We start from the raw sequence: 144,179 nt of genomic DNA on the forward strand, positions 1-144,179 counted from the left end.
CAGAACCAAGAGAACACTGTACACAGTTAACAGCAACACTGTGCAATCTACTATGATAGACTTAGCTCTTCTCAGTAATACAAGGATCCAAGACAATTCCAAAAGACTCATGATGAAAAATGCTATCCACATAAATATAGAGTCTGAATGCAGATCGAAGCATATTATTTTCACTTTTTTTTGCTTTTTGTTCTTTCTTTCTTGTGGTTTTTCCCTTTTGTTCTGATCCTTCTTTCACAACATGATTAATGTGGAAATATGTTTATCATGATTGTACATGTATAACTATATCAGATTGCTTGGGGGGGGGGAAGAGACACAGGGAGGGAGGGAGAAAAATCTGGAACTCAAAATTTTATAAAAATCTATGTTGACAACTATCTTTACATATAACTGTAAAAAATAAAATACTAGGGTCACAAGGAGTCAGACAACACTGAAAAATGAGCAAGTCTTACCAAACTTTTGGGTTTTTTCCTCTTTTTTAGGTTTTTTAAGGGAAGACCCTCTGGGCATAGATAGGAAGATAGGAAAATTTGGTTACATAAAAATAGAAGATATCATTTTATAAAGAGTGGAATAGATTTCAGAAATAATAAGGAAGTATTTGTCTTATTATACTGTATCCTGGCTGGACCACATCTCAAATACTTTCTTCAGTCCTGGGTGTCACAATTTAAGAAGGACAATGATAAGCTGGAGAGCACCCACATAACAATAACCAGGATGGTAAAGGGTCTTGGGTCCATGTCATAAAAAGAAGAACCAAGGGATGTTTAGCCTAGAGAAGACTAAGGGAGAATATGATATCTAAAGGGCTGTCTGTGGAAAAAGAATTAAATTTTTTCTGTTTGGCCTTAGAGGGAAAAACTAAGAGCAGTGTGTGAAAGTTGCAAAAAGGCAAATTTAAATTTAATATCCTCAGGAAACTCTCCCTAGTAATAAGAGGCTTGGGGAATTCTGGGTTATCCCTCACTAGAGATCTTCAAGAAGAGAATCACGTATATTTTTAGTGAGGATTCTTTCTGGCTACATTTGGGTCTATCTGGCCATTGAGGTCCCTGCCAACTCCAAATATCTGTGACACTTTTGTCCCGAGTGCCCTCTTCTCTATCCCCACAGAGCTATCATTCAACTTCTCCTTTCAAAGCCAAACACCCAGAAAAGGTGGTTCACACTCATTGCTTCAATTGCCTCCCTTCCTGCTCTCTTTTGGTACCTTTTAATATAGCTTCTCACCACACTGACTGAAACTACTCTAACATTACTAAAGATCCAATAAAAGTTAAATCCAAGTCTACTTGATTTCTCTATAGCTTTTCTATTGTGACCCACTCCTCCCTCCTGGACACTTTCTCTTTCCATGGCTTCCAGGACACTCTTCTCTCTTGAGTTTCCTCATAGTCTCTCTCACTGCTCCTTCTCCTCTTCTGGATTATCATCCCACCCCTAGCCACTAAGCACAAGTACCCTTCAAGGCTCTGTCCTGGGCCCTCTTCTCTCTATCCTCTTCTTGGTCTCTCATCAGCTCCCATAAGTTTATCATCTCATTGCAGAGAATTCCCAAATCAGCCTATCCAGCCTCCTCAACAGTCTATCTCCATGGCCCACAAATATCTCAAATTCAACATGTCCAAAGCAGAACTCGTATTTCCCCTGAAACTTAGTCCTTCACCAAGCTGGCTCTACCACCCTTCTGGAGTCATTACTTGGGAATAATTCTTGACATTTCCCTCTCTCTCAGTCCTATATTCAATCAATTCCACATTTTGTTAATTCTACATTTATAACATCTCTTGAATCTATCCTCTTCTTTCCAAACTCTATCCTAATTCAGACCCTCATCAACTAGGGCACCCAGGTGGCACAGAAGATATAGCGCTAGTCCAGGAGTCAGAAAGATAAAAGTTCAAATCTGACCTTAAATACTTCCCAGCTGTGTGACCCTGGGCAAATCACTTAATTTGTCTGAATCAGTTTCCTCAACCATAAAATGAGGATGATAATAATAGCACCTACTTCACAGGGTTGCTGTTAGGATCAAATAAGATAATATTGGCAGTGTTTAGTACAGTGTGTGGCACACAGTAGGTGCTTAATAAATACATGTTCCTTTTCTTATCCCTCTTACCTAGGCTATTGAAATAGCCTCCTAATTAGCCTCTCTGCTTCTAGTCTATCCATTCTCCAATTTATTCCCCACACAGCTGCCAAAATGATATTTCTAAAAAGTAGATCTAACCACATTATTCCTGTACTAAAATCTTCAGTGACATCCTACTGCCTATAAGATAAAAGAATAAATATCGTACTCAGGCTAGCTTTTAGAGAGCCTTCTACAATATGGCTTCCATCTTCTCCACCTATCTTATTTCATACAACTCCTCTTCACTGACTCTCTGTTACAGTCAAATTTGCCTGCTAGCTGTTCCCATGAATGACAGTCCTTCTTTCCAGGCAATGTCATGAAGGGGAACAGCTGGCAGCCTTTACAAAAGACCCTTCAGGTCTGAGATTCCTTTCCCCCTCATCTCCACTTGCTAGAATTCCTAAAGCATATAACCCAGCTGCCATCTTCTACTTGAAGACTTCCCTAATCTCCCTCACACAGTTGTGGAATGTAAGTGCTTTGAGGTCAAGGATATTCATTTTTTTTGGTCTTTTTATCTCCAACACTTAATACAGTATCTGGCACAGTGTAAAAACTTAATAAAAATTTAACTGATTTTCAAAAACTGCACAGTATTTTCAGGAGTCCTCAATGACTCATTTTCAAAAGTTCATTTCTTCAATACCTCGTAATGTTACATAGCTGTGAATCATGGAACATGACAATTTTGAGAGAATTAAAATTGCAAATAACTTAAAGGGCAATGAGAAGATGAATCATGGGACTGAGAAGTAAACATATTATAAACAATAACTTATTATTGAAGACATGTATCACTAGAGAAAAGAACTGGGTCTGTCATTTGGTATCCCTAATATATTAAAAAAAAAACCCAAGAGTAGGGCCTTTAATTGAACAGGTCCTCTATATGATATTTATTACAAGGGGAAATAAACCAGAATTATACAGGATAAGAAGGCATTAGGGATTGAATAGATTGTGATTTACATCCATTGATGGATACACATACACATTTCTTTTTTTAAAATTTATTTTTTATTTTTAGTTTACAACACTCAGTTCCTCTGTTTTTTGAGTTCCAAAATTTTCTTCCCCTTCTTCTCTTCCCCTCTTCCCCCTCAAGACGGCACGTAATCTGATATAGGTTGTACATATACCTTCACATTAAACTTATTTTCACAATAGTCAAGTTGTAAAGAAGAATTATAACCAATGGAATGAACTATGAGAAAGAAGAAATGAAACAAAGAAACAGAAAAAGAGATAAAGAGCAAATTGTTTGCTTCAGTCTGCATTCAGACTCTGTAATTCTTTCTTGGATGTGGATAGCTTTTTCTATCATGAGTTGTTTGGAGCTAAGAAACTTGCACTGCTGAGAAGAGCCAAGTCTATCAAAGTTAGTCTTCACAGATACTGTGTGTCTGTAATCACGTATAATGTTCTCTTGGTTCTGCTCCTCTCACTCAGCAGTCCATCTGCTCCTCATTTCTTATAGCACAACAGTATTCTATTACATTCACGTACCACAACTTGTTTAGCCCTTCTCCAATTGATGCGCATGCCCTTGATTTCCAATTCTTTGCCACCATGAAAAGAGCTGCTATAATTATTCTTGTACATATGGGTCCTTTTCCCACTTGTATGATCCCTCTGAGATATAGCCCCAGAAGTGGTATTGCTGGGTCAAAGGGTATGCACATTTTTATAGCCCTTTGGGCATAGTTCCAAATTGCTCTCCAGAATGGTTGGATCAGTTCACAATTCTACCAGCAATGCAACAGTGTTCCAATTTTCCCACATCTTCTCCAGCATTTATAATTTTCCTATTTTTGTCATGTTAGCCAATTTGACAGGAGAGATGTAGGACCTAAGAGCTGTTTCAATCTGCATTTCTCTAATCAAAAGTGATTTAGAGCATTTTCTCAAATGACTATAGATATCTTTAGTTTCTTGCCTGTTCATATCCTTTGACCATTTATCAACTGGGGAATGACTTGTATTCTTATAAATTTGACTCAGTTCCCTGCATATTTTAGAGATGAGGCTTTTATCAGAGACACTGGTTGTAAAAATTCTTTCCCAATTTTCTGCTTCCCTCCTAATCTTGGTTGCATTGGCTTTGATTATACAAAAACTTTTCACTGATCAACCACTCTATTTCTTAGCCAGTACCAAGTAGTTTGGATGATTGCTGCTTTATAATACAGTTTAATATTTGGTATGGCTAGGCCCCCTTCCCTAGCATTTCTTTCCATTAATTCCCTTGATATTGCGGACCTTTTGTTCTTCCAGATGAATTTTGTTATTATTTTATCCAGCTCTATAAAATAATTTTCTGGTAGTTTGACTGGTATGGCACTGAATAAGTAAATTAATTTAGGTAAAATTGTCATTTTTAACCACGAGCAACTGATGTTTTTCCATTTATTCAGATCTGATTTTATTTGTGTGAAAAGTGTTTTGTAATTACATTCATAGTTACTGGGTTTGTCTTGTCAGATAGACTCCCAAATATTTTATAGTGTCTACAGTAACTTTAAATGGAATTTCTCTTTCTATCTCTTGCTGTTGGGCTTTGTTAGTAACATACAGGAATGGTGAGAATTTATGTGGGTTTATTTTATATCCTGCAACTTTGCCAAAGTTATTATTTCAAGTAATTTTTTACTTGATTCTCTAGGATTCTCTAAGTAAATCATCATATCTGCAAGAGTGATAACTTAGCTTCTTCTTTGCCTATTCTAATTCCTTCGATTTTTTTTCTTCTCTTATTGCTAAAGTTAACACTTCCAGTGCCAAATTGAATAATAGAGGTGATAATGGAAATCCTTGTTTCACCCCCAATCTTATTGGAAATGCCTCTAACTTACCCCCATTACATATAATGCTTGCAGATGGTTTTAGGTAGATGCTACTTATCATTTTAAGGAAGACATCATCTATTCCTGGGCTCTCTAGTGTTTTTTAACAGGAATGGGTGTTGTATTTTGTCAAAAGCTTTTTCTGCATCTACTCAGATAATCATATGGTTTCTGCTAGTTTTGTGGTTGATATGATTATGTTGATAGTTTTCCTAATATTGAACCAGCCTTGAATTCCTGGAAGAAATCCTACCTGGTCATAGTGTATTATTCTCCTAATAAGTTGCTGCAATCTTTTTGCTAATATTTTATTTAAAATTTTTGCATCTATATTTATTAGGGAAATTGGTCTATAATTTTCTTTCTCTACTTTGACTCCTTCTGGTTTAGCTATTACTACCATATTTGTATAATAAAAAGAATTTGGTAGGACTCCTTCTTCACCTATTTTCCCAAATAGTTTATATAGTATTGGAATTAACTGTTCTTTAAATGTTTGATAGAATTCACTTGTAAATCCATCTGCCCCTGTAGATTTTTTCCTAGGCAATTCATTGATGGCTTGTTCAATTTCTTTTTCTGAGATGGGGTTATTTAAGTATTTTACTTCCTCTTCTATTAATCTGAGCAATTTATATCTTTGTAAATATTCATCCATTTCCATAAGATTATCAAATTTATGGGCATACTATTAGGCAAAATAATTCCTAATTATTGTTTTAATTTCTTCTTTATTGGAGGTGAATTCACCTTTTTCATTTGATAGTGGTAATTTGGTTTTCTCCTTTCTTTTTTTAATCAAATTGACCAAAGGTTTATCAATTTTATTGTTTTTTTTTTCATAAAATCAGCTCTTATTATTTATTAGTTCAATAGTTCTCTTAATTTCAATTTTATTAATCTCTCCTTTGGTTTTCAGTGTTTCTAATTTGGTATTTAACTGAGGATTTTCAATTTGTTCTTTTTCTAGCTTTTTCAGTTGCATGCCCAATGTATTAATCTCCTTTTTCTCTATTTTATTCATGTAAGCATTCAGAGGCATAAAACTTCCCCTAAGAACTGCTTTTGCTGCATCCCATAAGTTTTGGTATGTTGTCTCATTATTGTCATTCTCTTGAATGAAGTTACTGATTGTTTCTCTGATCTGTTGTTTGATCCACTCATTCTTTAGAATCAGATTATTTAGTTTCCAATTAATTTTTATCTATCTTTCCATGGTCCTTTATTACAAATAATTTTTATAGCATCATGATCTGAAAAGGACGCATTTACTATTTCTGCCTTTCTGCACTGGATTGTGAGGTTTGTTTGCCCTGATACATGGTCAATTTTTGTGCCATGTACTGCTGAGAAAAAGGTACATTCCTTTCTATCCCCATTTAGTTTTCTCCAGAGGTCTATCATATCTACCTTTTCTCAAATTCTATTCACCTCCTTAACTTCTTTCTTATATATTTTGAGGTTAGATTTGTCAAGTTCAGAAAGGGGGAGGTTGAGGTCCCCCGCCAGTATAGTTTTGCTGTCTATTTCTAACTGCAACTCCCTTAACTTCTCCTCTAAGAATTTGAATGCTATACCACGTGGTGCATATATATTAAGTAATGATATTACTTCATTGTCTATAGTGCCTTTTAGCAGGATATAGTTTCCTTCATTATTTCTTTTAATTAGATTTATCTTTGCTTCTGCTTTGTCTGAGATTAGGATTGCTACCCCTGATTTTTTCTACTTCAGCTGAAGCATAATATATTCTACTCCAGCCTTTTACCTTTACCCTGTGTGTATCCCCCTGTTTCAAATGTGTTTCTTGTAAACATCATATTGTAGGATTATGGTTTTTAATCCATTCTGCTATCCATCTCCGTTTTATGGGAGAGTTCATCCCATTCACATTCACAGTTATGATTACTATGTCTTTTTCTCCATCCTATTCCCTGCCCCCTGCCACGATTTATGCTTTTATTTTCCCTTCTCCCTCTCAAAAGAGTTTTGCTTTGGACCACCACCTCCCTCAATTTTCCCTCCCTATCAGTCCCACTCCCTTATCTTATCCTTTTCCCTTACTTCTTCCCTTCCTTCTAACCACCCCCCTTTTTCTTTCCCCTCCTACTGCCTGTAGGGTAAGTTTGATTTCTATACTTAACAGAGTACATTATTCCCTCCTTAAACTAAATCCAATGGGAGTAAAGCTCAAACACTGCTCCTCTCCCTCCTTTCTGTCCCTCTACTATGTTTTTGTGCCTCTTCATGTGATGTAATTTACTCTTTTCTGCCTCCTCCTTTCCTCTTTTCCCATTGCAATCCCTTTGCATCACTTGATTAGGTTTTTTATCATCACATCAATTAATTTATAACAATAGCCTCTATGTATATCCCTTTTAAATGTAATAACTATACCATTCTCAAGATTAACAAGTATCATTCCCCCATATAGGGATGTAAACAATTTTCCCTTATTGAACAACAAAGTCTTTTTCTTTTTTTTCCTGTTTATCTTTTTATGCCTCTTGAGTTTTATGTTTGAAGATCAAATTTTCCATTGAAATCTGGCCTTTTCATCAGGAAGGTCTTGAATTTCTTATTTCACTGAATGTCCATCTCCTTGCCTGAAAGATTATGCTCTATTTTGCTGGGTAATTGATCCTTGGTTGTACTCCAAGCTCCTTTGTCTTTTGGAATGTCATATTCCAATCTTTTAATGTAGAAGCTGCAAGGTCCTGTGTGATCCTGACAGTAGTTCCACGATATCTGAATTGTTTCTTTCTGGCTGCTTGCTGCATTTTCTCCTTGACCTGATAATTCTGGAAACTGGCTACAATATTCCTTGATGTTTTCAATTTGGGATCTCTTTCAGGGGGTGATTGGTGGATTCTTTCAATGACTAATTTTACCCTCTCATTCCAGGACCTTGGGGCAGTTTTCCTAGATGATTCCTTGGAATATACCATTCAGGCTCTTTTTTTCCATCATGGCTTTCCAGCAGACCAATAATTCTTAGATTATCTCTCCCAGATCTGTTTTACAGATCAGATGCTTTTCCAATGAGATATTTTACATTTTCTTCTATTTTTTCATTCTTTAGATTATGTTTGACTGATCCTTGATGCCTCATGGAATCATTAGTTTCTACTTCCCCAATTCTAATTTTTAACAAATTGTTTTCTTCAGTTAGCTTCTGTACCTCTTTTTCCATTTGGCCAATTTTACTTTTCAAGGAGTTATTTTCTCCTGTTAGGTTCTGTACCACCTTATACTTTTTAAAGATTTTTACTCACTAGTGAACTTTTTTTCCATTTGGTCCATTGTATTTTTAAAAGAATTGGTCAATTTTTCTTTTACCTCTCTAATTTGGCTCTTAAAATCCTCCTTGAACTCTTCCAGGAATGCTTTTGGGGCTTGAAACCAGTTCATATTCCCTTTTGAGGTTTCAGATGTAGGTATAGTGTCAATGCTGTCCTCTTCTGAATTCGTATTTTGATATCCTCTGTCCCTATAGTAAGATTCTATGGTCTTTGCTTCTCTAGTTTGCTTTTTCATGGTGACTGCCTTTTTCCTGGCTTTTAAAGTAGATCTCTGCTTCTGGGGCACAGAGGACTCTGCCCCAAACTTCTTGTGCTGGGAAATAGGGGCCTGATTACTGCTTTTGTATGCTGTGGCCTCTGGTTTTGTCACCTAGAAGCTAGATAATGTTGCAACTCACCCGGTGCTGAGCTGGAGCTGGCTAGTGTATGCCCAGGATCGAGGCCCAGTAAAGTCTTTCTGAGTTTCCCCAGAGTTAGACTGCAGCTTGCAGCACGAGGTACGGGGGAAAGGTGGTCTGGCTGCTGGAAGACTCCTCTTTCCCTAGGGCTGCACTATAGCATGGGTAGCCTCAGCCATTGTCTGCACTGGTGTCTGCCAATTCCCTTGGCTCTGCATAGGCACGCCTGGGGTCCTGGTGTGGACACTTGCTGGCTCCACCCCCCCTGGGACTCAGGAACTCCCGCTGGTCTGATGAGGTAGGGCTTGCTGAGACACTTCTTGACCTGCACTGGTCCCCTTCCGCCACCACAAGCGGGACCCTTCTCCCTAGCTTCCTGAGCTAAAATACTGCTGTACCCCTACTTCTGGCTCCCTTATTTCAGGGTTTTTCTGAGGGCAGTATTCTCTGGAATATTCATGGTCAACAAGGGAAGGATGAGAGCACTTACAGTTTACTCAGTCATCATGGCTCCCAGACGTTCAAGAAGGTGACTTTCAAACCTTTAGTGTGTGGGCTAGTAGCCCCAGGAGTAGCTGCTGCTGCTGCTGCTGGCTCTGCGCTTCTGTCTCACCTAGCTCTGACAGACTCCTGTCCTATGCTGAGAGGTTTGGTACTCCCCTCTGCCACTGATGACTCAGAGCACCGGGGTCTGCTCTTGCTTAGTTATGGTTGGGTGTAGGCCCACATTCTCTGCACTCTCCTAGCCTAGTGCAACAGATCCTTTCTGTCTACCTTCCAGACTCTCCTGGGCTGGAAATCTGCTACACTCTGTCTCCTAGTAGATTCTACCTCTCACAAATTTATTCAGATTCACTTTTTTAGAGGTATCTGAAAGAATTTGTGAGAGAGCTCAGGTACATCTCTGCTTTCACTCTTGGCTCCGCCCCCAATACACATACACATTGATGAAACAACCAATCAATAAAAATAACCTATACAATGGATATATATATATATATATATATATCTGTATACACACACACACACACATACATACATACATACATATATATATAAAAAATATATATATTATATATATATATGATTTAATCAACATGCAGAAGTCCTGGTATGGGAACTCTAGCAATGTAAATCACAACCTAACTATGCTAGCAAATGGGTACTACTGGGTTGCTTGAATGAAAAGCTTAAGTGACTTGACCAGGGTTATATAATGTCAAAGGCAGGATTTGAATTCCAGTCTTCCTGACTCCAAGCTATACTGTCCATATATCTGTGAGAATAGTTATTTTAAAAACTGAAAAATGTTTAAGAGGTATTTTGGGGTTGTGGCTAGAGAGTTGGCCTCAAAGTCTGAGAGACAAATGGTACAAGTCCTGCTGTTGGCACACTGGCTGTTTGCCCCAGGCAAGTCACTTAACCTCACAAGTCTGTACAAAATTCTCTAAGACAATATTTTGCAAAGAAAGTGTCAACATGAATTGATAACAAGCATTCTCATCTGGGAATTGTCTCTATCAGTGAAATCACAGATCTCGTTTTTAGTCCTGTTTTAACAATACAAAAATATTGTAAAAACAAAAACTAAACAGAAGCTTACATAATTAAATTTAAAAGAAATTATCAAATACAACACATTTTAAAGAATTGAAAATAGTCATATGTTTAACAATTTGATATTTGTTGGCTTGAAAATCATTAATTTTAGCTGGAATTGTGGACCTCTGTATCTAAAATATAAAATAAATCAATTTATCTCTTAAAAACTCAAACCCAGCTGAGAAATCTTGTAGATAATATATATGGATATTAAGCAATATTTTTCTTAAATGTTTTCTATGAATAAATCAGAAACTATTCACCTGTTCAGTACAAAAGCACTGCTTTTTTCATCAGAAAAAAGCGATCTTTAATGATAAATTTTTAAAAATTGAACTCACCCAACAAGCAGCTGCTGCTGATTGCAAATGTTTTGAAAACCACTCTGAATTAAGCAATGACCCCTGTAAACAACAAAAGATGAATTTTTACTTAAAAATTAAAAGGGAAATTTCTTCAACTTAATGTGTACTTCTGAATGAGGAAGAAGTAACATCTTTTTAATGCTAGCAAAAAACTAATTCCAAAGATTACATAAGTTTTTTTTTTTTTTCCCATCGCTTAGTAAGATTCTAGAATCAAATCCTAGGATTTCTGGATCGGCCTAATGTCTTATGTTATATAACACTACCATGCAGCACTATCATACAGTAAATCTTAGCTATGAAAAGACAAAGAAAATCAAACATTTCATAAACATCTACTGCGTGTAAGGCACAGCTTTAGGAAGCAGGACATTTCCCGTTTTTTAAGAAGTCAAGAAGATGCTAAGCCAAGTTTTTTTTTTTTAAAAACTAGTAGTCTAATTTGGCTGAAACATAAGGAGTGTTTGAAGAGAAATAATATGAATTAATTCCATAAAGATAAGTTATAGACAGATGTAGAAGTCTTTAAACAACAGGCTTAGGAGGCTGCGTTTTGTCTTAGAGAGAAGCACTGATTATTTCCATGCCGAGAAGTGACATGTTCACCTATGGCCCAGGGGTGGAGAACCTGCAGTCTCAGCCACATGTGGCCTGCTAGGTCCTTGGGTGCAGCCTTCTGACTGAATCCAAACTTCACAGAACAAATGCCCGTAATAAAAGGATTTGTTCTATAAAACTTGGACTCAGTCAAAAGGCCACGCCCAAGAACCTAGAATGCCAAATGTGGCCCTGAGGCCGCAGGTTCCCCACCCCCAAATGCCTTATGATGACTGTTTTGTCAGCTCTGTAAAGGCTATCTAGAGAGAGGAGACATTTGAGACAAGAAAATCAATTAGGAGACTATGACAACAATCTAGCTAAGAAGTGATGAGAGTGGTATCCTTGAGAAAGGATAAGTGACAGACGTAAAAAACACTGCAGAAGCAGAATTGGCAGAACTTTTCCACTTAACTGAATATGAGTGGGAAGGGAAAAAAAGAGTCATACTGGGAGGTTGCTGGTTGCCGCCCCCTCCTCCAAAAAAAAAAAAAAAACAACCTAGGAGAACATGGAGGAAAATCAAGTTAAGGGGGAAAATGATGAGTTAATATTTGGACATACTGAGTTTGAAGTGCTAGCAGTTCATCCATGTGGAGGAGATATACAGCAGGCAGTAGTTTCTGGACAATCAGACCTGAGGGCTTAGAGAGCTTCATTCAAACTAAAATACTGAAGTTGGAGAACCTTCACATTTTTTGCTTATATCCTAGCATTTTACCAAATATTAATGTCCAACTACAAATATTTTAAAATAGAAGATTTTTTCTGAATGCATTGTGGAGAAAGGGAAAATTATGACAGTGATCAATTCTTACCATTATTTTTTTCGGAGGGGGGAGGGCTAGGCAATTGGGGCTAAGTGACTTGCCCAGGGTCACACAGCTAGTACGTGTCAAATGTCTGAGGCTGGATTTGAACTCAGGTCCTCCTGACTCCAGGGCCGGGTGCTCTATTCACTGAGCCACCTAGCTGCCCTGTCATCATTAACTAAAGTAAAAGCAGCATACTTTCTGAAGAAAGGACTAAAATTCTCCTACAAGTCAGCTCAGGATGGATAGAAAACTGTCATGAATGAAACTGTTACGACACAAAGGGAAACAACTCCAAAAGAAACAAAAATGTGAGTTGTCTGAAGCGAGCGATAAACATGCCCAGAGAACTCAGAAACTAACTCAGAGTTTTTAAAGATATGTACCGAATACAGATGTACGAGCAGGCAATCAAAGACAAATACAAAATTGTGGTACGGTCCTGTAAAAGTGTGTCAGAAATGCCAAAGCTTAACGTGAACTGAATAAAATGTGAGTAGCTAATGGTAGCAAAAAGGTTTTTTGTTGTTATTGTTTTGGGTTGTTTTTTAAATATGTGAGAACTGTCAGTCTTTGACCAACTGATTTCCACCTTGCTAGCTGATGAGGTCACAGATAAAAAGGGCAGATCGCAGAGGTATTGCCATGCTTCCCTCCCACTCCTTTCTAGCCCCTAGGATTTTATTTTTATTTTATTTTTTCAATTAAGAAAGATTACTTTTCTCCCTTTTACCTCTTTTGTTATTGAGAAATTTTTTAAAAATTATTGTAATAAATATGCATAGCCACATAAAACAAATTCTCCCATTGAGCATAGAATGGGTGTTAAACTAACTGTAAAAATTATCTGGGATCCCTTTATGAAGTAGGGGCACATCTCTTGAGTAAATAAAGACCAAAGAATGATTGGCCATGTCCCAAGGTAACGCTTTAGTAGAAGAATACAGGAGGAAGGAGTTTGAGCAGGTCCAGGCAGGAGCCAGACTCAAGAGAGAATCCAGGTCCTAATGAGGTATGTAGGTGCACTGAGTTGTAGAGAAGGAGGCCAAAAGAAGCAGGTAAAACTAGAAGAGCCCTTGAGTCTGGTAGAATCCAGGTTCTGGTGAGATATGCAGATACATGACCCTTCTGGGTCAGACTAGGTACTTCCTTTTGTACTGAAAGAACCAAAGGAAGTGACTATTAAGCTAAATAATCAAAAATCATGGTGAATGGAGAAAGAAGCAAACATTGCCTCCATTTTCAAAAGAGGGAAAAGTCTACAACTTTTAGGATAGTAAGCCTGACTTTGATTCACTACAAAATTCAATAATGGATTATTCAAGACACTGTTAGTAAACATCTAGAAAAGGAGTTAGTGATCACAAAGAATCAGGCTTCATTAAGAACTTGGCCATGTCATATTAAATACATTCTCTTTTTTGTCAAGGTTACCTAATTGGCAGATCACGGAAATGTTATAGATATTGTTTACCTAGATGGTGTTTCACAACTTATATCATGTTATTTTTGTGCAAATGACAGTACAATGAGAAGGACTTGCTACTGGCTGAATGGTCACATTCAAATAGTTCAGCATCAGCTTAGAAGGAGGTCTCCAGTTGAATGCTCCAGGGATCTGCCCTTGTCACTCTGCTATTTAATATTTTTATCAAAGACTTGTATAAAGACATATATGACATACTTACTAAATATGCTGATGGCCTAAAGCTGGGAAGAGTGGCCAAAAAGATCTTAATGGGCTGGAATAACAGGCTGAATCTATTAAGATGCCATTTAATAGGGAAATGAATGGCTAGAGAGTAGTTTGTCTAAGGCAGTTTTCAGAAGAAGAAATCAAAGTGATCTATAGTCATTTGAAAAAATGCTCTAAATCACTATCGATTAGAGAAATGCAAATTAAAACAACTCTCAGATAACACCTCACACCTATAAGATTTGCTAATATGAAGAAAAGGAAAATGACAAATGTTGGAGTGGATATGGGAAAATTGAGACACTAATGCGCTGTTGGTAGAGCTGTGAACTGACCCAACCATTCTGGAAAGCAATCTGGAACTATATCAAAGAGCTATATAATTGTACATAGCCTTTGACCCAGAAATATACCACTACTAGGTCTTTAACACAGAGATTAAAAAAAAAAGGAAAAAGACCTATATGTACAAAAATATTTATAGCGACTCTTTTTGTGGTGGCAAAGAACTGGAAATTGTGGGGATGACCATCAACTGGGGGATGGCTGAATAAGTTGTGGTATATGATTGTGATGGAATAAAAAATGCTATAAAAAATGATGAACAGGATGCTTTCAGAAAAACCTGGGAAGACTTACATGAACTGATGCAAAGTGAAGTGATGAGAACCAGGAGAACATTGTACACAGTAACAGCAATACTATATGATGATCAACTGTGAATGACTCAGCTATTCTCAGCAATACAAAGATCCAAGACAATTCTAAAATTGATGAAAAATGTTATTCATCTCCAGAGAAAGAACTGACAGAATCTGAATGCAGATTGAAACATACTGGGGTTTTTTTTACTTTATTTTTCTTGGAGTTTTTTGTCAGTGTTTTCTTTCACAACATGATTAATATAGAAAAATGTTTTGCCTGACTACACATGTATAACCCTTATCAAATCACTTGCCTTTCTCAATGAGGGGGGAGAGGATGAAGGGTGGGAGAGAATTTGGAACTCAAAATTGTTTTTTAAAAAACAGTTAAAATTATTTTTACATGTAATTGGAAAAACATAAAATATTTTATAATAATATACTATGTATGTAAAATAAAATATTAAAAACAAAATATATGAGAGGTTTGTCTCAAAAATGGTTGGGGGTTTAGTGAACAACAAGCTCAACATAAGCAAGCAGTGTGACATGGCAGTCAAAAAGGTTAAAGCCACCTTATACTACATGAAAGGAGGCTTTGACTGCAGGAATAAGGTGATAAACACTGCTATACTCTGCCCTGGTTGGACTACATCTGGACTGATCACCACTCAACTGTTCAATTAAAGGCATCTCAGTTTACAAAGGATATTGAAAAGCTGGATAGCATCAAGAGAATCACAGCTAGTATGACCACATAGATAATATCAGGTGAAGGGCTTGAGAACATTTAGCTTGAAGAAAAAAAGGGTCATGATAACTGTCTTAAAGTAAAAAAGGAACAAAGGCTTATTCTGCTTGGCAGCAGAGGCAAAACAATGAACAATGGCAAAAGTTACAAAGAAGCAAATTTAGCCTTGATCTAAGAAAAACTTACTAACAATGACAGCCTACACAAAGCAGAATGAACTGACTCAGGAGAAAGAGGGTCCCCCTCAAGGAGGTCTTCAAGGAGACAAGAGGCCACTTGTTGGTTATTTTATAGTAGAGATTCTTTCCAGGTGGAATATAAACTAGATGGCACCTGAGATATTTTCCAATTTTAAAATTCTGTGATTCTAAGATGTGGACTGTAATACCTCAGAGCAGGATGGATATGTTCTAATGATAGGAACAGAACAGTGAATACAATCAACATAAAAGAGCAGATGAGCTCACTTTAACTATAATGACCAGTCTTGGTTGCAGAGAACAGATGATGAGGTATACAGTCTTCCTGTACTGTGTTCCTATGGACACAGAATGTTCATATGTTGCTAGACAGTCATTGTTAACAGGCTTTTTAAGGTAAATTTTTCTTTGTAACAAGGGATAGGATGTAATATATTAAATAATCATGTTGCAAAAAACAAAAGGCATTAGAAACTTTGAAAAATAAATTTAAAATCACTAGATTTTAAATAAAACCACTTTAAGATAAAACTATATTTTAAATTTAAGTGCATCAAAAGAATATCAAGTGACTCAAACATATACAGATCTGAAGAAATATAATAAAAATAAAAAGCTGCAGATGTGATAGGAGAACTAAAAATTACAGTAATCCAAAGCTATTTCATTCTAATGTTTCTTAGCTTTTAAATCTAGCTTTAAATTAACAAATAGAAATGTTGCTAAGTTTGGTCCCAATATAGTTACTAACGAGACAGAAATTGAGGAAGTTTAACACCATAAGAACAAAAAACTAAAACACTTACATGCTGTCCATAACGCCAAGTTGTGACTGCTTGTGGAGGAAAATTCCCTTTGTTGCTGAAACATAATCCACCTGTCTTTATTAACAAATAAGCAATAGAAAAATTCCAGTTAGCAAAAACGTATAAATTATTTGGAAAACTATGTATTTTATTAATTTTTGAACTTTTTCCTTACTAAAATGGCATGCTCTGAACATGTACAGGACTTTGTTGTCTGGATGAATGTTGGTTCACATCTGACACACCTATGCAATAAGATCCACACAAAAAAATTTAAAGCATATTCACAAATAGTAAAGTATTAATTTAAGAGTCACCCTCCTAAATGATAAATCAGAATAAACCAGTTCAACTCAGAAGTTACTATATCTCAAATAAAGCAAATTTAAAATTTTGACCAGAAACAAACATATTATTTTGAAAATTACACAGTGCAATGTGACACAGTGTGGAATAGATGACAAATGTTAGGTAAACTAATCATCCAAATGATTTTTAAAAAACAATCATCAAATATATCAAAGTTAAATCCTATGAGTTTTTAGTCCCTAGTCTACCGCAGTTTTCCCTTTCCAATGTTATCTGCCATAAAGTTAAGAGTTCTTAATCTTTTTTGTATCACAGAGCGCTCTGGCAGTCTGATGAACCTATGGATCCCTTCTCAAAATAATATTTTAAACAATGTAAAATAAAATACATAGGATTACAAAGAAAATCAATTACAATAAAATACAATTATCAAAATAAAATTTCTAAAAAGTTCATGGACTCCAGGTTAAGAATTTCTGCCAAAAAGCTGACAGGAATACCTAACCCTAAGAAATTTCCTTTTCTAACTTGAGACAAGGCTATGCAGTGCCCAAGATAAGAAGAAATTCATGCCAAGGGACTAAGAGAAAAATTGGAATAGGTGAAGAATGCAGAAGCAGTTCAGGAACTTTAGTTGATCATGGTAAAAACAGGTGGCTATGTAAGGAGCCCCTATCTCAGGCTTCTAACAGATGAGAAGCTGGAGCTGGGAACATGTACCTCTGCTTCTTAAAAAAGATGTCCAAATAGGCCAAAACCCAATGATAAAAATGACTCTTTTACATACTCAAAGGACTATTCTGAGGAGCAAATGAGATACATTTTAAAAAAACATTAAAAATGCAACATTGGTTAAAACGTAGGCTATTATTATCCTCAATTTAGTCAAATTTATTTGTAAAATTCAAAAGCCCCCATCATATAACTTACCTATTTCTAAATATATTTGCAGCTGTGAAAGAGTTTTCACTTCCATCACAAAGAATACAATTTGCTTCAGAAAACAACTTTCCATTAGTATCTCGTTCCACTAAATAATTTAAAAACACAAAAGTAATATATAAACATGGTTTATTTCACAAACAACAAAAAGTCTTTTCTTTATTAAAAAAACCGTAATACCTGCTTGCAACTACTCTCCAATGAATGGGACCTTATGTATACAAACTACATGATTGACTAAAATATTTCTAATTTCACAAATGTATTTTGAAGTATTTCTTTAGGGCATCTTATATGTTATAAATCTATTCTTAGAATTCTGTAGAAATGTAAGGGCCAGATATACAAACAAAAATAAGTACAAAAGATTTTTTTTCTACTTTTAAAAATTTTTCTGTGTAATAAGTAACACTAATAATAAAGGATGAATTAGCAGACTGCTAAATTTGAAATAAATTTCCTTCACTTCTATTAGCTGACTGGTGTGTAAACATGTCTATGTCTTAAAATATATCTACTGTAAGTCAATGCCTTATCAAAAATGATTAACATTAAGTTGACCACTGAAAAATAGTTGTTCCTAAATTTTTCCACAGGTTTAGATAATTAGCCAACTACCAGTTTTAAGTCCCTTCTTGATCTTCTAAGATAGCACCCAAGGTCAAATGATCAATCCCTACCCAGGCAAATTTAAAGTTATTTTATCATCATATCACTTCTGAAAGTATCATCACCCTACTGCATGCCCTCCTCACCTCACACTTGGATTATTTCAATAGCTTGCTGGGGGTTGGGGGGAAGAGGTCTGCCTGCCTCCATCCTTCACTCAGCTATCAAAGAGATCTTCCTAAAGCACAACTTTGACACAGTACCACAGTGGCTCCTTAACTTCAGGATAAAATATAAAATTTTATTTAGCATTTAAAGCAAACTTGCTCCTTTCCCACCATTCCACCAGCTTTCCAGTTTTATCATCCTTTCTCTTGCCATCCCTCTGCTATCCCCAATTTAACCTGTATATATTTTATTTGTACCTGGTTGTTCACATGTTGTCTTCCCCATTAGACTGGGAGTTCCTTGAGATCAGGGACTGTTTTTTGTCTTTTTTGTATCCCCAGCACTGTGCACTTACACAGTAAGTGCTTAATAAACATTTACTATCAAATGAAAAAGTCAGACCAGATAATTTCTAGAAGTCCTCTCATCTTTAGAAGTATATTAAAAAGTATGTCTTTTCTTCTATTGAAATTATCAAATTGATATATATACAAATACTAAAAATAAGTGTTAAAATGTGTCTGCTTAAGAGCTTACTTTTAGTAATAACAATGATAGCTAGTATAGCATTTATATAGTGCTTGAAGGTTTTCAAGGTGTTCTGTACACAAGATCTTTTTTATCTTCGCAACAAGCCTGTTAGGCAGGTGCAGCTGTCCTCGTTTTGTTTTTAGGCAGTAGAAAAAAATAAGACACGTTGATTCCTTTCTTTGAGGGACACCTACATTTTGCCCTTACCTGGATAGTTTTAAGGAATCTCAGCTATAGTGTAATAAACAATGCAGCCAAAACAGATTTAATAATAATAGCTACAGTATTAATAACACCACTACATTAGTTAACAGAGCATCAATCTACTGGCTATTGCCTTGGTTACGTTAATTAGACATGTCCTTTCCATTTGATTCACTTGGACTCATCCAGGCCTGTGTGCCTGATTATTCACAGCAAAATTCTAGAACATATAGTCAAAGCTATGTTTTGTGAATATTTAAGAAGTGAAGCAGTGATCACTGAAATTCAGTATGGCTTTATCAGTATGTCGTGCCAAAGGAACCTAATGTAGGAGGTTGCTTTAAGGGAAACTAGGAATTCTAAGAAGCAGAGTAAGGAGAGACTATATCCTAGACAAGTGCAACTATCTGTACATAGCATAAAGATAGGAAAGAGAATATTGAATTTGACCAACCTACTGATACAAAAGAGAATTAAATACATTAGCACTGCTTTATATAGAATCTATTCCTTACCTAAAATATGATCAGTGGGGCACTGGCATCTTCCTTCTGCAGTGAGACCAGTGGGACAAGAAATACAATTCCAGCCATCTTCAGTAACTCCTTTCTGAGTAACAGAACACATTTTAAAAAAGTTTTTCCTATCAGTCTAACTTAAAATATCTCCATCAATATGCTTACTGCATAACACATATTGTTTTATATATACCTATATATGTATACATATTTGAGGAACAAAAGCAGGAACTGAACACGCAGGGAACATTTAAGTTATAAGTGCTATGTAAATGAGTCTATAAATATATGATTATTATTATTTTTTAAATTCAGGTAACTTTCTCATCCTCATGATTGTGTCAAATTAATTCAATGATAAAGTAAAAGATAAATTTGAATATCCTTTTCCATACTTACGGAAACAAGTGAAATCAAAATGCAACAACGTGCTCAGTACTCTTTAAGTAAAAAATACTGTGTATTCTAAAACGGTGATTCTAAATTGAATCCATTTACTAGTTTCTTAAAAAAGCATTTCTTATAGTGCTTCAGGACACTGACAGTCAGCACTCCTAAAGAGTCAGTCTAAAACTATGGAGGGTGAGAGGGCCAGACCTATGATTTCATTGGCATAAGTGGTTCCCAGTGAAGAAAATTCTTTGACTAATAAACATCTGCAACTGTTATCCCACTTAGGAGAGTCTCCTGAGGAGCTGAGAGCTTAAGTGACCTGCCCAGGGTCACACAGCTAGTAAAGTGTCTGAGGCCACATTTGAACTCAGGTCTTCCTGACTCCAGGCCCAGCGCTCTATCCATTGTGCCACCTAGTTGCCCTAAAGAACCACTGAGTAGATGTCAAAGACAGGGCTTGAACCAAAGCAGTCCTGACACTGATGCTGGTCCTCTAACCACTATGTAATGCTACCTCTCTTGGTCTAAAATATAACATCTAAAATAAAGAAGCACTTGTAACATAACATAGTATCTGGTGATATTAAATAAACACCAAACATGCTAGAATGTGTGCTCCTGGAGAGAAGTGGGTTTTTTGCCTTTCTTTGTATCCTTATTGTTTAGCAAAGTGCTTACTGACTGGCTGACAACACAAACTGGGGCAAGAGAATTTGAATTTTTCTCATAACAAGTTCCTAGGTCATGGAGAATACTGAGAAAAGCACCATCACCCATTTTTTAAAAAGCATGGAGTTTTTTGAAACGGCTGGAACTCAGCTACAAATTCCCCATATAGCTGTTTGGCTATCATGAAGTTTTTTCAATGGTCACCAGGAAAAAGAATTCTTGTGTGACACTACTGCACATCAGCAGCTACTAATTGTTTGTAGTTTTTCTTAATAGCTTACCTCATTTGGTCTGATTATGATGTTATTTAATAGAACCAGTCTTTCAGACAATATAAAATTTCAAGATGTATAACAAACCTTGACTCTATAATAAGGTAGCAATCACAAAAAATCCCTATTTCATAGTACCCAAAACATAAGTTTTTATTGAAAATAACTCAGTATCTCAAACTTTCAAAAGCAGAATATGCAATATATAGGAAAGTCTTATTTAACTATGATACTCATTCCATAGTCATTCTGGATAATTGAATATTCAACATAGTTGTGATTTACCATATAGTGAAATCATCAATTTTAAAATAATCAAAATAAAACAAAATATACACCAATTTAAACTATATCAACTTAACCTCATAGTTCTTTGATTATTTAAGAATGTACTTCAGAATCTTTTAGTGACAAGTTTATCACTCTGATCATTTATTATGGTATGATACTGTGGAAGTAAAAGATGTACATAGGAGGTTAGACTAAAACTGTTTTGACTGAAGAACATACTATTTGCATTTATAACATGAAAAAAAGAAATCCAGTTATTTTAACTGTTTGCTTAGATTACAGTTGAAGCAAGAATTTAATATCTAATACAGATTTCTATTTGAGCCATGGTATGTTTGCACAAAATTTAAAATCTTTTACTGTTCCACCAAAGCTAATTCTGACAAAATATTGATTCTATGAGAAAATAAATTTCACAAATTAAAAGATATTTAAAAGTTGCATTTTATTACATTTCTTAAAATAAAGTTATGAAAAATTGGTCCATACCATATTCTCTGGGCACTTTTCACAAATAATAGGTCCGCCATTATTAGAAACCATTCTAAATCCAGGAAGACATACGCATGAAACCCCTAAAACAAAACAAAACAAACAAAAAATACCAGACTTTTTTGCAATATTTGAGACAAAAATAAAAGCCCATAATAGAAAAGTTAATAGTTATTAAAATAATTGTGACCAATCAATAAAATACCATGGCAAACTTTTATTTACACCTTAAGGAGACTTCAGAAAGAGACTCAGAGAGGTCTGGTGATCTGACCTATGAACCTATATTACTTTACAAATGCCCTTTTAAAACTATTTTACTTATATTATCTCCAGAGTATGACACTAGAGAGAGGTCTCTGGAAGAAATCTGTGATCTGAGCTGGGTCCTATGCTATTTCATATTGATGAAGCATAAATACCAATGATATGAGGCAAGGAAGCATAATTAAATATACTGGATGAAAGAGGATATAAAATGATCTCAGTAAGCCAGAGTAATTTCATCTAACAAGATGAAATTTAATAGGGGCAAATGTACGGCTATATACTTGAATGTTTTTTAAAAAATTATTTATATAAGTATAGGATGCAAGGAGCAGGGCAGGGAATTGCAAAGAAGTAATTCATGTGAAAAAAGACTTTGTGGTCTTATTGCACTAAAATCTCACTGAGGCAACAGTGTCATATGACAGGCCAAAAAGCTCATGACATCTTTGGCTTCCCTGGGAGGCGCTCTGTCCCAAATATCCCACTGTGCTAAGTTCTGTGGTAATTAGGCCATAATGATTGGTCCTGGAGACAGCAAGGGAAGCCATAGCGCAAAGGCTTAAAGTGAGAAAGTAGTGTCAAAGTCAAGCCTACACTTGGGGTGGACAACTTTTTAAAGAAGTGAAAAGGAGGAGGTTTGGAATGGTAGTCTGATGAAGGAGAAGAAGAGAAAGAGGAAGAGAAAGAGGAGGAGGAAGAGGAGAAGGAGGAGGAGGAGGAGGAAGAAGAGATTTTTAGATTGGTAAGAACATGTTTGTAAGGGGGCAAGGAGCCACATGCCTTGGACATGAAGGGCAAGAAGACAACGAAGATACATGAGGCATTTCCACTCATCAAAGTGGCAAAGATAACGAAAACATAAAATGGCCATTGCTGAAGGGCCTATGGGAGGTTAGGCCCAGTGATGCACTATTGGTGGAGCTGTGAATTGCAATTTGGAACTCTGTTCAGGAAGTCAGTAAACTGTGCCTACCCTTTGATCCAGTGGGAGAACTCCTAGGAGTAGATCCTTAAAAGGTCTAAGACAAGAGGAACGGACTCAGATTACACAAATATTTATAGCAGCACTTTTTGTTGTAGTAAAGGCCTAAAAATAATGTGGGCCTGTCAATTGGGGAATGGCTGATAAAACATGGTATAAGAATGTAATGGAATATTATTGTGACATAGAAATGATTAATATGATGGCCTGGGGAAAATCTGAGAAGACTTGTATGAACTGATGCAAAATGAGTTGACCAGAATTAGGAGGATACTCTATACAGCGATCACAGTAATGTGAAGGAAAATAATTTTGAAAGACTTCAAAACTCCAATCAATGCAATGATTAATAATGGTTCCAGAAGACTGATGATGAAACCTGTTTCCCACCTCTTGGCAGAGAGGTGATCAACTGGAGGTGCAGATAGATCTGGTCAAGTATTGATTTGTCCTGCTTAATTATATTTATTTGTTACAAGAAAGGGTTCCTATAGGGGTAGCAGAGGGAAGAGAATTAATAGGTAGTGATAATGATCCCCCCCAAAGAACAGAAATACCAAATAGAGAACAGAAAGAAGTTAAGCAAGAAACGGACAAGCCAAGCAATCGTGTCAAATTTAATATGCACTTTACAAAAAACAAATATACCAACAGAATTACAGTCTCATACACAATTCTCTCTTCTGTTCTTTATAGACTAAATCAGCCATGTTTGTTAAATTCATACTAACAAAGAAAAAAATGCAAAGATCTCAGAGAGAGAGAATCAACATCCTTAAGGATGCAGAAGATAATAAAGGATGGCTTTCTAGGAAGGATGGAAGGAGCAGTGCATTGGGAAATGTTGCTGATGTAAAAACAAAAGATATCAATAAAATTTTGTTTTAATTTTTTAAAAGGATACAAAAGGGTCAGGATCAAAAACACAGGTAGAATAATTAGATTTTAGAAGAACTAGTACTAACATTACTTCTAGGACAAAAGCAAAGAGCTAGGTTAGAAGGCTCAGTTTGGAGAAGAGGATGGGAACTGAGGAGTTTCAATTAGATGCTCTGGATCTCCACAGTATAATTAAGTCATTGTATGTAAGTGTGGCAGGGGAAAGGGGGAAGGGAGGGGTACAGACAAAGTTGGTAGTAAGTAGAGGAAGTTTTGAAATTGTTGTAGAGAATGACATACAGAGTCAAGAGAGTGACAGGATCTTACCTGTTTTAGGAAGATTAATCTAACAGAGCTTAGTAGTGATGGAGTCCTAATAGTGCTGCCCCCAGCCCTAATATTCCAACTTCATTATAGGCAGCAGGCCCACTGTACCTACCTAGGCTCCCCCTGTCCCTCCCCTCCTGCCCCGGCAGTGTCCTAACTTATGTCTCACTGCTCACTAGAACAACAGGTATGTCCCTGAACTCTTAGTTCCCACAGAAACAGCAGGCATGTCCATGTGACAGAAACCCAGCACTGCCCCCAGCAGACCCTTTCCCATGAAACAGGTGTACAATCACAATCACAATCATCCTTCTTGACCAGACAGGACCACAACGGTTAGCCAATTGCAAAGCAGCATGACCAGAATGCTTGACCACCAAACCTTAGAAGGGGCCCACCCTACGATAGTACCTGCCCAGTTCCACTGAGGCTAGGACCCCTCCTCCATTACCTAATCCCTTAACAAACTCCTCCTGCCTTTTTAATATTAATTATATTCTACGTAAATTCTGATTGTGTAATCAGCATCTTTACCCTATAAAAATCTCTGAAGTTGCTGGTTCCTCTTTGAACTTAGCCAGCTTTATGAGGCATTAATCTCAATAAATGCCTATACTTGGATTAGAGGTGGTTTGACTCTGAATTCTTTGAGATGGTTCTACCACAACACATCATGAAATTGCAAGTTTTTGGCCCTAGGTGGGCAGAGACTAAACTTCAACAGTAGCATTGAACTGAAAGAGAACATGAAGTAAGCTGAGCGAATCCTGCCATAAAGAGTCCTTGTGAAAGGTAATGAATGCCTACACTAGGGCATAAGCAATGGGGATGGGAAGGAGGTAATAAATCTATAAGATGTTATAAAAGAATTCGTTTGAATTTTATTATCATTTAATAATTAATGAAAGCTGCCTAGATTAGGGTAGGTCCTTAACCCAAATCAGATCTGAATGTAAATTAAAAATTAGAAAGCTGTCATAGTCCAAGAACAGCATTTTTAAAAGTTAATCTCATTTTAGATAAGATTTAAAGAAAAGTACTATCAAAATAAGGGAGTTGAAGTAGACAAAAGAAGGGGGAAGGCTGCTGGTAGTGTAACCATTGGGTTCATGTGTAGTTTTTCTTAAACTATTCCATTTTACATAACAATACGGCAACTTGGGAAGATAGAATTTGACTGAAAGTTCCAAAGAAACTATTCCCAGCACCAAACACAGAATATTTCATACAAATGGAGTTTTGTAAATGTCTGTTGACTTTGAATTGCAAATACTTCAAAGCACCATCATCACTACCATATGCAGTACTTTTCCAACCAGATAATTTTTAACGTCAGACAATGAAATATTAATGACCTAGATTTGAACGGCTGTCAAATCAAAGAGGGATTATGTTTTTCCCCCTTTCATAGGCAATCACCTAGAAAAAGTTGTCTAACTTTCTTACCTCCTACTCACTGCCACCTGGTTTCAGAAGTCCCTACCACTTGATTGAAACTGCTCTCTTTATGATCAAGTCAGTAGCCTTTTCTTAGGTTCCTCCTTCACCTCTCTGAAGTATTCGATACTACTGGACTTCCCTTCCTTCTTAATGCTCTCTACTCTTGGGGTTTTCACATTCTGTCATGGTTGTCTTCCTATCTATTTGATCATCCATGCCCCATTTCTAATATTGGAATGTGTCCCAAGGCTCTATCCTGATCCCTTTTCTCTCTATATACTTTCTCGGTAATTTAGGAGTAGCTAGGGTGTCTTTGTAACCCAGTGTAACCCAATGGACCATAGCACACCAGGCCCTTTTAACCTCCACTGTCCAAGTTCATGTATGTTATTTCCATGATACCATCTATCCTTCTCATCCTCTGCTGTCCCTTTTTCCTTTTAACTTCAATCTTTCTCAATATCAGAGTCCTTTTCAATGAGTCCCATCTACTCATTTTGTGGCCCAAATAATTAAGCTTCAGCTTCAGTATTTGGCCTTCTAGTGAATAGCCTGAATTAATTTCTTTAAGTATTGACTGATTTGATCTCCTTGCTGTCCAAAGGACTCTCAAAAGTCTTCTCTAGCACCACCATTTGAAAGCATCGATTTTGCAGAGCTCGGCTTTCCTTAGAGTCCAATCCTCACAGCCATACACTGCTACAGAAAAACCATAGCTTTCACTACATGGACCTTTGTCAACAAGGGGATATCTCTGTTTTTTGGTACGCTGTATGGTTTGCCATAGCTTTCTTTCCAAGGAGCAAGTATCATTTAATTTCAAGGCTGTAGTCAGCATCTGCAGTGATCTTTGAGTTCAAGAATATAAAATATGATACCACTTCCATTTCTTCTCCCTCTGTTGGTCAGGAAATAATGGGACCAGTTGCCAAGATCTTAGTTTTTTACACTCTCCTCTTTCATACTCATCAAAAGACTTAATTCCTCTTTACTTTCTCTCATCATAGTGGTATCATCTACATTTCTGAGATTGTTGCTATTTCTCCCATTAACCTTAATTACAGCTTTTGATTCATGCAGCCTGGCATTTCACATGATGTACTGCCCACATAAGTTAAATCAATAAGGTGACAATATACAGCCTTGTCATACTTCTTTTCCGATCTTAAACCAATCAACTGTTCCATGTTCGGTTCTAACTGTTGTTTCTTAGCCTAACTACAGGTGCCTCAAGAGATAAGTAAGATGATCTGGTACTCCCATCTCTTTGATGGCTTGCCACATTTTATTGCAATCCACACAGTCAAAAGGCTTTAAGTGCAGTCAACAAAGCAGAAGCAGATTTTTTTTTTCTGAAACTACCTTGCTTTCTCCATAATCCAGCAAATGTTGGCAATTTGATCTAATTCCTTTGCCTCTTTGAAAACCAACCTGCTTTTCAGGCAATTCTCAGTTCACATCTTGCTAAAACTTAGCTTGTATAATCTTAAGCATAATCTTGTTAGTGTGTGAAAAGAGCTCAGCTGTTCAGTAATTTGAACATTCCTTGGCATTACCCTTCTTTGGGATCGGAACTTAAACTGATCTCTTCCCAACCAGTGGCCACTGTTGTGTTTTTCAAATTTGCTGGCAAATTGAATGCAGCACTGTAACAACATCATCTTTTAGAGTTTTAAATAGTTCAGCTGGAATTCCATCACCTCCACTAGTCTTACAGTTAGCAATGCTTCCTAAGGCTTACTTGACTTTATTCTCCAGGATGTCTGGAGACATACCATTGTGGTTATCAGTAATGTTAAGAGCTTTCTTGTTTAGTTCTTTTGTGTATTTTTACCACCTTTTCTTAATCTCTTCTGTTTCCTTTAAATACCTACCTTTTTGTCTCTTATCATGACCATTTTTGCATGAAATTTTCCCTTGATATTTCTAATTTTCTTGAAGAGATCTCTGGTCTTTCCCATTCTGTTTTCTTCTATTTCTTTGCATTGCTCATTTAAGAAAATGTTATCTCTCCTTGCTATTCTCTGGAATTTTGCATTCAGTTGGATATATATTTCCTTTTCTCTTTTCCTTTTCACTTTCCTTTTTTCCTTAACTGTTTGTAAGACCTCAGACTGCCATTCTGCTTTCTTGTTCTTCTTTTTCTTTGTAATGTTTTTTTGTTGCTGCCTCCTTATACAATATTTCCAACCTCTGTCCATAGTTCTTTAGGCACTCTATCTACCAGATCTAATCCCACAGTATTCATCACCTCCATTTTATTTTCATAAGGGACATTATTTAGGTCATACTTATATAGTCCTACAGTTTTCACTACTTTCTTCAATTTAAGTCTGAATTTTAGAATTAGGAATAACTGAATTTTGGAGTTACGAATACCTGGGTTCAAATCTAGCCTCAGACACACTTACTAGCTATGTGACTGTGGGTAAGCCATTTAACTTGTTTGTCTGTTTCCTCATTTTAAAAATGGGAATGATAATAGCACCTATCTCCCAGGGTTCTTATGAGGATCAAATGGGATAATGATTGTAAAGCATAGTGCCTGGAACATAGTAAGCGCCATATAAATGTCAGGTATTAGTTATTATTATAGTTATAATATTAATATAAGTAACATACTATCACATTAGTTAACTAGTTATTAGTTATATTATTAATAATAGTATTATTATCTGGTTTCCAGTTCAGTTCTTCTATTCTGCCACTGTCACTATCACCTTAGACAAATTAAACCGAGTGTCTAAGTCTCCTCTAAAAAAAAAGAGTATCATATCAGTCAATTACTGGACCTTGAACCTATAGTCAAAGTAAATATTTGCAAATAATGTCAGAATTGTCCTATAGCAATCTATTGTGTTAAGAAAACAGGCTAAGGTAAAGTTGAGACAGAGGAAAATGCACCAGATCTGTGTTCAGGGTCTGTGTTCAGATTTGACCTTGGACAAGTTGTTTAAACTCCCAAGAGTCAGTTTCCTAATCTCTGAGGATCCTTTTGGCCCTGTATCTATGATCTTATGATGATACTGTATTTCCAGGTAAGTTATCAAGCATTTATAAAGCACTTGCTTTGTGCCAGTCACAAAGCACTAGGAATACAAAGAAAAGCTTCTTTCCCTTAAGGAGCTCACATTCCAAGGCAGGGGGAGACAACAAGAAAGCAACTTGTACACTCAAAATCTATACAGTGTAAATGGGAGGTAATCTTAGAGGTAAGGGAGTGGGAGGGGGGAGGAAATCAGGAAACATTTCTTGTAGGAGGTGGGATTATTGCTGAGTCTTGGAGGAAATTAGGGGAACCAGGAGGCTGAGATAATAAGGTAGGGAGTTCCAGACATGGAACACATACAGCCAGTGGAAAAAAAAAAAAAAAAAGACTAGCAATCAGGAGGTGGAGTGCCCTGGCCACAAAGGTGTTCTTTTATAAGTTGATACTGCTATACAAACTGTAATAACTGATTACAACAAATTGATACCAGAAGACCTTGGCGTTCTTTTTTTTTAATATTTTTAATTTTTTTAATTACTTAATTTATTTTTGGTGTTCTTGATACTAATGTTACTGTATTTTGAATAGGAACAGATATGGCCACAGTTCCCGGGACTGCTGGTTTTGACGGTGCCAGGTGGAAATCAGAGAAACTAGATAGTGAAGTGGATAGAGCACCAGGCCAGGAGTCAGGAAGGCGCGAATTCAAATGCAGCCTCAGACACACACTACCTGTGTGACCCTGGGCAATTCACTTTACCCTGTTCGCTTCAGTTTCCTCATCTGTAAAATGAGCTGGAGAAGGAAATGGCCAATCATTCCAGTATTTCTTGCCAAGAAAACTCCTAATAGGGTCACTCAGAGTCGGGACACGACTAAACAACAATGTGGAGATCAAATCTCAACGTGCCCTAGCCACACTATTTCTCCAATAGCCATTTCCACTTTTTAGGAGAATCTTAAATTTTTTAGATGTTTAAAAGAATCTTCAATAAACGGTTCAAGTGGCTTTCCCGTCCTTAAACTGCACAGAGAACACTGCAGATTAAGGGTGTGGGTTTCACTGTGCTTGGGAAAGGCAGGTGGGGTGATGCCTGGGATGGAGCAGAAAGCAAGATTAGAGGGCTTCTTTTCCCCGTCCCCCTTTAACCCAATGCATATGATTGACCCGCATGAACACCCAACAAAACAAAGCCAGAATAAGCAATTCTCCACCCACCCACCCCCCACCACCGGTTTACGTTTCTGAACCTCCAAACCTGCTCCAACAGCGGGAGGGCCTGGAAGGCAGGCCCGGGCCTCCGCTCTCCGGAGGCTCCCCGCTCTCACCTAGGGGGTCCCGCGTCTGGTTCGCTCCGCACTGGGCGCAGGACAGGGAGGAGACATCAAAGTACTGGTGGTGGTCGCACGTCTCCGGCCGCCGGAAAGGCAGCGAGAAGCTCTGGGCCGCCGAGAACCCCGGGAGCACCAACGCCACGAGCACAGCCAAGGCCGCCGGGGTACCGGGCTGCCTCGGAGCCCAGGCAACAGCCATCGCGGCCCGTGGCCCAAGCTCAGCGGTCGCCATGGTGCTGACAAGCGGGGCCGCAGCCTTTTGGGCCCATCATGCCCTGCGGCCAAGTCGCCCAGCTGATTGGACGGCTCTGCAGCGCGCCCCCTAGCCCTCCGCCCACCCAGAGGTTTTTTAAAGTAGAGAGTGGAGGCGGGAAAGCGTGGAGCTCTTGTAGATGGACGCCGTTGCTAGGTTACCGGAGGCCGCAGGGAGCTCACGTGTCGGGCCCTCCGGAAGAGATCCCTAGCAGCCCAGGACATCTCTGGGAATGCCTACGTTGAGACGTCGTCTCCCAATCCTCTGCCTTTGAATGCTCTCCTTCTCTTGGTTATCTCCAATTTATCCTGTATACAGCATGTTTGTACGTGCTGGTTTGCGTGTTGTCTCCGCCTTTAGCCTGTGAGACAGACGGCAGAGCATGGAACTTTTTGCCTTTCTAACAGCGCTTATCACAGCACCTGGCACATAGTGGGCATTAATAAATTGACCTTCCCCTTGATCCCAGGGACTTAGCTTACATTACTGTACACAATCTGATATGTATTTTGCTTTTTTTGGCCTTCATAGTTCCGTTTAAAGCAAATACGTGGGTTCAGGATTGCTAGAAAATTGATAATCAGGGAGATGATACAATCAGGAGCTTCATTGGTATGACATCAAACAAGCAGGCAAACAAAGCACATACACATACTATGGCAATATAAACAAGACAGCTTTTTTCCTACAGGCAAGACACCGCAGCCAGATAGGTAAAGATGAGTTAGGAAGGGAACACTTGAAGTTGGTATTCAGGTTGCAAAATTATATACCCTAAATATGGTTGAGACTAGGTAGTTGTGCCAGATGTGGGAAAGGGTGTTCCTAATCAGACCTGTTGTGGTATGTAGAAAAGTTCTAGGGGTCCCTTATTAATACCAGGTTTGGAGAACCTCTGGTAGGGGAAGTTTCTTCATCAGGTCCACAAACTGATGGGAGGGTCTACTGTTAGCTAAGGCAGCAGCAAAAGAAAGACTTAAGGCCCCTGCAACAGGTCAAGATCCATCTGATCTAGAATTAATGGTGGAGAAATACAACTATCTGTTTTGCTTATGTATTTCTATAGGTATTAGAACAACTTATGGATCCACTAAACGGATCTATATTTGAACCTTAATATAGTATGATTTCAAAATATAATCAAACAATATAAAGTTTATAATTATTACAAATTTAAGGAAACATGATACATGCTTGTTTAGCTATTAAGGAAGTGATGAAAAATGGATTAGAGTTCTCTATTGGATTCCAAAAGAGCTGGGTTCAAATTCTTCCTCTGAAACTTAGTGTGTGAGCTAGAACAAATCAATTAACTTCTCTGGGCATCATCTACAAAATTAGAGGGTTAAATTAAATCTCATCTCTAAATCTGTCAAATAGTTCAATATTAGAAAGTGAAAGGCATTTATCAATGGAAATGATATCAATGAAGAAGCCTTACTATCTATTTTGTTGTGCTTAGCACAGTGCTTTGCACATAACAAAACCCTTGACAAATGCTTTATTCATTCATTCATCTACGATCCGCAGGAAAGCAGCATAATAAAATTATTGTGAAGTTTTGTCTGCTGAAGGTGCAACCTAATGGTTTTCAATATGTTAGATATATTAAAAGAAAGGATAGATATTTGCTTTATAAATTATTCCAGGGCTTTTGATCTGTGTATTTTTATCTTTAAATTTGTCTTCGCTTATCTAGTTGCCCTAATATCATTTATTATGTATATTCTGACTATTTGCTTTGAACTAATAAGTTCCCATCAGTGGGAATTCATGAACCAGGATTAGAGTAGATATTCACTAACAGTGTGACTTGAACTTGGGCTAACTTTCAGGGGACCTCCAAAATTGTTTTACAAAGTGGTTGGACCAGTTCATAGCTATGGAAGCAATGTATTTGTGTGCCTATTTTGCTAGCAACAATAAATTTTTCTATCTTTGCCATTTAGCTTGGCATGAAGTAATATCATAGAGTTACTTTGAGTCTTGTTTCTCTTGTAACAATGGCTACCCTAGTCCCCTCTACCTGAAAGCCAGGTGTTATATGTCACCTCTCCATCATCCTCTGGTACCCTTATGGGGATTTGGAGGTTTCTGAGCTTTCTGCAAATTGCTCCAGCCCCTACCAATTGTATTCCCTCTAATTGTAAGGGTGGTCACCTGCACCTCTGTTCCAGTTAGACACTGACATATTAGTTTTTTAAAAGGAATATTTACTTCAAAGGTATAATAACAAATATATAGACATGTTCTCCAACACATGGAGCATAATGTCTACCCCTTCTCCTTTACACCAACTCAATCTCTGAGGAGGGGAAGGTAGTTAGGTTCATATCTTAGTTCAGTTCCTACAGAGAACAATCCCAATTCTAAGCCCCAAACCCACTTTGGACTCTAGTTCCAGTCCCTGTCTCCTCAGGGATTCCCTGACAGGCTGGCTGGCTGTATTATTCTGCTTGCAATCCAAGTCTCAGAGCTCGACACAGCTCAAACTCCCTAGTTGGTGGGGATCATCACCTGCATCCAATACTTAGGACAAACAACACAGAATAAAACAAACGCTCGCAGGTCTATTTCTCACCAGGGTAAAAAGAGAGGGTGTACAAAGGAAGGAAATTCTTCCCCTTTCACCCATTCGGTTCATGGCACCCCTGTAGGTGAACAGTGAGCCTACCCTTCTAAATGAAGCAAGGAGGAGTGAGAAGGAAAGAGCAGGAAAAGGAGGGCAGCTGTTTCAGTCTGCCCAGTTTTACAGAAGCAGACTTTCTGGCTGTATAGCCAATCAAATAAGGTTACACACACACATACACGCACACATAACACAAACACATAGATGGTAGGAGATACAAGGCTCCTCTGTCATAGGTGATCTGGGCATGTTCCAAAGCCCCCAACACTAATTCGTAGTGATTTTGATCACTTATTAAACAGTTTATAATGGTTTGAGTTTCTTCTTTTGAGAGACATTTGTACATATCTGGTGACCACTCCTGCAGAATGGCTCTCAATATTACCGTTTTGTGTTAGTTTCCCACAGATTTTGAATGTCAGGCTATTATCAGAAGTATTTTGTGCAAAAATTGTTTACCAATCTATATTTTTTCTTCTTATTTTAATTACATTTATTTTGTTGGTGCAAAAGTTTTTTTTTAAAACACAACCAAAGTCATATATTCTGTCTTTCATTGGGCTAAACCTAGTAAGATAAATACATACACATGTAAAGCTTTATACTTGGGTATAAGAACAAATTTCACAAATATCAAATGAGAGAAGTGTGACCAGACTACAATTAATCTGAAAAAAATCTGGTTGTTTTAGTGGACTACAAACTCAATATGAGACAAAAGCGTGATTTGGCAGCCACAAAAACTAATGTGATCTTAGAATGCACTAACAGAAATGCAGCATGCCAAAATAATGAAGCAATAGTCTCTCTGTACTCTGCCTTCACTGGACCTGATCTGGAGTACTCTATTCAATTTTGAGCAATATAATTTCATCATACATTGATAAGCTGGAGTGTGTCCTGAGGATGAAAACCAGGATTTTGGAGAGCTTTGAATTCATGAATAGGAGTATTGATTGAAGGAAATCAGCAGATTAACCTGGAGAAGAGAAGATTCAGGGAGCAAGTGATAACTAGCTCTGTTCAAGTTCAAGACAGGCTACCATGCAGAGGAGGGGTTAAGGCTTACTCTGATCCTAGAAGCTAAACCAGGAGAAATGGGCAGAAGTTGTAATAAGGCCTGTCAATTTAGGCTTGGTGTCAGTAAAAACTTGCTAACAATTGGAGCTGTTCAAAAGTGGAATGGTTTGCCTCAAGAAGTGATGGATTCCCCTCTCTGGAGGTGTTTAATCAGAAGTTGGAAGACCACTCCTAAGGGATATCATGGTAGAGGTTTCTTTTCAGAATATGTTGGACAAAGTGGCTATTAACATCTTTCCAACTTTTTCTTTCAAATTCTGAAAATATCTGAAATATCCTTCACTTTGTTAACAAAGCTGTGAATCAATACAACCATTTTGGAATGCAATTTGGAATTATACAAATAAAGTGGCTAAAACACCATATTTTTTGATCCAGAGAGTTCACTGCTGGCATATATCTCAAGGAGGCAAATAATACAAAGAAATGTTTCATATATACCAAAATATTTCTAGAAACCTCTTTTGTGGAATAAAAAACCTGGAAACAAAGTAGATACCCATTGGCTAGGGAATGGCTGAACAAATTGTGGTACATAAATGTAATGGAATATTTGTTATACTGTTATAAGTGATTAATGTGACAAATACAGGGAAGCACGGAAAGGTTTACATGAACTGATGCAAAGTGAAGTAAGCAGAGGCAAAGAAACAATATACACAGTGACTGCAACAATGTAAATGGAAAGAACAATGACCACAAAATTTTAAAAAATGCTTCACCCAAAGAAGAGATATGAGAAAATACCTCCCCCCACTCCTTTGCAGAGGCAGGAGGATAACTGGTGTGTCACGTTGCATGTATCATCACACTTTTTTGATATTTTGATTGGTTTTAATGTTTTTTTCTTCATCTTTTTTTCTTTTTAGAAGAAATTACTGTAGGGCTAGCTCTCTGAGACAGGGAAAAGGAGATGAATTCAGGGGAAATTTATATGATATAAAAAACAAAAGATGACAATAGAACTTTATTTTAAAAGACTCCTTTGGGAATCTTTTTTTCTTTTTCTCTTTTTCCATTTGTTATCTTCCACTTTTCCTCTTATAGTCATAGTCAATACTCTGTTTTCTGTTCAGGTTCTTTTTTTTCCTCTTTGCATTATTTTGTAGGATTCTTTCTAGATTTCTATATATCCTTCTTACTTGACTTTAATTACACTGTAATGTTATATTACATTAATGTACCCAATTTTTAAAACCATTTACCTTTTGCTGGGCATATTAATTTCTTCTGGTTTTGGGGCAATAATGCCACTATTAAAATAGTTCTTTATTCTAATAATAAATAATGATATCTCTTTATATTGCTTATTTTGTGTAATTCTGTCAGGGTATATTCTGAGTAATGCAATTATTGGCTCAAGGAATGCATTGTTTTTGTAACTTTTGCTGAGTACTGCTGGATTGCATTGTACTCTGATTTTTTATAATGCAACTTTTTATATAGACTTCATTTATCCACTTGAAATTTATTGTGGCATATTCAATAGTAAGATGGTCTGAACTTGCTTAATTTCTTGTCAAACTGCTTTGCAATTTTTGAGGTTATTGCTTTGTTGGTAGCAGCTAGGTGATGTGGTGGATAGAGTGCTAAGCTTGGAGTCAGGACAACCTGAGTGCAAATCCTGCCTCAAACACTGGCTAGCTATGTGATCCTCATTTAATTTCTGTCTGTCTCAGTTTCTTTATCTGTAAAATGGGGATTATGAGAGCACCCAGGGTAGTTGTGAGGAATGCGTGAGATAACATTTCTAAAGTACCTTGCATATAGTAAGTACTTAATAAATATTGTTTCCTTCGTCTCTTCTTTGAATAAGGAGTTCTTTCCCCAGTACTTTGTGTTCTTGGGTTTCTCAAAGGCTAAACTACTTTATGAACTATTTTCTAAGTATTCCACAGATCAACTTTTCTGTCTTTTAAAAAATCCAGTGCTGGATAGTTTGATCATTATTGCTTTATAATATAATTTTAGATATGGCAATGCCACCACCACTTTAGTCAAGCTTTTCCTCCCATTAATTTCCTAGATAAGAAGTTCTTAACCTTTATGATGTCACAGACCCCTTTGATAGTCTGGTGAAGCCTATGGATCCTGCCTCAGAATAATATTTTCAAATAGTTAAAGGACATGCTAACTTTTAGGTGGAGGTTGGTAAAAAAACAATATGTAATTTTTTTTCCCACTGAAGTTTACAGATCCCTAGAAATTTATCCACAGACCTCTAGCTAAGAATCCCTGGCCTAGATATTCTTAACTTTTTTATATGACTTTTATTATTTTATCTAATTCTACAAAGCAGGCATACATACGACCTGCAGGCCACTTGCAGCCAGCCAAACGATTACAGTGACCCACAAAAAAAGGAGGTTGTAAAAGAAAGTAAAGATGTAATGAGTGCTTTGTCTGTGTCCTGCTTAAGCTGCCTTCCACTAGTCACTCTTGTGCCTGTCATATAACTTGGCAGGTGGGTTGCCACTGTGCACTCTCTCCTCTTTGTCATGTGGCCCACAGCAACCAACATCTAGTCTGAGAGGAGTGAGAGTCATATATTTTCCACTGTGTTTTCTGTCATTACTGGCATTGAACAGGGACAAAGTGAGTGCAGTCAAGCGCCAACACAGCTGATGTCCGCTACTGATGCCTGCTAGGCAATGAACAGTAACAACATGAGGGCTTCTTCCTTTCCCTCACTACAAGACTGCCCTCCAAGTTACATGAGTGTCTGGTGCTCTCTCCAATGCCAGACACTCAGTTCAGTATTTCTTTGTATGTGAGCAGTTGCTGTGGAGATTTTTTTGGTTGTAACATTAAAGTTTTTGGGGTGATTTTGTAAAATGAGTAACAAAAAGAAATGGAAGATTGAATCAGAATTGAATCGGTTTAATCCAGAGTGGACAAATAGATACTTGTTTATTTTCATGAGAGACAAAATATTGTACCTTGTTTGCAAGAAGTAATAGCCAATAGAAGGAATACAATCTTCATCACCATTTCAAATCAAAACATCCTGACTTAAGCAAGTTGGACACCAATGAAAAGTAAATTAGGGCATCTAAATTGTTGAAAAATCTCAGTGGGGAACAATAGTTTGCAAGAAAGGAAACTCAGAAAATGAGACAGCTACCGAGGTTAGTTTTCAGATTTCTAAAGAAATCGATTTCAAACATGATTCTGGAGTGTGATAAACTAGAGTCTTTCTTTCAAGAAGTGTAGTATGTCCCATTAACTAAATGTAAGCAATAAGAAAACCTGAAAAATATATTAAAACTTGTACTGCTTAGCAAAGTAATTTTTTAAAAATTAAGGTGATTTTGTGATATTTAAAAATCTTAAGTAATAAGTGTAATTAATTGATATTACTTGAAATATCCCTTTTTAAAAAAATACAGTTTTTTTGCAAAATAGCTTAATCATTAATTATACCTCTACTTGGAAAGTGAGCTGCTAAAAAGCGTAAAGAAGTTTAGCCTATTTTAATTTTGTCCCATACTTACTGCCAATTTGTGCAGGACTGCTATAGATTGATATCACATCATATATATGTATATGTGTATATGTATATATGTGTACATATATATATATACACACACACACATTGTAACAACAATTTGGCTAGCAGCTGCTGTGAGAGTGTAAGACCCAATAAGATAAGCAACAAGAGCTGCCAGCATAGGTTCTTTTGATCTGCTTTACTAAGAAAAGTAACTTTAAGGGGTTAACAATCTCACTTTAATCAAACATACATATATAACTCACTTAGTTCAGGAGGAAAAGCTAGCACCCTGAACTTCAGAGCAAATACAAATAGAAATTGCAAACATCAACAGACAGACCTTGTCTGATTCAAATCACAATTCATAGTTACCAGGGAAGCATCAACATTTATACTTACAAGCCAGGGTGCTCTTAACAGTGGCTGCCCAGAGTCTCTCCAAGTCACATGACACTCTTCCAGTCAGTAAGAGCCCCAAAGGAAAAATTCCATCCTTTGGGTTTGTATACCCTGTTCAGGGTCAAAGGGCTACTCAAACCCACATGACCTAAAAGTGTCACAAACATGTGAGTCAAACCCATGTAAACTAGGCTTTCCTTTGAGGTGAGGAGGTCATCAAAGACTCCTGATTTAATCAAAGAAACAAAGGCTGAACTCCTCAAGGGCACTTGATTAAATAAGTACTCTAAAAGAGGAAACAGTAAAAAAGTCCCACCTTAATTACTGATACACACACACACACACACACACACACACACACACACACACATACACACACGTAACCTAGTTAATTCTGTCTCTGATACTCATTCACTTAAGATCAGGAGAAAAAATTACAGAGATAAGAAATATAGTGTTACCATGTACTTATGGCCACATAGCCATAATTTGAAAATTTGACTGATGTAACATCAAACATGTAGATAAATTTGAGCAGTATTGTCATATTTACTATCTTAGTACAATAAAATTAGTCGTCTTCATTAATTTCTGCAAAAATAATTTTGTGCTTATATTATTTAATAGCCACAACTACTAAAAATCCAGAAGGGAAAGTTTTTGACATCAAAATCCTTGACATTGTCAAATGGTTCAACATCAGAAACAGATAGCATTTTGCCAAAGGAAATGACACTGAATACATTGCCCTCTACTTTGCTGCTACACCCTAAGGACCACTGGGCCTCTCCATATGACATATGGATGAAACCTCCTATATGTTTTGTCTTCCTCTATTGGATTGTCTACTTCTAGACCAGGGATTGTTTCACTTATTAACTTTTATCCCTAGTGCTTACCATAGTCCTTTGCACATAGTAAGCTTTTAATATATATTTTTTTTATCCATTTAATTGTATAAGTCCTTTGTGTGTCTTGGTAGATTACCTCCAAGATGTGTAATACATTATGACATTACTTTTAAATGGCATTTCTCTATCTCTTCCAGGTTCTTGTCAATAAGGCTATTAAAATATTTTAACAGATAGCTCTTTATTTGACATGTTTTGGATAGTTTTTAAAGACTTATCTTCCCAGTGAGGGAAAAATATGGAAATGTTGATTTGTGTGTATTGATTTTGTATGTGGCTCCTTTACTAAAATTTGTCTCAATTATTTTTTTCATTAGTTCCCTAAGGTTTTGTGCAATCAGAGGAATAACTAAAGAGGTCATACACAACCTATTCTGCTGGTTGCCAATCCAAATGGAGGACTGGGGACTTTGCTTCCTGAAATTCATAGCATAGGGTGCCTTTTCATTTCTACTTTAGAAAAAGAACAAATTGAAAATCCCCAATTAAATACCAAATTAGAAATACTGAAAATCAAAGGAGAGATTAATAAAATTGAAAACAAGAAAACTATTGAATTAATAAATAAAACAAAGAGCTGGTTTTATGAAAAAACCAATAAAATTGATAAATCTTTGGTCAATTTGATTAAAAAAAAGAAAGAAGAAATCAAATTACCTGTATCAAAAATGAAAAGGGTGAGTTGACATCTAATGAAGAGGAAATCAAAACAATAATTAGGAATTATTTTGCCCAATTGTATGCCCATAAATTTGACAACCTTAGAGATATGGATGAATATCTTCAAAAACATAAATTGCCCAGGTTAACAGAAAAGGAAGTAAAATTTCTAAATAACTCCATCTCAGAAAAAGAAATTGAGCAAGCCATCAATGAACTCCCTAGGAAAAAATCTCCAGGGCCAGATGGTTTTACATGTGAATTCTATCAAACATTTAAAGAACAATTAATTCCTATACTGTGTAGACTATTTGGGAAAATAGGTGAAGAAAGAGTCCTACCAAATTCTTTTTATGACACAAATATGGTACTAATACCCAAATCAGGTAGAGTCAAAACAGAGAAAGAAAATTATAGACCAATTTCCCTAATGAATATTGATGCAAAAATTTTAAATAAAATTTTAGCAAAAAGATTGCAGCAAATTATTACCAGAATAATACACTATGACCAGGTAGGATTTTTCCAGGAATGCAAGGCTGGTTCAATATTAGGAAAACGATTAGCATAATTGACCATATCAACAACAAAACTAGCAGAAACCATATGATCATCTCAATAGATGCAGAAAAAGCCTTGGACAAAATACAACACCCATTCCTATTAAAAACACTAGAAAGCATAGGAATAAATGGAGCCTTCCTTAAAATTATAAATAGCATCTACCTAAAACCATCAACAAGCGTTATTTGTAATGGGGATAAGCTAGATGAATTCCCAATAAGATCAGGAGTGAAACAAGGATGTCCATTATCACCCCTACTATTCAATTGGGTACTAGATACATTAGCTGTAGCAATAAGAGAAGAAAAAGAAATAGAAGGAATTAGAATAGCCAAAGAAAAAGCTAAATTATCACTTTTTGCAGATGATATGATGATTTACTTAGAGAATCCTAGAGAATCAAGTAAACAACTACTTGAAATAATAAACAACTTTAGCAAAGTTGCAGGATATAAAATAAACCTACATAAATCCTCAGCATTCCTATATTACTAACAAAGCCCAACATCAAGAGATAGAAAGAGAAATTCCATTCAAAGTTACTGTAGACACTATTAAATGTTTGGGAGTTTATCTGCCAAGACAAACCCAGGGCCTATATGAACATAACTATGAAACACTTTCCATGTGAATAAAGTCAGATCTAAATAAATGAAAAAATATCAGTTGCTCATGGTTAGCCTGAGCTAATATAATAAAAATGACAATTTTACCTAAATTAATCTATTCAGTGTCATACTAATTGTACTACCAAAAAATTATTTTACAGAGCTGGATAAAATAAAATTCATCTGGAAGAATAAGTGGTCTAGAATATCTAGGGTATTAATGAAAAGAAATGCTAGAGAAGGTGGCCTAGCCATACCAGATATTAAACTGTATTATAGAGCAGCAGTCATCAAAACTACCTGGTACTGGCTAAGAAACAGAGTTGTAGATCAGTGGAATAGGATAGGTACACAACATGGAGAAGTCATTTCTGCTTTAGAGCATGCACATAAATTCTCTATCTTCTGTTAGCTTACTGGGTGGTGATGGAGAATCTTTAATTGACTACTGAACCAGAACTCAGTACAAAAGTCTATAACAGATGAAATTTCTCTCTCTCTCTCTCTCTCTCTCTCTCTCCCTCTCTCATTTATATGCAGTTTTCATTTTGCCTACCCCATTAGACTGTAAGGTCTTTGAGGTCAGGGACTATCTTTTTGTCTGTGTCCCCAGAATTTGGTATAGTCCCAGGCATATATAGAGTAAGAGCTTAATAAAAAAATATTGATTTGAAAAGAAAGAATATAGATAAAGCATGGGAGGAGGACAGTATTGCTGAATATCATAAAGATATACTGTTAAGGAAATCTTGGAACTAGAGAGGAAAAGTATGGTGGATAGTATTTAGGTAAAACTCAATAGAAAAATAGAAATCTAGCACTTCAGCCAACCATGTAACTTTTGGCAGAGGCCACAGGGGCTGGTGACCTTTCCTAATCCCTATCACTTACCCAGAGGAGTAATGAATGCGAACAAATTTCTATTCTATCAGGGCAACTAGGTGGTGTAGATGATAGAGCACTGGGCTTGGAATCAGGAAGACTAATCTTTTTTTTAAAAATTATTTATTTTTTGTTTTCAACATTCACTTCTCTAAGATTTTGAGTTCTAAATTTTCTCTCCCTCCCTCCCCTCCCCCTCCCCAAGACAGCATGCAGTCTGATATAGGCTGTACAAACTAATCACATTTCCACATTAGTCATGTTGTAAAGAAGAATTAGAACCAAAAGAAAAAAACCATGAGAAGGAAGAAACAACAACAACAAAAAAAGAGCAAATAGTATGCTTTGATCTGCATTCAGACTCTATAGTTCTTTCTCTGGATGTGGGTAGTATTTTCCATCATGAGTCTTTTGGGATTGTCTCAGATCCTTGCATTGCTGAAGAGAGCTAAATGTAGCAAGGTTGGTCATCCCACAATGTTTCTGTTGTTGTGTACAATGTTCTCCTGGTTCTGCTCACTTTACTCAGCATCAGTTTATGTAAGTCTTTCCAGGTTTTTCTGGTTTGCCTACTCATCCTTTCTTATAGCACAATAGTATTCTATTATATTCATATACCACAACTTGTTCAGCCATTTCCCAATTGATGGGCATCCTATCAATTTCCAATTCTTGACCACCACAAAAAGAGCTGCTATAAATATTTTTGTACATGTGGGTCCTTTTCCCATTTTTATGATCTCTTTGGGATACAGACCTAGTAGTATCTCTGGATCAAAGGGTATGCACATTTTTATAGCCCTTTGGGCATAGTTCCAAATTGCTCTCCAGAATGGTTGGATCAGTTCACATGCATTAGTGTTCCAATTTTCCCACATCTTCTCCAACATTTATCATTTTCCTGTTTTGTCATGTTAGCCAGTCTGATAAGTGTGATATGATACCTCAGAGTTGTTTTAATTTGCATTTCTCTGATCAATAGTGATTTAGAACATTTTTCCAAATGACTATAGATAGCTTTAATTTTTTCCTCTGAAAACTGCCAGTTCATATCCTCTGACCATTTATCAATTGGGAAATGATTTGTATTTTTATAATTTGACTCACTTCTCTATATATTTTAGAAATGAGGCCTTCATCAGAAATACTGGCTGTAAAAATTATTTCCCAGCTTTCTGCTTCCCTTCTAATCTTGGTTGCATTGGCTTTGTGCAAAAAACTTTTTAGTTTAAGGTGATCAAAATCATCCATTTTCCATTTCATAATGTTCTCTCTCTCTTATTTGGTCATAAATTCTTCCCTTCTCCATAGATCTGACAGGTAAACTATTCCTTGCTCTCCTAATTTGCTTATAATATCACCCTTTATATCTATATCATGTACCTGTTTTGACTTTATCTTGATATAAGGTATAAGATGTTGGTCTATGCCTAGTTTCTGCCATACTATTTTCCAGTTTTCTCAGCAGTTTTTGTCAAATAATGAATCTTATCCCAGAAGCTGCAGTCTTTGGGTTTATCAAGCAGTAGATTACTATAGTCATTGACTACTGTGCTTTGTGTGCCTAACCTATTCCACTGATCCACCACTCTATTTCTTAGCCAGTACCAAGTAGTCTTGATAACTGCTGTTTTATAATATGGTTTTAGATCTGGTATGCCTAGGTCACCTTGCCTTGCATTTTTTTCAATTCCCTTGATATTCTGGACCTTTCGTTCTTCCAGATGAATTTTATTATTATTTTTCTAGCTCTGTAAAATATTTTTTGGTGGTTTGATTGGTATAGCACCGGTTAAATAAATAAATTTAGGTAGAATTGTTATTTTTATTATATTAGCTCAGCCTACCCATGAGCAACTGACATTTTTTCCAATTATTTAGATCTGACTTTGTGTGAAAAGTGTTTTGTAATTGTGTTCATATAGTTCCTGGGTTTGTCTTGGCAGGTAGACTCCCAGATATTTTATATTGTCCAGGAAGACTCATCTTCATAAGTACAAATTTGACCTCAGACACTTACTGGCCGTATGATCCTAGGCAAGTCGCTTAACTTTTTTGCCTCAGTTTCTTCATCTGTAAAATGAGCTGGAGAAGGAAGTGGCAAACCACTCCAGTATCTTTGCCAAGAAAATCTCAAATGGAGTCATGATGAGTCAGACATGCCTGAACAACTATACCAAGGATCATTTACCTGTCATCCAGGTTTGTCATGAGTTCATAGTTCTAGGGTTGCCTCTCTTCTCAGTAAGGAAACAGGGCTCTCAGTGTTTTGATTCTGCCTCCATCTCAGACATCTGAAGACCACAACTACTTTCTATTCTAGTCCAAGGAATCTTACCCAGGAAGAAAGTGAAATGGTCGGGGGGAGGGGAAAGGGATAAAAAAGGTAATCAGTATACAAACATGAATCAGTTATGGAACAGGGAGCTTTTATTCCCATGTAAAAGGAACACTAAGCAGAAAGAACTGTAGTGATTACAGTTGGTCATGAGGCTATCTAAACTTTCTTAGGATATTTAGAACAAGGATGCTCACTTGCTATTGCAGATTTCACCTCCACTGAGAGCATCCTGATTAAAGCAAAGTGAGTTCTCTATTTTTAGGTGTTTCTCTCTATGGGTGACTCTTTCTCTTGGCTAGTTTGCTGGTACCTCAACTGTTCCAGTAGCTGAAATCCCTGTGGTTCCCCTTAAGTGCCAGACCATTTCCTGCTTTTGCACAAGCATGGCTTTTCATTTCTATCTCTCACAAATCCTAATGTCATTCAGTCTTCAGCCTACATGCCGTCTTCTACGTGAAGCCTTTCCTGATCTTTCCTCTTCATCTGTTAGAACTTACCATTCCTCCAAAATTATTTTGTATTTTTGAGTGTTTATGTTGCATTTACTTATCTGTGTACACGGTGCTCTCCCCAAGTAGAATGTAAGCTTTTTTTGGGATAGGGACTATTTTTAGTTTGTCTTGTATCCCTGGTACCTAAGACAGAGCCTGGCACACAGTAAATACTCCATGGTTGCTGGAATTGAATTGAATTTACATACTGCAGTTGTTGGTTAGCCTGGAATATTCATTGGTCTACTCACTGTTGCATGAAATAATTTCATATTTTTTTGCCCTTGGGCCTTCACTCACAGTGATGCCAGGAAGATATCTGGTTTTATTCCCCTTTTCTGTTTCTTCCCCTATTAAAATCATCCTTTATCCTTGAAGAGTCAGCTTAAATGCCACTTTGTCCATGAAATTTTTCGTACATTCCTTTCATTTCTCAGAAATGATCTTTTCTTCTTTGAATTTGCATAGCAATTTACTTGTGATTTTTTCATTAACTTATATTCTCTTTTATTTTTATAATTTTGGGTGTACATGCCTTATTTCCCATATTGTATGGAGGCAGTTGATTTGGACTCGGAATACCTGAGTCAACATCCCACTCCACAACCTTAGTCCAGAATCAATCAATAGATCAATCAATAAACATTCATTAAATATCTACCATGTGTCAGGCACTGTGCTAAGTGCTGGGTATACAAAAAGAGGCAAAAGACAGTCCTGTCCTCATTTCACAACCACACAATTCTGGGTAAATCACAAAATTTAATTCAAGAAATATTTTGTTAATACTTATAGGACATGCAGAGTACTATGCTAAGATCAATCAGACATGGTCCTTCCCCTCTAGGGGCTGATAATCTAGAAGGAAAAATTAGTTTGTGGAAAGATTAGTATGAGATACAATTAAGCCACATCATCTCACAAAACATTTATAGATGAAACTGGAAGGCTGAAAACAAAAAAACCCAGAATGGAACAGATACATAACCGTGTCTGTAACAATATTCTTCATTAATTGCAATGGAACTGCCATTTTTGTACTCCAACATTTTGTACCCTAAGAAGCTAAATGAGGAAGTGAAAAGGGCACTAAAGATAAAGATGAGAATAGGAGGTAGATCTGAACAAGCATAAGGAAATCCATGCTGTAGCTGAGTTTTTAGTGCATTTGGGTTCAGATTTCTGAACCAGAAGTTACTGAGTGATTAGAGTTATGGGTAGCATTGCTACTAGAAAAAGGCAATCAAAAAGATGACACTTTCACTTTCATGTCTATAACACTTTTATGAAAATAACCTGTATACATACTCAGAGTATCCTTAATCAAAATAAGAGAAAGGAATTCACAGGCTTTCATAAGTAATATTCTAAAGTAGACATACATTTTCAAAATCACACAGTTGAATTAAAGGTATAGAAAATCTAAGCTCCCCTAGGTTTATTTCTTCTTGATTATAAAGAGGAATTTTTGATTTGATTTATCAAAGTACAGCCTTAAAGATTTTCCTCCAATAAGTCTGTTGTGCATATGTTAAAATCATACAAGATTTCTTGGTAGCTGTAACTGGAAAGGTGATTTTGCTTGAAGATCTTCTAGTCATCAGTATCAATGACAGCATAAAACAGGGAGACGTATATACGACAAAGGTGTTCACCACTGTCCTTGAGAATGTAAGAGTGTTCCTTTTGGAAGAGACATTTCCTATAGATGATGAGATCCTCCAGAAGCTCCTGTTTGTGGAAGATGTGTTGATTACATCAAATTTTGAAATGCTACAGAACCTCCTAAATGAATGACAATCAATGAAAAATTTTGGCTAACAATCCATGGAGAAAAAATAAAATTAATGAAGAATGTCTATTGTCCAGACTGTAATACAAAGTTGGTTGGCTAGTCCATTGTATTATTTCTTTGGTATGAATATCTTGGACAAACACTGTAGATAATGAGCTGTTGTTGTTGTTCATTTGTTTCAGTAATGTCTAACTTCTCTCAGCCCTGTTTAAGTTTTTGGTTTTTTGTTTTTGGTAAAGATACTGAAGTGATTTGCCATTTCCTTCTCCAGCTCATTTTACAGATGAGTAACTGAGGCAAATAGGGTTAAGTGACTTGTCCAGGGTCACACAACTAGTAAGTGTCTGAGGCTAGATTTGAACTCATGAAGATGATTCTCTCTGACTTCAAGCCTGGCACTCTATCTGCTGAAACACCTAGCTGCTGTATTGCATTGAGGTAATTGTGCAGTGCTTTGAACAACCCAGGGTGAGTCCTGAAACAAAAACCCATCTTTTTTTTCTTGGTATTGTTTTATTTTTTCTTAATTGCATGTAAAAAACAATTTTTAACATTCATTTTTTAAAGTTTTGAGTTCCAAATTCTCTTCCTCCCCCCTCTTCCTCCCTCCCTTCCCCCCCACCCCAAGATAGTAAGCAATTTTATATAGGTTACATATGTGCAATCATGCAAAACATTCCATATTAGTCATGTTGGGAAAGAAAACACAAAAAAAATTTAAAAAATAAAGACAGTGAAAAATAGTATGTCTCAATCTCTATACAGACTCCATCAGTTTTTTCTTGGGAGGTGAACAGCGTTTTTCATCATGCGTCCTGAGGATCATTTAATACCATTTTATATCATTTTTGTAACTTTCAGTAAGGGTCAGAGCCTTTTATTAATGATCAACTAGAAGAGCTGAACCTAAGTTTCTTTGTTCTCTGAAGTTTGCTCAGAGAATACCTTTTCTTCTGTCAACAAGGCCAGATCCGTCTGACCTAAGAACATTCCTTCCCCTGTTAACCATTAAGGGATGAGACCCTAATCCCAAGAAACTATCTTGCTTAATATTTTATGGGCATATACTATGTTACAGAGTGTTAATGGTAAATTAAACACAGAAATGCTGGGTTGTACTTTCAACTGACACTTGTCAACACTCTTATCTCATTGTATTTACAACCTATTCCATTAAGGAAAATCCTTGTCTTGTATCATGGTTAAACATACATGGGGATCATAAAATTGAGTAACCCAGATATGCTGAGTTGTGACTGTTCTAAAAATGTATATAAGCTTTCTCATTCTTTTGTTGAGCAGTCAGACTTGATCTGGCTCCATACATGTATGTCTGTCTGCTAACTTAAGGGAATAAATGAATAAGTAATATAAATTTTTTCTATCACCTAGTTGCCTCCTTTAACCAAACTTCTCAGGTTAACAGTCCTTTGGACATTCCCCCCCCCCCCAAAAAAAGGGAAAAGGACCTATTTGCACAAAAATATTTATAGCAGCTCTTTTTGTGGTGGCTAAGAATTGGAAATCAAAGGAATGCCCATCAACGGGAGAATGGCTAAATAAGCTGTGGTATATCATTGTAATGGAATATTGTTGTGCTGTAAGAGAAGACAAGCAGGATGATTTCAGAAAAACCTGGAAAGATTTATATGAATTGATGTATAATGAAGTGAATAGAACCAGGAGAAGGTTGTATATAGTAACAGCAATATTGTTCCATGAAGAATTGTGAATGACTTAGCTATTCTCAGAAATACAGTGATTCAAGACAATACCAAAGGACTAATGATGAAGCATACTATCTGCCTCCAGAGAAAGAACTGATATTGTTTGAATGCAGACTGAAGCATACTATTTTTCACTTTCTTTCTTCCATTCTTTTTCTTTTATTTGAGTCTTCTTATACAAAATGACTAATATGGAAATGTTTTACATAATTGCACATGTATAACCTATATATAATGGCCCATTATCTCGGGGATGGGGGGGAGGGGTGGGAAGGAGAAAAGGATAGAATTTGAAACTCAAAACTTTTTAAAAAGTTAAAAAATTGTTTCAACATGTAATTGGGGGAAAATAAAATATATATTAAAAATGAGTCCTTTGAAATGGTGTTGGATTGTTGTATTGATGAGAATAGCTAAGTCATTCAGTTTGTCATCATAAAATATTGCTGTTAACTGGATAAAATGTTCTCCTGGTTCTGCACAATTCACTCTACATCAGTTTATATAAGTCATTCCAAGTTTTTCTGAAATCAACCTGCTCATCATTTCTTAGAGCACAGTAGTAGTCCACCACAATCATACACCAGAACTTGTTTCTCCATTCCCCAATTGAGGGGCATCCCATTAATTTCCAATTCTTTGCTATCACAAAAAGAATTACTACAAATATATTTTTTTTAATAAATAGGTTCTCCCCCACTCCTTATTTATTTAATCACTACGGGATACAAACTAGTAGTGGTATTGCTGGGTCAAGGGTATGCACAGTTTTATAACCCTTTGGGCATGGTTCCAAATGACTCTCCAGAATGGTTGGATAAGTTCACAACTCCACCAATAGTGGATGTGTCCCAGTTTTCCCACATTCCCCTCCAACATTTATCATTTTCCTTTTCTGTCATATTAGCCAATCTGACAGGTATGAAGTGGTACCTTAGAATTGTTTTAATTTACATTTCTCTAATCAGTAGTGATTTAGAGCATTTTTTCACGTGACTATAGATAGCTTTGATTTCTTCATCTGAAAACTGCCTGCTCATATCCTTTGACCATTTATCGACTAGAGAATGACTTGTATTCTCACAAATTTGACTTAATTCTCTATAATGAGGCCTTTATCAGAGATATTTGCTATAAAATTTCCCGCAGCTTTCTGCTTTCCTTCTAATTTTAGTTCCATTGATTTTGTACAAATCCTTTTTAATATAACCAAAATTATCCACTTTATATTTTTTAATGCTCTGTCTCTTGTTTGGTCCTAAATTCTTCCCTTATCCATAAATCTGACAGGTAAACTATTTCCTGGTCCCCTCATTTGCTTATGGTCTCAACTTTTATGTCTAAATCCTGTACCTATTTTGACATTATCTTGGTATATGGTGTGAGATGTTGGTCCATACCTGGTTTTTGCCATACTGTTTTCCAGTTTCCCCAGCAGTTTTTGTCAAATGGTGAGTTCCTGTCCTGAAAACTTAGACATTTCGATTTCTCAAACTCTAGATTGCTAAGGACATTTACTATTGTGTACTTAATCTATTCCACTGATCCACCACTCTATTTCTTAGCCACTCCCAATTTGTTGTTCCGTCATGTCCGACCCCATTTTGGGGTTTTCTTGGCAAGCATAGTTTGTCATTTTCTTCTCCAGATCATTTTACAAATGAGGAACTGAGGGCAGAATGGTTAAGTGACTTGCCCAGGGCCATTCAGCTAATAAGTGTCTGAGGTCAGATTTAGACTCATGAAGATGAGTCTTCCTTATTCCAACCCCAGTACTCTATCTACTATGCCACTTAGCTGTTCCTGTTTTGATGATTACTACTTTATGATACAGTTTGAGATCTGGTAAAGCTAGGTTACCTTCCTTCACTTTTTTAAAAATAATTCCCTTGATTTTAAACCCATATTTTTAAACACCAATATTTTTCCAAGTGATTCTATATTGCTGAGAATTATGGAGTTCTAATCTCCAGAGAATCAAAATTTCAGGTGACCCAAAAGAAAGAGAAGGTGCAAATAGGCTTTATTGTTCATCAAATGAATGAATGAAAAAGAAACATCTAAGTACTTAACATACTAAGTTCCAAGGATTGTATTAAGCACTAGAAATCTAAAAGTTATGGTGTGACTTCTCTACCCTTAAGGAATTACATTCTAATAATAATAAATTGCATATAAAATCAATCAATCAATACTCATTGAGTACCCATTATGTGCCTGGAACTGTGCTAAGAGGAGGAGACATAAGTTCAGTAGTATCTCTTTGTGACCCCATTTGTGGTTTTCTTGACAAAGATACTGGAGTAGTTTGCCACTTTCTTCTCCAGCTCGTTTTACAGATGAGGAATTGAGGCAAACAGGGTAAAGTGACTTGCCTGGGGGTTACCCTAGTAGGTGTGTGAGCTCAGATTTGGACCGAGGAAGATGAGTCTTTCTGACTCCAGGCCTAGCACTCTATCCACTGGGTTACCCAGCTGTAAAGCAAGCTGTATACAGGATTTATAATTAAAGGAGAGAAGGCACTTGAATAAAGAGGGGTTGAGGAAGGCTTCTTGTAAATAATGGGATTATGGTTGGGACTAAAGGAAGCCAGGGAAATCAGTAAGTGGAATTGAGGAGGGAGACAGCCAAAGAAATTCCTGAAGTGGAGAGAGATTTTGTTTGTGGAATAGAAAGGAGGTCAATATCACTGGATTAGAGTACATGGTAGGTAGTAATAATATTAAGAAGAAAGTTATGAAAGGTTTTGAATGTCAAATAGAGCATTTTTTTTGATCCTGGAGGCCACAGGAAGCCACTGCAGTTGTTGATTAGGGATAACGTGGTCAGACCTGAACTTTTGCAATGATCTAGGCATGCAATGATGAGGACCTGTACCACATTGGTGGCAGGGTTAGAGGAGAGAAGGGAGAGGATTTGAGAGATGTTGCAAAGGTGAAATTGATGAGTCTTGGCAATAGATTGCATATAAGGAGTGAACGACAGTGGGGTTATAAGCCTGAGGGACTAACTTTACAAAAATGGGGAAGGTAGGAAGTGGGGAGGACTTACGGGGAAAGATTGTTGTTATTCATTTTCTTGGGTGAATCGGATTCAAGTGAGTCAGAGTTGCACAGAGTTGTCAGCCTCACTCTCCCTGAGTTATCCAAGTCCAATGGCAGGACAGAAGCCAAGATGATTGGCAGTGGCCAGGATGAAGTGAATGACCTTGGCATCTTTGATGTCTGACCAAGCTCTAAGTGCTCCACAGTGCCTACTTCAGCCCTCTTCATGCCTGTTGGTACAAATTCCCATCTGACCATTCTGACAGGGGATGTTTCCGCATACTTAGGGTAGACATCCCCCTAACCCAACTATGGGACTGAGGCCTGTTGGTTACCCTTAAACTGGTTTAGCTCTTCTGCTGAGAGGGTTTTACCAGACTGTGGCTGCTGCTCGTACTCTTCTTGGAGCCACAGGGAGGAGTTGGCTGAATCAGGTAGATACCAACAGTGCAAGAGCAGTTCTGAAAAGAGGTCAGCAAGTCCTCACATAAGAGGTGATAGCCCTCCTTGAACATCCCATACAACTCAGGAGGAAAGATAATGTTGAATCTAAGATGTCTACTGGACATCCAGTTTGAGATATCTGAAAGGCAGTTACAAGGAGATTGGAGGTCACCAGAGAAGCTGGAGAAGGATAAGTAAATTTGAGAATTAATTTGCATAGAACTGCTAATTAAATCCAAGGGAGCTAATGAGATCACCAAGTGACAATATAGAAGGTGGGATGGTTAGAGGTTTCAGTCTGGATAAGGATCCTACAAAAGATCCTTATTAAGATTAGGTGGCCAAGGAAAAAGAGTGTGTGGGGAATTTACAGGGATGATGGTCAAATGACAAAACTTTCCAGGAATAATGGTGTTATAGGAGTACTAATTTGGTCAAAGTTCCCTAAGCAAGAAATGCCATAGAAGATCTCATCAGAAAAGGGCAACTAGGCATGTAAGCAATGAAGAGACTATTTACTATTTATATTCACTCTGTGCTAGGAGGGCAGGGACCTATTGTAATCTATTCAGAAACCAAAAAGACCTTGTAAGAAATGGGAGGAGTTTTGTTTCCACAGAACTAAAGGTGTGCTTCCCTGCCCTCCCCCACCCCAGCTTTAGCAGAGACCAGGCCTCAAGGTTGGTCAGGTGAGAGGTCAGAGGCTTGTACTTTTTGAGAAGGCAGTCTGGGGAATTAGAGAGGCCAAACCCACTTGAACCTGTTCAAGCTTATCTAGGGTCTGGTCTTGGTCAAGAATCCAGGCCTACTGATTTGCATCATTTGCATATGTTAAAGAGGGAAAGTAGGGGAAGTAAAAGAATATAGTTTAATCCTAAACTAAGACAAGGAAAATCTAATTAACTTCACTTTTGCTTCTGTATCCTTATTATCCTATTTATATAAACTGTATAACCTAGGAAAACTACGTAAAAAACAAAGACTGTAAACTAACCATGACTCTAGCAGGAGTGGAGGGAATGGTTACCCCTGCTCCTGCAGCTGTATCAGTGTGTGAGTGTTCCTGCGAGCACTATACCTGCTCTCTCAGGGAGTGTAATAAAATGTCTTCCTCTGCCTACTCTGGTCCTGAGTTCTTTGGGTGTGTATGGGCAAATCACACAGATTTTCCTAAGGTCAAGTGAAGGGAAGCAACAGACAGCGGAAGCTTGCCAGGCTTCCTCCTGGATCTTGTCTTGGGGTGTCCTGTGATCTCCACTGTGGTGTTAAGATGGCTACCACTCTGGATTCCTTTGGGGAACCCTGTGGTCTGCACAGCCTTCTTAAGGGGACATCACATGGGACTTCCAGCCCTGTCTTGGGAGCCTTGTTATCTTACTGCCCTCCTAAGGGGCCATCACTTGGGTCTTCCTTAGGGTCTGACCCCTAGGAGGCCCTGTGATCCCCACAGATTAAGGGATGGCTACCACTTGGTCTTCCTCTGGGAGTCCTGTGGTCTGTACAGCCTTCCCTAGGGATTATCACAGGGTTCTTCTTCAGGACTTTGGCTCTGCCTAGGAAGTCCAGTGATCCCCAAAACCACGTTTCTCACAGACCTTAAGGCTAAAAAGGGTCAGGATCTCCCAATGCATCCTGGGCCATCTCCTGTCATCCTGATCTACAGGGTGTTCCTAAGGTCTGGACACACAGGCAAAAATGCATATTTTTGAATGAAATGAATGAAATTTTCAATGTTTTATTTAATTGGAATATTAACAAACAACATCTTCAATATAATTTCCATCATTTGTGATGCAAAGGTTGATGAGCTTTGCAAGATTCATGTGAACTTGATGCAATAATTCCACATTGCAGTCAATTTTAGCACATTCACTCTTTATGTGTTGAATCAAGTGTGTTGCATCTGTGATTTTCATTGAGTACACCTTCTCCTCTAGCATACCCCAGAAAAATAAGGGGGCTAAGGTCTGTTAATATTCCAGTTAAAGAAATAAAACGTTGTTGAAAATTTTTGCCTTATGTGTCCAGATTTTAGGGACATCCTGTATATCTTGTCACTGGACCCAGATGACTCTGGAGGAGAAAGTGAGGATGGTGACCTTGCACAACCCTCCCTCACTGCAAGTCAAGTCATCATTTCCCTGATGTCATGGTCCTCTTCAAGAACCAAGGACAAACACAGTGAAGAGAGCTAAGGAACGTCTCAAGACATATTTTAGTTCCTAGAGGAAGATTTCTCCCTCATTGGTCCCTTCTAGAGAATTTAAGGGAAGCCAGGGACTAGATATGATGGGTACAACTCTGTGCACTGGTTTGATCTGTACCACTTGAAGGAGCAACCAGAAAGATAACAGCCCAAATCCTTTTAAGGAGGCCTGGCAGCATGTCTTTGCTTATTTACTTTTGTATCCCTGAATGTAATGTACACAGTTGTATTTTAATAAATATTTGTTGAATGAATGAATGCAAATTTTTTTTCTTGGTGCACATGGGAGAGCTCCCAGATCCTTTTTAAAAGAGGGGAGCAAGAACCCAGGAAGACACTTCGTCACTTCCTACCTGGCTGAGTCAGTAAACATTAAGTACCTACTATGTGTCAGGCACTGTACTAAACTCTGGGGATACAAAGAAAGCCATGGAAGGCTCTGCCAAGAAACTGAAAAGAGGGGTGTAGGTGGGTAGGAAGAGTACCCAGCTCTTAGGCATGGACGTGATGAAGTTCTGCATTTGGGGGTGGGAAATGATCTAAGAAGGTGTGTTACAAAGTTTAATTTATCTTTGCAGAATGATCAGTTTCTGGAAACATCCTGGAGATCAGTAAGAGAGGAGGTGAATTCCCTGGGTGCTCTCCTTAAATGGTGGGTGATCCGGGACGATTTTCAATGTCTAACCTCCACCCTCGCTGATCAGAGGGAGGGACAGCCTCAGGGTCGGGGTTACTGAGGGGGTGTGAGTTACAGAGTTGAATTCCTCTTGCAAAATGATCCGTTTCTGAAGACAATGACAAAGTACAGCAGCCAGGTGCGGTATGAGGATGTGTCTGCTTGACTCCCGCAACCCCCTTAAATGGAGAATTTGGGAGGAGCTCTCAAATGTCTGACGGTCCCTCCTTCCAATCAAAGGGAGAGAGGGGCCCAAGGGGCAGAGGTACCGAGGCGGTGGTGTGAGTTACCCAGCTGAATGGTCTTGCAGAATGATCAGTTTCTGGGGACAGTGATGACGTCGTGTGGAGCCGCCAGAGAGGAAAGGGAGGAAGGAGTAAGAAGCAGAGGATACTGAGTAGGTGCGAGTTGCAAGCTGATGCCGTCCTGGACTTCACCATTACTCTGATAACTTCCCTCTTTTGCCTCCTCCCCCACCCCGGTTTTTATGTGTTGTCTCTCCCCATTAGATTGTAAATACAATTCAAGGCACTGGCTTGCGCCTTTCTTTGTATCCCCGGCGCTTAGAAAAGTGCCTGGCGCGTGCTAGGCGCTTTATAAATGGTTACAGATTAATTGGCTTCTACGCTGTAGCTCCTTCTTTTAGTAAATTTCCGGGAGACCAAAATCCGAGACAGAGAAGTGGCGCATGCGCAGGAGTCACGAAGTAGAGGAAAGGGGCAGATTTCTTCGAGAGAAAAAAAACTTCAACGAGTTCGGCGACCTAATGCGCATGCGCCCCAGGTTGCCCGGCGGAGAGGGGCGGGAGGAAGGGGAGAGCGCGAGCTCCGAGAAGGGAAGGCGCATGAGCGAACCAACTGCAAGTCGGTTTGTCTAGAGACCCCGGGGGGAGGGGTAGGAGTCGCCGCCATTTTGTTGTAGGCTTGCTCTGAGTTGGAGCTTTTTTTTTTAGCCCCCCCTCCCCCCTTTTTAATTTTTTTTTTCCTCGGGAAGCCGTTGTGGTGCCGAAGGAGACCTCCCAGGCCCGGCTGGGGACTGGAGACTCGGGAGCCGCGGTGTGTGTTTATAACCGGGTTGTGGAAGAACTACGCTGCAGGCTCCAGGAATGGTGGGAGGGCTCCGGGCAGGTGGGGGGGTTGGAGAATGGGGGGGAGGAATTGGGCCTAGGCCGAGGCTGAGGCGGGGCCCGCCCGCACCTGAGAAGGAAGCGGTGGAAACGGCGGCGGTCGCGCAGGGAAGTAACCGCCGCCACTTCTGCGGACAGCACCCGCGACACGAGCGCTGTGCCGTGGCTCCCGCGGCGCGGTCCTCCCGATCGCGGGCAGCCGCTGCCGGTCTCCCTCTCTCGCCTTCCCCCGCCCCCTCTCGGTGTTAACACCCTCCTCTGTGCTCGGGGGGCCGTGGCTCCGGCCCTCCGGCGTGGTGACGGTCGGGGGAGGCCCAGGCCCGCCTCGATTTCGGGGAGGGAGGAGGCGGCGACCCGCGCGCCTCCCCTTGGCTCCCCGGAGTTAGGTAGGATGGAGGTAGCGGGCGACCTTGGCCGAGCCGCTGGGTAGGGGTGCTAGCCTCCCCGGGGGGAGCGAGTGACTGAGTGCCCTCGGGCCCGGCCGGGGAGACGGACGGAGGTGCCTGCGAGGGCAGGCTTGATTGATCCTGGGGGCTGGCCCCGGGCCTGGGGGACGGCGTCGGATCCCATCTGGCGACTTTGGCCTGGCGGGAATGAAGGAGCCGCTTGACTCTCTTGGGAATGTGGACGGACTCTAACGGCTTTGGCTCTAGAACTCGTGGTAATGGAGGCCCCTGGAGGATCCCCCCCTTTGAGGAGGATGGAGGATGTTGAGGGGAACCCCGTGCACCCCGTGGAATCCATCGTCTCCATTATTTTCTTGTGTCTATCGGAGACTAAGGCTCTGGGCAGTCAGTGGCTTTGGCGCTCACTTGAGGGAATCGTTCCCCAAGACACCCAGATAGGCAGTCCACCGATCCTAGAAACTAATTGAGAATGGCAAAGGAAGAGAGAGAGCTGTAGAGTTGTTGGCAGTTTCTGAGAGCCCGAGAGGAAAATCACGGTTTTAGTCGTCCTGTCTGGAAGTCAACTTAGGGTGTTGTAGTGAAAGGAATGTAGAGCGGAGCTGATGCCGGAATCGAAAGGTGGTGGTTTTTGCGTGTGTGTATTTTGGCTCAAATTAGCGGAAGACTTAATTAGTTAATTTTGTAGGAGGACTGGTGAAAACATTTTGCATTTAGTGGTTGTGTAAACTCAGATGTCTTTGTTGCGGTTGAGTTCATTTTCAAATGAACTTTTTTTGTGACCTGCCTCCCCACTTCAAGATTTCGTTTAGCTCTGAAGGTTTTCGTTGTAGTTGACCAATCTGCGTGTAACTCTGCAAAAACAGGCAAACTTAAATTTCTCTACTTGGTTTTCAGAGTACAACTGAATGTGTCTTGTGTTACTGTCATTTTGTCTAACTTTTTTTTTGTATGAGGGTAGACATAAACACGGAATCTTAAAGATACAACATGGTGGTTTGACAAACTTTTCAGTTTGTCTTTGGACGTGCTTGGTTAGTCTGCCAAACAGTTTTCACTGTAGAGTGAAAAACTTGCCCTTTCCCCACTATCTCAAGACCAAAATGTTTTCATGAAATATATTGGAATGTTTGGTGTAGCTATGGTGCTTCGTTAGAATACTACCTTGCCACCACCTTAAAAAAATCTCTGGTATAATTCTGAAGTGGAATCATTAAGTGTTCACTGAACTACTTCGTTAAAATGACTTAGTGTTTTTAATATAGTGTCATTAGAGTTGGTTTTAAACCTGACACTTTTGCCCCTCTCTCATAACCCTCTAAAAGCTTCAGCCTTTAATTTTCTTTAATATTTGCAGGGAATATAATAAATTGCTGCAAGAAACTAATTGATTTTATTATATAATAGGCACATTTTTACCTTACTTGCCCATGTGTTCTATAGTTAATACTGTTTTTATCTGTTTTAACCGTATAAAAAAGTTTTCTGAACATTGTGCAGACTAGGGAATTCTGTAGTTATGCATAGACCCAGTGCCAGTTAGAGTTTTTATAACTACTTTCAGAGTGTTCTAGATATTGCTTTATAAGAAGAAAAAAATTAGTAGTATTCCTGGCAGTTTTTTCTTGGTGGCTAGTATAGTTACAGTAAACTTCATTAATTTGAAATTAATCCTAATTTAAGACAAAGACTGAGTTAAATATTTCTATCATGAAAATCCTAAGGGGTGAAGTTGTGTTTAATCTCAAGTCAAAAGTTTTCAAGTTTCAGTTTTTTTAAATATAAAGTTTATTACAGAAGAAGCCTGTTTATTAAATAAGGCTTGGTAAGACATTTAATTGGACATACTTTTAGTTCTGCTTGGCTTGCAAAGTAGAAAAACCACTTTTCTAAAAATATTCCATAATTTGAACCTTTGACTAATTCGTACTGCTCTTCCTTTAAACCCCCTTTATTGAGAGTAAGTTTGGTGTAGTACACAGTGCACTGGCCTTGGCATAGAAGGCCTGGTTTTAGTTCTGACCCTGGCACTTATTAATGTGACCATGGGAAGGTCACTTCAACCTGCTTGAGTTTTTCTGTAACATTACATCTCTGTCTATGATGGGGATAAAAATACTTGTACAACCTATCTTACAGAATTATGGCAAGGAATATTCTATGTAAAGTTGAAGTGATATGTAAATGTAAAATTTTCCAGATTAATGTGATATTACTGTATTTCACTTGATTTTTTTCTATAGTTTATTTAGAACTTTTTGTAAACAAGTGCATTTGGTTGTTTTGAAATGAATTAAATATTGTACAGATGCTTGTTGCTTTGTCTGATTTGGTGGGTAACTGGTATGTAGTGATTTTTTTTAGTTAATCACATTTTTCTTTGTAACAGTAATTTATCTGTGGGAGTTCTTGTCTATATTATGTTCCTGTTCAGTAAAAGCTCATTTGATTTTAGTGATGGTGTAGAAATTGTTTCAAAGTTTTAATGAAGACTAGTTTTCCTTTTAAAGGAGATGGTACATGAAAGCTTGGTTCTGTTTAAAAGTTAGGCACAGTATATCCAGTGTCTACGAGTGTCTCAGGGGGTGACACTTGGTTGGATTGGATTTGTGGTTTACATATGACAGAAGGATTTCAGGCATTGTCTTTTATGGTTTTCTTTCCTTAGTACTTTGAATGTTTGGATTGTTGCTTTATTTTGATTTTCAAAAAGGAGGAAGGAAGAAGAGTTGAACATTATTAGTATATTCATATCATGAGCTGGATTTTTGTTCCTTTCGTGGATGGAAGTAATGGAGGGTTTTCCTCCTAGCAGACTTGGAGCTCTTGAGTTTCAGCTATTCGTTGTGGAACAGTTGATCATCAATTAATTTCAAGCATGTTTTCACCATTTGCTGACCTCAATTCTCATTTTATATTTTCTTTTCTACTTCTAAAATGGAATCAATAAGATTACTTAAAAAAATTTAAGCAAAGGCACAGTATGTGGCTTTTTGCTGAAGGAGACCTGATTTGCCCTTGGAACAAAGAAGAGTATTTCATAAAAGTGTGCCCATAATTGTGGTTCCTTACAGTGCTTCACTGTTGTGTTATAGCCACTGAAATGGACATTCTACAGTAATCTGGCATTGTTTAAGACAAAATACAGATGGAGCAGGCATTAATTATGTTTCATTTTCTTTCCACAGTTAAGTTGGTTTTACAGAATTATCAGGTCTTCGAGAAAAAAAAAATAAACAAACAGGTAAGCTGTCTAGAGCGTAATGCTTTTCACTGAGCCTTGTCAAAGATCATGGCTTTTCTCACAGAACTCTACCTGGAAAAATAGAACTGTACACCTGGGTACTCATGGCTTCTGCTCTTTATGTCTGATCTACAGTGCGCCAGTGCTAGGTAGTTTTACATTGGTGAGCAGAAATCATCCACTGATAGAACTTGTCTGAGAACAAAATTCATCATGGTTGGTGAATTATTTTAATTCTAAAGTTTTTATTTTTGTCTTTTAATATTCTATCAGTTAAGACTTTTCAGTGTAAGAGAGATTTCTAAGTCAAACTACTAAGAGTTTGGTCTTTGTATGAAGCAGCAATTGGCAGGCTGAAGCCATGCCATGGAAGATTTGATTTTTTTCCCTTTTTTCTTTTTTGGCATTTGGATTGTGCAGGGCAGGTGATATGGGATGTTTCTTTGAGGAAGAAGTTGTTTTTACTTTTTTTTAGTTGGGATAAAGTTCTTCCCATGATTTCTTAAGTCTAAGATAGGATCAATGTTTTGTGAACTTGAGTCTCGCTTTCATTCATAAATCTTGAATGAGACAGAAACTAGTAATTAAAGGTTTAGTTTGTGCTAAGATATTACAAAAGTAAGACTTGCTATTATGTGTACCTTTTTGTCTGCAGGTCATTATTGCTGTGGTTTGAGCTCAGCATGGCTGTAGTCATCCGTTTACAGGGGCTTCCTGTTATTGCGGGGCCTGTGGATATTCGTCACTTCTTCTCGGGATTGAATATTCCTGATGGAGGAGTGCATATAATTGGAGGAGAAATTGGGGAGGCTTTTATTATTTTTGCAACAGATGAAGATGCACGACGTGCCATGAGTCGGTCAGGAGGGTTTATCAAGGACTCCCCTGTAGAGCTTTTTCTTAGCAGCAAGACAGAAATGCAGAATACCATAGAAATGAAACGAAAAAGATTTGATCGTGGAGGAAGAGAACTGATATCAGGCTCCAAAAGACCGGGATCTAGTAGTTCTGGTGCATCAGGGGTTGGCAGCCTATCTAATTTAGTTGAGGCTATTAAGAAAGGAATAAATAAACCTGGCTATGATCCTTCGGATGATCCAGAGGCTGGTTTTCATACCAATGGTACAAGACATGGTATTACTGGGCCAAGAAAAGAAACACGTACATTCAAATCAGATAACCGTTACTTATTTTTACGTGGTTTGCCATACTCGGCAAATGAAGATGAAGTACGTGCTTTCTTTCCTGGATTATGTGTGGATGGAGTCATTTTACTAAAACATCCAACTGGCAGAAATAATGGTGATTGCTTGGTAAAATTTGCTACTTCTCATGATGCTTTAGGAGGGCTTCAACGCCATAGACATTACATGGGCTCAAGATTTGTTGAAGTTAGTCCAGCTTCAGAGCAACAATGGATTGACTGTGGTGGTAGCGTAGATATAAAGGATGAAGTTCATTTCAGAAGTGAAGAGCGTTCTCCACAAAGAGGAATAAATGATGCACATTCAAAAAAAAGATCACGATCAAAATCTCCAAGAAGAGTGAAAAGACGCTCTCGTTCCCCTCACAAATACGGATTTTATGTTCACTTAAAAAATCTGTCACTGAGTGTTGAGAAGAGAGATATAAAGAATTTCTTTAGAGATACTGATCTGGCCAGTGACCAGATTAAATTTTTGTATAAGGATCAGAAAAGAACAGGATCTGCCTTTGTGATGTTCAAGACATTGAGAGACTATAATTCTGCTCTTGCCTTGCACAAATTTATATTATTTCATCGTCAAGTTCTTATTGATCCTATATCTAAAAAAACAATGCTGAAATTTATTGAATGCTATGAAAAGAAAAGATCAGGGTCAGTGGGGAGAGAACGACCTGGGCACATTCCAGAAAAAAACTACCGGGAAGGACATTCTGGCCCAAAGCTGTGCATATATATAAGAAATTTTCCATTTGATGTCACTAAAGTTGAGGTGCAAAAGTTCTTTGCTGGGTTTTCTATTGATGAGGATGATGTTTACTTGCTTTATGATGACAAAGGAGTTGGTCTGGGAGAGGCATTGGTGAAATTTAAATCAGAAGAACAGGCGATGAAAGCTGAAAGTTTAAACCGAAGAAGGTTCTTGGGAACAGAGGTATTATTAAGACTTATATCTGAGGAACAAATGCAGGAGTTTGGTGTGAATATTTCATCGATCCCAGGTGAAAAAATGCAAGATCATTCACAGACACGCGATAGAGATGAACATTCCCATTCAGTTGATACACAAGGACCATCTGTGCATTCGTTTGGCCCTCCTGGAAAATTCCGGCATCCCCCAGAGGATTTTCGTCAACAACCTGACAATTTCCGGCATCCTCCAGATGATTTCCGGCACCCTCCAGACAGACACCCTCCAGATGATTTCCGGCACCCTCCAGAGAGACATCCTCCAGATGATTTCCGGCACCCTCCAGACAGACATCCTCCAGATGATTTCCGGCAGCCGGATAATTTTAGACCACCACCTGATGATTTCATGTGCCCACCTGATGATTTCAGAGGTCCTCGTCCTTTCATGAATTTTGGCCCCCCTGAAGGTGAACCTTTCAGCAGGTTTGATTTTGGAAACAATAACATGGGAGGCTTTCCAGAGGGAAGATTTATATCTGATCCAAATTTCAATTGTGGCTCAGGTAGAGTAACTCCTATTAAAATAATGAATCTTCCATTTAAAGCAAATGTCAATGAAATCTTGGACTTTTTCCATGGTTATGGAGTAATACCAGAATCAGTTTCAATACAGTATAATGAACAAGGATTACCATTAGGGGAGGCCATCGTTGCAATGGTAAACTATGATGAGGCTATGGCTGCTATTAATGACCTGAATGACAGACCAGTTGGTCCACGTAAAGTTAAACTAATTTTGCTCTAGAGGCTACCTATAAATTGAACCCCCTCCGCCCCCACAGTATTGGTGCAGCAAAATGCATTTGTATAAAAAAGTGTTTATTTTCAATTACCAAAAACCCCCAAACCTTTAATTTTTGACAATTTCTGTGAACAGAGCAAGTTGTAAATAGTGGAATGTTTAAATCTTTTTTTCATAAGTTTTTTTTTTTGTGTGTGTGTGCGCAAATTGCCATCTAACTTTTTTAAATTTTCAACTTCATTATGCTTTTATTCTTTGACAGTGGAAGATAGCACTAATCCTTTAAATGATTTATGTGAATTGTATAGTTTAACTTCAAAAATTGAAAAGTAGAGTTGTAATGTATTTGGGAAAAGGGAAATTTTAATTCCTCCTTTCCATAGTCCATAGTATCTTTATACGAATGTTTAAGGAAATGTTACATGATTGTTCAGGTATGACATTTTCAGTGCTTACCTGATTACAAATACAATTCCCTAACCACCACCTGGGATAATACTGTATTTAGTCCCATGTTAAATATTTTAAAATGGACAGAATGTAAACTTGAAAATTTCTTCTGTGAAAATCTTATTACTTGTTAAATTGTTTCATATGTTCACAGGGATTCTTAAAGTTACCATGCTCATTACTTTACTGAATTAAAAAAATAAAGATACAGCTGAATGGACCAACTATTCAATGTTTACTTGTGTTTGTATAAAAATGGAGGGGGAAAAACCCTACCAGCTTGGGATTTTGGGGAATTTTTAATGAAAAGGTTAAAACTGTTTACAAGTAGATAGGATCAGATATTCTTAGTGTATAACACTATTGTCCCTCACAGTAATATGTGACAAAATTTGTAAGATACCTTGATTTATTAACTACAGGCATGAGTCTAATGTATAAAAGTAATTAGGAACTCTTTTGGGTTTTTTTTGTGAGGAAGAATAGACTAACCCAGAGTGGTCTCAGTTACATGGCAGTTTATCTGAGTTTGCATAGTTAATATTTGTCATTTCTAGTTTCCAAACAGACGGCTCTAGGTGATAGGTACCTTAGAGATCATGGAATAATATTTTATAGATATGAAATTAATAATCAGAGAGGTAAAATAATTTGCATAAAATCACACAACTGGAAATGGGTCAGGACTTAATTCAGGCATTCATGAGCCTAATACAGCATACTACTTCTTAAGGACTCAAATTACCATAGGCAAACATATCTTACAAAATAAGATTTTATTAAAAGTATTTTTGAATATCTTTGAAAGTATTTCAAGTTTCTGCCACTTTTGGGAATTGGATTAATTGATGCATTTCATTTCAGCAGATATAAAGTACTTTTTGGGAATTCTAGCCTAGCAACTACGTTATAGCATGTAATTCTAAAATACATATAATTTTAAGGTTGCATTTACATCAGGCTTAGCAATTTCTAAAATACTAAGGTATCCCTTAACTTTAGTAAGCAAAAAAATGTCAAGTAAATTTCTTTATCAGTATTTGGATTGGTCATTTGTACAAAAAAAATTTACCAGTAGGTTTCCAACCTACAAACAAAATTGCTCTTTTTAGACTTAATATTTTTGGTGGTGCCTGCAATGTACTTCTACAGCTTATTTCCCTATTTTAACAATTTTAAGGTTTTCCTAAAGTGAATCTCAGTTCTTTAAGTGTGACAGATTTGAGTCACTTAACCATTCTGGGCCTCCTATTTCCTTATCTGGACAATAAGGGGGTTGGACTAGATTATTTCCTAAGATCATTTTCAGCTCTAGAGTTATGTAATTGTAGTTTTCCTGTGGTTTTATGTATCAGGATTTTCCCTCCCACTATACTTTAATAAACAAGAAAATAAATTCAGTTTAGCTCTTAGAAATATTCAAAGTCATTTGTATTCAAGCCCAGCCTACCTATATCTTAATAGTTTCCAAGAAGCCTCATAAATCTACTGAAGTGTACTTTGGGGGAAAAAAAAGCCTTTGAAAGTGACGTACAGATATACCAGTACAGTAAGGAGTTATGTCCAATTAACTTTTTTTCACCTGGCATTCTATTGCGTATTACAAACAACGGCATTAACCTGTGGTTGAAAGTTTAATGCTGGTAGTCATCAGTAGCCCTCAATAGGAAGTAGGCGTTTTGTTAAATGTTTTTAAACAAATGAACAAAAGTCACATGGTGATGGCACATTTATTCTTATTTAGTGTGCCTAAGAAATAGATCTTTTAAACTACTGTAAGGAAGGCAGTGTACTCTCTGAAGTGACTGTTAGGATTATTAAAAGTATAATTTACTAGGTATTTTTTTATCACTTAAGTTTCATTGACATTTGGTCTGTATAACACGAAGACTTTGCAAACTCTTCATTTGCACCAACTTGGCATCCTTTGGAAAAACTGATTTGAAAAGATACTAATCAACTTTTAAATTTCAGTAGTTAGGTAAATAATGCTAGGAACCTGAGTGTAATCATTATCCTGTTAGAAATGTTGAGAGCTGAAAAAAAGACTACTCAGAATTAATTTTGAGGTAACGTGATTTATCCTCTACTGAACCAGAATAAACATAAGCTGATTAGAAAAATCAGTTGATCATATTGTCAACATTAGGAATTTTGAGGCACTAGTTTTGAAAATAACGGAATAGCCTGATACGGCCCCAGAAATGTTAAATAGAAAACTTGTTCGTAGGGTTCTGAAATTCAGATTTCTTAAGTTTTTTGATGTTTATGAAATAAGTTTTTTTTAATGGAAGGTCACGTGGGGCAGAGGGAACTAACTCCACTGTTTAGATATGCAGAAAAGCAATGTTATTTAGTAGTTTTAATAGAAAACCTCCCATATGTAACTGGCTAACTCATATCTTTAGTACTACACATCAGATTGTTTCAACTTTTAAATATCTTTAACAGTAGTTCATTTACAGTGGTATATTAAAAATGTGAATGATTATATACTAATTGTAATATTTCAGAGGTAGTACATTTATTAAAAATCAAATCACAAAACCAACATGGTTTCTGTAAAGTCTTTATTTTTATGTGTTGTGGATAGTTGGTCTTCTGGCATTCCAAAGGAAATAAATTTCACAATTAGTAAAATATGCTTGTGTGAATCAGTGAAGTAATATGAAGATTACAAATGTTTTCCCAGAAAGGAAATCCTGGAAGTGAAAAAATGTCAGACATACCAAAATCGTATGATTCAGATGTCTCCAACCTGATATTTCTGGGTACAAGAATCAGTAATAATAAGAATAAATTTTAATATTTGGAAATCCTAATGTGATTTCAGACTTTCTTTACTTCTACTAGTGGCTTGTGCCTCCCCCGAAGGGGTTCTCTAAAGTCAGGATCACACATTGTGATAATTGCTATTTGAAATTCACAAAGGCTGCCCTATTTTTTCACCCTTTAACAACCTTATCACCTTCATATTTCATGGAATTATATAAAAACACAACCAATTTCCTTAGCCTTCTAATTCTTTTGCTTATTATGCCCTTTGGCTATTAATGTGCTAACTAGGTAGGTCTGACTTAGCAAATAATAAGTAAAACAACTGCATTTAAGTACTTCATGGAATGTTATTAAGTTGTCAGAATGATTCTGAAGGAAAATTTTAACTGATACAGTTCTTTTTAATGAAGGCATGAAAACTTACCTATGTACAAAACTAAGAGAAAGTAAAACAGTTCTTTTGGCAGCTGTCATTTTTCTGTGTGATATGACAACATCTGAAAGACAACTTTCAAGATGATTATCTAAACAAATACCATAACCTTGGGTAAAAGAATGAAACTAGTGGTATATTTTAAATTTTATTTTAGCTACTTAATTTTGGGGCTACAGAAATTTCCTTTAATCACATTCTATTCTAAGAATAATTCCTCAAAAGCCATTTGTTTTTTAGAACTTTAGGTTCTTTGACATATTTGTTAAATGGTGTGATTTTTACATATATGTATATATACATATATGTTAGTTTCTTGTTGCCTAGTTTTAAAATTTTAACTGACAATCTAAACTGAAGTTTTGATGGTTTTGAGGGAAACTTAAAAAGCTCATGTAAAATTAATTTTCTTCCTCTGTAACTTCTAATTCATCATCATCATCTTCATCATCATCTTGTTGATCTTTTCTTATCCGACTGGTGGGAATCTGCTAAAAGTGAAGTTTAACATAAATCACTTATTTTTTATCTGAATACTGGCTAATCTTTATTTTCAGAATCCTTGAACTTCAAAGGGGGTGTAGCTCATAACTGGTCAATACAGTCATGTTTTATGATGACAAGGACTATGATACTCAAACTATGAAGCATGAAAAAAAGATGAAGTTATATGACAGAGGACTTTGCAATGGGCTCTGGGACAAAAGCATTCTGCCTTGACCAGGAGAATACATGAAACAGTTTGTAAAGATAAATGCATTCTAAAAGGATGGTTTAATTTTTGTTTTGTTCTTGTAGAGTCCAACAAATTTAAAAATCACAGAATTTAGGTTTTTAAGCTATTAATTTAGCTTTTGATCACATAATTCATTACTGAAGACTTGAAAACACCATTTTCATATGCCACTGCAAGCAGACAAAACATCAGATATTCTCATATAAGAAAGTTTACTATTTTCAAAAAGTCTCTAAGTAGAAATGAACCTTTGAACATCATTATAAATGCCAGTCAAGTCATGTGTTGGGATAAATACTTTTTAAAATTGAAGTGCATCAGCATACCACCATGATAACTTTAATAATCACAGAGATTAAAAGGGAGGTGAATACTGACTTCAAAATCACTACAAAAGGCCATCTTATTTTGTGCTTGTTTAGGTTACCATGTAATTAATACTAAATGTTCGAGCTTTTGGTGATATTTTTAATATAAACTTAACCATCAATAAATACAAACCTTCTAATTCACAAAGAAAAAGACTTATCAAGAAGTCATATCTTTCATCACTTAATTCTTTACCCGAAATACAAATTAACAAAGTTAATTGTATTATTACACTTTATGTTCTCTTTCACTTAAAAGCATTTATATTTTGGTGTGGGACTTGTGATTTTACTGGTATGGTTAACTCCCATGTAGTTTCTACAAAGATATAGTTCAGCATATAAATTATCATTAACTTGCTTGCCTTCTAAATTTAAAATGCCCTTACCCTGTATATATCTTATTTGCATATTGGCTTCTTTATTAGATTGGTAGCTCCTTGAGAGTAAGGAGCGTACTTTGCTTTTCTTTGTAGTTCCACTAACTGGCACACAGAAACTTAAAAAATGTTTGTTGACTTGACTTAACATTTTAGGGGGTTGCCTGGAGTTCTTACAGTATTAAGAGGCTAAGTATCCACTGCCCATGAGGCAGGCCTTTATCCCAGTTCTTCCTGTCTTTGTCCCTTTATTTACTATGTCACAGTGGCTCTCAAAGCAGTTTTTAAGACATATTTAATGTTCATTAATGTATAAGATTTTATTCTAGACTAGAGAGCTCAAAGTGACCCCTATTGGAACAGCAAGCCATTGGAGACCCAAATTTTAACATTCATGTCTACCATGTGCGCTAGGCAGTGTGCTTTGCCTTGGGGATGAAGACACAAATGAGAATAATTACTTATCCTTCATGAGCTTTTATTATACTCTGTATCTCAACTGGGGAATGAAACTTCAAAGGTACTTCAAAGTCTACTTCAAATTTTGGGGATGATTAACTCATGTCATACCACTGTATTGAAACTTAAATCTCTTTTTAGAAGCCCTAATCTGCCCTAGACCCAATTTTCCTTGGCCCAGGAGCTCTTAACCTGTGTTTTTTTCTTTTTTTTTGCATTTGATAATTTTCAATATAATTGGTCTTTGTAATCCCATGTTTTTATTTTGCATTAAAAATTACACAAATCTATATATGTATATGTGTATGTATATATATATGCACACACATATATAAAACATGTAAAGTCATTTTATTATGTGTGTAGCTATTTTATATGTAAAATTTTATTTTAAAAACTTCATTCTGAGAAGGGATCCATAAGCTTCACCAGACTGCTTAAGGAGTCCATGACGCAAAAAACGTTAAGAACCACTGTTAAAATCCATTTCACTGGAAGTTGTAATACCTCTTTCCACTTCTATTATCAAATGTCCCTATATCCTCAAACTTTTTAATAAACACTTTCCCCTTCTTTAACTGAAACCTGGCTTTCTCATATCCTTTGCAATACCGAAGTGAAGCTCACTTAACCTAATGCCAGAAAAAAGGGTGGGAATACTTTGCTCCCTAATATAATTTCAGACTGTAATTTTGTTTTTAATTTGAAAAAATACTGATGCTTAAAAAACCCAAACATATTGGCAATATCTTGATGATGTATTCTTGCATCTGCAAATCCACCATAGGTCTGAGTATGGAAGCATGTATTGTTATTCCTCTTAAGTGAAAATTGGTCTAATGTCTTTCAGGGTTTTTTCCTTTATGTTACTGTATACATCGAATAAAAAATTGTCTTGGCTCTGCTTACTTAGCTTTGAATCTGTTCATAAAGTTCTTCACAAACTTATGGGTTCTTCATAGCCATCATTTTTTATTTTACATTAATAATTCCATTACATTCATATATCAGTATTTAGTCAGTGGTATGATGAACCATTGATAAATACCCACGATGAACTGATGAATACCCACTTTGTTTTTATTTTTTTGGAACTATAAAAGTACTGCTGTACTCTAAATTTTAAAAAATAATATGGACTTTTCATCTAAGTCCAGTCCTTTTTAAAACTATCCCTTAATAATTTGAAATCTTTTGATATTATGCAATTTGTGTTTACTATTCTCCCCATTTCTGTAGCTGTCATTTACTGACTTCATGTGACTCAACCTTCTTGGTCAGTTTGGTGGGTGGCTTATGGTCATCCTCATTCCTTGCCATCATTCCTGGAGGCTTCACTGTTGCTATGAAAAGACTTCTCTAAAAACCTGATCTCAATTTCAGTTTATACCTTTTCCATCTTACCCACATCAAGGTTCAGGATCTCTGGTATAATAGTGTCCCTAACAGCTTTGCAATTATATTTTGTTCACAACCACTCAATCTGTCCAATCTTTCCCTCTTAATTTTCAATTTTATAGCTTGATTTTCTACCTTCTCACCCCTTTTTTCAAAGTCTACTTCACTTGCCTATATAGCTAGCTTGGTCTGCCACTTAACAGTATTATCAACAAAACTATGCTGAACTGCACCCAACTAGTCAAAAAAAAAGGGGGGGAGAGACCAATTCCAAGCTCTGTATGTTTCTGTCTCTGGTAACCCTAATACCACTCTCTTTTTCACTTACTCTGCTTCAGGGCTGTTGATTATTAGTGATGAAAAATCACAAAACTAAGGTGATTGTCAATTAACAAATTTATGTTACATAATCTCAGACTGGGCCTTAACTTTTTACTTTACCTTTCATGACTTCCTGTCTATTAAGTGTTGGTTCTAAATCTTCCTTCCCCACAAAATCCAAACCACCAAGAAGTAAAAATAACCTCAACTGGAAAGATTGGCCATCTGATGCCTCCCTGTTTCTGATTCCTGGTTTCCTCAAACTCAGCATTTTTATCTTCTCATCACAGAAGGGGTATCTTTACTTCTTAAGGCAAATCACTTACTTGATTCTATTCGTTACTACCTCCTCCAGAAGTGATGATCTCTCACTTGTCTTCATCATCCTACTCCACTGGCCTTTTTCTATATGCTTACAAGCTTGTTCATATCCTTCCCCCTTCTCCCAACCCTAAAACAACCTTTTTTTTTTCTTTTTCTTTTTTTTTTTTTAATTTTAGAAGGGGGAAGGCAGGGCAGTTGGAGTTAAGTGACTTGCCCAAGGTCACACGGCTAGTAACTGTGTCAAGTGTCTGAGGCAACATTTGAACTCAGGGCCTCCTGACTCCAAAGCCAGTTCTCTACTCACTGCACCAGCTAGCTGCCCCAAAACAACCTTTTCTTTAGGTTTATATTTAGCTACTGTCCTACTTCTCTCCTTGCCTTCATCGCTAAACTTGTCAAAAACACTTTCTGTGCTCAATGCTTCTACTTCTTTATGAGTCACTGTCTTATAATCAGGCTTCTACTCCCATTATTCTACTGAAAACTTCTCTCAGAGGTCACTAATCATCTTTTTGTTATCAAAACTGAATGACCTTTTCTCATCCCTCAATCCTTGACCTGTGTTATTTTACTAAATCGACAATTTTTTCATACTGAATATTTAAACTGGATGTTCCATGGATGTCTGAAACAACATGTCTAAGACAGAACTCAAAAACCCTGCCCTTAAACAAACTTTCCTTATTTCTCTCAATGGAACCATGTTCTTCCAGTCTCGTAGGTTCATAATCTGGATGTCATTCTCAATTTGTACTCCTTTACTGCACATGTGCTATCAGTTGCCAAATTTTGCTGTTTCTACCTCTAAAACATCTCTTGTATCTACCTTCAAACTACTCACACTGCCCCCGCCTTAGTTTGGGCACTCATCACATCCTGCCAAGACTAGTTAATGACATTCTAACTAATATCTCTGCCTCAAACCTATCCCACTCTAGCAGTAGCTGCCACAGTGATTTTCCATAGATGTAGTCTGACCAATTGCATTCTTCTACTCAAACTCTAGAGTTCTCTATTCTCTCTAGATAAACCCAAAATTGGCTTTTTATTAAAGCCCTATCTTTCTGGCCTTATTATCCTTCCCACACAGTTGGCCCAGCCTGGCTTGTATTCCTCAAAGACAAAACTCAACTTTCCATCTCCTGGCACATTTACACTTCCCCATGTCTGGAATGTATTCTTCCCATCTTTGCCTCAACACAATCCCTCACTTCCTTCAAGGCTCAACTCAAGCACTATCTTCTACACAAAGCCTTTCCTGATCTTCTATTGTTAGGTAGTTCTCTTTCCCAACTACCTCACATTTATTTTGTATTCTATATAAACTTTTTTGTACATTTTTTTGTGTTTTTTTTTTGTTCTTTGCGTCCCTAGCACATTTCTTGGCACACAGCAGGTGCTGAGCTTAATAATAAATGCTTGTTGATTGTTTCCTCTCTTGGTTTTAGAGATACCATACTCATGTTTCTCCCTTTCTAACGGATCTTCCTCTGACTCCTTAGCTGATTCATCCTCTTCCCAGTTCTTTAATGTGAGTGTTCTACAAGGGTCTGTGCTAAGACTTCTTTCCTTCTCTCTCTGTGGACTCAAAAATCTCATTTACTTCCTGTATTAGAAATTCCTACGAAGATGACTCCCAAATATTATGAGCTGCAGACACGCAAAATGGCAGATCTAAAGCTGGTAAGGATTTAAGATGTCATTTGGTATAAATGCCTCTGACCCCGATTTTAAAGATGAGAAAACGGGGACTAGGAGGTAAAGTGGCTTGCCCACAGTCATAAAAGTAGTAAGTGGCAGAGCTAAGATTTGAATGCGAGTCCTCTGACTCCAAATTCAGGACTCTCTCCCATTATACCATTCATACATCTAGAACCGTCTCAAGGAACACTACTTGGATGTCCACTATCACCTCAAACTAACTAGTACCACTATTCATCCAATCTGTGGTCAAAACCTTTTTCTATTCTGTATCTAATCAGTTAGCAAGTCTTGTTGATTCCACTACCATTTTGTTTCACATTGTTGAATTCTTTATTTATACTACCGGTCCGTTAGTATTACCCTCATCAACTTGGTCCTATAACTAACCTTTATACTCTTGCTAGAGTATGTCTTGCCCTTTCAAAGATACGGCTGTTTATTCAGAAATTTTCAGTGGCTATTACCTCTCGTAAAATTCAAAGTCCTTTACTCAACACTTGAAGCTCTCCTTAATCTAGTACCAATCTACAATTTCATCCTTATATTACTATTCTCCATGTACTCTAAGGTTTGTTCAGATTGGTTTATCCATGCCTAAAACATTACAGGTCCTGCGCCTTGTCACTGCTTACACTATTCTGTGTGCCTAGAAATTCCTGCCATTAACTAGCCTCTTTAATGGATGAATTTCAAACTATTTTTCAAAGCCCAATTCAAAATGCTATCTCTTCTGTGAAACCATCTTCAATCACAGCAACTATTACCAAGAGGTGACAACCTTCCTCCTTCGACTTTCTGTACTACTCAGTATTATGCTTTTATTTCATGTTGTATATTTCAGTTATCTATCATCATCTCCTGCTACTAGATTCCACAAGGGCAAGGACAGTTACCTAACCTTTGCAACTTTTGTTGAATTAATTAAAAAAATGCAGTATGTACAAGGAGCTTAAATCTAGCTGGGGAGACACATAAAACTAATAATAGAAAGCATTTAGAGTGCCCAAGTCAATGCGATATAGGAAATATGCGCTAAAGTAGAATTGAGGTGAAATAAAGGAAAGTAGGGGAAAAAACTTGCTAGGTAAGACTAATTTTATAGATTTGTTCAGTTGTTTCTAAATGCACTCTTTAAAGTTTTGACACTCAAATAGGCTGGAGTCTCTTCAGGTTTTCTGGGAAGAGGAAAAAAGGCCAATGGAATAACTAGCTGTTCTATAGATTTAACATTCCTGTATCTGGTGGCTTGTTAGCAAACTTTTCCTATGTAGGGGAAAGGTCCAATATAGAATATCAGTGCTAGATGGGCACCTAATCCAATTCTATGTGTCCAGTACTATCTATGTGGTGTACTACATGGACATAACAATATTAGCACATGCAAAGGAGAATTCACAATTCTATAACCAACCAGACTTAGTGAAATATTAGTTCTCATAATGATGTTTTAATTTAGTCATATTTTTTCAGTGAAGAAATGGAGGTTCTGAGAGGTTAAATGATTTGTTCAAGGTCATGCTGGCCATTTAACAGATACACTTTAAATAAAGGATAAAGAATCAAGTTTAGGATAATAATATTAGTATTTTAGGGTTGGTAAAGTCCTTAAAATATTATCTCATTCCATTTTAACATCTAAAATTTTTACTGATTCTTTGGTTTTAGCTTACCTGTCCTGTTCCAGGTATACACTTGGCAGATATAGATCTCTGAAGAGGGGATTTGGAGTTTGCTCGAACAATATCTAAACGTGTTGAATAGTCAGGTGGATAAAGAGAACTCCGAAAAACCTATTACAATGATAAAAAAAATTATACATGGAGGTGAAAAGTTTTCCTTAGTTAAAGAGCTTCCTTAACAAATATAGTCTATTGCTTTAGATAAAAGGCATGAATGATATATTTTTTTTAAAAAGTTATCCATGCATTAGATTAAGACTTCATTTTAGAAAGATTAAAATTGAAGGTAATGCTTGAAGATTAGAATTATAAATGGTATAAATATAAACATTTGTTAACTCAGTGTTCACTAAACACCTACTACGTGCAAGAAATAAACTAGGTCCCATTAGGAGATACAGAATTGAGCAACATGGAGCTTTTGGAAGGGGAAATAAGTAGACAAATAACATGGACTTATCCAACAAATAATTAAATTTCGCACTTCAAAAGTCATCCCTTTAAGTCTGAAAGATTTAAGCCACTAAAAGGGAACTGCTTTAAGAAGCAGGAAAATAACTGATAAGCTCATTAATCTGAAAGCAAGCTAGCTGAAAATAAAACAAAGGTTCAGGAAAGGTTTATTTATGGTAACTAGGTCCCCAACAGTTAATTAAGGGACATTTGTGATATCTGAAGGTACATTCTAAGCACTGAATGGTTGATGGCACAGGACGACCCTGCTTTTTAACAGTATGACTTGGTGTAGTTGTCAGTTCAGCTGCTCTTCTGCTAATTTCACCAAATGGCATTGTGGAAATATTGTAGGAACTTCCTAACTTTTGGCACAAAAGCTATTCTAGCTAAGTAAATGAAATAACTGATGGAGAGCTAAGATTCAAAATTACAAACACATTAATCCTCTAAAGCTAAGCTCCCTCATAATTAAAATATTTACAGGAATTTTAACTTAGAAGCTACAGAGACTAACTTAAAACAACCACCCCCCCAACCCAACTTTGTAATATAGTCATACACAAATAATCAGACATGCATCTTTGTTATAAGTTTGTTCTAGCCTCCTCTTGATTTTACTTTCTTGTTCAGTTTGCTGTGACCCAACACAGCGGAGGGAAGGGAAACCCAAAGTCTGTCTTCTTGGATCCACTCATGGATAACTGGATTATTTGTAAAACATTTTAGTGCTATCCTCAAAGTTTTGTCAGGTTTTCAAAGGTGTTTATCTCTCCTTCCCCCAAACTGTACTTGCAATCTTGTAATTTTAATAAATCTAGATAGCTTTCAGGGGGGATGATTCCTCTACCAATGCAGATCAGCAAATCTTCTGCAATTAGTCTTAACATAAGCATTTACCTGGGGCGCTGAGAGGTTATGTAACCCCTGGATAAGTTTGCCAGTATATGTCAGAGGTGAGAGTTGGACCCTGGTGCTGTTTCTAGATTTTCCCTCTATCCATTATACCATGACTGTTAAGGTGCTCTTAGCAAAAAAATTTTAAGCACAGGTATAACACACCAAAAAGTTTGGCTACAAGATAAAACAATTCAACATTAAAACATTTTTATGAGAAACTTTTAAAAAAATTTTTTATTTTATTATTGAGGATTATGGTTATATATCGAAAGTATAGTTTATTTGAAACAGGCACAGTATAGATAAAAGGACACTCATATCTTTGGAGAAACAAGACTTTTTCTTTGCCAAAATCATCTAGGTAAATTGTTAGTTTTGCTTTGCTTGTTGATGGCTTGGTTTCAGTGGAAATTTAACTGCCATGTACTGTTAACTAAGCAGTGTTTATAGGTATTCAAAAGAGGAAGCCTCTAAAACAAGCCTCATTTTTGCAATCCTTCAAAAATGGAAGACAACATGCTGTAGTGGAAAGGGTGCTGGATTTGGAGTCAGAGGGCCTGTGTTCAAATCTTAGTTCAGTCATTGGATTTTGGACAAGTCACTGTACCTCTTAGTGCCTTGGTTTCCTCATCTGTAAAATGAAGGGTTTGGGCTGGATTACCTCCAAAGTCCCCTCCAGCTCAATCTATGATCAGTAATTCCACTAATGTAATTCCTAGTATAGAGTTACTCCTTCCTCACTTTAGTAGAATGGCAAATTACCACATTGCCTGGCAGCCATCTTTTTGTAATTAATCCCTCTTAATTTACGTAGGGTGGTACTGAGATGAAGGGCACGTCTATCACTGGACCTGTGAGAACTCACTTCCATGCTAAAATGAGGAATGGGGGATGAGGATTTTCACTTTTAATTTCCTACAAAACAATACTGCTTTATTTGTAAATTTCATTTAGTAATTAATATTTGTAAAATCACTGCTAAAACTCAACCTAACCATCTACAATTTGAAAAACAAAAGTGATAAGGCATTTATTCTGTTTTTTTTACTTATAAACAAGACGTACACAGCTAGATTCATGGGTAGAGTTCAAGTCTCTTGGATTACATGGTAAATTGAACATTAATTTAACAAATTTCTCAGAGACTGTGTTTAAGTACACACTCTTTATGGTTTATTAATTTTAGATGGCTTCTCCCACCAGACTGAAACTTCCTTAGTGTCAGATATTTTGTTCATCTCTGCATCTCCTTTAGCACCTAGCCATGAGCCACCAGAGCATGGGCTCTGAAAAATTTGTTAAATTAATGTTCAAGGGGGTTTCAGTCTGGTGGGAGAAGCCATTTAAAATTAATAAACTATAAAACGTGTATAGTCCATAATTTAAGGACATAAAAAAAGAGATATGTGGTAGCAATGTTGTGATGTGCAAATTACCATCATCTCTACCATGTTCTTGTTTAAAACACTATAATCATGCAAATTTACACAGTATCCCTTCAGATTAATGAAAGAAATAGGCTTATATATTAATAAATACTCTTACCTCTATATCTTCTTCTTCATCAATCTTCTGTATATTTTGGTAGGCAGCAGTGTAGACTTCTAAAGCTTTGCCATGGAATAGCATTTCAATTGTTATAAATTCTGAAAATATATTCTAAAAAGAGGAGAGGAATTTTATTCAATCATGTTAATTCACAATAATTAAAGACAAATTTTTGTTTCTCAAACATACTGTGAAATACTGAGATGTTTGCAAAGAACCTGTTGGGGAACTGGGAGGATTTAAATGTTAACTTTTATATTAGTATGGAAACTTATTACCTTCACTTGCCATTCATTTTCTCTTTTGGTTTTGGTCAGCACTTCTACCTATTTCTGACAAAATGTTTTCAGTTGGCGATGAGAACACAAGTCAAATAATACCACACTAATCTATGTACTCTGTTCTATCCTGTATTTGTAGAGCAGGGAGAGTTTTATTCCTGGCATTTGTACTTAGGACAACAATGACTGACACGTAATAGTAGGCATTTACTTGTTGATAACCTGTTATCTCATCTACAATAACGTCTGTAGTTCCTACCTCCCAAGGTAACTGTGAAGTTCAAATGAGACAATTTAAATTCCTAAATTTAGCATTTAAAGTCCTTCATGATTTCACCTCAACCTTAACTTTCCCAGCTTACTGACCATTACTCTCCTTGACACAATTCAAACTGCCTGCTCCTTCTGGAACTCGGTATTCCATCTCTTGCCTCTCACTGCCATTGTACAGACTGTACCTCATGCCTAGAATAGCACCTAAGTAGCTAGTTGATGTAATGAATAAAAGCACTGGGCTGGAGTCAGGACAACCTGAATTCAAATCCAGCCTCAAACATTTACTAATTGGTGACTCTTGGAAATCACTTAAAATCTGTTTGTCTCAGTTTTCTCAACTGTAAAATGGGGATAATAATAGTATTCACCTCCCAGGGTTGTTGTGAGGAACAAATAAGGCAATATTTGTAAAGCACCTGGCACACAGTAGGTATTTAATAATGCTTACTTCCTTTGCTTCCCCTCCCTGGAATGCACTCTTCTTTATCTCTGCCTCTTAAGACTCTAGCTTCCGCCTTAAAAGCACAGGTCGTGTACCATCTTCTATAAGAGGCCTTTCCTGATTTCCCTAGTTGTTAGTGCCCTTTTCATCTTCAGTTTATCCCACATATATTTAAATTTTTACATACTATATTCCCCAGTAGAATGGGGATTAATTAAGGATATAATACATAATCCTTAAGGATAGGATCTTTGTATCTCCAGAGCTTGGCATTGTGCTTAGTTGGATTGGGTTAAGGAAGCTACAAAGTTTAGATGAGATATAGTCCCTATCCCTAAGGAGATTACAATCTGGTAGAAGGATCTGAAACATATATAGATAAATATGATGTAAAATACTGCATAAATACATAAATGAAGTGTAAAAGAAAGTATTATATGAGGGCCTAGGGAGGAGAAAGTCGTTACTGATGGAGGTGATCAAAAAGATGGAAGATGAGTTGGGGTTTAAAGAATGTTTCCAACAGGAAATAAGTAGTCTTGTTGGCAGGATAGCGCACACAGATGGGAGCAGTATAAGCTGAAAAGTCAGGATGGCCAGATTATGAAGAGTCATGAACGACTATCAAGTAAAAAAGTTTGACCTTGGTAGACAATAAAGTACCACTTAAGATTTTTGAGCAAAGGAGTGATATGACCAGATCTGTGCATGAAGGCTGTGTGTTCAGTAAAATGGGGTCCACTGAGCTTGAAAAACATTACCTTTTCACTCTAGGAAATCTTCATTTTGCATCAATGCAGGCTTTAATTAATAGGATGAGAATGTAACTAGGGGAGGACAGACTATATGCCAAGGGAGAACACACAATTATGATGAGGTAGTATCCTTCGGATGTATAATCTGGAAATCCTTAAGACTTCAAGGTGATGGTTTTCTGACCTACTGGAGGAGGAAGGAAACTGGAAGGATTTTAAGAAACGGAAATCATTTTACTACTTTGATGGGCTATAGCTTATAAGCAGTTCACAGGTAGCACGCAGCACTCTTTTCTGGGAGCTGTGTAGTTCACATTCGATTTTTTTCTTTTTTATCCCTGGCTGTCTGAGCTTCAACATTTAATAACTGTTTTAAGGTTCATTATCACTTTGTTCAGCTACAGAGAGCTAAAAAAGTAAAGAGGGAAAACCTTTGGTCTGGCCTATTTTAGTAGAGAATTTAAATGCTTACCTAGAATAGGGATTTTCTAATCATTTGTTAATGAATTTATTTTGGTTTATTTGAAATCTTTTGATCTACAGTTTGGACTAAAAATATTTAAAGATTTCACTAACTAAAAATCCAATTACATATTCTTTCTCAGTTTGTTAATGTTTATTGTGTAATTTGTAAAAATTACAGGCAGTCCTTCAGATAAATACTGCACATTGTTCTATATTATGATTTAACTTTTTGTGCTTGAAAATGTAAGGTGTGGGTTAACACAGCTTACCTGTCAATATTTACTTTGATACTTTCACACATTAGAAAAATTGCTTATTCTAAATAGTTCCAAGAGCCAAAAAATACTCTAATATGGACGCAATTTTATGACATCAAGACAAAAATGGTTTCTCAATAATGTCATATGTTGTAGTCATATAGTAACATGAATACCTACTGTAATAATTTGCAATCCTGCTATCTTATCAGCTAATTATGGATGGTTAGCAACAATCTAAGACATCTGTCCTTCTATAGTATTTTACCTAACATGAACCAATTAACGACCTCAGGCAGTGCATATTTGCACTGAATAGTCCCACAAATGAGTACTTATAGCTATGAATTTCAGTTGTATGTCATTTTAAATAGCTGCTTTGTTTTAAAGATATGTCTTGTCAAGATTAAATACTGACCCCACTTTTTCTGCAATCTACCATTATCAACAGAGATGAATGCAACAGGTGTGAAACTGCTGAGTGGTTCTAACACTTAAATGCCTAAGTTCAAAATCAAGCTATAGCAGGTTTCCCCTACAACACCAACAGAGCTTTCTCCATTCAGTATCACCTAGCAAGTCAAACGACAGTCAGAAACAAAACCTAGGAGTCCTATTATCGAATCAAAGAATCCTACCTTTCCAGTATTGGTACACCATGACCCCTTCCCTTCATGGACTGTATAATCCAGTGACACTGATCTCTTTGTTGTTCCTCATATATGACACACTGTGCCTGAATTCTCTTCCTCTTCACCTCCTGGATTCCCTAGCACCTTTCCAGTCTCAGCTAAAAGACCCACCTGCTAGTGGCTTCCCTTTGTGATTATCTTTAATTTTCCTACATATTTCCTGTTTGTACATAGTTGTTTGCATGTTGTGTTCTCCATTAGATTGTGAGTTCCTGTAAGGCACGGACTGTCTTTTGCCTTTTTTTGTGTCCCTAGTGCTTAACACCATGTCTAGAACATAGGCATTTTATAAATGCTTGTTGACTTGACTTAGGAGTGGGAAAGGGCTTCAGAGATCTAGTTTCAGCTCTCTCCATTCACTGCTTCAAACTTCCTTAAAACATCACTGTCAAATGGCTAGCCAGCCTCTACTTGAATATGTGGAATGACAGGGAATTACATCAAAAGAAAGCCTACTCCATTTTTAGATAACTGGTGGTTTTAAAATCTGTCCTTCTAATAAGCTTAAATTTGCCTCCCTCCAACTTTTATCCCTTGATCCTAGCTTTGTCCACACAAAAGAATGTTCATTCCATCTTCCATAAGACAACTCCTCATCTTTTTGAAGACAGCTATTATGTATCTCTTTCTTCTCTCTCTTCCCGACCCACAATAATTTCCCTCCAGGCTAAGGAGGTCCTTCAACCAGTCTTCAAATAACATGATTTTGAGCCCCTTCACTATCCTGACTGTCCTCTTTTGGTCACACTGTAGCTTGCTGTTACTGTTCCTCACCAAGCATGACCTCCAGAACCAAACACAACAATCTACATAAAGCCTAGAGAGTATGATTCTTCGAGTTCTGAACACTAAGCTTCTATTAACACATCCAAAGATTGGAACATATTAGGTCAGAGTAGCTTACCTCACAAGTTGCCTCGTCCTCAAACTGTTTTCTGTGGCCCCAGTGAGAAGCTTATTTTCCCATGCTCACCACAAGGGCACAGAGAAAACTCCTAAGGACCAGGGTGAAGATGTCAGAGTGGAAATAACTAACATGTCAGGACACTTTTTCCCTCAGGAAGCCACTCAAGCCCCACCCAGCTGGGTCTTTGCCCCTCACACCACTCCTCTAATGCCACAAGCACCTATTCCTACTAACATCGCAGTTCTTTCTTCTACCTAACTAAACAAGTACTTCCTATTACTCCCTCAAACATGACAATGTTACTTATCCCTCCTCACCCCAAATTTAGGTGACTCTCATACTCTGTCTCCAGTTTCTGGAATACTTGTACTTGGGCAGTTTCTTGGAGCACTCCCCATGTGTAGCCGGGGCAAATCCACAGGAAGAACCTATATAATTAATATTGGAGATCACTCAAAAGGTCTCAAATGACAGACTGGAGACCCCAGACCTTGGACAGTATCACTGTTTAAAGCTTAAATTATATTTTATAGTTAATATATGAAATTGGTCACTTGAATACATCCAAATTTTATATAAACTTATGTCTTTCTATGCATATGTAAACATAGGCCCCAAAATGTAAACATTTTTCTGTTGCATAAAATAACTCATAGGGTTCAGAGGCAGAAGAAGATGGTCTATTTAGTCTCTAAGATAATAAAAAGAAAGCAACTATTTTCAAATCCTGTTGAATTAAATGTTAAAATCATCAGCAACACTGTACACTTTTAAGATATAAAAATAGACTTATATGAAGCAGGATATACAACTGAGTAGAACAAAAATATTTTCAAAAATATAATACAACATAGTTTATTCTTGGAAATGCCTCTCTTTCCCCTGGGATGTCACTGGTGTGTTCAATTAAAATTTATAAGATGGTTTCAGTTGAAGATTTTAAATTTAAAAAGTGTCAAGGAACACTGTAGGTTTATACTTCTGGCTCTACATTTTGAGTATGTGTGGAAATAAAGTTAATCATTTATTTAATTGAGCATTTCTACATTAATGTAAGTTAACTCTGCTAAAGGTTACATAAATATTATTATATCCAAGGTACATAACTTGAGTTATTTATGAGTAATTAATATTTTCACATGCAAAAACTAGTCTCATTTTTACAGTCATACTTCATATATACTTTGATACTGTTGAAGCAATGGATCATGTAATATGTAATCTGTAGTTTCTGCAAAGCCATGCAAACTCAAGTCATTTTATTCAGCATGAGGTACAAAGTTTTGGCTTGTCCTGTATGCATGGTGGGGAACTCATTACCTTTCTACAGCTACTAATTAAAGCACTACATTAAAACTGTAATACATTTCTTTAAAACTACAGAACCAATGAGTCTGAGTCTAATAATCTTTTCGTAAAAGGCATAGATAGAAATGTCTTCTATTCATTTCCCAAGCTTAAGGAGAGAAACAGTGGCTACATCATTAGTTATGTACATTTAGCCAGTACTCTCCCTCATGAGTAACATATTTTCCTAAATATAGGTTGCACCTCTCTCTAAAATGAGATGCCTTTGAAAGTTTTAAAAAATGTATACTGAAAAATAATAGCATAAAATTACCAACTTAAAATATTAAAATAATTATTTCAAGTCATCAAATAAAGATGTTTAGGGTATTTTTATTACTGCTGTTCTCTTAATCTTTGTCATTTTGATCACTGTCCTTTTGTTTCCAATTCTTCTCAATATGATAACCACATAAAAGGCAGTAATAGGTTACTGTTAGGTTGTGTAAAACAGATTTTAAGAAAAAAAAGTGAAAGCCTATATTCAGACCAAGCCATAACCATAACCATCTTTTTCCTTTGTAAGGAGAATCTTACCAAAAAAACACTGGGATATGATTAATTTGCCTCAGAAAATCCAAGATAAGGACATTCTTGTACCTTAGTTGATCTCATTTTAGGCTATAATAGGATTCTGCACAAGTAAGAGATCCATCCATAGCACCAATGTGAAGAGGTAAAAGAAATAACGTATCTATAAGGGAAATTCAAGATGTTGCCTCCTGTAGGCTCTAGTGTAGGACTAAGATTAAACTTCTCAAGAGAACTGATCATTCAACTCTTAAATATATCTAGAGATGGAGATCTTATGCCTTCCTTGACAGCCATTCTCTTTTAAAATTATTTCACAAGTTGGTAACCTTATCTTACCTAAATTTCAAGTTAAAATTTAAGCCTATTTCTTCTTCTTGGAGAGGGAAAAACCCTTCTTATATTAGCTTTTCAAATATTTCAAAACCATTATTAAATTTTACTTCAATATTTTTTTACCCAATTCTCTATAATCACTTGATTATAGCAATCTTTGCCTTTCCTATTTCCCAAGCAAGTCCTTGAAAAATACACAGATTTACCATCACTATAATCTTATAATCTAATAAAACATACCTTGATACAATGAAAGGTCTTTGATTTCATTCAGGAATCCTTTCGAACACAGCTCCCAGTTTCTCTATATTTCTCAAGTTGCAATGGCTGAAAAGACTTATTACCTGGTGGTCATCCTTTTGGTGATGAGCCTCTGAGAATTTAGCTAGGCTGATCCTTGAATCACAAATAGTCCCCAGTGGCCTGTACTTAGGACTGTAGGAGCATACATTTAGAGATGGAAGGGACCCTAAATAACATTCCAGTTTACTATATGACCTGCCAGAGGCTTTGTAAAGGTTCTGCAGGCACAAAGTCTTTTCAGATCTAGAGCTATTTCTATGCCACCATTATACAATGGACTAAAAAATAAGTCTTCTGTGGAAGCTACAGAAAGCTGAATTTATCAATTTATTATAGCTGAGTGAAAAAATAATAGCATTTCCCTACCCCCAATATCACCAACAATGTGTAAATCAACTTTGATATAATGTAGACAAGTGGAAGATTACCAAGGTTTTATAAAAACAGTAATTCTCAAATTTGCACTTGCCTGAAGGCTTGAAATCATTCCAGATATGTTCTGAATGGAGATAGGAAAGTAGAATTCTAACAATAAAATTCCTAATGGAACAAGGTCCCTACCTCTCAACTGGGAATCCTTGCACACTCTAGACAGGGGACCCTTCTAGAAGCAACCATCATAAAAGATCTGTTAGGCTAGGGCTAAAGCCAATTAATTGACAGGTTCCTAATCCATTGACTAGGGAGCTCTAATTTAAGAAGTAACAAAATAACAATCATACAAGTTATAATCTATGGTACTATTTTTTTTCTTTTAAAGGAAGGGAAGTTATTCTTTGGGCTTTCTAACCATCTGATATTTCACAAATATGTGGTGTCCCAAAAGTCTTAGTGCAGTTTTAAGCTTTAATAACTTATTAAATATAAATGCCATAAAACTTTAAAAAATCTGGCAGATTAAATTAGAAAAATATTTATTTTTAAAACAACATATTCAATATAACTATTCAACATAATCATCCTTTTATGTTACCATTCTTTTGATTTTTGAACTTTCATCAGCTACTGCTACTCAGTAATTTAAAGGACTGCATTTGTAATCCTAACCTTAAAATTATATGAGAATGAGATTTTGATGCATATGTAAAAGTTCTAACATAATTCCACAAAAAAGTCTAATCAGGTGACTGAGGTGGCCAAGCAAGGGATACTCCTCTACCAATTTATCAATATGAAAAAATGGCATCCAGAAGCTTTTCTCCATGGCAAGTGATAATGATAGGGTGCCCTATTTTGTTAAAATTAGAACTAAACATTTAGTATTCAAAATTCACAAAGCCAAATAAGTTTAAAAGAAATTTAAACTAACTTTCAAACTTTTTTGGTAATTTTGTAGCATTTATGTCTCTGAAGCTATTACAGCTTAAAACTGCACTAAGACTTAAAAGTTTGAAAACTACTTTTCTCATATGTTCAACTGACATTTAATTGTTTCTATTAATGGAGGTGGGAAAGAGAAAGGAATTATGCACATGGAATTGAAAGAAAAAAAGGGTATTGTAGGTGATATAGTACTTGTTAGGGTTCATATAGACAAGGCAAAATCTTAAAAGCAAGAGTCTTTAAATTATGACTAGGGAAACTGATTAAAAATGCAATTGGGGTTTTTTTTTTGTACCAGAAAAACAGAAGTTATAACAAGGAGCAAATTTACTAAAAATGTATAACCATATTCAACTCAGATATAAAATAATGGGGATGTTCATAGGTCCTCTCCTGGAGGAGCAAGCAGACTTTAATATTTGTATTTAAAACTCCTCAGCACCATCTTTTACTTAGTATTCCTTCTTACAACAATGAAAACCCTTATGAATGCTTGGTTAGCAGTGAAGAGAGGAAGCTTCTAAACTTAGTTCATTTTAGGCAACTAGACTCCCACTTCTTAACTTAGGTATGTCCCCAGTTCTGTCCTTCAAGTAAAAGCTAATTATTTTAGGATAATCTTCCTTCCTGTTCTCTGCTCCTAGTCATATAGCAGAAGCCAACCCCATAAAATTATTTTGTCTTGCCTTTCTCCTGGGTCCACCACTGTTGATAGCTATCTTTGGAGAGCTACATAAGAGTTGGGCTGGCTTTATAGGGGTCTCTAAATAATTTGCAAGACGGATTATCAAACAACAGATAAATAGCTTCCATCCAAATTGCTAATTTACAGTACTTAAAGCAGTCAGGTAAGCACGACACATCAATTTATTTTAGTCTACTTTGTGGGAAAGACTCTCCTTAATCTTTTGTCTCAGGTCCCTCCCTATGTCTCTACCTCTCCTATCTATTCCAACAAGAGAAGGGAGGAAGAAAACAAAAAGATATGGCACCTAAAGGAGGGAAGGGATGGGAAGGGAAAAGAGGGACAGAAAGGGAAGAGAAGCAGGAAAGAGATGAAATAGAGGCAGGAAGAAGTGTTTGGCTATAAAGTAATGAGACTAAGTTTCTTGTGTGGTTCCAAAACAGAAATTCCCAAAATGTTTTGAGCAATAATAGCATTTTCATTTGAATAAGCATATGGCTACCCAAAGGAGCTGTTGTAAAAGACAACAATAGTTTAAATTTACATACATAATTTATATTACATATTATAATTATATATTACATATATATATTTTATAAGCTTCATTACTTCATACTCACATTAAAGATGATAAAAGGGAGAGAGGAATGGTGTACTAGAGACCCCTATAATCTGCCATTGTAAGACAAAGTATAGGACTTGTAGCTGAGATAGAAAGGCTCCATTTTGTTGATTCAGAATCAATTTGGGCTACTAGTGGGACCACCTCTTAAGCATAAATCTTTCTTCTGACAAGGTAAGCTACATTATAATGGGAGATTAAAATATTAAAAGTTCAGTGCAAAATTGAGTTGCTTCATTAATTTTAAAGGCAAATATACTTTTAAAAATAAAATGTCAGATTTAGTTAAGTGTTAATACTAATCAATCAACAAGAACTTACCATGGACCAGGCATTAAATGCCATCTCAAGAAAGAAAATCACCGTGCTTGTTACAAAGAAATGTACAATGAGAAAATGACGCAAGAAAAGTCATTTCTGGATCAGTTTCTCAAAAGACCATATATGCCTGTATGATTCCTCCCAAATTATCTCAAAAGTGCCTGTGAAAATCTCTCCAAAGAGGCACTTCTAAATTTTATGCTCTTTTGATTTGATTTTTTTTGATTGATACATTAGATATACTCTATATAGTAAGTATAAAGGCTTATTAGAGCTAAGTATAGTATCACAATTTTGTTTGGCTATTGCATCCAGTTTAATTGAGATAGCTATACTTGAAAAGATTTGTTATGTAAAGACAATTTAGAGTTGATTTGTGGTTATTTCTATAAAAACCAGCCATCAGGACTTTTGTCAGTAACATAACTCTTTATTATAATTTCTGTGGAAAAGCAGATTACACATAATAGTTTGACTCACATTTCCTTTTCCAGGAATAAACCTTTCTCTAAGTGTAAAGGCTGCATATATTTTAAATTCATAGAATCATGACTTTATAGCCTAACATCCCTAGAAAGTAAAAATAAGATTTCTGAAAAAAGCATTTTTTAAACTTTAACAATCACAGGGTCACAGAAAGGTTTGGAAAAGACCTTAAGTCCTCTGGTCCAACCCCCTCATTTTACAAATGAGTAAACTAAGGCACAAAGAAATGAACTGACTTAGAAAGGTAGCAATTAGCACTGAAACAGTTAAGGGGCAAAACCAAGATTAGGACCCCAAACACCTGACTGCAAACCTGCAAAACTATACAGTGCTGCCTCACCAGCATGTTGGTTTTTTTTTTTTTTACCTTTATGTCCTTTATTTTTTGCTTTTCGAAATTGTCAATTGTTTCCTCCAGATGCCGACTTGTTCTGGTAGCATCCATTGTAGCTCTCTGTAATTCAGTTTCTGCCTAAAATATATTGACAAAAGACATAAAACAAAAGAATCTCAGAATTGATTTTCTAAGCCTACCAGGAAAGATATATTGGGATAGTAATACACTGCCACTGCATAATTTATTTTTAATTATTGAGCTGTAGGTAAAACAAATCTAAATACCAACACCTTCCTCAAGTCAAAACCATGGCATAAGTATTCAACAGCATGGGCACCACTTATCCTACATCCTCACCTTGGAAAGTGAATGTGCATCCTATGGGGTTCAGTAAAGATGAAATCATTGAATGACAAATGTCTGGCAAAAAAAAAATACAGAATCCCAAAACTGGAGGTGACTTCAGAAGTCACTTGGTCCAACTCACACCTGAACAAGAAGTTCTATAGGATTCCCAACAAGAAGTTTCCTAGTCTTGGCTTGATGGTCTTGAGCTTCCTGAGGCAGCTCAAGAAGAACTTTAGGATATTCTTTATAAAGTTCTAAATGTTAAAAAAGTTTTTCTTTGTTATCAGACTGAATCTGACTTTTTGCAACTTCTTCCAATTGATTTTAATTCTTTCCTTTGGGTCTAAGCAGAACAAATCTAATCCCTCTTCCACTTGACTGTCTTTCAGACAGCTGAAAATCTCTCTCACGTTCTCTTAAATGTCTTCAATTATATTATTCATGATCTTGAAGTACTTTAACATCCAAATTGTCTTCTTTTAAATGCTCTGCAGCTTGTCAATGTTTCTTAAAATGTGGGGTCCAGAACTGAACAAAATACTCCAGAAGAATGCTGAGCAAAGAATCATACAGTGTGGCATCTTCCTAGTCCTGGGACAGTCTGCTTTTCCTAATGCAGCCTGAGACTGACTGCATTAGCTCTTTAGGCTACCATTATCACATTACTAGCTTATATGGAATTTGTAGCTCACAAAAACCCCTAGGACTTTTTCTGACAAACTGTCATCCCTTGGCTTTTACTTATGAAAAAAAATTTTTTTAAATAAAAGTTTAAGACAATATTTCTCTCTATGATAAAGTTTTGTCTTACTAGATTTAGCTTAATATTTCAGCCTGGCATGACAAGATCTTTTGGGATCCTGTCATCTAGCTATTTTTCCTATCTTTGCCACTTATAAATTTGATGATCATACCATTGTTATCTTTAAGTCATTAATAAAAATGCTAAATGGAACAAGGCCAAGTAAAGACCCCTGAAAACCACTTTCAAGATAACACTAAATCATCAATGATTACTTGTTTAGTGTCAGCATTCAACTTCCACCTGAAATGATACTATAGTCTGCATCTTTCTACCTTTTTTGCATAAGAATAGCATGAAAAATTTTACCAACTATTTTTTTAAATTTAAGAAAACAGAATTACATATACCTCTCTCTAGCAGCCTAGTAATGTAAAAAAATGAAAAAGGAAAAAGGAAAGGTTTAGACAAGTATGCTTTACTGTTTCTGATAACTGCTTTCTTCTAATGCTCATTAACTATTCCTTTAGAATTTTTAGAGTTCCATTTTGGTGTTTTTCCTGGAATCAAAGTCAAGCTCAACGCACTAGAGTTTAGAAATTCCACACTTCTGTTTTTTGGAAACCTAGAATTTCCCTGAGCTGTTCTCCTATGACAGCAGCTTTGTAATCATATCTACCAGATCTTTCAATACAATGGGATGTAGTTCATCTGGTCTGGTGACTCAAACTTGTAGAAAGCAATGAAGTGCTCTTTCACTATACCTTCCCCCCTGCCTCTTTATCTTGGTGAGTATTATATAGTTCAATAGCAATTTCTGTTCATTTCTGGACAGCACTGAGATCATTCTTCTTGGCTGAGGGAAAACAAGAATTTAACAACTTTCTTCCTGCTATCCATTAATATTGTCTCATCTGTCTCAGCAATAGCCCTATCTCTGTTTTGATCTTCTACTTTTCCCCAACGTGACTTAAAAAATCAAGACTTTTTGTCCTTGCCAGTCTCAGTTCATTCTGTGCTTTCATACTCCTAAACTATTCTTATAGGATTCTGACATTCTATTTCATCGATCTTATATTGCCTGCCCTTGCTTCCATATTCCACATATCATTTAAACAAAATTATTCTGAATTTAACACCAAAAAAGAGACCATTTCTTTAGACAAAGTGGAACAGAATGAAGATATATAAAAGTGACCTTCTATTATATACAGCCTGATTTTATAAATACATAGAAAACAAATTGGATATTACTTTCAAAGTTGTCCTACTTGTCTGAGTTTCTCCTTGAACTTCCTCCTGTTCCCTTATGTGCATTTTTAAAGATACTTTGGTGATGTTCTTTTCTCATTTTTTTGGGCAGCTCTATCAATAGCTTTCCCCTTTCCTAAAGAGGAAAAACACAATCCTTATAGCAGATGAGCATGGTGAAACAAAAACAAATCCACACATTTACCAAAAACATGGCTCATTTTGCACCTTGGCTTCATCACTGGTCCTGTGGAATCAAGGCTGGCTTTTGCATTAATCAGAGTTCTCATGTCTTTCAAAGTTGCTTTTAAAAAAAGACATTACTGACTTGTATAAATTGTTTTCAAGGTTCTATTTACTTTATTCTCCATTAGTTCATATTGCCCAGGATTCTCAAAATGTGGAGGAACTGCTGAGGGCAACTGTTATTTTGTATTCAGTTCTTATCAACAAGAAAAAACTAGTTGCTGGAAGTGAAAATGGGACTCTTGAGAGGATGCTGGTGGGAATGGAAATGTCTCTCTTATAAATAACAGTTGTTATAAGTATTTCTGTACATACAGATCCTTTCCTTCTTTCTTTGATCTCTCTGGGGATATATCTGGGTCAAAGTTAAGAGTACAGTGACTTTTGGGGCATAGTTCAAAAAATTGCTTTTCAGAATGACTGAACCAACAATCCCTAACTCTACCAGTGGGATTCCCATGTGCCTATGTTCTCTCACCTTTCCAACAATGGTCACTTTGGGGGTTTTTTTGGTCATCTTTGCCAATCTGATAAGTGTTAAGTGGAACTTTAGAGGTGTTTTAGTTTATATTTCTCTGATTAATAGTGATTTGGAACATTTTTTTCCATATTACTGTTGATCACTTGGATCTCTTTTTGAAAACTGCTTGTTCACATCCTTTGACCTGCACATCTTTCAAAAATCCAAGTTCATCAATGCGTTCCTTGGGTATTCACATTGGTCTGTACGTAATACCCCTTTTTATCATCAGAATTTTTCCTCTTTATGTCTTTAGTATTTAATTTTGAGAACTTCCCGTATTTCCATGGTTGGCTTCCCCTCTAGGATTTTAGTCTATGTCGTTCTTTGACTTTTCTGAAATGCTTTCTAAAAACCTAAGAGTGCAAGTCTTGCTCCTCTTTTCCATGACTCCTATTATTTCCACTCCAACAACTAGTTTTTCCTTGCTGGTGAGAAATGAATTACAGAATACAGTTTCCCCATTATTTCCTCCCTATTTTGAAGGATGAAATAAATTACTATTAAGGTTTGTTTATCAATCCTTATCTGCTTTGCTTTTGGCACAGAGAGAGCTCAAGCAGATAACTGGATAAATGAAAAATCTTCTAGCACTACTTTATTATGTCTCTTTACTGCAAGGCCTGACCACCCTGAATTTATCATCTACTTCCTTCTTCTGTTGAGTTATATTCTGCCAACAATAATGCTTATATTTCTATGGCAATCTTCATCCAGAAGCTCTCCTCATGTACTCTCCATTTCAGAGAACACATGTGGTTCCTAGTTACTGTATATTCTTTATATATGACATGACCTTTCTAAGCCATATTCTAATTGTATTTCCAGTAATTCTCAGACATCTATAATGTCAAATAAGGTTTCTTGCATTTGGTTCTTTAGTTCACTCCATGCTTTGTGCATTTGTGTACAGACAGCTAAGGCCATGAATTTCATTCCTGACCTCTTCCTCAGCTTTTGTTTTCTGTATATTTCTGGGCACTTCTATTGCTATTCTTCTTAGTATATATTCTTTATATATGACACAACATTTTTGAGCCACTGAAGAGAGAAAAGCCAGGCATAATGTGCGTTGAGTTCCAGATTTTGGGAAAACATATTTCAAAGCTTTAAGAAACAATATAGGTAGGATAATACACTGAAGACAGGATTCAAAAAGACAGGCTAGAAGATTGGGCCAAATATACTAAGATGAAATTTCACAGATATAAAATGTAGTTAGGTTAAAAAAATAAACTTTACAAAAGATGAGAGAGCCTTGGCTAGATAGCAGTTTGTCTGGAAAAGATACAGTGGTTTTAATGAGGCTGAAAACTGAATAGAAGTTGTATTATATGGCAGGCAAGAAAGCTAACGAAATCTCAGAAAGTGTTAAGAAAGGTAAAGGACTAGGGAAGTTATGACAGGAATAGTCCACCTGGTCCCTGCCATGTAGACCGAGCTAGTTATCTTCCTAAAAGGCAAGGAAGCTAAGGATAAAATTTGACTGGTCCAGGGTTTGTCACCTAAAGCCAACCTCAAAGGAGTCAGTGTCCTTCAGACCTGAGCTGACCAACAGGTTTTTGTATGGAGGGAAGGAGACCTACTGTTGAGCCAATGCTGTATTCTTGCAGATGATCTCTTTCATGTTACAGCCAAGTAGATCTCCTTTTGTTAATTGTTAAATGGCCCACATATCTCATTTCATTCCAATCTTGAACCTCAATTACTAAATTGGCCTGAGTCAGGCCAGGCCTACAATAGAAATGGTAGCTCCACTGCACTCAGCCCTAGTCAGACATTTTCTATAGTACCATATTCAGTTCTGAGTGCTACATTTTAGAAAACACATTTACAAATTAGAGAACATCCAGAGCCAAAGCAACATAATAAAGGACCTCAAGTTACCATATGAAGATGGATTTAAGAAAACAACTGTATAGCAAAGAAAAAGAAGACTAAGGAGAGACTTAAGGGCCATTAAATAGAAGAGATATTAGATTTGTTTTGTTTAGCCCCAAAATACAGAGCCAGGAACTGTGGGTAGAAGGGTCATAATGCGGAACTGGCATTTGACTTGTTCTGTCACTAGGAGTACAGAATTAGAAGGAATACGTGGAAGTTGTTGAGGCAAATTAAAACATAAAATTTTAAGAAAAAAATTTCTGACAATTAAGGGTTGTACAAAAATTGGCTGGGCTGCTTTTAAAGGCAGTGGTAAAGTCTTCAGGATAAGGTTGAATGTGACTACTTACCAGGGATGTTGTAGAGGAGATAGATACCTGTTTAGGTTGGGTTGGAGTAGATGCCTCTGAGTTCCCATCCTACTCTGAGATTTTGGGATAATGAGGATGACAATGATGATAATAATGCTGAGGACAGATACTGGACCAGTGATTTTATTCGTATAGGAAATTCTTTCTATTAATGCTGGTTGTTATCTTCTCTACTCAGAATCTTAGAGAGTTGCCTAATGCACTGATAATTTAAGTGACTTGCCAATGTTCACTAAGCCAGTATGTGTCAAAAGTGGGACTTGGAGGCTGACTCTCTAGCTGCTACATCACACTAACGTTTATAAAGCACCAAAGTTTGCAAAGAACTATAAATATTTCATTTCATTTGATCCTCACAACAACCATGTGAAGCAGATGCTATTATTATCATTGTACAGATGCAGAAACTGGGAAGAGTTAAATTATTTGCCCACAGTTAGCAAGTGACTGAGGCACAGTTTAGTCTAGAGTTTCTTGATTTCAAGTCGAGCATGCTATCCACTAATTAATTTCTGCCTCAGACAGTGGTTCCTACAGTGATTTTGGAAATAAATGTGTTTGTGATAAAACTCAAAAAGGATTTACTCTAATGATCCATCTTGAGAAACACCATGCAATTACCCACCTGTGACTGAAATTGTCTATAAAGGAAAAAAAAGATTCTCAAAGGGAATATAATATTATTTTCAATTTTCAAATTAAAGTTATGCAGTCTTAATTATGGATAGTTCAGAGACATTGTGACAACTTAGAAACAGTAACCATTTAAAAATTAGATAACAGTAGCCCTTTCCCCTATAAATACACAAGTTTTTATTAGGATCAATTAATAAAACCATTCTTCTCTGTTAAAAGCCTGAGTTTCTTCTAAATATAACCACCATGCAGAGAACATTTCAAACACAAGGAAGTAAATTTGATGTCATGAATGTCACTGAGACATGAGGGAAACTGAAACATAGGTAGAAGACAAAATGGAATAGCAGTTTATATTAAGTATAAACAGTCATGTGATGAATCTAGCTACCAGAGTGGAAAGTACAATGTATAAAACATTTGTATAAGGATCAACTGGACAGGAGGTAGAAATAGAGGAATTCCAGTTTAGGGGCATAAGTATTCAGGTATCTACTAGAAGTTCTCACTGTCCAAAACTGAGCAAATAATATATTTCTGTAGTCCTTCAAAAATAAGTTCAATCTTCAAAAACTAAAAGAACCACAAAAAGGGGTGCTTCTATTCTGGCCCTGTTTCTCACCAACAAGTACAAAGCAGTTACTGGGTTGAAAAAAATGAGGACGTTGGCATGGGGGAAATAATCATACCATCTTAGAATAGAGAGAAGAGAAAACCCAGATATATATGCCATATACCCCAGATTTAGGAATAGCAGATTTTTAAAGGATTTACTGAGAAAGGATAGATAGGGTCCCATGGCCTAAAATTTTGTAAGGAAAGGATAGAAAGCTTTCAAGAATTAAAAAAAAAAACCCAACCAATTTATTAAACAGAAAGCATTCCAATGAGAAAGAAAAGGAAGAACTGTTCAAAGAAATCAATGTGAATGTACAGGAAACTTAATGAGAAATTAAGACTTAAAATTGAAATCTAGAGAATATAGAAGCCAGAACAGGTAATGAAGGATGAAACAGAACCTGGTACAGCCTGGTTAAAAAATAGTGTCAAAAGTGTTAAAGCTCAGAAAGAGGTAGGGATGGTGAAGATTGCTAAGGACATTTTTTCCCCAGCTCTTTCGGGAAAAAAAAAGTATCAATGAAGGGTGTGTTGGGACCAGTTTGAACCTACTTGTTAATTACTAAATTTTCAGTGTATGTATTCATGCCTTAGAAATTGGCAAATGCTACAAATCAGGCCTGGACTTGTTCTGTTGATTGTCTAAATTTAAGTGATGGAGAAAATATTAATGCAGATTAAACTTATAAGTGTGTCCATATACTTTTTTTTCCTGAATAGTTGTTAAACATTTACCAGTTCACTGCGAGCTCCCTCTTCTTCATCTATCACTTTGATGCCTTCTGCCACATTTTCCTCCTTTATCTCCATCTCAGTGATGAAGTGGCCTTGCTTCTTATCAGAGATAACCCTTTTACTTGTTCAAGTGATCCCATTCCATCCCCCTTCTGACAGATTGCTCCCTATGTCATCCCTACTCTATTGCTTATTTTCAATCTCTCCTCTACTGGCTCATTTCTCACTGCCTACATATTCATGTCTCCCTCAGTTGAAAAAACCCTCATTTGATCCTTTCATCCCCAGTAACTATTGTCCTATGTCTCTTCTGCCCTTTGTAGCTAAACTCCTCTAAGAGGCTGTTTCCAATAGGTGCCTCCACTTCCTCTTCTCTCACTCTCTTGCAAACCTTACAATCCAGCTTCTGACCTTAGCATTACACCAAATTACTCTCTTCAAAGTTACCAATGATCTTAGTTGCCAAATCCAATGGCATTTCTTGGTCCTCATTCTTCTTGATCTCTCTGCAATAGATTACCCATTCCTCCTTGATACTCTCTTCTAGATTTTCAGGAGATGATATGCTCTTGGTTCCCCTCTTACTTATTTGACCACTTCCTTCGTTAGGTCCTCATCCAAATTATACCCTCTAAAAGGAGGTGCACCTCAGGGTTTTGTCCTGAACCCCCTTCTCATCTCCCTCAGTATTATTTCACCTGGGTGATCTCATCACTTCCATGGATCTAATCACCATCTCTCTATGATGATTTTCAAATCAACCTATCCAACCCAAAACTCTGTTGACCCCCAATTTCATATTCCCAACTGCCTTTTAGACATGTTGGACTTGATGTCCAACAGACATCTCAAACTTAACAAATTCAAAACAAAACTCTTTTCTCTCTCTTCTACCCCTCCCCCATTCTCTCAGGCTCACAACCTAGGTGTCATCCTTTACTCTTCACTCTCTCACTCCCCATATGCATCTAATGTTACCAAGGCCTGTTGATTTCACATTTGACATCTCTTTAACACGCCCTCTTTTCTCCTTTGACACTGCCATTACTCTGGTACAGGCTCTTACCATCTCACCTTTGGACTACTGCAATAACCAGCTGGTGGGGCTACCTGCTTCAATCCATCCTCCATTTAGCTATTAAACTGAAAAAGCATAGGCCCCAGCATGACAATCTTCCCCCACCTCTCCCAATAAGCTCTAGTAGCTCCCTATTACTTCCAGGACCAAATAAAATTCTGTTTGACATTTGAAGCCATTCATAACTCCGCCCTCTTCTACCTTTCCAATCTTCTCACACCTTACTCCCTGCCATGTACTTTTCAATCCAGTGACAGTAATGTCCTTAATGTTCTTTGAACATGCTGTCTCTTAACTCTCGGCATATTCTCTGGTTCTTCTTTATGCATGGGTTGCTTTTCTAATCTCTGCCTCCTGACTTCTCTAGATTCTTTTAAATCCCAACTAGAATCCTATCTTCTACAACAAGCCTTCTGCAAACTCTCTAATTCTGGTGCCTTCTCTCTCTTAATTAATCCTTCTATGTTCTGTATGCAGCTTGTTTGCACATACTTGTTTGTTTGTTGTCTCCCCCACTAAACTGTGAGCTTCTTGAGGGCAGGGACTGTCTTCTGCCTTTTTGCATCCACAATGCTTAGCATAATTCAGGGCACAGAGTAGGCACTTAAATCAGTATTGATTCACACTCGTGGATTAGATCCCTACTTATAATGGATTGATTGCCAAAGGCTGGAGATGACAGAGAGGTTGAGGCAATTTGAATCTTATTTTGCTTTCATTTTCTCTGCCAAAGAAAATGATCTTTGTACTGGAAGGCACAGAATACAAATAATACCATTCAATACAGGCAGGGAGAGTCTAAGAACACACCCAGGTGCTTTTGATAAATTCAAGTCACTAGGAATAGATGAACTACATCTCAGTGTGCTGAACGGGCAGATATGACTGATAAAGCCTTCTTCAGTTATTTTCAAAAACTGTGAAAAACAGAAGAGTTGCCCCAAGAACAAAACAAAGGTAGTCCTGATTTTCGAAAAAAGGAAGAGAACATTTTTCTTCTCAATCTTATAGAGTGGATTCTTAATCAAATATAAGTTGGACTTAATGACTCTGAATTCTTTTCTAAGTGTGAAATTCTTTTGAGTTCAGTTTTGGATATGTTGAGTTTGAGGAGCTGGCAGAACATCTAGGTGGAGGTATCAAAAGGGGAATTGTAAATTAATGATTGGAATTTTCCTGATTATGTGAACTGGAAAAGGAAGCAATGATTATAGTATGACTTCATGAATAGTTCATACCACACTTAATTTCCTTTTCTGACAACAAATTGTTTTTGACTTTATTTTTATCATCATCATCCTCCTCAGCACTTATGTTTCAAAATTCACAAAACACTTTATAAATATAATTTTATTTTTACAACAAACCTGGGAAGTAGATGCTATTATTACCCCCATTTTATAGATGAGGAAACTGAGGCAAACAGACGTTTAGTGACCAGGGTCACTAAGCTAGCAAGTATCTGAGGCTAGACTTGAATTCAGGTCTTTCTGACTCCAAGTCTGATACTTTTCACTGCACCCCAGAGCTTAGCAGTGCTAAGCATGTAGCAGGTGCTTAAATAAATGCTTGCTGACTTAACTTGATGTATCAGGGGAATGCTATAGTTATAGGTAACTTGGATTTCAAAAAATTATTTGGCAAAATGCTCATACTATTCCTGTAGAAAAGACTGACAAACGTGGACTAGAAAAAAGTTTCTCCAACAATTAAATTGAGCTGGAACTGGATGAATGGAGGGACTCATGGTGGTCTACGAGGGTTCAAAAACAACTTGGAAGAATGCCACTAGAGGACTGCCATATAGATCTGTGCTTAGCCTTATGCTGTTAACATTTCTGTCAAAAATGTGGACAAAAGTAAAGATGGAATGCTTATTGAGTTTTGAGATGAAATGAAGCTAGCAGGAATAGCTAAAAAAGTGGATTATGGAATCAGAATGCGGAAAGTTTATATAACAGGCTAGAACACTGATCTGAATAAAATAAAATGGAACTTTCTAGGGAAAATATAATCTTCCACTTGGTTCAAAAAATCAATTTTACAAGCCGATGTTGGTGGAGGCATGGCTACATGTGGGAAAAATAACTGAGGGCTTTAGTAGAAGGCAAGCCCAATGTGAGTTGATAGTGACACTCATCCTCAGATGGATCTCTTCAATTTGGGGGTTTGCTCCAATGATGCAGGTCCCAAAGCATGGTACATGCCCATTCTTTGTGCCTCTTGTTCATATCCTCCCATAAGCATGCCTTGGAGGTCCATCCAAATTCTAGGATTTCTCCTGAAATCACATGAATAACAATGAAGCACGTGAATTGTCCACTTGCCATACAAGAATCCAAGATGTCTTTACTTCCTGTTTTTCTTTGAAGGTCCTTATTTGCTATCTGTTGCACCTGTTGTGTTCCATATTTATAGCAAAATAATGACATTGGGAGAACATTGGTATTACAGAGATATACCTGGAGAAATCTGGAGTCATTAAAAGAGTGAAGCAATTTCCTGAAGACAATCCAGCCTGCTCTCCCCTCCTAAGTTTGGATCCAACTGGCTGTCTATTTGTACCTTCACACACAAACGTGTTTGTGTATGTATGTTTATATATGTAGATACACATATACTGATGCATCAACTCTACAGGTTTTCCTTCCTACTTACTGCATGTTATATAAACAGGCAACTAGATGGCAAGCGGATAAAGCACCAGACCTGGATTCCTACCCAAGATCAAATTTGGCTTCAGACACTTAGTAGTTTCCTCCTCTGTTAAATGGGGACAGTAATAGTACCTACCTCTACGAATGTTGTGAGGATCACAACATGCTCTGCCCTCATCAGACTGTATTAATACTGCATTTACTTCTATAGATGATATTCTGTGAAGACTGTAGATATGCTAGATAGGTATCCTAGAAAACATCTAGGGCAGTATAACCAGCATAGTGAAAGGCTTTGAGGGCATGTCATAGAAGGACTGAATGAATTGTGAATATTTAGACTGAAGACTTAGAGGAAAAATGATAGGTGTTTTAAATATTTGAATGGCTCTCCAATGGAAGAAGAATTAGGCTTGTCCTAATAAACCCCAGTGACTAGAACTTACAAAAGAGAGAGGTTTATGTTTGAAGTCAGAACAAAACTTCCTAAAAATCTAAACAAAATGGAATTTGTTGCCTCAGGAGGAAATGAGCTTCTCCACACTAGAGGTCTTCAAGCAAATGCTTGATAATCATTTTTGTTTTATACAGAAGCCTCATCCAGGTTATGTGCTGGATTAGAGGATTCTCTACACTTTTTTGTAGAGCGTTGTCAGTGAAGGAAGGAGACAGTACTTTAACTTGATGGGTAGCATGCTCATGGGAGACTTTTTTTCCCCCTTTAAGGGGAAACTAAAAATTTACTATGTGTATGGAGGAGTAACTGGTACAGAAGAAATTTAAGATGAAAATGAAAATAGGGTTGATAAGTAGAGCAAGGTCAAGCCCGTAGAAAATAGCATAATTGGGATAAAAGGTATAGATGAAGGTATTAGCTTTGGCAAGAAAAATAATCTCCATTTCTTAGATGAAAGAGGCTGAAAGAGAACGAACGTATGGTGGGGTTTGGAATATCTGAGGAGAAAAGATGGTCTCAGAATTTTTAGTGAAGTAGTAGATGAAATAATGGGGTGGAGAGGTGAAAGAAGAACTGAATGTTTATGACAGAGATATGACAAAGACCATATGTGAAGAATGGGAAGACTTCTGAACTGATGCTAAGTAAAGTCAGGAGAATCAGGAAAGCATATGACTATTGTCATGTAAAAAGAAAGAACAACAACAAAACTATCAAAACTGAATTCTTTAGCATTATAATGACCAAATCAGGCTCCAAAGAGGAGATATTAGAAGATACCTTTCCTTATTCTTTGCAGAGGTAGGAGATTATGGGTGTGGAATACTGCATATGTTAAGATTTTTTTGATGTGTTTTTTAGCCTTCCTGAACTGTTTTTCCTCTTCTTTATTCTTTGCTGTAAGGGATGGTTATGGGAGGGGAAGGATGGAGTGTTATAGTAAGAAATATAGGTGACGTAAAAACAAAAAATTAAATTAAAAACTCTAAAAAGGGAGTGAGACAAAAAGTAGATGAGGAAAGAAGACGGAGGTATGGTATTCATAACTCTGGTACTAATTTTTTCTTCTCTACAGGTAAGCAGAAAGCAGCCAGAGACTATTTCTATTCAATATAAAATTATCAATAACAAATCACATTCAAGAGGAAGACAATTAAATGCGAAAATTTTCCGTTTTGTTCTAGAATTCCTATCTTGATAATTTTATTTTTCAATATGGGAATGAATTTTTAAAATTATTCTTAAATAAAAAAATATTCTTAATTATTCTTAATTATTCTTAAATCTCCCAACTAAAATTATTCTTAAATCTTCCAATTTTGGTTATTTGTAGAATAGGTGGTTGTTTTGAAGCTGATTTTTTTTAAAAAGTATGTATGGGACTGAGGGTTATGTTAGGAAAACTTATTTTCTTCCCAAAAAATAAACATAAGGAAAAATTATAAGAATTGGTAAAAATAATATAACATGCTTTGATTGACTTTAGCCAATTCATGTACAATTGGAGTCCTACAAGCCAATTTCATATTTCTGGCCATCAAATTCTCTTAGCTCATAGAAATCCTGTTGTTTTCTAAGTTGTTACATAAAAAAAGATATGCATTAGTATAGTTTCTACAAACCCTGTGGAGGTTTAGGGGAATCAATTAAAGTATTCTTTTTACAATGAATAATTTCTAAAGTGGGAAAAGAAAGCCTAAAATCTTTTTAAAGTAGGAACTCTAAATTCTCTGGCCACACTATAAATTTTCAGTAAATGTAAAAATTAAAACATCAAGTTTTCAAAGGAGATTATCTTTTTATCAAATAAATTAAAAAAAATTTTTTCTTCAAAACTGAAAGGATACTATAACATGCCGATCTGATGGATTCCGCTGACGCGTCCTTTCTAGTTGAGTTAACTGCTTAGCTTCTCGATTCTTTGCTGTTAGAGTTGCTTTGAGATCCTCCTGTAGACATATTTACTTTCTGGTAAGTTACTGCTTTATTTACCCATTAACTTGGAGCTATAATAATAGGAAAAAGTCCCTTGCTTAATATGAATACTTTTACTAAAGGAATTAAGATTTGTACTTTGCACATGTACAGGTTTACAAGGCTCTTCTTCATTTTACAAAAATAATGGTATTTCTGTAATACTTTTAAGAATCTTGATAACATCCATGCAGAAAGACCTTCCTTCTAAAGATTTAGATGACAACTGTGCCCTGTCTTAGAATATGGCTTAATGAGTTGCTATGCTTCAAAGGTGATTATAACCTGGACACTAATTCTCTGGTGGCGACCCTTTTCATCCTTAGCTCTGCTGCTGTAATGAAGTTAGGATTTTAGGTTTGCCACTATGTGACCTCAGAAGTCACTTAACACTTCCTAGGTCTTAGTTACCTCACTGGTAAAACATGAGGGTTGGAATAGATTATATCACTCAGATCCTGTAGACCTCAGACAAAAGGCATAAAGTCCACTGCTGAGGCCAAGCAAAGCCTTTTCAGGTTGGTAGGACCTGCCAGAACCTATGCTCCACTGGGACTGTCTTCAAGAACATGGCGTCACCTCAATACAGCAAGTAGGGCTTTAGAGGAGGAAGACGCAATTAAATAATTTTACTCCCTATATTTTTATGACTACCCTGTATGTAAAAAGTCTTCCAAAAATCTAAGAGCAGTTTTAATAGCTTTAATTGCTTAAAACTCTACTAAGACTTTTGGAACACCCTGAATAGAACAGAAGTAAAATTAGAACATCTCACATTTGTACAGTTTTATAATTTTGAATATATTTTTCAAAACAATCTTTTCAACTAAGTTCATTTAGTTACAGGTAGTCATCTTCCAAAATCTGTTAAAAAAAAAAACAAACCTGACCCCCTCATTCCACTCCATGTACTTTTTATAAAATGATCACTGGCACATGTGTATGAATAACCCTTGCCAGAGTAGCTAGTAACAGGGTGTGGAAATCCATGCACTTACCCGTTTCATTTTCACAATAGTTCCATAAGTTTTCAAAGGTTCAACTACTTTGGCTTCAAGTCTTTCAACCTGTTGGCAAAGATTATAAAGTGTAACTGAAACAAAATACACAGGCATAAGATACTTTAAAAGTTAAATCTAGTGCTAATCTTATCTGAGTACAATCACTAGATAAGTCAGTTCTTTTTTTAAAAAAAGAATCATGCCTGTTTTTTAATATATAATGTTCTTCTAGATATATCCTAAAGACAATCACCAGAAATATCTTTAAATCTTATACATTATATGTACAATCCATATAAATCTGTTAGCCTTCAAGACATCCCATTCTCTAGGTTCTGGACATTTTCTCTGGCTGTTTGTTCTCTATATATGGAATGCTGTCTCTCCACATCTTTATTTCTTGGCTTCTCTAGCCTCTTTCAAATCTCAGCTAAAATCCTACCTTCCTAAGAAGGCTTTTTGGTCTCTCTCAATAATAATACCTTTCCTCTGTTGATTACTTCCAGTTTATCCTGTATATAGCTTATTTGTATATATTTATTTGCAAGTTGTCTCCCTCATTAAATTGTGAGCTTTTTAAGGGACAGGACTATCTTTTACCTTTCTTTGTATCCATATAACTTAGTACAGTGCCTGGCATGTAGTAGGGGCTTAAAAAACATTTACTGACTGACATCCCAAATAAGATAATCAATCCACCAATCAACAAGCCTTTATTTAGTGCATACTATGTGCCAGGCCTTGTGCTTAGTGAGAGAGATAAAAGAAAAAGCAAAAAATAAAAAGGTCTCTGCCCTCAAGAAAGTTACATAGTATTGGAGGAGGCAACACATATAAACCAGAACATATTCAATAAATACAGAAAGAAGGAAGGTAACCTTAGGTGCCGCTTGTTGTTTAGTCATGGCCAACTCTTTGTGACCCCATTTGGGGTTTTCTTGGCAAAGATACTGGAGTGGTTTGCCATTTCCTTCTCCAGCTCATTTTACAGGGGAGGAAACTGAGGCAAACATAGTTAAATGACTTGCCCATATAGCTGGTAAGTGTTTGAAGGCACATTTGAGCTCAGGTCTTCCTGACTCCAGGCCCAGAGCTCTATCCACTGGACCATCCTAGCTGCCCTTAGGTACTATCTGAGCTGAGTCTTGCAGGACACCAGGAATTCTATGAATTGGGAGGTCGGGGGAGGGGCGACATTCCAGGCACAGGGACCAGACAATACAAAGGCAAAGAGGTGGGATTTGAGAAGCAGTAAGTAGGCCAGTATGACTGGATCTTAAGAGTATGTGATAAGACAGTAGAACGTAACATGTTTGGAAAGGGATGATGATACCAGGTTGTGAACTGCTTTAAATGCAAAACGAAAGATTCTTTACTTAATTATGGAGGTAGCAAGGAGTTATTGGAGGATAGTAATTAGAGAGGTGATATGATCAGAACTATGAGTTAAGAAAATCAATTTGTCAGCTGTGCCAAAGGTGATGGAGTGAGGAAAGACTTGAAGAAGACAAACTGAAAGGCTACTTCAATTGTTTAAGCAAGAGCCGATCACTGCCTAAATCAGGGTGGTGGTTTTGTGAGAGGAAAGAAAGGGATGATATCTGAGTTGCTGAGCAAGAAATTACAAGTTTTGGATATAAGCTGATAAGTGATCAAGACAGAGGAGTGGAAGAGACTTTGAGGTTGTGAAACTGGAAAACTGAGAGGATACTGGGGCAGCTTGTGCGAAGGCATGGAGTAAGGAGACAGGATGTTGTGTGTGGGGAATGAAAGGCAGCCAATTTTGCTGTAAAAAAAAATGTGCAAGGGGCAGCTAGGTGGCACAGTGAGTAGAGCACCAGCCCTGGAGTCAGGAGGACTTTAATTCAAATCCGGCCTCAGACACTTGACACACTTACTAGTTGTGTGACCTTGGGCAAGTCACTTAACCCCAAATGCCCTGCCTACCCTCCTCCAAAAAAACCCCACTATTTTAAAAAATGTGCAAAAGGGAATCATGTATAGAAGGGTTTATAAGACGATAATAATTTGTGTAAGTATCGTAACCCATCACCTGAATACAAACTCTGAGAACTCATGCCCTGAACAGGCACTTAAATGTTTGAATTGTAATAGATCAAGAAAAAAAGGCATTTACAAACGAAAAATGTATTCTAGTGAAGACAACACCACTTGGGAATCACAATTTTGAGTGACCAATTAACCCATCCCTCCTCTAAATACCTTTACAATAGTATGAATATAAATGAAATAATTCAGTAAAAGCTCTTTGCACTGTGACAAAGAAAAATACTATCAAAATAATCAATATGTTACCATATAGTCTACAGGTACCCATGATATAAATCAAGATATCCCAACCTTTTTCAGGTTGGCACACATCTATAAATTTGCTGGGGCAAGCTGAAGGGTGGGCTGGGGAGAGGTCAGAAGAGACAGCAAGAGAGTGGCTTTCTTACCCTGAACTCGGCCATATACACCATTTATTCCCAATCAGAGTTGTACACTTATACATATACATCCTTTCTTCTTCAGTCACTTACAGCCAAAAATTTGTCAAAGGGAGTGGGGAAATCTAGGGCTTCATGCCACAGCATGGGAACCTAGGATTTACAATTGGCAGGGCTCTATGCAGAACAATTTCCTGGGCCTCGAGTTATTTATGAAAAACCACTATAGGCTACCTGAGGCTTAGAGGTAAAGTGATTTGCTTAAGGTACCAGCCCGGTTCACTCCACTTTGCCACCTGCAGCCCTGCCTGGTTTCAACGGCACAAGAAGGCCCTCCCAGAGGAAGGTTCTAGACAACTTCTACTCTCATCGTCCTGTAGCTCACTTAAGCCTCCTCTCCCCTCGGATTGGAGGGCTTAAGAGTGGAGTACTCCTCTCAAACCTTCCTTTGTAGAGCGCAGAAACTGGACTCCACTTTACATTTGCTGCTCTTCCTGGTTTCAACTCCAAGTAAGAGGATGCTCTCTTCTCTCTTACTGTCTTTCCCCCAGCCTCCTTAGCACAGAGGCTGGCACATGGAATGTGCTTAATAAATGTTTATTGAATCTAATTTATTGAAAAAAAAAAACCCAGGCTCTTTCCACTCCACCCAACAGTCATCGTTTCTAGAGTGGTTACTTACATACAATGTTGCTATTCTAAACATCTTTTGTTATCATCAATGTAATAATAATAATAAAAAAGAGTCCAATCCCTCTCGTCCATTACAGAGCAGGCACAAATCACGGCGAGGTTCTCCGCTCCCTTCCTACCTCGGCTTGCCTATAATCCTGAAGTTTGGCGAACTCGTCGGCGAAGTTCTTAAGGCCGTGCTTCAGATTGGGCGTCTCGGTGGCGGCGTAGGCGTTGATCTCGTTCACCAGGAGGTCGGCTTTGTCCCGCAGCCGGGCCGTTTTCCGCACGTACGCCGCGAAAATCTGGCACAGCTCACCGAAGTGCTTCTCCACGTTGGAGACGGCATCCTGCAGCTGTCTGGTCTGGGCGTCCCTGGAGAGGGCGGTGACACGCGCACACGCATGCACACACACGCGCGCGCGCGCACACACACACACACACACGAAGCCTCGCCGGTGCCCCTCTTTCTCCCCTCCCCCCCAAAAGGTGACTCTCCCTTCCCTCCCGGCTGGAAACAGCCCTTAGGCCTCAGGACTCCTCGCGGGGCCAGGACAAGGCCCGCTGACCAGAGCCTGGCGGGCCCGGGGTCTCCGAGTGGGCCTTCGAGGAGCCCTTCTGGGGAAGGGAGAGAGAAAGAAGGGAAGCAAGGAAGGAGGGAGAGAGAAGCAGGAGTAAAGAGAAGGAGGGATCTACTGGGCCTCCCCTCCAAGATCTCCCCCCCCCCCCCAGCCCAGGCAGAGTCTCCTTCGGGTCCCGAGGGAGATTGTTACCGGCTTTCCAGGCTCCGCCTCAGCATGTCGCCTCGCGAGCGGCCCGGGACCCTGGGATGGAGCCCGCAACGGGCCCTGCGGTGGAGCCGCCGCGGCACGCGCCGGGACTAGAGCCCGCGTGCCCGCCCGCGCGGAAGGGAAGGAGGGAGAGAGGGCTAGAGCGAGCCCGACCCTCTCCCAGCGCGCGCGCACGCGCGCCCTCCAGCAGCCTGCCCTCCACCCCCGCTGTTACTATGGAGACCGATCCAAAATGCTTGGGGGGAGTGGGGAGGAGTGAAGGGAAAGCAGGGGAGGCGGGGGAAAGAGAACCCGGAGCTTGGGTGTTCCACCTTGGCTCCTCCGAATGACTGAGCCTGGGGGCTGCTGGAGGCAAGTGGAAAGTGTGGGAAGGAGAGGAAGGGGTGACGACTGAAGGAGGTAGGAGAGACTTTAAAGGTCATTCTAGGTTTAACCTAAACTGAGGCCTAATTAAGGTTGGTTTGCCCAAGTTTACACAAGGAGTTACGGGTAAGTCAGGCTCGCGCTGGGCGACGTGAAATTGTACACAGGACGCACTTTAAAGTTGAATCTGCATCTTTAACATTTTCTCCATCACTTTCTTAAGTCTAGGTAATCAACGAAACAATCAATGAAGCCTTGTCCAGTGTGTGGGGTTGGCTACAGTTGCAGATCCCAGTCCCTGTAAGAGCTAGGGGATGGTTTTCACAAGTTTTGGTGCCCCCCTCTCCTCCCATGCATTCCCAGGTCGCCAACTCTCCAAGCTTGGCTAGTCCAGACAAGTTTCAAGACTTTCCAGCCTGATAGTAACGGTCAAAATTTACACTTCATTAACAGTCTTAGCGTAGAGGTGTCTAACTCAGGCATTCACAAAGGCCCGGAACCAGATTAAAATGTAATTGGGAAGTGTTTAGCAAAAGAAAGAAGCATGCAACATAGATAATGTTAATTTGTGGTATTCCGCAGGGATCTCTTTCTATGTGAGTTACACCATTTGTCTGCAGTTACCTCCTGGAACTACATTGAAATAAGACTAGTGCAGACTTTATACTTGAACATACTTTGATGTCAGAAAACTTTTTTTTCCATAGCATAGGTGGATTTACTTTGTGAAGGGTCTAATATCATGTGTCCCCAGTTGGATACTAAAACACATGGAACACAATTTTCAAGTCTTGTTTGGGGCACATAAATGACTATATTACTGCCTGATTAGTGCTCACTGCTTCCATGAGAGTTTATTAAATATGACAAAAAAGCAGAGAGGTTTTCTTTCTTTACCATTCCTAAGCGCTGAGACTTTGAATCTAGATCTCAACTTCTTTCTCCAGTATTACGAACTTAAAACCTTGTAAAACAATTTATACAGTGCTTATTTAGTAATGGAATTGGGATTTCAATACTGAGGAGTCATGCTTATGAGATGGGTTAGCAGGCAAATAAATAGGACACTGGGAAAGGCTTCTGTTACAAGGATGAGTAGTTACCTGTGACTCCTTTTGTTTTGATTCAAGCACACTAAGGTCCATCACACTTAAGGTCCAGCAAGTGGCCTGAGTGGATTGTGGATGTTGGAGTTTACATTGTTTTATATTTAGTAGAACAAAATGAACCAGAGCTCCTTATGGACTATCTGAAGCCACCGTTAAATACACAGCTCGATTAAACTTGGTAAGGATGCACATTGGGGTTGGTAAAATTTTTCTGGTACTCAGTGTTTCACTTAGGGATTCAACATTCACTTTAGCTTGGTCTTTCTACATGTCTGTCATGCCCCTTGGAGGGCTAGGGCTAGTCTCACCAGACTGTCATTTGGATTCATACTGCATAGTACAAGATGGGGGAAAGTGACTAAATAACAGTTTAGGGGAAAATTGACTAAATAACACTTTGGGTTAAAAAATATCTGGGGATTGTAATGGACTGCAAGCTCAGTATTAATTATGGCAACAAAAAATAGTGACCTATTTTTTTTTTTTTTACTCCAAAGCTAGTGTAAGGAACTCCTGGTAAAGAAACTTTCTCCACTAATACCAATGGGCAAATCACAATCTTAGAAGATTCTACAGCTTGGAAAGCTGAGTGGGGGCATTATAAGGTTAAATGACTTGCAACAACAAAAGGGTTAAATAGTGAGAATGTGTCACAGATGGTACTCTCTTCAGCAAGACTGACAATCCTTAGCTTAGGCTGGACAGAAGTCTCTTCTTTTTGAAAACTATAATAATAATAGTAACATTTGTACACGTGCCAAAAATGAGACCATATATTTCAAGAAGCTTACATTCTAGTAGTGAAAATGGAACACATAAGGGAGTAGTGTCCAGGAAAGGGACTTTTAATGAAGGAAATCACAGGGATTATGAATGAAGCTATAAAGATGGCATCAGATTGTTGTGCCCTTTTCCACTAACAATGGTGATTTTGACTTGAATATTATTCCCAGGTCAAGAGCAAGAAGTAGAGAAAGTTTAAGTGGAGAGAGGGGGAGGGATTCCACTTTTAGCTGCGGGGCAAAGGCAAGATCCCTAAACTGAGTAGGTCAAGGTGTCCTTGCAGATTGCTGAAAGGGTATGAAGCATAGTTTGGAGTCAGCGCAGTACAGGGGGTAAATAAACTTACTTTTACTTTTCACTAACTCACTCGCCAAACAACACTTCTGCCCAAGAGGAATCCCAAAGTTGAGTGGATTGGAGGTGGAGAGGTGGGGAAGTGGAGGAAGGCTTTCAAGCAGGGTGCCAAGGGGCCAAAATCTCTGGACTTTCTGTTTGGCAGGGAGAAAGGGGCAGCAACAGGGTAGAGCCTCATTATGTAATAAACCTGCCACTCATGAATTTCTAGATATTATCAGTATATAATCAATCAGTCAATAATTAAGCACCTACTATGTGTCAGACACTGTGCTAAGCACTGGATGTGGTATAATAGTATGCCCTGTTGAGACTTAGCAAAACTGAATTCACACTGGGAAGAAACCCACACAATGAAATATAAAAAGGAAGCCATTTTCATGCCTAAGGAATATTAGAAATGGGCTGATACGTGAATAACTCAACTGAATATGAATAGGCCAGTGAGACAATAAACCAATCGGAGGGCAAAGACTGCTTCAATACCTTTGTTCCTGGACACTTATTTGAATAAGATCTAAACAAGAATCTGGGAAGTATAACTGGCTAGTTGCCATAAAAAAGAACTACCTTACTAAGGCAATCTACTTTGGATATGGAAGATTTACGAAACAGGAAAGTCTAGACTACTCTCATTTCTTGTCTGAAGAAGAACTTTAGCTCTGGGTAGCTGGGTGGTGCAGTGGATAGAGCAATAGACCTGGAGTTAAGAAGAACTGCATTCAAATGTAGCCTTCTTAGATACTTACTAGCTGTGTGAACCTGGGCAAATCACTTAGGCTCTATTTACTGTGTTTATACATAGTAATCACTTAATAAATGCTTTTTGATTGTTTCATTGGATGGACTTGCATTTGCTACAGATCCATGAAGAATGTGCTTCTATTATTCTTTATTTCTCTTGGCATCACTCTGGACACCTCTTGGTTTATACACTTCCTCAAAGAACACTCTAGTACAATTGCTACTGTAGTACCTCTTGATGCAGACACTGCCACCAGATGTTCAGGGGGTACTGCTAGGATGCTGATAAGAAACCAGAATCCTCTGACCCTTCAAAGAAGGGCTGAAAGGGTTGAAGTCTACACTAATGGAGAAAATACTTGCAGCCTGAGATCACAGATACTCTTAAGAAGTATTGAAATACTTCGATTGACTTTATCTTTCTGAATGTGATTTCTACTTTCGCATATAGAATACTGAGAACTATGGTTTTAGAGTCAAAATATAATGTTAACAAATCTGTTCCATTTACCATCATTTATTATTCTTTTAGTTATGCCAATAATGCCCTTGAGATGATCTGATTTAATTGAGTCTCATGCCATTCTTCCTGTTTACTCTTTCATTCTACTGGCTTTATTGATGTTTTGCCAGACAAACTTCACCCAGTCTCCTCTGAATGTTTTGCAAATGAACTTCTGTTTATCAGGGCAGTTAGGTGGTGGAGTGGATAGAATGCCAGGCTTGAAGTTAGGAAGACTCATCTTCCTGAGTTCAAATTTGGCCTTAGACACTTACTAGCTGTGTGACCCTGGGCAAGTCACTTAAGCCTGTTTGGCTTAGTTCCTCATCTCTAAAATGAGCTAGAGGAGGATATGACAAACTGCTCCAGTATATTTGCCAAGGAAAACCCCAAGTGGGGTCACAAAGAATTGGACAAGACTGAATAACAATCCTTAGAGTTTGTGGAGTCATCAAAAAGACTTTGAGTATGACTCCAGGGATGGTTTATTACTTGTCTGTTGTAATAGGATCAGTCTGATGGCCAAATTCATAGAAACTTATATACAGAAGGTTGGTCACTAGATTATTAATTTTTTCATTCATAGCAACTTAGAACTGCATAAGTTTGTAATCTCAGTTGCTTGAGGGAAAGTCCATAGTGATGAAATGTAGACCCTTGGAATATTGAAGTATATTTGAAAAAAAATTGTATTACTTTATAGTCATATCCAAAATATATTGCTAAGAAGACTTCAACCTCTGAATGTTTCTGTCAATCATCTACAGTAAAAGGAAAAAATATTCATGAACATATCAAAATGATTTGTGCTGAGGATAAAATCACATGCACATCAAAGAAAGGGTGAACTTTAAAAGATTTGTTTGCTTGTGTCTTGTTTGCATTCATTCAAAACCAGTTCAAATTGACAATACAGAGTATACATCTTTTTAGCCAAGAGGTTTGAGTGGTTGTCTTAATAATATTGCATCCTTGGGCTCCCTCTGGTGGTACAATCTAGTACTTGAAATTCTCCCAAACACAACTGGGTAATTAAAATGAATCTGGACCTCTGTGTTACGGTCCTAGGAAAATGACCAATTTTCAAGTGGAAAGATCTATAATTTGCTTTATCCTTGGCATGAATTTCAATATTCCTCATTTGTGATAATTTCTTTTTCAGATTGGTAGAACTACTTCATAATTTTGGCTTTAGGTCACAGGACCAGTCACTTTATATTAATACTTTATAAATATCCTGTAAATGTTAAGCATTTGAAAATTTTAATTTTTATTGTTGTATTTAGAGGACAATTATTTGCCCAGTATTACTGTTTCTCTACATCTTCGAGAGAAGATTTGGCTTTGATAACAGATGTCAGATTCAACTTTTACTTTTTTTTCAGCAATAACAACATCTTAAAATTATTATTAGTAATAATACTATAGGCAGTGATAGACAGCTAGCTTTAAAGCCAAAAACAATTGTGTTCAGGTCGGACCTGTGACACAGACTGTCTGTGTTGCATAATTTCACAGTGCTCTAGGCAACCCTCTAAGACAATAAGTTGCACAGAAGGTGCTAGCCTGTATTGGTTGAAGGAAATTCCTCACCTGGGAATTCCTTTTATCAATGTAACCACAGTTCCAGGCCCTACTCCTATTCTAATATTATTAGATGGGACCCTAGCTTGCCAAAAATGTGATATCAGAGTGATGTATTCTAACTTTTTTTCTTGTATTCTAACTTTTTTCTTGTATTCTTTACTATAATTAAAAACCATGAAATTAGCAGCAGTGCTAATAGGCATGGGGGTTTGGAGTTGGGGAGGAACAGTAGCTACATCCATGCATAAAAATTCATTTGAGGCAGGCTAGAGATGGGAGAGATAGGAGGCTGGGAGGCTGATTAGAAGCCTCTTACAAGACTGAATGAGTGGTGATGTGAATCTGAAATAGGGTGGTAGCTACATACATGGGGAGGAGGGGATAGATATAAGAGCTGATATGCAGGTAGAGTCCTCAGAACTTGCCAAATGATTGAATATTGGAGTGAGGGAGAAGGAAAGTTATATGATGACTTTGAAGTTTCAAACCTAGCTAACCAGAAAGATGATGGTGTCCTCAATAGCAAGAGGGAAGTTTGGAGAACTTTTCATTTCAATAATAAAATGTTTTGTACATACTGAGGTTTGGGGTCCCAGAGGGTGTTTCCACTTGGAGATGTCCAATAGGCATTTGGGCAGGTGGGACTGGGATTCAGGGAAGAGATTGGTGCTGGATGTAAAAATTGAGAGTCATTTGGGAACTCAAAGACAGAAAGTAGAGCAGGAAGAAAAATTAGACCAGGAATCAGAAATAATATAGTGATAATACTATTAAATATGCCATATATAAATATACATATATAACTTAAATATAATACTATAAAATTCTAGTTGTCATACAACCTGGTTAAGTTACTTAACCTCTCTAGACCTCAGTTTCTTCATGTAGAAAGTGAAGGAATTGTGCTAGATGACCTCCCTAATAGCTTTAAATCTGAGTCAATTTTGCTGGCATTGGAAAACAAATCCAGCCACATTGTGGTAACATTCTATAAATACCCCATTTTGAGACTTTGATTATTACAGTTATATAGAGAGGGAGTTGATTTGTCCTATTGCTGACCAGTCAACTCTTGTTTCATAAGAAGCCATTTTCTTCTTCATCTTATATTTTGAAATTTTTCTTTGCTTTTATAAAAATTTACCAGAAAATTAAAAATGTTCTCATCCTCTCATTTCTTTTCTCCTTGAAAGTTTTACCTGCCTTTTGAATGGAGATATAATTAAAACTTTTGGGTTCAATAATTTTGTTGAACAGTGGCCATAGACTGAGGTGTCCTTGATAAATGTTAGTATGTACTAAGTACTACCATCTGTATTTCTTGAATTTTTATGTAACTATCATTGCCAAGATCATTTGAAAGGTGGAAATAGCATTCTTCAGTCAATAGGTGGTCTAGATACTTTTTTGAAAGAATATGGTTTATTTCTCTGTCCAAAATAAGAGCCTTTTAATATTTGTTAGGAAGTGATAGGCTTGGAAGAATTTTTCCATTTACTGGACATTCTGTAACTCATCATAAATATGTTGAGATCTAGAAATAGCTAAATTTGATTTCTGTCCTGTTCTATTGTGTCCTGTCCTATTCAGATAGGAATGAAAAGTGAGACAAAAGTTAGAAATTATAATAATGGAACTAAAGCTTCAAATCGTGAAATCTTCAAAGACTTCTAAAAAAATAGAAACCATTGGAGAACTCTTCTGTGTTCTCCAAGCTTTGTAGTTGAACTGTGAGCAATTTGTCTCTAAAAAGAACATATCTTTCTATGGCTTTTTAGTTCATCAAGTAAAAAGAGTTTTACATACATGCATACATATATGTATATGTATGAGTATTTAAAATTTCCAAATGAATGAAAATGTTTCTACTAGGGTTTTTACAAATCTTAAACAAGTAGAGGCAGCTAGGTGTTGCAGTGGATAGAGCACCAGCCCTAAAGTCAGGAAGACCTGAGTTCAACTGTGACCTCAGATACTTACTAGCTGTGTGACCTTGGGCAAGTCACTTAATCCTGATTGCCCCTCCTCCAATAGTAAACAACTAGTAACAATAAAACCGTATGTTTTCAAAAAGTAGAGGTTTGTTTGTATTTGTAATGCAAACTTGAATGCTATATAATGAATATTTCTCGTCTAGAGAAGTGACATGATTTGTCTAGTTATAAAATGAATTTGGCTCACAGAAAAACCATTTATAAATAATACAATAAATAATAGCATCTCAATCTATAAAATGCATTTTACTCTGAGATGGTTGAATATTTTTATAATAATTTTTTAGATTAATCTTTTAGTTACTGAGTTAGATGGGGGTCATTTCCCGGTATATGGTAAATAAGAACACTTTAGATGGCCTTCCACATCCTTACACAAGTGGGTCGGAAGGACACTATATCATGTTTCCTAGACTGCCCAGGGTCCCATAGCCACGTATGTCATGTATGTTGTTAGAGGCAGGACAAGATCAGGGCTTCCTGTCTCAGGATTGCTCTCTATCCACTTCATCAGGCTTTATGGCCTATTCTTACCTCTGGACTAGTCGGCATGCTTTTGCCACAAAGGGCCCTCACTTTAGTCTCTTATGGGCCTACGTTCATTCTTTGGGAGGGAACCTTACCCCAAAAGAGAGGAGTTAGGCTTTTGTCAAATTCTCAGTATCACCTTACTCTGGAAAACTTAGGTATGGTTTATGCCTATGTAGGGAAAGTACTAAATAACAAAGTAGACAATACCAAAGCTATTTATTTCCTCTACCACAAAAGAAAGGCTGAGAACACAAAAGATTCATATGCTTGCGCTAACAAATGGCTTCTCTGTGAATGAGCCCACCTTAACTCAGGGTTAACAAGACTCTCATCTATATTATAGATAATATAAATACTAAAATAAAAGATATAGTAAATAATATAATAAAATAATAAGTTAAATTACATTTGTCCCATGATAATAAAGCAGTTCTGATATCCATATTTTTTCAGCATACTATAACTTGTCACTTCAAAATTGATTAACTTGTCTTATAACTGAAGCAGAGGAATTGATTAAGTAACTGTACCTCTTACAATTCTGAGCAGCACAGATAAAACTCAGCAACAAACTCTATATGAAACACTTGTAGGGCTACTGGTCAAATATTTGATGTTCACCTTTGCTCTACATTGCCTGGGTTTGGATCTCTAAGGAAGCCAGCATTTGACTTTGACTCAGGCCATGAGTTGAAGGACTTTGATAGTGGTGATGCTGCTCCTCTGAGAAGTACGGACCTTTCAGAACTCACTTCCCACTGGCAGTTATCACCTGATTCAGGACTTTTAAACTCTTAAGCTCCTAAGTTGTCCACCAAGGTTATGATTATAGTTTAGTCAAATGTACTTAGGGAAAGAAACATGAAAGCAGAAGAGGTGGCTGTGGACTTTGAGTCCAGTCTCAGGCTCACTTAGGCAAGCATGTGCTCTACATGTGTGTAGTCACCATACATGCTGCTGGGGAAAAAAAAAACATCCTTTCCCTCCTCCCCCCCCTCCCAACTTTGCAAGTTCAAGGGAAAGCTGGAAGAATTCTACATGACATGCTAAAAAAAAGAGCATTTTGTTTCCCTTTGGGTCCTCTTATAGCTTATTGAGTTGGCAGCACTTCCTGGCTCAATTGCCCATCTTCTTCAACACAGTATCGTAGTCATAGGGACCAATAAGAGGCTGCTTTGTCATCCCAAATGCAAGTCCATAAGGACAGCGAGAGATTTCTGCTTTGCACTAAGGTGCAAGTATATCAGTAAAGTTCTAGAATACATATGGCCCATGGAAAAGGCCTAAGGCACAGGCCCATTTTGCAAGGAGTTTGCAAGGAAGAAAGACACAAACTTTGTTTCCCAAGTATGGTTATAATTATCTTCATATGTTCTCATGTTCAATTAAGAAAAGAATAGGGTATAGAAATAGCTTAGGAAGCTTTTCTTTTCTTCCAATCCTGGGAGATATACCATGGAGCCCAAAGGTAAAAATTAGGAAGATAATTATTTTTCCCTCTACTTGAAGATATTGAGCTTAGGTAAAATATAGGTAACATTTACCCACTTTTACTTTTTTTGGAGGGGGAGGGAGGGGGAGGTGTGTTACTTTGATCCAACAATTCATAACTAATTGAATAGATAACTTCTAACAATCATGACAATGAAGGACAGGTAAAACATGAGCAAAGGAAATCCATAAGAAACCTCTGACATCCTCATTTGTATCAATGTCTTCTCTCATAAAACCTTTTGTTAGAGTTGCTAATAAGTAGCTATGTGTAATGATTCAAAGCTTATTTCCCCTTTGCTGCTGCCTATCTTCTGCCTCTGATAGGACCACCACCAAGGAATGAAACAATCAAAATATGAATGTACTGAGAAAATTCAATTAATCAACAAGGATTTATTAAAAGTGCCTCCTGTGTGCCAGGCATTAGGGATCCAAAGACAAAAAATGGAACAATCTTTTCTATTAAGAACCTTATGCTCTATTGCAAGAAACTATGCGTAGTTATAAGTAAATACAAAATAACTTAGAGAGTGAGACTAGTAGCTGAGAGAACTAGAGGAGAGGATTCAAAACAATTTCTTTTAGTTTTGAGTTGGTCCTGGTCTGGAAGCTCCTAAGGGACTAGCTCAGTTTGGTTCCCCAGTGAAGTTGGCCCTTCTCTAGGGCAATAACTGAGCTCACCTGACCTGAAGCTGATTTGTATTGTTCTCTTGAAGGTTATTCAAGCCACCTTCATCTTAAGAATATAGCACAAGTGCTTGGGGGATTCTCAGGCCAAATTGTTAAGCAGAACAGATTTGGTTTGGTACTCTTCTCTGGGACTTTTTCTTCCCTTTTTAGCACCCTGCCCACAAGGTGCTAGGTAGTCTCATGTCACCTTGATCTCTCAGTAGAAGAAGATGAATTACTCATTTCACATTAAATTTTCAGGGACGATATGATACAATGGGAAAGCAATGGGGAAAAATAGGAAAAAACATCCCAACTCTGACATTTACCGGCTATGTGTGTGACCTTGGCCAAGTCTACCTCTTTGAATCTGTATTTTCTCATATGCAAAATGAGAGGGTTGAACCCAATGACCTCTATGACCCTTCATAGCTGTTTATTCTATGCCTTATCTCCCCTAGAAATACTCACCTTTGAACAAGAAGACTTTAACGTAGAAGAATGAATTACTGCTGATAAGATTTGCTGGAATTTTTTTTGATAAAAACAAAGTATGGTAATCTTGACTCATTTATAGATAATTTCATTTCTCAGATGGTAGAGGAAAGTATAAAGGAAATTTCCCCTTGCACTTAATCTTTACCAACTGTTTTAATAATCCAGCTAGCAGCTGTTGTGCGGGTGAAAGACCAACACAAGCCCAACAACAAGAACGCTACCAGCACACTGCAAAAGCACAGGTTCTTTCGATCTGCTTAACTAAGGAAAGCAACATTAAGGGATCGACAAGTTTACTTTAATTCGGCATACAAATATCATTCACTTAGTTCAGAGGAAAAAACCAGCACCCTGAACTTCAGAGCAAAATACAAACAAAATACGAACATCGACAGACAGACCTTGTCTGATTCAAATCCCAATACATAGTTACCAGAGTTTAACAAAGTCTCAGCATCCGGGTTATAAGCTGGAGGGCTCTTAGCTGCCTGGAGTCTCTGCATCAGCACCACCACGAGTGAGAGCCCCAAACAAATTACAAACATCGACAGACAGACCAAATACAGATTCGTAGTTACCAACATCTAGGTTCAGCCCCGGAGCTCATAATGAGGGCTGGCCCAGAGTCACTCACGCCACCACTGCTGTGGGTAAGAGCTCCAAAGAAAAGAAAGCCAACCCCGGTTTTAAATCTTTTTCAGGGTCAGGGGTGAGTCACATATACGACTCACCCACGTGACCTAGACTTAAACCCATGTGGTCTAAAAGCCTCTGCTGTCCCAGACATGTCACTCAAACTCATGTGTAAACTAGGCCTTCCCCTGAGGCAAGGAGGCACCAAGGACACCCAAATCTAATCAAGGAAACAAAGGCCAAACTCTTCAAGGGCTCTTAGTTGAACTGAGTGCTAAGAGCCCATTTTGCTTACCAACACGCCAGCAAGGAAGATCTAGATGGGAAAGTGGAACTAATGGAAGCCTTAGTCACTATCTCATCTCAGAGTTCATGATAGCCAAGGAGAGGAGAGGTGTGATTCTATTCAGATAAAGACTCTTGAGGAAAAACTGATTTCAGAAAGCTCAGAGAAAAGGTAGATACTCTGTTACGCAGGCTAGCAACTTTGAAAAGGAAACTTGCTCTAAGGGGTGTGGCAAGTTTTAAAAGTTTGTTAGCTAGTATTTATAGAACATTTACTATATGTAAGGCATTGTGCTAAACATTTTACGATGATTATCTCATTTGAGCCTAATAACAGCCCTGGAAGGTATGTACCATTTTGTGGATGAGGAAACTAAGGCAAACAGAGTTTAAGTGAATTGACGGTCACACAACTAGTAAGAGTCTGAAACTGGATTTGAACTTGAAAAGACATAAATGTGAAAGGGTTGAATGGAATAAAATATTCACTTATTAAGTACCGACTATGTGCCAGGGATCGTGCAAAGCATTTTGAAAGTATTATATTATGCGGGAAAAGCAACATCTAAAGAAACTAACATGACTACATATAGAGCTTTCCAATGAACTTGAATTTTCAAAAGGACATATGCAAAAGATAAAAGGAGGGACAGGGAACCAAGGTTCGTTATGAAAGCTTGGCATACACTGTAACATAAGTGTCTTAAACCTGGGTTCAGAAAATCAACTTCACAAATGTAGGATTGAAATGTTATGGTTTGACAGTAGTTTGCAAAAGATCTTGGGGTTTCAGTGGACTGCAAGCTCAATGGAAATTAGTAGTATGATGTGGGATCCAGCAAAACATATGTGACCTTGAGTGGGATTAAGAGATACATAGCTTCCAGAAATAAAGAAATTCCTATGAACTCTGATCTGATCAAAATATAGCTGGAACCCTGAGTTCATTTCTGGGTGTCACATTTTAAGAAAAACATTGATAAGCTGGCAGGAGTCTTGGAATACAGGAGATGACGGTGTGAGGCAGGTGGAGATTTGTGGGGTTCAGGCAGGCAGGCAACAAGCATTTGTTAAACACTTACTATCTGCCAGGCAGGCACTGTGCTAAGGGTTCAGGGATGGAGGATCCGAAGTCTACCGCATATAGGAGTTGTTCTCCCTGGGTTTTGGCTCCTCACCTGAGCCATCATTTCTACCTACTCAAGGAGTACAGATGTTGTCGGTGCTCTCTAAATTTTGGCATTCTAGATCAAAGCTCTAGTCATCCCTTTCTATTTTTAGCTCTTGCCAGGTGATAGTTAGTATCTTGGTGCCTAAGTGAATGCAGGCTTCTGGACGTAAGGTGGTGGTGGTGGTGGTGGTGGGGGAGTTGATATGCCAAAGTATTGAAAGCTTGATGTGATGTGATCATTGAGACCTTGCAGAAATCTTTGAGAAACTGGGGAAAATCAGAGAGGCACCAGAAGAGTGACAAATGTTCCAATATTCAAAAATAGGAAAAGGTTATACAGTTATCCTTTTGACATCATGGGGTTTAGGAGTGTAGCACACTCTTCCCCTCCCATCCCACTGTGATCTAGAGAATGTGGGTAAAATTTTTTGGCTCTCTCTTTGTACCAGAGAAAAAGTATGAATTTTTTCTTTTTCTTTAATGAGGTGTTTACAGTACCTCATTGTAAAATTTGGGTCATAGACTCTGTATTGTCTGCTAGCCTTTGAGTGTTATCTGCAGCTTCTGCAAAACTCCCCCAAAATTCCCATTTAATTTCTTATGCAATATATGGAAACCATGATGGGGAAAGTCGCAATGTGGAAGGGATAATTGTATTTGAAAATTTTGGATTTGTGAGCTTACTTACACAGAGAACATTCAGAGTGCCTTAGGCCCCGGGCTGCCCTGTTTTTGGAGAGCTGACTGTAGAAACTAAGCTTGGGCTTCTAATTCTCACCCACCCATCAACGGCCTGAGATAGTGACGGATGATTTGCAGTCTGGAAACCATGTCATACGAGGAACTGCTGAAGAAACTGTGACAAGAAGATTAAGGAACAATTTGATAACTTATTGTCAACTATGTGTAGGATTATCACGTAGAAACTTTGATTCAAATTCCAGCTTTGCTGCTTTTAACCCCGGGTATGGCCTTGGTCAAATCACTTAACTCCTGTGGGCCTCAGTTTCTTTGTCTTTAAGGTGAGGGAATTGATCTAAACAACCTCTGAGGTCTGTTCCAGCTCTAAATCGATGATCCTGTATTTCTATCTCAGTTTGAATCCCAGTCCTGCCACTTGTGCCCTGTGTGACCTTGGGTAAGTCGCTTAATCTTTCTGGGCCTCAGTTTCTTTATCTGTAAAAGGAGGAGGTTGGACTAGATGGCCTCTGAGATTCCTTTTAGCTTTAAACTTGTGATCTCTGACCGGATGACCTCCAAAATCCTTGTTAGCTCTAAACCTATGATTCTATTATCCTGTGATTCTCTGAGTTGAGTTATTCTGTGGGGTTCCAGAGAGGTTAACTAAGACAAAAGGAATTATTCACAGAAAGGCAGATTTTGTTTCAATACAGGGAAGACCTTTCCAACAAGTGGAACTGCCAAAAAAAAATGAAATGAGCTACCTTTTGAAGAGATGTTTCCTTTCACTAGAAATATTCAAGCAGAATAGATGATAATAATAGGTAACATGCATACTTTGAGATTTGCAAAGCCCTTTGTAGATATTCTGTCATCTTATCCTCCTCAGCTTTGGAAGGTATTATTGCCATTTTACAGACGAGGAAACTGAGACAGAGGTCCAGGGTCTTGCCCAGGGTCACAAAGCTAGTAGATATCTGAGGCTAGATTTGAACTCAAGTCTTCCTGACTCTAAGTTCACCACTCTTTTTACTGTGCTGCCTAGCTGGTGGTATAACTTCTCAGGTCTTTCAGTAGGGGAGCAGTTGGGAAGAGGCAGAGGAATTTTGCATCCTGCCCCCTCCACTTCAAATTAATCGCTTATTTTGCCTTTGCATAATATCTGCTCTGCTCTCTAGAGTCTTCTCCAGAATTCTTCAGTGACTTCAGAATGGGAAGGGAAGAAGGATTCAATAACACTGTACTTGGGTGGGGGAGAGTAATTTGGTCAGATTATTATAACTTCAGTGGGGAGGGGCTATAAAGCCTATAAAATCTATATCGGCTTTGAATAATGGTTCTTTATTAGGTAAACTTCACTCTACTAAAGAGTAAAATGCTTTTTTAGTCAGCTTACTTTTTTGTCTCCCTGTTTCTGACTTACATATAAAGAAAATTGGTAAAGTTCCCTGTTTTGGGCAGTTATATTTAAACTGTGAAAATGAGCTTTCTGAGGAGTTAATGGAAAGAAATCTGCAATCAGGAGTTGAAAGCTAAATGCAGATCAGGAAAGGCCACAGAGTTCTTTGATTGCTGGATCATGAACAAGCATCCTCCTAATGTAACACTTATTTGGTTATTTTTCATATTTAAATAAAATTTTTGGAATCATGATTACTGGACTGTATATTCATATAATTATCAATCAATTAATCAATCAATAAGCATTTATAGTTAGGATCTGATTAGTTTGAATAGTGAATTCCCTGAAGGGGTCAAATGTATTTCAATTTTCACTATTTGAAATTATAATTCTGTAAAATATGGTAATTGGTTCCAGCCCAATGGAAATATGCCTCTAGTATGTGCTAAGTACTGTACTAGGTTCTAGGGATACAAAGACAAAAATTTCAAAGCTCTTACTCTTAAGGAGCTTATATTCTGTCAAGGAAAATAATATGCATATATAAGTAAATTTAAAATGTATACAAAGAAAATACAGGTAGTTTTTTTTGGTGGGGGCAGAGACACTAGTATTAGCAGCAGGAGATGAATCAGGAAAGGCTTTTCATAGAAAGCAGCATTTATTGTAAGCTTTGAAGCATGTCAGGGATTCTAAGAGGTAGAGACAAGGAGGGAGCGCATTCCAGGCATGTGGGACAGCCTGTGCCAAGGAGACAGGAGATGCAGTATTATGTATAACAAGCAGCTTGGGGGCCAGTTTTGTTGGAACTGAGAGCCCTTGAAGAGGATTAATGTCTAATAAGCCTGGGAAGGTATGGAGGAAGCTTTATGAGTATCAATTTAGCCACTGTGTGGAATATGGCTTGAAGAGGGGACAGACTTGAGTTCGGGATACCAATTAAAAGGCTATTGCAATAGTCCAGTCATGCAATAATGAGGGCATGAACTCAGGTGAGAACCATTCAAGTGGAGAAAAAGGAATGTATATGAGAGATGTTGTGAAAGCAGAATCAACAAGTCTTTACAACTAATTGGATACATGCAGTGAGAGAGAGTGAATTAAGGATGGAATTAAGGATAATTCTGAAGTTGTCAGCCTAGGCAAGAAGGATGTTCATGTTCTTTTTAAAAATTAATTAATTAATTTTTAGTTTTCACCATTCACTTCCATAAGGTTTTGAATTCCAAATTTTCTCCCCATCCCTCCCCTGCCCCACCCCCAAGATGGCATGCAATCTGATACAGGCTCTATGTATACATTCATAATTAAACATATTTTCACAGTCGTGATATAAAGAAGAATTAGAACCAATGGGAGAAACCATGAGAAAGAAGAAACAAAAAGCTAAAAAAAAGAGTAAATAATATGCTTTGATCTGCATTTAGACTTGATCTTTTTCTGGATGTGGACAGCATTTTCCATCATGAATCTTTTAGAATTGTCTTAGATCCTTGTATTGCTGAGAAGAGTTAAGTCTATTAAAGTTAGTCATTGCACAATGTTGCTGTTACTGTGTAAATTGTTCTGATTCTGCTCACTTCACTCAGCTTCAGTTCATGTAAATCTTTCCAGGTTTTTCTGAAGTCTGCCTGCTTACCATTTCTTATGGAACAACAGTATTCCATTACATTCAAATACCATAACTTGTTCAGCCATTCCCCAATTGATGGGTATCCCCTCAATTTCAAATTCTTGGTCACTACAAAAAGAGCTGCTATAAATATTTTTGTACATGTGGATCCTTTTCCCATTTTTATGATCTCTTTGGGATACAGCCCTAGAAGTGGTGTTGCTGGGTCAAAGGTTATACACATTTTTATAGCCCTTTGGGCATAGTTCCTAATTGGTCTTCAGAATGGTTGAATCAGTTCACAACTCCACCAACAATACATTAGTGTTCCAATTTTGCCACATCATCTCCACCATTTATCATTCTCCTGTTTTCTCATGTTAGCCAATCTGATAGGTGTGATGTGGTACCTCAGAGTTGTTTTGATTTGCATTTCTTTAATAAACAGTGATTTAGAGCATTTTTTCTTCCTGTTCATATCCTTTGACTATTTATCAATTGGAGAATGACTTGTATTCTTATAAATTTGATTCAGTTCTCCATATTCGAAAAATGAGGCCTTTATCAGAGACATTTGCTATAAAATTCCCCGCTGGTTTTTACTTTCCTAGAAGCTGGAGGCTTTGGTTTTATCAAACAGTAAATTACTATAGTCATTGACTACTGTGTCTTGTGTACCTAACTTATTCCACTTATCCACCACTCTATTCTTTAGTCAGCACCAAGTAATTTTGATGACTACTCCTTTATAATACAATTTAAGATCTGATATGGCTAGGCCACACCTAGCATTCTCACATTTCTTTTCACTAATTCCCTTGATATTCTGGACCTTTTGTTTTTCCAGATGAATTTTGTCATAATTTTTTATAGCTCTATAAAATAATTTTTGGTAGTTTGATTGGTATGACACTGAATAAATAAATTAGTTTAGATAGAATTGTCATTTTTATTATTGCTTGGCCTACCCATGAGCAATTGATGTTTTCCCAGTTATTTAGATCTGACTTTATTTGTGTGAAAAGTGTTTTGTAATCATGTTCATATAGTTCCTAGGTTTGCCTCGGCAGGTAGACTCCCAAATATTTTATAATGTCTAGAGTAATTTTTTTATCTATTTTTTTTTGCAGGGGGAAGGCAGGGCAATTGGGGTTAAGTGACTTGCCCAAGGTCACGCAGTAAGTGTGTCAAGGGACTGAGGCTGGGTTTGAACTCAGGTCCTCCTGACTCCAGGGCCTGTGCTCTACTCACTGTGCCACCTAGAAGGCCCCTTAGGTAATTTTAAATGTAATTTCTCTTTCTATTTCTTGCTGTTGGGTTTTGTTAGTAGTAATATATAGAAATGCTGATGATTTGTGTGTTTTTATTTTATATCCTGCAACTTTGCTAAAGTTGTTTATTATTTCAAGCGGTTTTTTATTTGATTCTCTAGGAATCTCTAAGTATACCATCATATCATCTGAAAAGAATGATGCTTTGTTTCTTCTTTGCCTATTCTAATTTCTTCAATTTCCTTTTCTTCTCTTACTGCTAAAACTAACATTTCTAGTACAATTTTGAATAACTGTGGTGATAATTGACATCCTTGTTTCACCCCCAACCTTTTTGGAAATTCATCTATCTTATCCCCAATACATATAATGCTTGCTGATGATTTTAGGTAGATGCTATTTATCACTTTTTCTTTCTTTTTTTTTTTGGAGGGGGGAAGGCAGGGCAATTGGGGTTACTTGCCCAAGGTCACATAACTAGTAAATGTGTCAAGTGTCTGGGGCTGGAATTGAATTCAGGTCCTCCTGACTCCAGGGCCAATGATCTACTCACTGCGCCACCTAGCTCCCCCACTATTTATCATTTTAAGGAAGACTCCATTTATTCCTATGCTTTCTAGTGTTTTTAATAGAAATGGGTGTTGTATTTTGTCAAAAGCTTTTTCTGCATCTATTGAGATAATCATATGATTTCTGTTAGTTTTGTTGTTGATATGGCCAATTATACTGATGGTTTTCCTAATATTAAACCATCCCTGCATTTCTGGTATGAATCCTACCTGGTCCTCATGATAAGTTGCTGTAAACTTTTTGCTAATATATTTTTTTAAATTTTTGCATCTATATTCATTAGGGAAATTGGTCTATAATTTTCTTTCTCTGTTTTGGCTCTTCCTGGTTTACATACCAATAACATATTTGTATCATAAAAACAATTTTGTAGAACTCCTTCTTTGCCTATTTTCCCAAACAGTTTATATAGTATTGGAATTAATTGTTCGTTAAATGTTTGATGGAATTCACTAGTAAATCCATCTGGCCCTGGAGATTTTTTCTTAGGGAGTTCATTGATGGCTTGTTCAATTTCTTTTCCTGAAATGGGGTTAAGTATTTTATTTCCTCTTCTGTTAATCTGGGTAATTTATATTTTTGTAAATATTCATCTATTTCACTAAAATTGTCAAATTTGTTGGCATACAGTTGGGCAAAATAGCTGCTAATTATTGTTTTAATTCCCTCTTCATTTGTGGTGAATTCACCCTTTTCATTTTTGATACTTGTAATTTGGTTTCCTTCTTTCTTTTTTGTTAATAAAATTAACTAAAAGTTTATATATTTTATTGGCTTTTCTTAAAATCAGCTATGAGTTTTATTTATTTATTTATTTATTTATTTATTTATTTTTTTTTTTAAATGCAATTTATTTATTTAACATATTTGGTTTTCAGCATTGATTTTCACAACATTTTGAATTACAAATTTTCTCCCCATTTCTACCCTCCCCCCCACTCCAAGATGGCTTATATTCTGGTTGCCCTGTTCCCCAGTCAGCCCTCCCCTCTATCACCCCCCTCCCCTCTCATCCCCTTTTCCCTTCCTTTCTTGTAGGGCAGGATAAATTTCTACGCCCCATTGCCTGTGTATCTTATTTTTTAGTTGCATACAAAAACTTTTTTTGTTTTTGAACATCTGATTTTAAAACTTTGAGTTCCAAATTCTCTTCCCTCTTCCCTTCCCACCCACCCTCCCTAAGAAGTTGAGCAATTCAACCTAGGCCACACATGTATTATTATGTATAACCCTTCCACAATACTCATGTTGTGAAAGGCTAACTACATTTTGCTCCTTCCCAACCCATCCCGCTTTATTGAATTTTCTCCCTTGACCCTGTCCTCTTTCCAAAGTGTTTGTTTTGATTACCTCCACCCCCATCTGCCCTCCCCTCCATCATCCCCCTGCCTTTTATTTTTATTTTTTTTTATCTTCCTCCCTCTTCTTTCCTGTGGGGTAAGATACCCAACTGAGTATGTATGGTATTCCCCCTCAGGCCAAATCTGATGAGAGCAAGGTTCACTCATTCCCCCCTCACCTGTCCTCTCCCCTCCTCCCATAGAACTGCTTCCTCTTGCCACCTTTATGCGAGATAATCCACCCCATTCTATCTCTCCCTATCTCCCTCTCTCAGTATGTTACTCTCTCATCCCTTAATTTCATTTTATTTCTTTTAGCTATCTTCCCTTCATCTTCAACTCACCCTGTGTCTGCTCTCTCTCTTTTACATATATATATATACATAAACACACATATATATACATACATACATATACACATAGATATATACATACATACACATTCACTTATGTATATACATAAACATATATATACATATATATATATATGCATATTCCCTTCAACTACCCTAATACTGAGGTCTCATGAATCATACTCATCATCTTTCCATGTAGGAATGTAAACAAAACAGTTCAACTTTAGTAAGTCCCTTGCAATTTCTGTTTCTTGATTACCTTTTCATGCTTCTCTTGATTCTTGTGTTTGAAAGTCAAATTTTCTATTCAGTTCTGGTCTTTTCACTGAGAAAGCTTGAAAGTCCTCTATTTTATTGAAAATCCATATTTTGCCTTGGAACATGATACTCAGTTTTGCTGGGTAGGTGATTCTAGGTTTTAATCCTAGCTCCATTGACCTCCGGAATATCGCATTCCAAGCCCTTCGATCTCTTAATGTAGAAGCTGCCAGATCTTGGGTTATTCTGATTGGGATTCCACAATACTCAAATTGTTTCTTTCTGGCTGCTTGCAGTATTTTCTCCTTGATCTGGGAGCTCTGGAATTTGGCAACAATATTCCTAGGAGATTTCTTTTTGGGATCTATTTGAGGAGGAGATCGATGGATTCTTTCAATTTCTATTTTGCCCTGTGGCTCTAGAATATCAGGGCAGTTCTCCTTGATAATTTCCTGAAAGATGGTATCTAGGCTCTTTTTTTGATCATGGCTTTCAGGTAGTCCAATAATTTTTAAATTATCTCTCCTGGATCTATTTTCCAGGTCAGTGGTTTTTCCAAGGAGATATTTCACATTGTCTTCCATTTTTTCATTCCTTTGGTTCTGTTTTATAATATCCTGATTTCTCATCAAGTCACTAGCTTCCACTTGCTCCAATCTAATTTTTAAAGTAGTATTTTCTTCAGTGGTCTTTTGGACCTCCTTTTCCATTTGGCTAATTCTGCCTTTCAAGGCATTCTTCTCCTCATTGGCTTTTTGGAGCTCTTTTGCCATTTGAGTTAGTCTGTTTTTTAAGGTGTTGTTTTCTTCAGTGTATTTTTCAGTATTTTTTTGGGTCTCCTTTAGCAAGTCATTGACTTGTTTTTCATGGTTTTCTCGCATCCTTCTCATTTCTCTTCCCAATTTTTCCTCTACTTCTCTAACTTGCTTTTCCAAATCCTTTTTGAGTTCTTCTATGGCCTGGGGCCAGTTCATGTTTTTCTTGGAGGCTTTTGTTGTAGGCTCTATGACTTTGTTGTCTTCTTTAGGCTGTATGTTTTGGTCTTCTTTGTCACCAAAGAAAGAATCCAAAGTCTGAGACTGCATCTGGGCGCGTTTTCGCTGCCTGGCCATATTCCCAACCAACTAACTTGACCCTTGAATTTTTCAGTGGGGTATGACTGCTTGTAGACTAACGAGTTCTATGTTCCACGTTTGGGGGGGAGGTGCCAGCTCTGTCAGAGCCGCACTCCTCCTTCCCCAAGGACCCCCAGTCCAGACTGAGCTTAGATCTTCAGCAGGCTGTTGCACTCCTGCTCTGATCCGCCACTTAATTCCTCCCACCAGGTGGGCCTGGAGCCGGAAGTAACAACAGCTGTAGCTGCCCCACCTCCGCTGCCCCCGGGGCTGGAAGCCGAACTGCGAACTCCTTCCACTCCCGCAGCTTTTCCCACTAACCTTCTCCGCAGTCTTTGGTGTTTGTGGGTCGAGGGGTCTGGTAACTGCCGCAGCTCACATATTCAGGGCGCTAGGGCCCCCTCTGCCCGGCTTCTGGTCTGGGTCGTCCACGCCGCTGAGGCTGGGCTCTGCTCCACTCCGTTCCCAGCTCCCAGCTCCGTGTGGAATAGACCTCACCCAGAGACCATCCAGGCTGTCCTGGGCTGGAGCCCTGCTTCCCTCTGCTGTTCTGTGGGTTCTGCCGTTCTAGAATTGGTTCAGAGCCATTTTTATAGGTTTTTGGAGGGACTTGGGTACGGAGCTCACTCTAGTCCGTGCTTACCAGCCGAGTTTTATTTATTAGTTCAAAAGTTTTCTTACTTTCAATTTTATTAGTCTTTCCTTTGGTTTTCAGAATTTCTAATTTGGTATTTAACTGGGGATTTTTTTTTTCAATATGTTGAACTGATTTATTCAAATAAACTTATTTATTGTAAGGACTTCTTTTTTTTTCTAAATTATAAATTTATTTTTTATTTTTAGTTTACAACACTCAGTTCCACAATTTTTTGGGTTCCAAATTTTCTTTCCCTCCCTCTCTTCCCCCCTCTTCCCCAAGATGGCATGTAATCCAGTGTAGATTCTACATATATGTTCACATTGAACTTATTTACATAATAGTTCATTGGTAAAGAAGAATTACAACCAATGGAATGAATCATGAGAAAGAATAAATGCATATTCTCAACAGAAACAGAGCTATTAGAAAGAATGGTTGGTTTGGAGGAAGCATACCAAGTTTTATTTAAGATGTGTTGAGTTTGATATGCCTATTGGACATTCTTTTGGAAATGTCCAATAGAAAATCAGTATTGCAAGACAGGAAATCTGGAGAAAGACTATGTGTAGATCTTGGAATGATAGGCATAGACATGAACATTTATGGGAGCAGATGAGATTGCTGAGAGAGAATATGGAGGAAGAGGAAAGGCTTCAGGGCAGAACTTTGTGGACCACCCATACACAGTAGGTGTGATATGGATAATGATTTAATTGGATTCAAATTCTCTTTTGGAGCAGACAGAAAGGTAGGAGGAGACCAAGAGAGAATAATATTACAACAACAATAATGCTGTAAAAACCTATAGAGGAGAGAATATTTAGGAGGAGTTAGTCAACAGGCATTTTATTAAGCATATACTATATATTGCGCACTGTGCTGAGTCCTTCAGATGCAAAGAGAGACAAAAGACAGTGCCTGCTCTCGAGAAGTTCACAGTCTAATGAGTGAAACGACATGCAAGTAATTATGCACAGAAGATATATATATGCAACAATAAATTGGAGATATTCTCAGGAGGAAGAAATTAGCATGAGGGGAAGAAGACTTCTTGGAGAAAGTGATTTTAACTGGGACTTGATGGAAGCCAGAGAGGTCAGGAGGTGGAGATGAGGAAGGAGAGCATTCTAGGCAGGGAAGACAACCAGTAAAAATGCTAGAGTGGGGAGATAAAGAATCATGTGTGCAGAATGGCAAAGAGGCCAGTATTATTGGATCATAGAGGACATGGAGGAGCGTAAGGTGTAAGAAGACTGGAAAGGTAAGAAGAGGCCAAATTATGGCTTTGAATGTCAAACAGAGAATTTTATAATTTGATTTTGAAGGAAAAGGGACCCCTGGAATTTATTAATAGTGTGTGGAGGGAGGGTAACAGGATCAGACCTGTGCTTTAGAAAGGTTAATATGACAGCTGAGTGGAGGATGGACTTTAGTGAGGAAAGATTGAGGAGGAGAAACCACTCAGCAGACTATTATAATATTTGAGGTATGAAGTGATGAAGATCCACACTGGAATGGTGAAAGTGTCACAAGAGAAAAGGGGCAGATATGAGAGATGAGATGTTACAAAGGTAGAATCGATAGAACTTGGCAACAGATTAGATATGGGGAGTGAGAGGGAGCAAGGAGTTCAGGATGATACCTAGGCAGGGAGCCTGACTAATGGGGAGGTTGGTGGTATCTTCTACAGTAATAGGTAAGTTAGGAAGAGAGGAGGACTTCGGGGGGAAAGAGAATTAATTCAATTTTGGACATTGAATTTAAGATGTCTATGGAACATGTCTATGAGATATCCAATGTGCAGTTGGAGATGTGAGATTGGAGGTTATGAAAGTATTTAGGTCTAGCTAAATTAATCTGGGGACCATCAGCATAGAGATGATAATCTGTAGAAGCTGATGAGGTCACCAAAATGATATAGGAAGAAGAGAAAAGACCTAGGATAGAGCCTTAAAGGACACTCATAGTAAGTGAATGTGATTTGAATGAAGTTCCAGCAAAGGAGACTGAATTGAAAATCCATATTTTGCCTTGGAGCATGATACTCAGTTTTGCTGGGTAGGTGATTCTTGGTTTTAATCCTAGCTCCATTGACTTTCAGAATATCGTATTCCAAGCCCTTCGATCCCTTAATGTAGAAGCTGCTAGATCTTGTGTTATTCTGATTGTGTTTCCACAATACTCAAATTGTTTCTTTCTGGCTGCTTGCAGTATTTTCTCCTTGATCTGGGAGCTCTGGAATTTGGTGACAATATTCCTAGGAGTTTTCTTTTTGGGATCTTTTTCAGGAGGCGATTGGTGGATTCTTTCAATTTCTATTTTACCCTGTGGCTCTAGAATATCAGGGCAGTTCTCCTTGATAATTTCTTGAAAGATGATATCTAGGCTCTTTTTTTGATCATGGCTTTCAGGTAGTCCAATCATTTTTCAATTCTCTCTCCTGGATGTATTTTCCAGGTCAGTGGTTTTTCCAATGAAATATTTCACATTGTCTTCCACTTTTTCATTCCTTTGGTTCTGTTTTATAATATCTTGATTTCTCATAAAGTCACTAGCTTCTACTTGCTCCAATCTAATTTTTAAGGTAGTATTCTCTTCAGTGGTCTTTTGGACCTTCTTTTCCATTTGGCTAATTCTGCCTTTCAAGGCATTCTTCTCTTCATTGGCTTTTTGGAGCTCTTTTGCCATTTGAGTTAGTCTATTTTTTAAGGTGTTGTTTTCTTCAGTGTATTTTTCAGTATTTTTTTGGGTCTCCTTTAGCAAGTCATTGACTTTTTCATGGTTTTCTCGCATCCTTCTCATTTCTCTTCCCATTTTTTTCCTCTACTTCTCTAACTTGCTTTTCCAAATAGTTTTTGAGCTCTTCCATGGCCTGAGACCAGTTCATGTTTTTCTTGGAGGTTTTTGATGTAGTCTCTTTGATTTTGTTGACTTCTTCTGGCTGTATGTTTTGGTCTTCTTTGTCACCAAAGAAAGATTCCAAAGTCTGAGTCTGAATCCGAGTGGTTTTTGCTGCCTGGCCATGTTCCCAGCCAACTACTTGACCCTTGAGTTTTTCATCGGGGTATGACTGCTTGTAGAGTAGAGAGTACTTTGTTCCAAGCCTGAGGGGATGTGCTGTTGTTTTCAGAGCTATTTCTATACAGCCAGCTCTGCCACACCAGTGCTCCTCCTCCCCCAAGAACCGCTAACCCAGACCTGATGCAAATCTTAAGCAGGCTCTGCACTCCTGCTCTGATCTGCCACTTAATTCCTTCCACCAGGTGGGCCTGGGGCCAGAAGCAACTGCAGCTGTAGTTCTGTAGGTGTACCACCCCCACTGTCCCCAGGGCAGTGACCAAACCATGAACTCCTTTCACTCTGTCCCCCTCAGCTTTTCCCACTAACCTTCTCTGTTGTCTTTGGTGTTTGTGGGTTGAGAAGTCTGGTTACTGCCACAGTTCACTGATTCAGGGTGCTAGGGCCTGTTCTGCCCAGCTCCCAGTCTGTTTGGTCCAGGAGTGGCTCATGCTGGGCCCTGCTCCACTCCGCTCCCAGTTCCAGTGATAGATCTTACCCAGTGACCATCCAGGCTGTCCTGGGCTGGACCCCTGCTTCCCTCTGCTATTATGTGGGTTCTGCAGTTCTTCTTTGTTGTCTTTGGTGTTTGTGGGTTGAGAAGTCTGGTAACTGCCATAGCTCACTGATTCAGGATGCTAGGGCCTGTTCTGCCCGGCTCCCAGAGTGCTTGGTCCAGGAGCGGCTCATGCTGGGCTCTGCTCCACTCCGCTCCCAGTTCTGTGTGATAGACCCTACCCAGTGACCATCCAGGCTGTCCCGGGCTGGAGCCCTGCTTCTCTCTGCTATTTTGTGGGTTCTGCAGTTCTAGAATTTGTTCAGAGCCATTTTTATGGGTTTTTGGAGGGACTTGGGGGGGAACTCATGCAAGTCCCTGCTTTCCAGCTGCCATCTTGGCTCTGCCCCCCAACAACAGCCTTCTTAAGAAGTTTAGCCACAAAAGAGAGGAAAGATAAGTGATAATTTCTAGTTAGGTTGGATGGATCATATACAGGAGACATGGGTGTGCTTATAGGCAGTAGAGAAGCAGCTAATAAAGAGGGAGAGATTGAAGTTCAGTGAGATCGTAAGGATGATGAAGGAGGCATGGAGGAGATGGGATGGAAGGGTATCACTTGTGCATGATGAACTGTTAGGCTTGGCAAGGAGAAAGACCACTTCTTCATGTAAGACAGGGGTGAAGGAGGAGATAGTGGTTGAAAGCATTGTGAGTTGAAGAGAAGGCGAGAAGGACCTTTCAGCGAATGGCTTCGCTATTTCAATGGAATATGAGACAAAGTTCTCCCTGAAAGGATGGGGTACAGGGGAGACATAGGAGCTTTGAGGAGGGATGAAAAAGTTTAGAAAAACTGATGTGGTGAATGGGATGATAAGTTGATTAGGGAGGTATAAAAGGATGCCTTGCTACAGTGAGTGTCCATTTGAGATTATGTGATGACATTAAGTTGAATAGGATCCAGTCATCATGGCTTGTGATTTTCTCCAGCATCATTGAATGGCACCTGAATAGAAGCAAAGGCAGTGGTTGGGAGGATTGGCAGGGCTAAATTTCTGATAGAATAAAGGAGCAAGGGACTCAAGAGAAAAGGAGAATGTAGAGTTGGACTAGTTCTCCAAGGGATCAAGACAGGAAAGGGAGGAGAGTATAGCTAGTGATGGGTGATGGCCCAGGAAAGAATTGGGGGTGGTGGTGGAGGGATTAGACATCATGATGAGGCCAAAGAACAATGTTTGGGGTTGCAAGGCGGAAGAAATGGTGGAATGACAACAGATTATAATCTTATAAGGTGAATTAAGAGTTCATGAACATGGAAGTAGAACAGTTGGAAGATTTGGCAAGATCAAGGTTATAAACATCTCTGTGTGTAGTTGCAGTGGGGTAGAGCAATAGGTAATAGGAGATGAAATCGAGGAAGCAGTCAGAGATAAATGAACTTTAGAACCTGAGTGTTAAGGAAGGTGATCCTACTATGAGCAAATACAGGGAGGTTTATCAGAGAAGGGTGGACTTCGGGGGGCAAATGAGTGCACAGAATCACAGAATTTCAGATTTGGAAGAGACTTCAGAGACCATTGGGTCCAGTCCATGCTTGGAAAAGTATCCCTGTTACAATAAACCTAACAAGTGGTGATCTATAATTTGCATGAGGACCTCTAGCAAAGGCCCCCCCTCACCTAATGAATTAGCCCAATTTACTTTTGAGTAGTTCTAATTATTACAAATTTCACCCCCCCCCCGATATCAAGCCTAAACTTGCATCTTTGCAATATCCATGTTGCCATAGTCAAACAATTAATAAATATTGGAGACAGGGTTCAAGTCAGGTTCAAGGTTTCTTTCCTCCACAACATGACTCTTGCCCTGAGGACCCTTTCAATGCCTAGATTCTGAGATATATTTATGGACTCATGTTATTAGTTATCTTTCCCATGTGTGTGTGTTCTTTTACCAATCTATAGTTTAAATTTTGTAAATTTAAAATCAGCAATGATATCTGCTATTTCTTTGGTTTCTCTCATGGGTCCCAGAACAATGCTTTGCACCTCCTCAGTTACTGAAATATATCTGTGATCTCATCAATATGAGTATTTCTTCCCATGATGCAGATTATAATCCCTCTATGCTTGTCTGTCCTTTGCTATTTTATCTATTTCTTGTCATGACTTCACTATACAGGGATCTGCCCAACATTCTGGACAATGGCAGGTACTTAATAAGTATTTGCTGATTGATTGTTTTAAATAATATTTAAATATCTTTACTGAAAATGCCCCTGCAGCCTCTCTGGATTAACTAGCTGCTCCTAGAACCTCCATTTCCCCCCTTCATTTTATTATATTTATGTATGTATGTGTACAAATATATATGTATATGTATATATACATATATATATAGATATATATATATATAAAAATTTCCCCCCATTACATGTTAAAACAATTTTAAAAAAGCTTTTGAGTTCCAAATTCTATCCCTCCCTCCCTGAGATGGCAAGCAATCAGATAGCAGTTACACATGTGCAATCATATAAAACATTTCCATATTAGTCATTTTGTATAAGAAAATTCTAATAAAAGAAAAAGAATGAAAGAAAGAAAATGAAAATAGCATGGTCCAGTCTGTATTCAAACAATCGGTTCTTTCTCTGGAGGTAGATAGTGCTTCATCATTAGTTCTTTGGGATTGTCTTGGATCATTGTATTCCTGAGAATAGCTAAGTCATTCACAGTTTTTCATTGTACAATATTGCTTAGAACCTTCATTTTAAGGAGGATCTCCAGGTCTGCCATGTCTTCATTCCTCTTCAGCCTCACTCCTGACTACTCCAGACTTCCTCTACTATGCCCCTTTGCTTCCCCCTTCTCCTTTTCAGCTTCCTTTTATGTGTTGTTGTCACCCATTAGAATGTTAGCTTCTTGAGGGCAGGCTCTGCTTTTATTTTTGCTTCTATTTGTGTTCCCACTGCTTAGCACAGTGCTTGGCAGATGGAAAGAGCTTAATAAATACTTGTTGACCTTGACTTGACATTCTGGCTGGCTGGGAGTGGATTAGTTTGATCAGAAGTTAGAGATGGAACAATTTTTCAACAATTCTGTTGTCTATATACAACTTAAGTATTTTGAGGATGATGACTAAGTTAATAAAATCACTTGTAAGCTTTAGAAAAGTAGTCATGTGTTGATCATATACCATTAATAGGTCAATTAAATTAAGAAGGAAATAAGAAAGTGGTAATAAATTGTCAACTTTCTATCTGATAGTAAAAAAAATGATCAGAAAGATGAAGCACTCTCTATAGCTTTTATGGGTGCCACTAGCATGCTGAGTAAATAGATGAAAGCATTTTCCCTTCAGATTTTTATTAGTTCTTCTTTATCCTCTACTGAAATGTTGTTTGGCTCTTTTAAGCTATTCTGAGTGAATTATAACAAATACTTCAGTGCTACCCTACAGCAACAGTCATGAAAAGTGTATTTTATCTTTTTATCAGTAGAACAACACTGCCAAAAAGTCAGATTAAATCAGAGTCCCAAATGGTCCTTTTTTACTTAACATATTGACCTGAAATTGGTAAATACTAAAGTAGTCAGTATGAGATAATATATTTCACTTGTATTGTAGAAATTGTTTATGTAATTTAACACACTCAGGGTTGGTCTCATGGGAACTAGTGTGGTATTGGCTCATATCCTTGGCTTTGGGAAGCTTCCTATTTTTGTGTTTAACTGACTCTGAAAAAAGTTAGAATTTAATTTTTTTCTTTTTTATTGTGAACTTTAAACCATCAACAACAGGAATACTTTAATAGACAAAGAACAGAAAAGAGAATTGTATGTAAAATCATGAACTTCTGTTGCATGTAAATCTTTAAAGGTATATTAAATTTAGTTTCATAGCTTCATTGAAGCAAAACTTCCCTGCTTGTTTGTGTCTCCTTCTGTACTTCCTTATGATCTTTTTTACTTCTCCCCCGCCCGTTTGCATCACTACCTACTAACTTTCCTGGAGCCCTGCCGATAAAAGATTTCCTTTGTGTTAAGTAAACATATCATGCAAAACAGATAAACATATTGACCATGTCTAGAAAATGCATTTCTCATTTGACACCTCTAGTTTATTACCTCTCAGCCAAGAGGTGGGAGGCACACTTCCTAGTCCATTACCTGAAATCATGATTGGTCATTATGATGATGAGAGTCCCAAAGTCTTCCAAAGTTTTTTGCTTTACATGATTATTGCCCTTGTATAAATTGTTCTGGTTCTTCTCACTCACTCTGTATCATTTAATACAGGTCTTCCTAGGTTTCTTCGAATCTGTCATATTCGTCATTTCTTTCAGCACAATAATATTCCATTAAATTTATATACTACCAGGTGCTTTTTCAAGTCCCCAATTGATGGTCCCAGGCCTTTGTTTCTAGTTCTTTGCTACAACAAAAAGGACTGTTATAAATGTTTTTGTACATATGGGTCTTTTCCCTTTGCCTTTGACCTCTGTGGAGTATGTTTCTAGTAATATAATAAAATTTCTTGGTCACATTTTAGTGAATTTATGGATGTAGTTTCAAATTGCCTTCCCTAGTGGTTGGACTAATTCACAGCATCACTAGCAGTACTTGCTGTTAGTGTGTCTGTCTTCTCACTGCTCCTTTAATGCCTATTTTTTCTTTTGTCATCTTTACCAATATAATCAATTAATCAACAAGAATTTATTAAGCACCAACTATGTGCTAGGAGATACAAGTATAAAGAATGAAACAACATCTACTCATAGGGAGCTTATTTGCAAGTGGGGGAGAGCAACCCCCCCCCCCCCACTAAAACTGCTTTCACATCTGAGTCCTTTCACTGTCTGGCTTCACTGTGAATTTCTAGCCTGATCTTATATTAATATTCCCATATAGTCTAATCATATATGCCCGCCTCTGTGCATTGATTCTCATTGTTCTAGGTGTCTGATATATGTTCCCCTTTCCTTTCCATTTGTTGAATTTCTATCTGTTCTTTAAATTATAAGGCAGACAACACCTTTTCTATTTTAAAACCTGTCCTGATCACCCCAGACCATCAGCTTTTCTTGCTGTTCCTTGTACTCGACACTCCATCTTCTATACAACACCCCGTCTTTTGACTCCGGGCATTTCCCCTGGCTCTCCCCCATAACTAGGATTTTTTCTTTCCTCATTACTTACTGCCTGCTGGATTCTCTGGCTTCCTTCACATCTCAGCTAATGTCTAACTTTCTGTAGGAAGCCCTTTTCAGTTCTCCTTCATTTTAGAGACTTCCCTCTGAGATTATCTCTAGTTATATCTGTCTACATCTTGTTTATATAGAACTATTTCTATATTGTCTCTCCCAGTAGACTAAGAATTCCTTGAGAGCAGGGAATTTTTTAAACCTTTTTAGCCTTTCTTTGTAACCCTGGTACTTGGCATATGACAAGTACTAATGCTTATCAACTTGACTGCTTCACCTTCAGACCTTAGAGACTACAGCACTTCTCTTGAATTTCTTTCAGGCACTTATCATAAGCAGTACAGCTTAATAAATTCTTGTTGATAGATTGAAATGTAATTTGGTATTCTGATTTTTAGGTGTCAAAGCTCCTGTTAGACTAAATGCACCATTTTATGACAGGCACCCTGTCTTATTTGGCCTTTTTATTTCTCCTCATGATTCTGCTTACTGTACCCAGAGAGATGATAATCACTATTTATATAACCCTTTGTTTTCCGAAGTACTTTATATATATTATCTCATTTGAGCCTCACAACAAACCTGTGAGGGTTTATTACATCCGTTTTACAGATGAGGAAATGAAGTAGACAGGTTAAGTGACTTGCCCAGGGTCATACAGCTAGTAAATAGACATCTCAAGCAAGATTCAAATTCAGATCTTCCAGACTGGGTGTCCAGCACTTCTTTCACTATGGGATGTGGGGCAGCTATGTGGCATAGTGAATGGCGCACTGGACCTAGACTCAGGAAGACCTGAATTCAAATATGACCTTAGACACTTACTGGCTGTGTGAAGCTGGGCAATTCACTTAATTCTGAAGCCGCCCCCCCACCCCCAAAAGCCAAATATTCGCTATGGGATGAGAATCCCATTCTTTCGCCTTCTAGATCTCTTTTCCTTATGCCTTACAGCCCTCATGGAGCCTTCTGAGGAGAGCTCCTGTTTCTTATCTCTGTGTTTGGTGAAGAGTCGTCTAATTTGTTGAGGATCTGACTGAAGTGATAAATTCTGTTAATATGAAACATCTGTGGGGAAAGGTGGAATGATCTATCTTCTTGCATGTTTATATATATATGTATATACATATATATATATATACACATATTTATTTATTTATTTAATATATTTAGTTTTCAGCATTGATTTTCACAATAGTTTGAATTACAAATTTTCTCCCCATTTCTACCCTCCCCCCAACTCCATGATGGTGTATATTCTGGTTACCCTGTTCCCCAGTCAGCCCTCCCTTCTGTCACCCCACTCCCCTCCCATCCCCTTTTCCCTTCCTTTCTTGTAGGGCAAGATAAATTTCTATGCCCCATTGCCTGTGTATCTTATTTTCTAGTTGCATGCAAAAACTTTTTTTTTTGTTTTTGAACATCTGTTTTTAAAACTTTGAGTTCCAAATTCTCTCCCCTCTTCCCTTCCCACCCACCCTCCCTAAGAAGTCAAGCAATTCAACATAGGCCACATGTGTATCATTATGTATAACCCTTCCACAATACTCATGTTGTGAAAGACTAACTATATTTTTCTCCTTCCTAACCTATCCCCCTTTATTGAATTTTCTCCCTTGACCCTGTCCCCTTTCGAAAGTGTTTGTTTTTGATTACCTCCACCCCCATCTGCCCTCCCTTCTATCATCCCCCCCGCCTTTTTTATATTCTTCCTTCTTTCCTGTGGGGTAAGATACCCAATTGAGTATGTATGGTATTCCCTCCTCAGGTCAAATCTGATGAGAGCAAGATTCACTCACTCCCCCCTCACCTGCCTTCTCTTCTCTTCCTACAGAACTGCTTTTTCTTGCTGCTTTTATGCGAGATAATTTACCCCATTCTATCTCTCCCTATCTCCCTCTGTCAATATATTCCTCTCTCATCCCTTAATTTTATTTTATTTCTTTTAGATATCTCCCCTTCATCTTCAACTCACCCTGTGCCTGCTCTCTCTTTCTCTCTCTCTCTCTCTCTCTCTCTCTCTCTCTCTATATATATATATATATATATATATGTATATATACACACATACATATGTACATACATACACATTCACTTATACATATATATATATATATACATAAACATATATATATGCATATTCCCTTCAGCTACCCTAATACTGAAGTCTCATGAATCATACACATCATCTTTCCACGTAGGAATGTAAACAAAACAGTTCAACTTTAGTAAGTCCCTTGCAATTTCTTTTTCTTGTTCTTTTTATTGATTATCTTTTCATGCTTCTCTTGATTCTTGTGTTTGAAAGTCAAATTTTCTATTCAGTTCTGGTCTTTTCACTGAGAAAGCTTGAAAGTCTTCTATTTTATTGAAAATTCATATTTTGCCTTGGAGCATGATACTCAGTTTTGCTGGGTAGGTGATTCTTGGTTTTAATCCTAGCTCCATTGACCTCCGGAATATCGTATTCTAAGCCCTTCGATCTCTTAATGTAGAAGCTGCCAGATCTTAGATTATTCTGATTGTGTTTCCACAATACTCAAATTGTTTCTTTCTGGCTGCTTGCAGTATTTTCTCCTTGATCTGGGAGCTCTGGAATTTGGTGACAATGTTCCTAGGAGATTTCTTTTTGGGATCTATTTGAGGAGGCGATTGATGGATTCTTTCAATTTCTATTTTGCCCTGTGGCTCTAGAATATCAGGGCAGTTCTCCTTGATAATTTCTTGAAAGATGATATCTAGGCTCTTTTTTTGATCATGGCTTTCAGGTAGTCCAATCATTTTTAAATGATCTCACAGGTCAGTGGTTTTTCCAATGAGATATTTGACATTGTCTTCCATTTTTTCATTCCTTTGGTTCTGTTTTATAATGTCTTGATTTCTCATAAAGTCACTAGCTTCCACTTGCTCCAATCTAATTTTTAAGGTAGTATTTTCTTCAGTGGTCTTTTGGACCTTCTTTTCCATTTGGCTAATTCTGCCTTTCAAAGTATTCTTCTCCTCATTGGCTTTTTGGAGCTCTTTTGCCATTTGAGTTAGTCTGTTTTTTAAGGTGTTGTTTTCTTCAGTATATTTTTCAGTATTTTTTTGGGTCTCCTTTAGCAAGTCATTGACTTGTTTTTCATGGTTTTCTCGTATCCTTCTCTTTTCTCTTCCCAATTTTTCCTCTACTTCTCTAACTTGCTTTTCCAAATCCTTTTTGAGCTCTTCCATGGTCTGAGACCAGTTCATGTTTTTCTTGGAGGCTTTTGATGTAGGCTCTTTGACTTTGTTAACTTCTTCTGTCTGTATGTTTTGGTCTTCTTTGTCACCAAAGAAAGAATCCAAAGTCTTCGACTGAATCTGGGTGCGTTTTCACTGCCTGGCCATATTCCCAGCCAACTAACTTGACCCTTGAGTTTTTCAGTGTGGTATGACTGCTTTTAGAGTTTAGAGAACTATGTTCCAAGCTTGGGTGGATGCGCTGCCACACCAGCACTCCTCCTTTCCCAAGAACCCCCAACCTGGACTGGACTTAGATCTTCAGCAGGCTCTTCACTCCTGCTCTGATCCACCACTTAATTCCTCCCACCAGGTGGGCCTTTGGCCGGAAGCAACTGCAGCTGTACTTCTGTAGCTGCCCCACCTCTGCTGCCCCTGGGGCAGTGGCCAAACCGGGAACTCCTTTTTTCACTCTGTCCCCAGCAGCTTTTCCCACTAACCTTCTCTGTTGTCTTTGGTGTTTGTGGGTTGAGAAGTCTGGTAACTGCTGCAGCTCACTGATTCAGGGCGCTAGGGCACGTTCCGCCCGGCTCCTGGTCTGGTTGGTCTGCGTGGCTCATGCTGGGCTCTGCTCCTCTCAACTCTGCTCTGTTCCCAGCTCCGTGCGGGATAGACCTCACCCAGAGACCATCCAGGCTGTCATGGGCTGGAGCCCTGCTTCCCTCTGCTGTTTTGTGGGTTCTGCAGTTCTAGAATTGGCTCACAGCCATTTTTTATAGGTTTTTGGAGGGACTCGGTGGGGAGCTCATGCTAGTCCCTGCTTTCCAGCCACCATCTTGGCTCTGCCCCTTCCTTCTTGCATGTTTTAATCTTTTAAGTACCAATCGCCATGAAATGAATCCCTAGAGAACAATGGCTCTTTTGACACTTATTGGTTTAGCCTCAGTCTCAGGAAATGGGCCTAGGCTTGATTTTGAACTTCCAAATAGGCAATTTTTGCAAGCTTGATATTTTCCATTCAGGATTCTATGTTCTGAATAGAGATATTTTAAAAAAAATTTCATTAGATTTCAATGTGTGTGGTATCAGTAATCAGTTGTGATACTTTCAAAAATTTGTTAGCAAATAAATTATTTGGCTTACTTGAATTTTAGAATATTTCCAATATTCTACTTTTCTTTTCACAATATCTAAGTAAAAACGCCTGTTTCTGGTTTGAGCAGAAACTATTGTTTTGATGGTAATGACATTAAAACTGAGTATTCATGGGATTATAGATTTAGAACCAGAAAAGGCCTTAAGATCATATAGTTCAACTCCATCATTTTGCAGATGAAGTAACTGAAGGCCAAGGAGGGAAGTGACTTACCCAAAATCACGCAGATAAATTAGTTGCAGAGATAGGATTAGAAACTAGTTTTCTATTCCTCATCTAGTGCTCTGGTATGGGCAGGAATCTAGGAACTATCTGGGAAGTAATGGTCTTGCTTTTTCTCAGCTGCTATTTATGGGGTGTATTTAAAAATAGAATCCTTTATCATTCAGGAGAAATCCTCAATACTTTTAACTCTTTTTCTTCTCCTCAAACCTCCATCAGCACTTTCTCATTCTTCCCTCTCAGCTGAAGACCTGGACTTCAAGGAAAAACCTGAAATGATTCACTGCAAGCTCCCTTTTCTCTCCTCTTTAGCTCCTCTTTCATCATTCTAGCTTACTTCATTCTCTGACAAAGCAGCCCTTCTCTTTACCAAGCTCAGCATCTCTGCAGGTATCACCCTCCCTTCTCCATCAGATTGCTACCACCATCATCTCCCCTCCCTGTTCTCTTTCTAATATCAATTTCTATCTACTGGTCCTTCCCTTGCTGCCTACAAGCATTTATACATGATTTAAAAAAATCCTCACTATATTCTACTTTCCCCAACAGCTATAACCCTATTATCCACCCACTCTTCTCAGATAACTCTTTAAACAAGCTATCTCTATTCAATGCTTCCTCTTCTCAGTTTTCTTTTTCTAAAACTCGTGCAGCATAGTAAACGTTTATTAAATGACTGTTGACTGACCTCATCATTCAACTGAAATGGTTCTCTCCAGAGTTAATGACCTCTTAATTGCTAAAATCAAAGGCCTTTATTCAGTGGGCTTTATACTTGATCTCTCTACTAAGTTTGACGCTGCTCTTTAACTTCTTTTTCTAAACACACTATGTTCTTGTGATACTATTCTTTCTTGGTTCTCCTGCCTGTTTGACTTTTATTTCTTAGTGCATCCTTACCCTTCTCCTGCCCACCAACTGTGGGTATGCATTACAGTTTTGTCTTGAGATCTCTTCTATTTTCCTCTCTTACTTTCTCATTTGGTAATCTTATCAGCTCCTATGGGTTTAATTATTCTCTCTATGAAGATGATCCCTAGGATCTACATACCAAGCCCTAGGTTCTTTTCTGAACTCAATTCCTGTGTTCCCAACTGCTCATTGAATATTTTGAATGGGATATCTTGTAGGTATCTAAAACTCAACAAGTCCAAAAAAAGTCCATTTCTCCTGAAAAAATGCCAGAACGTATTTTAAAGGATCATCTGTAAACATTTATATTTTAAAATTTAATCTTATTTTTTGATGAATTAAAATCTATTTTCTCTTCTTCCCCTCCCCATTGTGACACATATGGATAATCAAGCCAAACATTTTCCCATATTGGCTAAATCAAAAAAATTGTTTTTGTCTGCATCCTAAGTCCATCACTTCTCTGTAAATAGCATGTTTCTAATGGGTTTCTCTGGAACTGTAGCTCCTCATTGTGTTGCTCAGAGTTCCTAAGACTTTCAAATTTGTTTGCATTTACAATGGTGGTGCTGTCATATAAATTATCTTCCTGTTTCTTCTCACTTCACTCTGTATCAGTTCATACAAGTCTTCTGAGGTTTCTTGGAAACCTTCCCCTTCATTTCTTAAAAGATAATTATATTCCTTTATATTCATATACATATACCATAATTTGTTCAGGCATTCCTCAATTGATTGTCTGTCCTTAGTTTCCACTTTCTTTGCCACAACTAAAAGGGCTATGTGTGTGCATATATAATATATTAATAATAACATATTAATATATTAGATTATAGAATATATACAATATAGTATTATATATAATAATATATTAATAATATTATATTATTAATAATATAATATGTACACACATACATATATATTTACATCTGGGTACTTTTTCCTCATTCTTTGTTCTTTTGGGATAATTTTTTTTGACATTTAGGTAAGGAAGCAATGATCACAGAAGTCTAACATTTAACCTAGACTCTATCAGGCTAGCCTCATTCCCTTTTTGGTTAGCATTACTTGCCTGATAGATCAGGTGAATACCAAAGAGATACTATGATTTCAGCAAAGCAATCAGGCAGTATCACTCCTTTTATCCTTGTGGAAAAGATGAAAAAATGAAAATGTAGTTGGATTTAGAGTTTGTTAAATGGCCAGATCCAATAAGGATCATAGACCTAGAGCTGGGAGGGACCTTAGAGGTCATCTAGTCCAACTTCCTCATTTTACAGCAGAGGAACCTGAGAGAAGGAAGGGACTTATTCCAGGTAATCCAGGTAGTAAATGTCAGAGGTAGAATTTGAACTGAGATCTTCTGACTCATGGGCTAGTTTGATTTCCACTGTATCACACTCTTCCTGAGGGGTTTACTCTTGGGTCTAGGTTAGCCAATAGTTTTATAAATGGCTTGGAGGAATATATAGCAGGCATGATTATAAACATTTGCAGACTATCCAAAGCAAGGAGGAATCACCAGCATGTTGTACCACAGACTCCACCTCCTTAAAAACTATCTATCATGATGGGTTGAATCTAATAAAATTAAATTTAATAAGGCTAATATTTATTCAGTTTGCAAAAACTTTTTCTTCTATAAAATGTGGTTTTTTTATTGTCCTTTTAATAGAGATTTACACTAAAAAGAACATAGTAGGGAATTGAAGTAATTATGCAAAATTCAGACAAAAAGAACTCTTCATGATTTATCTGATATTTTTAGCAACCTCTTTTAGTTTTAATTATTTTTATTTTACAGAAATGGAATTAGTTGGATAATTAGATAAATTCTCTATTTCATATTTGTACTTAAGAATGACAAAAGTACATTATAGAATCAATACAAGACTCTGTTGCTAGAGGGCAGCAAATGATTGCTTTTTCTGCTATAGGTAGGAAAAATACAAGATGTTGAAAATGTGCTCAACAATTCTTATCCTTTTACTGTTGAATTTTGGTGAATAAATATGATAATGGGTCTCTTTTCAATGGTCTTTTCTTTATTGTTTTAGAATGAAATGAACAATAGTACTGATAAAGGTACCAGTTTCTTATCACTTTTAATGGAGCACATAGAATAAATGACAAATATACTTTGATTAAAATGTCAATGGACTCCACTAGTATTTTTTCTCATTTTTATTTTTAAAGATCTTTTAAGACCCTAGGACCTTCTTTGTAAATACCTGCTTTCATGAATAGAGGATACAATTATCTATTTGTATATCTAAGTGTACATTGTATATTGCAAATAAAAGCTGAGAAATTTACTCATACATAAAATATATTCTCCAAAGAAAAAATGAATAAGGTATGGACTGGAAAGCTAGTTAGATTTTAAATGACACTTTCTAAATTATTAAATAGTACAATTTCAGTAATTCTGTACTTTCTTTTTAAAGTTAATTTAAAAATTGAATTTAACAATCATTAATAAATTACAAATATTTCATGACAGAAAAAAGCAAAGTTTGGAGTCCCCCTGAAATCTGATAGTAGTAAATATTTGGAATGGTTGGACTAGTAAAGAGCAACTGATTTGTCCTCATATTTGCCAATGGGAATGAAACATCTTTCCTGAAAGAAAGCAAAGGAAACAGAATTGGGAACATAGGCCTTGCTTATTTCTATTCTACTCCATTTAATTTCATTAGACATGGTTTTACTTTTTGCCTTATACATGTAGGGCAATATACTGTGAACTGGAGATACCAAGATGAAATAAGACAGTTTCTTCCCTCAAGGAGGTTATGTTTTAAATTGGACATGAATTTCAAGGCAGAGGACCGTTATGATTATTTATCAACAGATATTCATTCACTCTTTGGAAGTGAGTTTCTGGTGTTAACTGTACTCTGTCAGAGAAGAATACACATGCTTTTAGCTGGACATATATAATTCATTGCTGACTAGTTCTGTACTGACAGTGAAGAGAGAACACACTGGAGAAATTATATTCTTCATAATTCTCTGGAGATGACAAAGATCACCAATAACCATGATTACTTGTTCTTCTATATTCAGGATCTTTATTTTACATTTCTTTTTAAAAATATTTATTCATTTTTAGTTTATTTATTTTACATTTCTAAGCATAGTCAGCATTCTAATGGGGGTAGTCTTATTGGTGGGAGACTTCTATCCTCTCACTCTCTTTCTTTTCCTGGGATTTAAGCAACTGTATGCATCAGTACATATGTGTTTACATAATGTGGCATATAGAAGTGGTTAGTTCTGGCCACAGAAATGCTCTGAAGCTTTGCAATAGTGTTGTGTGCCCATTGTGGTTGTTTGTCATTGACAATATGACATTTCTTTTTGAGTATACCACCAAACACGTTCACAGGGCCTTCTCAGAAAGATATTGTGCTTTTCTCTATCCACTGAAGAAGAAATAATAGCAAAGAACAGTCTGGATTTTATAAACAAATATGGTCTGCCCAATAAAGATGGTTTGGAGCTTGTCAACAGGGTTTTAGGGAGACTTTTCTTTAAATTTGTGGTACTTGAGAACCTC

At 37.4% G+C, this 144,179-nt stretch overlaps 3 protein-coding genes across 5 annotated transcripts in view; 1 reads left to right on the forward strand and 2 right to left on the reverse strand.

Annotated features, from left to right (window-relative positions):
* TMEM67 (transmembrane protein 67) overlaps window positions 1–30,023 on the reverse strand; it is a 91,675-nt gene extending 61,652 nt beyond the window's left edge. Inside the window, exons 1-7 of the mRNA XM_036741992.1 lie at window positions 29,780–30,023; window positions 21,561–21,646; window positions 19,444–19,537; window positions 17,405–17,504; window positions 16,341–16,410; window positions 16,166–16,240; window positions 10,636–10,698 (exon numbers count right to left, since the gene is read on the reverse strand). Of these exons, the coding sequence (XP_036597887.1) occupies window positions 10,636–10,698; window positions 16,166–16,240; window positions 16,341–16,410; window positions 17,405–17,504; window positions 19,444–19,537; window positions 21,561–21,646; window positions 29,780–30,017 (726 nt within the window). The 5' untranslated portion in view covers window positions 30,018–30,023. The remainder of the gene's footprint in view (window positions 1–10,635; window positions 10,699–16,165; window positions 16,241–16,340; window positions 16,411–17,404; window positions 17,505–19,443; window positions 19,538–21,560; window positions 21,647–29,779) is intronic.
* Window positions 30,024–54,769: 24,746 nt separating this feature from the next.
* RBM12B (RNA binding motif protein 12B) lies at window positions 54,770–62,357 on the forward strand. Of its 2 annotated transcripts, none has more exons than XM_036768530.1 (3): window positions 54,770–55,043; window positions 58,707–58,762; window positions 59,418–62,357. In XM_036768530.1, exon 3 carries the CDS (start codon window positions 59,446–59,448, stop codon window positions 61,681–61,683), a length of 2,238 nt encoding a protein of 745 aa, XP_036624425.1. In that variant the 5' UTR covers window positions 54,770–55,043; window positions 58,707–58,762; window positions 59,418–59,445; the 3' UTR covers window positions 61,684–62,357. The 2 variants fall into 2 exon arrangements, with proteins under 2 accessions (XP_036624425.1, XP_036624432.1); XM_036768537.1 differs by lacking the exon at window positions 54,770–55,043 and adding an exon at window positions 55,549–55,775.
* Window positions 62,358–64,684: 2,327 nt separating this feature from the next.
* Window positions 64,685–104,614, reverse strand: CIBAR1 (CBY1 interacting BAR domain containing 1). 2 transcript variants are annotated; one of them, XM_036769056.1, is made up of 9 exons: window positions 104,391–104,614; window positions 103,758–103,992; window positions 100,493–100,561; window positions 99,368–99,469; window positions 91,965–91,970; window positions 86,008–86,112; window positions 75,609–75,722; window positions 72,702–72,821; window positions 64,685–65,832 (listed from the first exon to the last, which is right to left on the reverse strand). In XM_036769056.1, exons 1-9 carry the CDS (start codon window positions 104,414–104,416, stop codon window positions 65,743–65,745), a joined length of 867 nt encoding a protein of 288 aa, XP_036624951.1. In that variant the 5' UTR covers window positions 104,417–104,614; the 3' UTR covers window positions 64,685–65,742. The 2 variants fall into 2 exon arrangements, with proteins under 2 accessions (XP_036624951.1, XP_036624960.1); XM_036769065.1 differs by having other exon boundaries at window positions 64,691–65,829.
* Window positions 104,615–144,179: the final 39,565 nt, after the last annotated feature.

Source organism: Trichosurus vulpecula, chromosome 1, assembly GCF_011100635.1.
Source record: "Trichosurus vulpecula isolate mTriVul1 chromosome 1, mTriVul1.pri, whole genome shotgun sequence".
NCBI lineage: Eukaryota > Metazoa > Chordata > Mammalia > Diprotodontia > Phalangeridae > Trichosurus > Trichosurus vulpecula.

Excerpts from the sequence above, each read along its gene's own strand:
- RBM12B (XM_036768530.1), top strand. The coding sequence starts at position 59,446 with ATGGCTGTAGTCATCCGTTTACAGGGGCTTCCTGTTATTGCGGGGCCT.
- CIBAR1 (XM_036769056.1), bottom strand. The coding sequence starts at position 104,416 with ATGCTGAGGCGGAGCCTGGAAAGCCG. Across the intron at positions 103,993-104,390 it reads AGGCGGAGCCTGGAAAGCCG|GGACGCCCAGACCAGACAGC; the intron begins GTAACAATCTCC and ends CGCCCTCTCCAG. Across the intron at positions 72,822-75,608 it reads ATGAAGAAGAAGATATAGAG|GTTTTTCGGAGTTCTCTTTA; the intron begins GTAAGAGTATTT and ends TCATTGTAATAG.